This window comes from Mytilus californianus, unplaced genomic scaffold, assembly GCF_021869535.1.
Source record: "Mytilus californianus isolate M0D057914Y unplaced genomic scaffold, xbMytCali1.0.p SCAF_15, whole genome shotgun sequence".
Lineage (NCBI taxonomy): Eukaryota > Metazoa > Mollusca > Bivalvia > Mytilida > Mytilidae > Mytilus > Mytilus californianus.
In genome coordinates, this window is record NW_026262637.1 from 2,939,929 (window position 1) to 3,061,824 (window position 121,896).

The 121,896-nt window shown below is 31.5% G+C and overlaps 1 protein-coding gene across 2 annotated transcripts; it reads left to right on the forward strand.

Moving 5' to 3' along the window:
- The first annotated feature begins 55,183 nt into the window (after positions 1-55,183).
- On the forward strand, positions 55,184-117,296 carry LOC127725212 (uncharacterized). Of its 2 annotated transcripts, none has more exons than XM_052232065.1 (6): positions 55,184-55,273; positions 107,027-107,074; positions 107,673-108,059; positions 112,643-112,930; positions 113,360-113,450; positions 116,455-117,296. In XM_052232065.1, the coding sequence occupies exons 1-6, from the start codon at positions 55,213-55,215 to the stop codon at positions 116,954-116,956; spliced, it is 1,377 nt and encodes a 458-aa protein (XP_052088025.1). In that variant the 5' UTR covers positions 55,184-55,212; the 3' UTR covers positions 116,957-117,296. The 2 variants fall into 2 exon arrangements, with proteins under 2 accessions (XP_052088025.1, XP_052088026.1); XM_052232066.1 differs by lacking the exon at positions 55,184-55,273 and adding an exon at positions 99,463-99,594.
- The last annotated feature ends 4,600 nt before the right edge of the window (positions 117,297-121,896 follow it).

A 121,896-nucleotide genomic window follows, 5' to 3' on the forward strand; every position in this document is an offset into this window, starting at 1 on the left:
AAGAATTCCCACTTATAAATCTTGAAAAAATGTAAACTTGAATTATATCGGGGAAAACAATATATAATATGCTTTATACATAAAAAGTCCACTCTTCAATAAACCTGAACAGAGAGAGTAGTTTAGCATACTAATAGTCAAAAGACAGCAAAATAAACAATCAGATTTCACGCTACACCGCTATGCACATGCATTATAGCAAGCGATTGTTAATACGTGTATTTCGTGAAATAACGAGTATTGGACATGGATGCGTATGACCCTAATTAAATAACCGCTATATAATGATGCATCCTATAAACTTCCAACGTGTTGTATCAAATTGCTAAACATGCTATAGCGTTACTAAATAAATGGAAAAAAAAACATGCTGGTTTTCCTATCCCAATTATCCTAGTTTGTACATGTTTTATATTTCAAAATAAATACTGAGATATATTTGAAAATCGCATAACTGTATGTAAAGTTGTCATTAATTAAATATGGTTTTCGAGTTCAAGTTCTATTAAATATCATGTTGAAACTTTATCTTCATTGATTTGTTTGTATTTGAAACTAATGAAAAATATGCATTGTTAATCATGCAATTCAATGTAAAAGTTTTATTTTAGAGGTGCATTTATGTTCGATTGTTATATATAAGTTGTTCTATAGAGCTTTTAAGTTTGATATAACATATTTTTGAAGTTGAATCAAAATATCAGGATGACAGTTTTTTTTGTTACGGAAATACTTTATGATAACAGTTATCTTTTACTTACACATATAACAATGCCAAATTGTTGCTGAAAACATCATCAGGTAAGACGGTTAGGTTGTTTCGCACTAAATTCCTACATTGAATAAAACAAATCAGTTCTTTTTCAATAAATGACTTTGAAAACTTACAGAAAATAGAGCAAGTACTGATAGGAGAGTAATTCTTATAAACATAAGTGCATATAAAGCATCGATAGTTTAGGAATAATTTCTAAATCCAACGATAACTAACCAATTAGTTCTGAACGCAATTTATTTAACATTACATATAAAATCTGCTGCTTGGTAATTTCTATAAATAACAATATAAAAATAATAAACTAGATATAGAAGTCTTTAAAAGCGACCAACTAGGAAATAATGAGAACTGTGCCGGATCGTCTAGTCATATATATGTATATATATATACAAGTCTAAATTGAAAACAACGTTCAAACCTATGATTGCGTTGGATAAAAACCGCAATTTTTATACGTGTGCATGCAAAACAAATATATATATATATAAATCGTACACCGGGAATGAAGAATTAAGAATAGATATAATTTTATTGATTTAAATGTTGAAACTTATTTTTATGACTCTACCATGTGTATGAATGTTCTAGATTACTCTGTACTCATTCAGACATAGCAAATCTCGCTTGCAGTATACATGTCACTGTGAGTACTGTCCAATTGATATATTTAGTTTGTCTTCATAGAGCTTATACGTTCAATACATAACAAACAGTAATTACATGGGTAAAGGTTTGCAATTCCAAAAATGAATAAAAAAAATAGGATAAGAAATCACGCATTAGACTAGCATACTCACAGAATTACAGTGTGTTTTAACTTACAAAGTAATCAATGCTGCATTTTTCTTGAAAACATCATCGGGGACGCTTGTTAGTTTGTTGTCCGATAAATCCCTACATTAAATAAAATAACACCAAATTTGTTTTTTTCAATTAAATAACTTAGATTTAAAAAAAACTTACAGAAACTAGTGGACGTACTTATAGGAGAGTATTGCATGTGTATGTAAGTATACTGTAAATTCAGAAATTATTGCGAGGTTTTTATTATTGCGACAAATGCGACAGAGTTGTAAACGCAATAATTTAAACTCGCATTTTAAAATATTTTATATGAACTAAACAGGATTTTTCTCAAAATCGTAAAAATTACAATCGCATTTAAGTCTAAAATGACAAAATCGCAATAATAAATGCACGCAATAATTTCTGAATTTACAGTATACAATGTGTTGATAATTAAGGACAAACTATTTAAATGAACATACAAAATTATGTCATCTACAGAAAATAGAAAACAACAATTTTATGCATTAATTTTGATGTTTATTCGACGACGACGATAGAAGTTTTTAACAGTATTTTCAACATACTACCCTTTTGAAAAGTCATTAAACAAAATGTGCATCATATTGCAGAAGATCATCTATTTTTATGAAGTTTGGACATTTAACTTAGTTACTCGTGTAATATGATTTTCTGTATCTATTACATCATCATTCAACACCAGACTTCAAGTTTACTGTCGAAACAACCTACTCTAATTTTCTTCTGAATGGAAACTAAAAACGTTTGAAAATCTTATCAGAAACTTTCTACAGATCCGATAGGGTACATAAAATCTAAGTCTCGTCCTCCCTTGTAATAATGATAATGAATGTTTGGCTTATCTACCCTAAAAGAGGGACGAAAGATACCAGAGGGACAGTCAAACTCATCAATCGAAAATAAACTGACAACGCCATGGCTAAAAATGAAAAAGACAAACAGACAAACAACATGACACAACATAGAAAACTAAAGAATAAGCAACACGAACCCCACCAAAAACTCTTTTGTCGTAAAGTGTTGTTTTCAACCGACCCTCATTGTCAATTTCTAGATGTAAGTCAAGATATAAGGACGACTTAACCGTATCTGTTGTATCCTTTATCTATACTTCGATGGGATAGATGCGTTCAACATAGTCACCAAATTTTGAATTATTTAGTGAGAGAACATCATCTATATTTCGGAAAGTAAAGTTAAGGGATATTGCTAACTATTGTTCTTTCTTCCTAAGAAGTTCCTGTATGAAGTCAGCCTCATAATAATAAAGAAACAAGTCAGCAAGAAGAGGGGCACAATTGGTTCCCTTTGGAATGCCGACAGTCTGTTGAAAAACTAGTAATACGTCTTTTCAACAGATTGACAGTTGTCCAGCTTTCTCTTTCTCCTTGTAACTAAGCTTTAACGTACATGCAAACATCTTTCTTCCGAAAGAAACAATTTAGATTGTGTAAACATCATTCTGATTCAAATAAAAATTTCGGCATGATCCTTTTATTGACGACATATTGTTCGACATACACGAAACCTTCCAATGCGTACGAGCTGTGCTCTTCTTTGACTTTATACACACGAGTCATATATCAAAATAGTAGAAATAATGATAACGTTAAAAACAGAAAGGCGAAAGATACCAGAGGGACATTCAAACTCGGAAGTTTTAACTTCCGGTTCCGCTATACAGACGATGTTCACTCATATGTTTGATGACTATGATTATTCGTCTATCTTATCGAACTTAAAATCAAGAATTTCAGAGAAATGTTACTTGACTAACATTAAGAAATAATACGGGTTGTTGATGAGAAAACTGTTAAACAAGAGAAATGATATCAGATTTCAACTGTGATGTTTCCATTCATTGTAGCAACATTTCAGCAACTTGTCATATATATAGATATAGGAAGGTGCGGTATGAGTGCCAATATGACAACTCTCCATCCATGTCACAATTTATAAAAGGAAACCATTATAGGTCAAGGTACAGTCTTCAATACGGAGCCTAGGCTCACACCGAACAGCAAGCTATAAAGGGCCCCACAAATTACTAGTGTAAAACCATTCAAACGGGAAAACCAACGGTCTAATCTATATAAAAAACGAGAAAAGAGAAACACTTATGAACCACATAAACAAACGACAACCATTGAACATCAGATTCCTGACTTAGGACAGGAATCTGCGTTGATATCATGTGTTTGGATAAAGGGTTACTGCTTCCGAGGAAGCTATTTAAAATATATTAAACGAAGTAGAGTTGTAGTAATCTCTTCAAAAATACATCATGTGTTTGTTAGTTGATGTGGAATATCTTTGTCGCAGATGACTACTAGTATGGTTCAATTAGCGGAACCACAATTCTGTATTTGCGTCTTAATTGTCCCAATCTAAAACTAATAATACTTTTCATTGTCTCCTACCATGGTTAACACAATCGGTTCAACAAATAGACCTTACACTGATTACCTGTTTGGAACGACATGAATCACTCTCAATGTAGAATTCATGTCGGTCAGTTACATTAATTGATTTGTGTTCATTTGTCGATAGGTGTCTATTAATTGGTATTTTTTTCTATTCACGTCATGGTTTTGTCAGTTTCTAATCGACTCATGCATTTTAAAAGATCCTTTTTCTATTCACGTCATAGTTTTGTCGGTTTCTAATCGAATCATGTATTTTAAATGTCCTTTTTATATATCCCGTCTCCATGTAGTAACGAGCTGGACATCTATTTTTCATTTACTAGTTCTTGTTTTAATTTAGAATTTATAAAAAAGCACCATGCTGAATATATCATGCAACTCCATGTAAACAGTTATATCAGAGGTAATTTATTGATTTTATTACTTTATTTGTATTTTATACAGTTTATCTTCTAGAGAAAAAATCAACTAGCAGTGACTAAGAAAATGGTTATCAATTCCAAAGTGGAATAAAAAGATAATGATTACAAATTTTGTATTTAGTAAATAATATCCTGTCAAAAAACGTAATAACATGATTGCATTCATGTTATACTTACAAAAATATCAATGCCACATTGTTCCTGAAAACAGCTACAGGTATGCTAGTTAGATTGTTTCTAGACAATACCCTGCATTTAAATTTAAAAAAAGAAAACATTGTTAAGCATGTAATGTCTTATGAGTTAGAACACTAACAGAAAACACAGGAAGAATTTATAGGAGAGTAATTCGTGTATATATAAGTACATGGAATGTGTAGACAGTTGAGGAAGAACAACTTTAAACCAAGAACAAACTATAGGCAATATACAAATAACTTTACAGCAAATAACGTAATAATTTTAACACCAATCACTTACCAGATCTGCGTTTTAAGTTGTCTTATTAGTGACCAAAATGTAGTTTCCAGTTGTCTATTTGTTTTATTTCATACTTTAATTTAATAGACGAACCAACATTATAATAGACAATCTTGTCAGTGGCTGCTTGTCTTTTAACAGATGTTGGATGTAGTGTTTCCTACATTATTTATCATAATGGGCCTGTTGCTTTACAAATTGGTGCTGATGTCAGCTATTTGACTTGTTTTGTTTCGTGTCCTCATAACTTTAATATTGTGTGATGCATATTATTTACATTTGATTCTTTTAAAGACTGCGTGTTCTCCTTTAAGTTTTAGTTATTTTTGTGTTGTTAAGTCGCTGATGTATTCACGATACCATTGTTTTAATCATTGTTATCACATACTATGTATTTTGATGAAACAATACTATAACGTCATTTAGGTATTTATGATCTTAATAAATGGCATAATAAGTAATCTGGAAGTACATTATATTATTTCCTAACAGCTTCCAAACAGAGATAAACATAATTACAGATCAATTGTGTACCAGATACATTTAAAATTTATAACTAATTTTACTGTAAACTACATCAACCCTTTTGTTGGCGTCTTTGTTGAATTTATGAGTCGTACTTCTGTTCTGTAAGTATCATGGTTTTTGCTTGCAGTAGGACATGTTCAGTATGATAAAGCAGAGTATATATTATATAATCATACCAAATGAGTCCAACCAACCTTGATTATGCTAAATCTAATAAGTAGATTTGTAAGTGGTTGTATTTTGTTTTACATATATGTCAGATGCTGTTATTTTATTTGACTACTCTTAAACGAACTATGCTCTGCGTAATCATGTCATGAACATTTTGAAACGAAGGTTTTCTTTTTCTACAAGGAATACTTGTTCAGCCGAAATATCATCTTTGAATATTACCATCGTATACTTAGTCAGGAATATGTCAAGTTGTAATCCATTCTTTTGAACTGTCTGAGCATTTGATTTTGCCATCTGATTAGGGACCTTCCGTTTTAGATTTTCATCAGAGTTCGGTTTTCTTGTTATTTCAATATTTACATTGCTACACTTAAACACATCTGCAAACTTTCATTATGTTTTTATTATTTATTATTCTACACATCTGCATAATTTGTATAGAATTATTCTTATTTAATGAGCAACACACATATTGATATATATTGAATCGTCTAACATTGAGTGATACTGCGCAGTTGTATAATATATATATATACACTATATCTATTCTGAAATATAATATTGTGTGAACGATTATCATAAAAAGGAAACACAGAAAAGATATAACTTAAATGGTTTTAAATTTTGGTACTCATTGTTGTGATCTTTGATTTGTACGCATGTTTTTAATTACTTCTTGCTCATGCATAACACATTTCGCTTGCAATATACATGACGTTGTAATAACTGTCTAATTGGTATATATATATATGTTATTTGTCTTCATAGAGCATTTATATATTTTGGTATGTATAAAACAAAAAGCAATTACCAGAGGAAAGGTGTCCAATGCCGAAGTTGAATCAAAATATTAAGAAAACAAATTAGTCACTAGGTATAAAAAATCATGTCAGCAAAAATACTCACTAAATTACATGCTTTTTGTTGGTTTTTTTTGGTAACTTACAAAGTTTCCAATTCCACATTGTTCCGGAAAACATCATCAGATATGCTTGTTAGATTGTTGTCCGATAATTGACTAAATTGAATAAAACAAATATTTTTTTATCCATTTGTTATCAATTAAATGATTTAGATTTCAAAACTTACAGAAAACAGAGGAAGTACTTTTAGAGTGTGTCTTATATATAGAAGTACAAATAATGTTTTCGATAATTAATAAAGGACAACTACTTGAACCAACAAACAATATTAGGCAATCTAAAATCAATTCAACAGCAAATTAAATTGATTATAACATCCATCTATAACCATATCTTCATTCCAAAGTCTCTTTTAAGTGACACAATGTAAACAGCAGCTGTACAACGATGATTTACTATATAATATAATTTGATTAAACAAAACAAACAAAACGTAAGATGGACAACCTGGTCATTTGTAGGTTATTTTATGACAGACGTTGATTGTCTTATGTCCACTTTATTGTACCTGTCGTTTGACAAAGTGATGCATATTTCATCTACCTGTCCTTTTTTACTTAATTTATTCACAACGTTTAATTTGTTTAATGCATGATTGCCAATGATTACCCAATGGTTGTCCTTGCTTTTTTTTCAAATCTAATCAGTAGTTTGAATTTTGGTATCTATGATGAGTTTATTTAGCCTTAACGCATGCTTTTGTCCGTTCATACTAAATTTCAAATCAATAATTACATGTAATGAACAGCTTGCATTAATGATTGTAATATCAAGATTTATAATTTATAAACATTACAATTGAAAAAATACATCTCATGAAAAATGTAAAATAACTTCAAGCTCATGCTATAATCATATATACACGATTGGAATAACACTCCTTGAAAATTATACAATTACTGTATTTTGATTTTTTCATATTATTACTTACATTTTTTTCAAATTTAAGTAATCCGCAAAAGTATCACTGTTTAAGGTTCTTATTGCGTTTTCATACAAATTTCTATATTAAAGACAAAAAATATATTTGACAACGTCAATCTTTTATTCTGAGTAAAATTATACATTTAGAATAAATAAGCTTATAAATTTACTGACACTGTATTTTCTAGTCGCATCTGCTTCTGCAGTTATTGTTAGACGTCAGATGGTAGAGGTTCAGAATAACCAGTGACTTACTCTGATAAATGTTCGCCATCTGGAATTGTCAACACCAAATGTGTCGATTTATTGAGTATCATAAAGCATCGATTAGTAGTCAATTTAGTGAGTCAACCCAATGAGATGTAATGATAATACCTGTTGTAGAGCTAGGTGTGTGTATGCCATTTTGCATTAACCGTCACCTGTGCAGGTAAATCACTCTTATTCATTTCGATTTAAATAAGTAATAAGTTTTCCTCCTTGGAGTGCATAATAATTTTGTAATTAAAGTTTTATTACATTAGAAATGTATTTAATTTTATCAGTAACAATGTATCATTTTCTATTTTAATATGTGATAATAGTTTTATCGTTCTGCATTTTGTATGTGATATGAATAAAATCCCCTCCTTAAGTAGTGCCATTTATATATTGAAGCATGCCAATTCGAATTTTTCTCATACATGTTTCAGATGTTCAAACATTAGTTTGGTGTGTTGTGTCCTTTCTTTAAAAAGGACGAAGTCGAACAAAAAGTCACGAGACAAAAACATGTAACAATTCAAATTGGAAAACATAAATTGTTCTATGATTTTCAATTGACTTATTTTCAATTTCTTTTAGGTCCTGATGGATGCTATTTCAGGACTGCTGTATTATTGATAAATCTGGTCAAGACAAGACCTGTTTTCTTTTTACCAGTACTTGGGACAGTTTTGTTCTTAAGTTTATTTTAGTGAACGTTAGGACAGATAAAGAGTTAATTCCACTATTTTCATACATTTTTTTTACACTGTATGATAAGTTCTTTGATAGTAGTTAAGAAACTAGTTCAAAGCACTGACAAATTAGTTGTAGAACACTAATAGAGGCGGATATGGAATGATATTTTACCGTTGTATTGTTTTTGTAATTTAAGTCACCAATATATGGTAGAGACCTTCAAATTTCCAGAAGAGGTCATCAGATACGATCATGTAATGAAACGTTTGTTTACTACGTGACTATCTGTGAAGCACACCGACTTGAATTAAGATTAATTTAAAAAGTTATTCTTAGAAACGTCTTGGTAATATTTACGAAAAACCATCACCAAATTGTTGGCTGCTTTTTCGGCTAGTACAAACATAAACCGCTTTGAAAGTTCTAGAAGTTTTTTTTACAATACAATACAATGTTTACAGTACGATAATAGAGCGTTCTTTTAGAGATAACGACAATCTTTTTTTAGATGGACGACGATTTTTGGTCCTTTTTTCAAAAAGTTTTTTTGAACCTCTCTTGGACAATATTGAGGTTCCCCGTAATGAGTATTAATTTTTACATTGACGTCTGATGTTAAAGACGTATAATTAAAGATTTAACTTCTGCAGGGATTTGTGTATGTGTATATAGTTGGTTCTTTGTATCAAAAGGGAGGTATCAAGTTATGGATGGTAGAGTTATTCAATATACTCAAAAAGTTGATAAAATCAGTTACTCTGTTAATATATTTAAAGTGCCGTTTATCATCTTCAGGTTTATCGATACGCAGGAAAAGCCTATGGAGGCAAAGAGTTGTAACTATACGCCAATATCCATAGAGTGGGCTGAAGAAAGATGCTGTGTCACATTCCCTGACCCTATCATTTAATTTTTAAGTGGTATTTGATTCAGTTAACATACTAACTGATGTCTATCATTGTTTTTTAAACATAGATAGGAGATTATCAAGTGAATCATACGATGTTTAATTCGTCGATTTCGACTGATACTTTTCCCATGATACCTATTATTACGTTGTCTTTTATTAACAATATTCATGATAGCAATAGAAGAAGTTTCAGATTTGTTCCCGTGTTCAAGTATATTGTCATTTAGACCTAGGGGTCAAGCTGTCTGAAGTCGTTTAATCCAACAGTTTGATAATTTTAATCTTCAAATTGTTTATGCAATTGCCCTTGTTGTTTTTTGATCGTTTCTAGTGGTTAGAATCTTATAAATTTAACATTGTGGTTGTGTTTCCCTAAATGTTGGTAATTGTACTTTTGAATTTCTAAGGGTTTTGGAAGCTGTATACATGTTCCAGATGAGGTGTTTTCGAAATTTCGAAATATACGCCATTGAAAATTTGCAGAACGACTAAATTTTTGAAAAAAGGTTCAGCATTTGGATGGAAAAGTAAAAAGAAATACTGGCACTCTAAAATGGTGCGAACAAATTTCTGTACAAAATATGTTACAAAATTGTATGATACAATCACCCTGAGTTAACAAGTTTTCAGATTTATGTTACGGCTATATAATTTTTATAAAAAAAGTGTTCATATGGACAGTTTTTGTTGATGAGGTCACATTTATTTGCAAACCAACCAGCCTGAGATAATTAAATGTCTTATATTTGATAACGACATAGTATTTTGAATAAACAGAGAACTGTGAACTCTGTATTGATGGGGACCTAATGGTGTAGTCATTGTGTTCAATTATTGCTGTTTTATGTATTATACAATCCATCTCGAATGAAAATAAGTTACTATAGCTAGATAATATAATTAATTATCTAATTACAACCACAATTTGATATTAATAAGTATCGTAATTGTCATAGTTATTAATAAATGTTTTATCAGTCTTACAAATCTTATCTTGAATTCTATCCTAATTCTATCTTATTTTTGGGAAATATTTTTAGGAATTCAACGTCACCGAGTGCGTTGCTGACTTTGGCTAACTCGGCTGATGTGCTGGTTTAAGTTGATTTATGTAATGTATCCGTTTTTATTCTGCAGTTAGTCACCACTTCGGTTTTATCATGTATATCTATTATATAATCATTTTATAAAATTTACTGTTTGCAAATATATGAATTATTCTAAATAATAAGGATGTCCTAATCCCAGGCAGAAAACCTTAGCCGTATTGGTCACAATTTTTTGGAACTTTTGGTCTTCAGTGCTCTTCAACTTTGTACTTGTTTTGGCTTTCAAACTTTTTTCATCTGAGCGTCACTGGTTAGTCTTGTATGGACGAAACGCGCGTCTGGCGTATTAAATTTTAAACCTGATACCTTTTGTTAGCTATTATTCGTGTGTTTCTCTGTCCTATATTTTCTCCCATTTATTTGTATTGTAGTCCTGTCATGTAATGTTGTCATTTTAATGTTATATTTAACATTGTCATTAAAGCGGGGGGTTTGGCATGCCAAAAAACAGGTTCAACCCACCATTTTGTTCTTAAAATGTCCTGTACCAAGTCAGGATAATGGCCATTGTTACATTATAGTTCGTTTCTAAATGTGTTACATTTTAATGTTGTTTTTCTGTTGTGTCGTAGTTCTCCTCTTATATTTGATGCGTTTCCCTCAGTTTTAGTTTGTAATCCGGATTTGTTTGTTTTCTCAATCGATTTATGAATTTCCAACAGCGGTATACTACTGTTGCCTTTATTTGTTGATGATACGGCGATATAGTTGCATAAAACAGTGGTAAGAGGTGGGTCCCGCTCAATGTTTTGAATGAAAGAGGGACACACTAGTCTTCAAATTGATACGGACCAAATTTTAAAATCATTTTGTATTAATATTGCTGTTTGTATTATAAACCCCACCATGTGTTAATACATTTCCTGTTGTAAAATATAACATTATCATAGTTGTTAGAAGTTGGGTATGAGTGCCAATGCAAGTGCATACAGATAAGCAAATACGGTTACTGTTGGTTGCTCTGGTCAACGATTAATGCTGTACAAATCCGCCGGAGGTATAAAACCTACTGATTTTTTAGACGGCTCAGAAAATGCAGCATTTGTAATAAACAGAGGACATGATGGCACTCTTACTTGATGCAGATAAACGTGTTTAGTCATTGCGTTCCAATATGACAGTTATTTGTATTATACTGAGTTAACAAATTAACTAATATTTAATACAGCTGTATAATTTTCATAACAAAGTGTAAATATGATCAGTTTTGGTTGATGTGATGAGCTATTTTTGTTATCAGGTTTTGATGAAGTGTACATTCCCTGCGTTTTGCCATTGTAAATCTATGCTATCTGATAACCAATTTTAAGCTTACAAATGAACACGACCTTTAACATTTAAAAACGTATAATTCGTATATGATTTGCATATTAGGGAAAACGTTGATATGATTGGTCGAGAGGACTTCCGGTAGTAGTTCTTGACGTTGTTTATTTTTTAGATAGACGACGTTGACCGAACTTCTTTTCGTAACCAATATAAATAAGATGGCGGCGATAATAACATCAACGTTAACAAAATTTACTTTCACTGCACGATAATCGTTAAATCAAATGATAAACACAAAACATTTGTTTGGATGATAATAACAGTTTTTGTAGTTTCTTTTTTATCGGATAGGACATTTCATGGAGTTCATTTTTTTTGGGTTAACCAACAAATATATTAATGCGCCAGGCCTATTCAATGACACAGATATAAAATTTACGTATGATAGAGTTTACGAGTAGGGAAAATATATTCCTTATCTCCAATTTTAAATATTTATAAGAATTAAACGCCTTTTGAAAGGAATTTATTGGTGTATAAACTGGACCAAGTCATTCACAAACATATCATAAACGTCCTTTGGACTTTTATTTGTTTGTGGGTGAATTGGTCGAGTTTATACATCAATAAATTCCTTTAAAAAAGGCGTTTAATCCTTATAATAAGAACTTAAACACTGTATATAAGATATAAATGATTTTACGAATTTGATATTGATTGAAATATGCAATGTACGGTAGCTATTTATTTTCATGTGGGGATCGTTATCGATTTGTTTAAAGGCAGATCACTGAGAAATTTGTATTTCATTCTGTATTTATTTAATCTTTTTTTTATATCAAGAAATTTAACTTTTGAAAATATGTTATCAATTGATGTAAAGTGGTGGTGGTCAGAAGCAGGGATGGGCACGACTACTGATAAATGTAGTCACTACTCTATATTTTAAGTTATTTTCTCCATATTTTGCAAATTTTACTGCCATGCCGACTTTAGTTAATGCAAAGTGAATGAGCAAACAACCCTCACTTTTGTGTTGACTAGTAAACATTAAAATGTATACTTTAAGGCATTGGTATTGTCAAAACATTGTAGAGATTACTATTTTCACCTACTTTGCGATTTGTAAAATATTTCATTTAAGGAAAACTGTTGACTTATTTTGTTAGAATTTCTCAGACTTCTACTGACGATCAATCTTTGCGATTTTAATGTTCTTTTTAAACAAGATCATTCTGTAGGTCTCAACAACTCATTCTGTAGGTCTCAACAACTCATTCTACTTGGTAATTAATTTCAGTTAATTGATTGTATTGTAAAATGATATGTTGTATAACAAGATTTAGCATATATGATAAACAACAGTTTTACTAGATATCATAACTACATACAGCATTACTGTTGACTCAGGGAAGCTTGGCACTTCTATAAGTCCTCTTCCGTTGCAGCCATACGAAGGTCCTTTGGTATCACACACCAATTCACAGGTAGATATATTCTTACAATCTATGTTGGCATTGCAACTCTCTCCAATTAATAATAATATTGTTATTTCCTTGCACCAAAGCAATACGGACATTTCTATTCTGTATCTTGTCCTGAAAACTATTTGATGACAAAGTAATAAAGAGTTTTTTTTATATCATGTTCATTGTACATACATTTCTGTGTAATGTAAACATTTAATTATTTATCGCTTTCTTTTTCCATTAGCTTATATATTTTTTATATATATTTTCAGCTTTTTTTTAAACGTTTTAGCAAATTATACTACCAACGACATAAGAAACACACACAGGTTAACATGGTTAAGTCAAACGGAATTGGTCTAAATATGATTCTCCTTAGCTTTTCAATTTTGCAATCAACTTGATAGTATTTGATTTCGAAATAATGATTCTCAAATGATGTATTTTTGTGCATGTATCAATTACGACACATACAGTGTTGACTACAAAGTCCCATAAAAATTTTAAAAATCCGAAATGTCCGTCAATAAATCTTATTTAATTTTATTCAATCTATATTAAACCCTTATATATACCATTGAAAAATGAGTTATTGAAGTAAAACCATACACATATTATAATACAATTATGTTTCATTGATTGATTATTGTTTAGTTTATGGCAAATGGTTCAAGCACATTGAAAACAAGCACGACAAAAAGTAGGTTCTGCAAGTTAGGTCTAGCAGGATGAAAGACGAGAAAGCTCGAACGCCATTACGAAATGGAATCATTATGGGTAGCGTGTCTTTTTGTATGGACTCTCGTTCGTCAATGTGTTTTATTTGGTAGCGTCAGTTACGTAAAAATTCATGTTGCAATGGCACAATGCAAACAAAGCACAACACAAAGTCTTAAATTATCTCTCTAAGATTACAATACTGACAACTATCTCACTAACTATTATCTCGATCTAATCTTCCGATTGATGGGGCTTTCTGAATAACTAATTTTCTTTAAATTCGGTTGATGAACATCACTTTATTTTTTTACTTTAAATTATATATTAGAAATTAAAAAAAAAAGCCGACCACCTCCTAAAATGGGAAGATGGTCGGCTTTCAGAAGAAGGTGGTCGGCACACCTGGCTAAAATGCCGAATAGAAAAACACTGTATTACCAATGTTATTTCAACTGATCGGGCGGAGCATACGTTTTTGTTAGCATAAGGACAGTCTATTTGAAGATTTGTGTGATAAGGATGTTTGCCGTTTTAATTACTAATGATTTTAATCACATATCAGTGTCACCAAACGGGTACTAGTATACAAAAGAACTTGGTGTTGCCACTAAATGTTCTTTTCACCTGAACTTTGGATCGATTTATTTGAACATGGGATGATGAGTTCGCTGGTACGTTCTTCACATTTTCTATGAAATGTTGAATGTCCTCATTAAAGGTCAAATTCTGACATTCGGTATCTGTGTCTTCTTTTTGGCTGTCAAAGTGTTCCAAACGTCTCGAGGTTTTTTACTTATCTTTAGACTTATCGAAACTAGAACATGTAGAGATGTTATTAGTATAGTAGTAAGTAATAGTATTACATTTTTCTGCATCCAACATACAATGTCATGACAAGGAAATGTTACAGGAAACCATCCAGCCTTAAGTACCAAGCTTAATATCAACCAGAAAATTTAAAGACGAATCTCTTCCATTCACGATCAAGGCTGTTTTCATTTGCACTTTGTTGTCTCTGATTCATATTTGACATCGGCATGCTCGTCTGGTGTGCGGTTCTGGAATCTTGTACAGCTCACTATTATTTTATCTCAGTTACGAAGAGAAAAAACTTCCAACTACGCTTGGACATTGTAAACTCTTTTGGATAAGCTTTCAGTTTAGAATGACATTATGTCAGTGAAACGATTACAGTGCAAGATACAATTTATATTGTAAGGTATATACTGAGAACTGGCATTGCATCGGTTTTTGTTAAACATTATGTTGCAATTAGGGTGAGATATACTACAAACGGAGGCAATGGTGTCACAGTGTTGTCGATTCTTTCTGGTACAATGAATGTTAATAAAACTAAAGGAACAATCAGTTTTATGACGAAAAAACGAAGCTTTTTGTGAAAGATTAAACCAATTACAACTTCGTGCGATTCAGATTTCTTTTTAAACGTTTTCAACCGACATCTCACATTCTCAGATATATCGCAATTACCATGCATTTCAAATCAGTTTACAATAAAATTGTTGTCGAAATCCTGAAAGAGCCTTGCATCCTCTTTATTCCTGCTCCAAACTAGAATTTTGAAATGACAATTTTGAGTATCATACGGATAGTTAATTAAGACCCAAGAGACAGTTTGATTCAAACAACTGGTATGGTAACCAATGAACAGTCCCGTTATAGAATATCCGGCCTAAAATGTGTTCTAAACAGAGCGATGTTAAATCTCGAATCTAATTTTCGAGAGATAAATCAGATCTCCATATTAAATTCTACGAAAGATACATTTGTCTAATTGTTCCATAATCTTCTGGTGACCATGTGAGTAGTTCATCTGTCTATAGAATATCGAGGTATATCGTAGTAATTAACCCTCGGCTTCGTTTAGCTCTACAAAGCCGGTAAGAGACAATGACATTTTGTTATCGACAGGTTTGCTTTATTCCAGTTTTAAAACCAAAGTAGTAGAATGTCATTGTTAGTCAATACGGAAATTTGGTCGAGCATTTCTATGTTGACATGACCTATCATTGATATGGTCATAATTATAGATTAACTGTTTACAAAACTTTACATTTTTAAGATGCTTAGGCTTTTCTACATCGATCATGAATAGATTACTTTAACCGTACTTGGCAAAATTTTTAGGAATTTTTGGTGCTCGATTCTCTTCAACTTCATACTTTATTTGGCCTTTTTTAACTTTTTTTTGTTCGAGCGTCACTGATGAGTCTGTTGTAGGCTTAATGCGCGTCTGGCGCGACATCAAAATTTCAATCCTGGTATCTATCATGAGTTTATTTATCTATTTGTAGGAAAATAAAAATAAAATATTTTGAAGTTCAATGCTACACTCAATGATAAAAACAAGATTCGTACAGTGCAGGAAAATATCAATAAAACAATATGTGTATAAGTTCAATGCTTAATTGTCAGATAAAACAATAGCTGTGCCATGTAGGAAATGATCAAGTCATTTGTAGTCGATACCAAACAGGGAAAAAAACTTGACTAAGATTTTACATTTAAAATTAAAAAAAAGTATATAACCGGGATAAAATTCATTCGGAAAAAATGAAATTATATTACCAGATAAATAAGTGGTCAGATTGTATTTTTGTTGTGAAAACACAGAAATAAGTATAGCTATCTGTATTGTAAATATAAAAATCTGTAGGGCTATCGTTGCCATAATCGTATTATTTTTTCAACAATAACCATTTTCTCATAATTATTCATAAGCCGATACAATAAGCTATGTCCCTTATTCGATTAATATTGACAATCAACAATTGTATCAGCATGAATCAATTTCAAAAGCGTCATAGTGTGATTTGCAGTTTATATATCGGATTCCAGGGGCTTTTGGAATCTTATAGCATTCTATGTGTCCGTGATAGCTCAAAGCTATACAGTACATTTTAAATGTCGTAGTTTAGCATTTGTAATTCCCCAATACACCTTTGCAAAGATTTCAACGTGTATCATTGCAAAGACATTATTTTAATGATCGATTATTGTTATATGTACGTCTTTGACCAAATATATGGAAGTGTTCGATTATTGGATGACTATTTTCTTCTTTGCATTAGTTTCCTAATGGTTGTGTATTCATACATACACTTTAATCGACAAACAGACACAGTGGGTGAATATGTAAAAAAAAGGGGGATAAAGCAGTCAACATTGTGTTATAATCTTAATCATTAAAGAAACAAACAAATGTATCAAAAAAGAATAATATATATATATAGACAAAGCACATTAGCAAATATCTAAAGACAAATTACAGAAATCAACTACAGCACAATAACACAATGACCGAACCACCTCAACTGGATTTTATTAAAAATAGACTAACAAGTAAAAGTAAGAAATTAAAAGGACAAATAGATGAATACTATAACACGTCATTACGATGATAAACAAGTCACTGCCTAGAATATATAATTCAATACCAACGTGTATTATTTATGACATTTGCTTTTCGATTTTCAGGTCACGAATGCTTTGCCAACATGATAATAAAGCAAACTATTGCACATAGTCAGCCATTTTATGTCCCAACAGTGATAAAAGTAAAATAGCTCAAACAAATAAAGAACGGCTTACTTTGTGTACCAAATTATAAACAAAAAACACGCATTGATGATACAAATTAAGAATGAAAATGATGAAATTGGCAGAGATAGCAACCCACCATAAGCAGAAAACAGTCAAAGTCCACCTATTGGTGTTTAACACAGCGAGAAAACCCCAATGCATGACAAAGTAGCACGTTTTGTGGACGAGACGCAAGCCTGGCGTAAATACAAAGTTTAATCCTGGTATCCATGTAGATAGATATAAGAAGATGTGGTATGAGTGCCAATGAGACAACTTTCCATCCAAGTCAAAATTTATAAAAGTAAATTTATTTTATTTTAGTTTATTTACAACCACTGGGTCGATGCCACTGCTGGTGGAGTTTTAATTCCCCGAGGGTATCACCAGCACATGAATTATCATTGATATTGTCATATTTACAAATTAATTGTTTACAAACCTTTTAATTTTTTGAAATACTTAGGCTTTTCTGCTTCAGGAATAGATTACCTTAGCTGTATTTGGCAAGACTTTTTGGAATTGTGGTCCTCAATGCTCTTCAACATCGTACCTTATTTGGTCTTTTTAACTTTTTTGGATTCGGGCGTCGCTGATGAGTTTACAAAGTTTTATCCTGGTATCTATGATGAGTTTATTTACAACCACTGGGTCGATGCACCTGCTGGTGGAGTTTTTATTCCCCGAGGGTATCACCAGCCCAGTATTCAGCACTTCTGTTATTATCATTAATATGGTCATATTTATAAATTATATGTTTACAAAACTTTGCAATTTTTGAAATACTAAGGCTTTTCTGCCTCAGGAATATATTACCTTAGCTGTATTTGGCAAGACTTTTAGGAATTTGGTTCTCAATGCTCTTCAACTTCGTACATTATTTGGCCTTTTTAAATTTGTTGGATTCGGGCGTCGCTGTGAGTCTTTTGTGGACGAGACGCGCGTCTGGTGTAAATACAACTTATAATCCTGGTATATATGATGAGTTTATGTTTACAAGGTTAAAAAAAATGTTTGGGGCATATTTTTAAGTTTCTTATTTATGTGGTGACTTACTATTTTGTCTTAAATATTAAATCCAGCTACACTATTTCTTTTCTTCAATGCGTACAAACCACATTAAAGTTCATTCCAAATAAATGTGTATAACATGTTCCAAAATTAAATTAATTGTTTGTGCTTTGTTTGATATCCATTTGTTGTAGTATGATACTATTTTGACTTTAATGTATTTTAGCTGGTTTATTGTAAATTCACATAGTATACGCATGCCACAAATCAGCACAATACATTGCTATTAAATCATTTAAATCTATCAGTGTGTATTGAAGTCTAAGTAATAATTGTCACACTAATTCATACAAAAATCATTTACTTATATTTTTCAATTATGACAATACAATGTTGTATTTGGACATTTCTTTTTGTACAGTAGTACCAAGATAAACTGCATGTGGCTTAGGTAAACATAAATAAGCCATCATAGTCTATAGACGACGATATAGAAACAACTGACAGACTTGATTTTGATAGTTTGATATAATCATTATCTTATTGTTGTGGCCTGTAATCTATTTCCTGCATCAGTTGATATTTCTCGTATCACACTGCACGGATGTGATGCGAAAAAGTGATACGAAAATCTGCGTTTAGTCGATTGGCTTAGCCAGCACCATTAAACAATACTACGACATTTCCATTGCATTCAGTCAGGACATTGATGACTTTCCAAGGCTATGCCAATGTTCATTTTGTCTAGTGCACGGACAATATATTTTTTGAATAATATATATAACATCCAAAAGTTTCACCTGATAATCTTCTTTTTGTAAAATTTTATTACATTCTGAAGCGTACAAAAAGTCTTAAAATGTCTGATGTTAAGGTTTAATGCCAGAAAAGGACATATAAATATCACGTCGTACTGGAATGTGCAAATTCAACGCAATGTTGACCAGAGGAAAATTCATTTAACAACTTGTGAAAACTCGATATCGCATGATATCGACAATGGTTTATTAATCTGAATAGTAATAATAAACTCTCCGAATCATTTGATAGAGTTAAAAGGATACATAAATGTAATAAAGTAAAGAACTGACACGAAAGGATCACGAAATCGTGAAACATGTACATGTAACACTTAAACTAATATCAACACTTATCGCACCGCAGGTAAGATATCACGTTGTGATTGGTTTAACGCCGTCACGTGGTGACCCCCTATGAGACCGTAGGGGGTTAGTTAATTTCATATAGGGTTTATGACGCGTTAATGGTGACGTCATCTATTATCTATTGATGTTGTTGTGTTTCATTGTTTATTTTTCAACAAAACGCAGCAGAAAAAGTCCAGCGTGCGATAAATTTGTTAAACGGTTAACTATGACCCCCTACGTGTTATGGATAGTTATTGAAATGAGGGTCAATGACTTTTTAAACCATACTAAAGAAGGATTGAACAAATTCCACAATTGGCAACAAAAAACTATCAAACGAGTTTAATTCGGATATAAATTATAATTTTTTTATACAACACCAAGCAATCACGTTTTTCTATTTTGTGTTCGTTATAATGGTGATGTTCAGTTACTAAATAACTGACTTTTCAATGAATACTAGTGAGCTTGAAATCAAGAATACTACAAAAAACTGTCGGCGATACAATATATTGCAAACGAGACTTACTAATGACATTTTGACCACGTCTTATATTAGGGTTTAACATTTATATCGTGTGTCCGCTAAGTACCGAACGTGACTGTTTTACTGAGTGTAAATTTGCATTGTTTCTGTTGTGGTTTTGATTGCATACTGTGTTGTGCCTTGTCGTTTGTGGTCCAAATAAATAATTATAAAATAGCCTTTCAATACCGTCTTTGTCATGATACTTGTTTGGACTGGTATTGTAAAAATAATATGAAGTTCAAGATTATATATTTGTCTACTTAAGTGCGACACTGTTAGTGTTGTCCTGTGCTGTCTGTCGGTGATGGAATATACATATTGTTGTTTTGAGGTTTCCATATTGTGTCGAATATTTTTTGTGTACGTTTCTCTATGATGAGTTGTACTTAATACGTGAGTCTGTGCTGTATTTATGTCACGTTGTGTTTTCTTACAAGCGATATTTGTTAACAAAGATGTACTGTACATTTTTACTCAGGAAACTGCATATATCTTGGAATTTATTTTTTTTTAGCTGATCAGTGTTTTTTAAATCTCAAATCAACAGGTGTGTAATACGAAGACTTATTAGGGACATGCAAAGAAAATTGTTGATCTTGATACATATTTACACTATATTTAAAGTGAGCGCAATATATATATTTTATTTTTGCGCATAAGATTTTCAGACTTTGCGCATAATATAGAATTTCGTGTGCACACATACATTTAAATTGTGCTAACAAAATTTTGTATTTTGTACGCAAACTATATATTTATATTTTCTTTGTATTTCCGTAGCAGGGCATCATAGATGTCCATTTAGTCACTGAATAAATACATAGTCTTCAATTTGGCTAATTACAGTCAGTTAACAGTCAAAATGTTATTATGAAAGTACACTTCTATATATTGTGACAATTTATGGATTGTTAAATTAAATAATTGTTGTTCTATGTAGTATTATCGAATACATTTACAGGCCCAGTTCTAATGATAGTACATGAGAACTCTACCCAAGGACATAAACATCGCTCCGGTCAATTATAAACAATTTAGTCTCATTAAATAATAAAGCATTTGGTGACTATGTTGAACGAATCTATCCCATCGAACTAGAGATAAAGGATACTATAGATACAGTTAAGTCTGCCTCATAAGTAATATAAAAATCGAATAACCTTTAATTAAAAATGCTAAAAAACCTACATATGTGTACAGCAAATGTTAAACGACTTCGAGATAAGCAAAAGAGATTGAGATTTTATCAATGGATAAAAAATCAGAAATGTAAAATATCTTTTATTCAAGAAACTAACTTCAATACATCCCTGGAAAACGTTCTAGTTATAGAATCAGATCATTCTTGTTATTATAGCCACGGAACGACCTCCAGCAGAGGAGTAGCAATATTAATTAATAACAAACTAGACTATAAATTAATAGATGAACAGAAAGATTTAGAAGGTCGAATAATCATGATAAATATTGAAGTTGAAAATATAATATATTCTCTTATAAACATTTATGCCCCAATATAGAATCTGAACGAAATAGCTTCTACAAAAAATTAAATGACTTTATAAACAAAAACGCAATACGTACAATAATTTTAGGAGGAGATATGAACGACGCCCTTAAAAATGTAGATAGGTAAAATTCAAATATTCGTAAAAAAGTAAGTTAACCAGTCAATAGCCTAAAAAATTTAATAAAATCAAATGATCTAATAGATATATGGAGACACGTAAACCCCCAAAAGATCCAATATACATGGAGACGTAAAAATCCAGTCCAGTCTAGTCGAATTGACATGTTTCTAGTTAAAAAAGATTTCGTGTTAAACGTAAAGTCATGTGATATTAGACCTATTCTTATTAAAAGTACTGACCACCAAGCAGTATCCATACAATTACAATCTGTATCAACTGAAACAAGAGGCCCGGGGTATTGGAAAATTAATAACGGTATTCTCGACGAGCAAGAATATGAAGGCAATATAAATAAAATTATACAAAAATGTAGTAATGAGATAGAAACAAATCAAATAGATCCTAGACTTCTATGGGACTCCTTAAAATTGAAAATAAAGGAATACAGTTTTAAGTATAGTAAATGTAAAGCAAAAAATAGAACAAAAACGTGACACGTTATTTAGAAGTACAACTGAAAATATTATATGAAAAATCTAATAATGCAGAAAATGATTTTATAAAAGAAAAAATATCCACTTTAGAGAAAGAGCTAGAAAACCAATATGAATACAAAGCTAATGGAGCTCAAATAAAATCAAAACAAGAGTGGTTAGAAAAAGGAGAAAAAATAACGCGTATTTCCTAGGTCTTGAAAAATCTAAACAAACAAAAGAGACAATACTTAAACTGAGAAATAACAATGGGGTAATAGTAACAGATCAAGTTGAAATATTAAAGCTTGAAAGAAATGTTTATGCTAATCTATACGACACTAAACAAAAACCGGATATAGATGTTCAAAATTACATTACCGAAACAAAACGTAATTATAAATGGTCAGAAGAAGAAACGTAACGCTAGTAGAAATAATGGCTAACCAACTAAGGCAAAACAAAAATATAAGAGGCATAGAATTAAAAATTGATAGTAAAACACATAGCTTAAAAATCACGCAAGTTGATGATGATACATGTACAACTCTATTCCTAAAATCAAAAGAAGAAATCCGAACAGCATTAAATATAAACGAAATTTTTGGAACTTTTTCTGGATTACAACTAAATAAAAATAAAACTGGAGGAATTTGGATTGGTAAACTCAAACATTGTAGAGATAAAGTAGATGAAATTAATTTTACGAATAAACCCGTAAAAGTGCTAGGTATATATTTCGGCATTAATAAAAAAGATTGTGAAAAATTGAATTGGGATACTAGATTTGAAAAGAGTCGAAATCTGATTACATCGTGGAAAAAAAGAAACTTAACAATCTTAGGTAAAATTCTAATAGTTAAAACCCTCATTATACCACAATTTACTTTTTTAGCAAATGTTACAGTTTTAAGTAACTCAAATATACTTGATCTAGAAAGAGAAATCTTTAGTTTTATATGGAATGGTAAGAAAGACAAAGTTAAAAGACATACTTTGGTAGCAGATTACAACCAGGGAGGGCTTAATATGACCGACATAAAAAGCTACTTCTCTCTTAAGATAAGATGGGTCTCTAGATTGCTACAGGCAAAACAAGAAAATTGGAAATTGATACCAAAGCTATTTTTAAATAAATTCGGGGAACATTTCCTCATTTTTAGAATGAATTTAAACAACCAAACCTTACAAAAACTAGATCACATAACTAAGGATATTCCAGAATTTTACTTAGAAATAATAAAAAGTTGGATTTTAATTCATGAAACGAAAAACACAGAATTGAAAAACTTTGTCGAGATAAGAAAGCAAGTTATCTGGGGTAATAAATTTAAAAATGTCAAAACAAGCCGCTTATTATGCATAATTGGATACAGAGTGATTTCATTTATGTTAATGATATTATTGACGACAATGGAAAAATTGCCCACGATAAAATATTCAAAAAACTGCGAAACACTAAAACATTGGATCGCAGAAATTTCAAAAGTCAAAAAAGTTGCATTTTATCGAATAGAGAACATCTCTACAAATGGAAAATCGACACTAGTTCATATTGTCAACTTTATCAACAAAGTACACGTATCAACACTTTTTTATCGAATGTAAATTTCTAAAAGAATTTTGGGAAATTATAAATAAAAGTTTATCTCAAATTAATTGTAATAAAAAAATCAACTTAAAAGATATCGTAGTAGGCTACACAATAACAGATAGCGAGTATATTTGATTCAATATAATTCTGACAATTATAGGATTTGCTATCTACAAATCATACTATGTATCGAATCAAAGAAATAAATCTACTAATGTATTCAATCTCTTTAAATCTGAATTTGACGAATACGTAAGATCCTACAATCTACACAAAGAATATACTACAGTCCAAGTATTTCAAACTTTAATTTAACAAAAAAAATTTTTTCTCCAAAAAGCAAAACACTTTTATGATATTTTTAAGACACCTAAACTAATATAAATAAATAAATTACTCACCTAATAAGTTTAAAATCCAAGTAGAATAAGATATAAAATCGCCCAATTCAATAATACATATCCATTAAAAAGCATGTTCTCACCTTTAAACAAGGAAAACCATCCGATCAAGAAAATCGATATTCCACACATAATTTGTATTATACTATTATTGAACATTGTATTTAATTATACTATTCTAATATGAAAGATAAGAAAATGATACTTATCTATATGAAACCCTGTTCTTGAAGATACTAACAATTTCAGGGTACCTTACAGTTAAAGTTGTAGCGGTAAGGTCATTGGTAACAGCTTTAATGCAATAAATTTATATTCAAGTGTTAAAAAAAAAAAAAAAAAAGTCTGCCTCATATCTTGACTTAGATCTAAAGTTGAAAATGAGGGTCGGTTGAAAACAAAACTTTACAACAAAAGAGATGATTTCAGCTTCCCTATTGTGAACTACCCATTTTTATGTAGCAACATTCCAGCAGCGCCTGTATACGGAGTATATATCTCCCAATTGAAACGATATTCCCGGGCTTGTTTTTGCTATTATGATTTCTTTGATAGAGGATTGCTGCTCACAAGGAAGCTTTTAAACATGTTTAACCAAGAGTTCCAAATGGTGAAGTTGAAATCATTCCTTCGTAAATTTTAAGGATGCAACCACGAACTGGTTAATCGTTATGGAATTACCGTTTCACAGATGATATCGGATATGTTCCTTATGTCGTAACTACAATACCCTTCCCTTTTCACGAATGTGAACTACTGAATGAGACTATTTACCGGATTTGTAATAACATAAGCAACACGACGTGTGCCACATGTGGCGCAGAATCTGCTTACCCTTCCGGAGCACCTGAGATCACCCCCAGTTTTTGGTGGGGTTCGTGTTGCATAGTCTTTGGTTTTCTATGTTGTGTCCTCTATACTATTATGTGTCTGTTTGTCTTTTTATTTTTAGCCATGGCGTTGTCAGTTTATTTTCAATCTATAAGTTTGACTGTCCCTCTGGTATCTTTCGTCCTTCTTTTATAAATTACAATAATTGCTGTAAAATCATCCACGACTCACTATGTACTGCATGGCAAAAAATCATTAAATCTTTTTCGAACTCAGGACTGAATAAACACGTAGCTAATATTCGTATTAGACATTTTTAAGAACATAAAACTCTTACAGCAACCATATTAGCTCTCTTTGCCGTGTCAATCATGGGCTAAAATATCTTGTCAATGCATTTGTTTTTGTTCCTGCTGATGCCTATAATATCAGTAGTGTTTGACGTAAATTTGATATTGAGGTTCTGCAAAGAGAAATTACAAGACTCCAATGGTACAACCGAATCCATGTTCGGAAAATAATATCTTTAACAAACATACACTTTTAGCTACATCTCTACAAGCCAAACCAAATATAGTGAAAGTTCCAAGTATGAACTGAAGCTGCACAACACTTAGGTGTATTCGTCTTCAAGCCATTATTCAACTAATAAACTGTCTATTTTTCTTACTAGTACATTTGGTAAAATGAAAATTCTAGTAATAAATTGAAAACATAAAGCCTTTAAACAATAGTAGAATTAATTTAATCTGTAGTGTCAAAGATTTGTTGGATGTACCTAATAAATCGAATATTTATATTGTTGATTTCGAATCTGTTCAACAGTTTGATTTGTCTACCCATCATTGTTTATACCACTCTTCCTCATAATAATATTAAGGAAAATTTGCCCACCTAATTAAACGGGCATTTACATAGTCAGATTAAGAATGAATATTTACCAACTATGTTAATATCAATGTCAAAAGTCAATTGAATCTGCTTTGAAACTGTAACTGCACTTGTTTTCTTACTAGATAACATTTGTTCTCGCTATGGAGATTTCGTATATCGTCAAGTTATTGATATTCCAATGGAGAGCAACTATTCGCCACTTATTTGCAGACCTGTGTCTGTGTTGTTATGAGTTACAACTTATGACAAACATCAGCAAAAACCTATCGAAACGACATCATATAAAAACATTTATTAATACTTTCAGATATTTGAATGATATATTGGCTCTAAATGATAACGACTGCAGTTGGTATACAAAATAGATGTATCATGATGAACTGCCTTTGAATAAAGCTTATGATAACAATGAACACTGCCCTTTCATGGATCTTGATATCTATATATTTAACGGGAAGCTTAATACCAAAATATACGATAAAAGATATAGATTTGTCCTTTCCCATTATTAATTGTCAATTTTTATATGATGTTTCCATGGTCACCATTTCAGCCTGCTCGATTTGATCGTGTATATGTATTTCCCTTATTCTTATTTGATTTATCATTTTCCTGACCTGCTGATTATTTCTTTTTAATCAACGTGTGGTCCGTCTGATCTTAGATCTTCATTGGTTAAAATTCGATTATTTTTTTTGCTTTCCTCAATCGTTCGAAAAGAAAGATTAAAATTGTCTGCACACCGTGTGGAAATCATTTGAGAAACAGATTTCACCACCAAATATCGTGTAATACGATATGTATCCACTCTCCACAGTTAAATTCTATATATTTTGAACACTTGGCGAGCTTCGCGTTTAAAATTTGAAGATTTAACCGTCTGGAATGGATAATTATCGTCTCACACTCGGTGCAGTGGTATAATCTATATGTTACACAGTTTCGATTTTATCTAAATAAATGTCTGTATTACACAAACAACAATACACCGGGCTTTGCAATATCAAAAACTAGTTAAAATGTTTACTAATTTTAACCATCGCTACAAGAACATCATTCGTAAATACAAATCAACATGCAGACATCGTACACGTTCAGGTATTTTACATTCAATCTGTCATGGTAATATTCTGAACACGGCACAAACATGTGGTAATGCGCCTCAAGACACAAACATTTAAACCGACTTATTAAGAAGGGAGATAGTTACCATATTGTTGTCAAATGACTGAAGATGACATATTTTGGAATTAATATTGATTCAATCATAGGGTATTTGATACAAAATAAACACATTTATTATAAACCCAATTGTTGGTATTCTAATCATATATCTTATGATGGCATGAAACTAAACCCATATGTTGCTTGATTTTCATATGATGATGCCACAATTTTTCAATCAGAGTAATTGATGTCTGGAGATGGCATGTCAGTAACTGCTAGTGGTCCATCGTTAATGTATATATCATTGACATTTTTTTTAAAGTTTTTTTTCTGTTTCTTATTCTGACAAAAGTCGGATTTCTTGTTTTACTGTGCGTATTACTCGTTTCGGTGTGTGTTTTTGTATTCTACATTAACTAGAGGAATAGGGGATGACTGAACTATAACTAAACTTGTTTAACCCCACAGCAACTGTGCACCTGTCCAAAGTCAGCAGCTTTAGTCCTTGTTAGTCCTTTATGTTATTTTTTTAAATGGTGGTTCATTTATATGTTTCGAAATTAACTGTGATGTCCATTTTCACTGAACTAGTACACCTTTTTGTTTTTTGTGACCAGTTGCAGCCGTCCTCCGTGTGTGGCATTTTCTCGCTTGGTTCAATAATCATTGCCTGCCTTTGGGCTGTGTTCTGCTATTTCGTTTGGTTGCTGCCTCTTTGACACATTCCCTCTTTCTATTCTCAATTTAATACAATCAGTTTGTCTTTAGTGACCCTAATTTAAAAATGAAAACAGTCGATATTTGTTTTTCATTCTTAGAATGATAGAATACGAAAAAATGTACTACTTGCTGGAGGATGAAAGACGCTTCGTCCTTGAGAACCGATATTACATCCGTTTATGGTAACCATCACGAATTGGTTGAACAATATGGCGTGTCGTTGTCTAAACTTACTATTTCAAGATTCAGCTATCTTGTGGTCTTACACATGTTTGATACCAGTACAGTCGGATTTGTAATATTGCCGATTGTGACAATCGTTTTAGTACGAGTTCAAATGGTGGGTGATGCACGCGTTACCGAAGATGCTTGCCAAGTCGACACACTCGGTTAGGTCCTTTTGTAGCTATTTTTTTTATCTCGGTTTTATTTGTTACTTTTTATTTTGTTTCTCCTTATCGATGTACGAGATTTGAACACAGGTTACCTACTGCCGACATTATTATTGTCTTTTTTTACTACGTTGTTTCTAAGATATTTCCAACATCACAATTTTGGATTCAAACACACGCACACACACATACAAACATACACACATGCATTACAATGTTCAATTTTAATATTAAACACATGTTCTGTGCACACGTTTTGAGTTTCGAAACTTTTCTCCAAACAAATGTCACTTTTCACCACTGGTTGGATTTCTCTCTGAAACCATTATATAGTGAGAGTAAGGAATGTTGCTGAACAAAGACAGAGTTATGTGACTTTTAGGTGGGAAGTTGTTGAATTTCTTGCCCATCTGTTCATTACATTTTAGCGTTTTGATTACATCGATACCACTATTGATTGTGTTCATGTGACATTCAGGTGGAATAGTGTTATATTTCTTATCCATCTGTCCATTGCAGTTTAGTATTTTGATGAAATCGATACCATCATTGATTGAGTTGTTGTGTTCAGTGTCAGTCAGATCTGACTAAATAATATAACATGATCCTTATGTTTGTTATTGAATTCAATTGTACAGTTTGCATTTAAATTAAAATTAAAATGATCATAACACACAATGATAAAGTTAAAGCAGAAAATGTTCAATCAAAATTAAATCATCTCAAACTCTCAAAGGCATCGAAACGAACATTGTTGAAAGTTGTTTAACGTATTCTGTAATTTTATTTTGCATGCGATTTGGGATAAACTAGTCCTAAGTCTACAGGTTTAAATATAGTCGTCATTTATTTGGACACATTTTTATTTAATTTAACAGAATATTACTCTATAAATTACATAATTTTATGCAATTCATCAAATTACAAGGACCTGTCATCTTCATGTGACAATTATCATATGCATATTTATGAAGTTTAATAACATATTAATTATTCATTAGCAATGTACTTTGAACTTTTGAGGATAATGTTCTCATTGGCAATCATATAACATCTCCTTGTCTTTACTTTGTGTTGTTCAGACTGACATATTGTGTTTGATTGATAACTTGACACAGTATATCCTGTGATATGATGTGGCTTCTAACCTTTTCGTGAAACCTGATATTACCTCTGATTTTTGTTGGGGTTGTGTTGTCCAATCTATCGCTTCTGTTGAGCTTTAGTCTTTTTTCGTTTTCTGCCGTAAATTTTTGATTCAAAAAGTATATATACGTGTGAGTATGTCTGTATCTTATATAGCAAACAAATAATATTTACATGTTTAATTCTACTCGTTGTTTCTATGAACTTTCTCAGTACTATAAATGCTGTTATAAGCGTAATCGATGCAGCCATTCCACTGATGAGTAGCGCTATAGATGTGTAAGATGAGTCTAATTGTAGGATAAAACAAATAAGAACTTATTTGAGTTCCGTTCAAAAAGTTGATTCAACACTATAATGTTTCTGTGCGAAATTTTACATCGATACGACCTCTAAACAGTAATGTACGTTAAGTTTTATGCGTAAAATTTTAAATTTTGCTGAATTTCCAATGTGTATTCATTAATTACTTGATATGTGTGTAACATCCAGTGTCAAATATTTCATGGTTGTTCAGGACGACTCTATGGTTATGTCTATATTTTCGTTTAAGAACAATATCAAGCAAATGTATATTTTGTTAATCAGTCCTACAACAGCTATCTTATCCATGGGAATTAGGCAATGCAAATGTATCATGTGTATTTTGTTTTATTATCTATAGATCAACGCATCATGAATCTGCTGTGCAACTAGTGCATTTCGATTGGTACAGAGAATGTTCTTTCATGTATAGTGATACCAGATAATCACTGCGCGAATCGTTTATGCTATCAATACATGTTTTATCAAGCTTTTAGATTTGCAAACAAATATTTAAAATTATAAATGATCCCCTAACAATGATGTGTATATTACTGTTTTTCAGTTGTTGCTTTGCTGATAAATCAATCATTTCCTATCGTCAATCACTGATAAATGTATGAATTCCAATATTGTTATAGTGACTTGCCTTTGGTCTTGGTCTTATGCTGGACAATGATTGATTCCATAACCGGGGTTGTTTCAGTCGTTAAATCCAAAGAGGAAGATTTCATTGAAATTGGTTCATTGCAATTACACGATGATTCATTTTGTATTCTTGTAACTGCCAAGCGTAATCCATCGTCTATTAAAAAAAATGTTTCATGTTTATCTGTTTAGGAGAATTCAAAACATATATGTATATAAACCAATGATGTATCAGGGTGATATGAGTAACGTTTTCTCTTATCTTTTGTATATCTTGCATTTCTAAAACACTTCTTAACATTTAAAACATTTATGAAAAAGGACACGTTGATCGGTTCGGAATATTATACTCGAACTATTTGTATGTAATCAAAGGAGCAATGTCTGCTAATAGTGCTACAAATATTAATTATCTTTCCAGTTTTATAATGTGCAGAACTCCGTGCATTTCAAACGTTGATTAAAGACATCCGGTTTTAATTTTCCTCGAAATTCAGTATTTTTATGATCATTTTACTTTTTAAAATCTTTATTTACCGTAAGTGAATGCCATGCTATTGCAGGATAATGATACAAGAAGAAGCAACATGATCAACACGACAGGTGCCACATGTTGTGCAGGACCTGAGGTCACCCCCATTTTTGGTGTGGTTCGTGTTGCTTATTCTTTAGTTCTCTATGTTATGTCTTGTGTACTATTGTTTGTCTGTTTGTCTTTTGTCTTCTTAGCGAATGTGTTCTCAATTTATTTTTGATCTATGAATCGAACATTTTACACATTTACTAGCTTGTATAGATAAAAAAAAAAAGGAAATACAATTATTCAATGAATATTGTATTTATGTACAGTTGTTCAAATGCATACACAAATCATGAAAGCTTGAAAAAAAACAGTCTTTGGTATAGAATACGTTATTGTTAAGCAAGGAAATAATATCCCTACTCTTATAAATTAGAAGGAATGGCAATGAGTACTCGAGTACTCGGATACTCGGTCGGAAGGCTGAGTACTCCAGTACAATTTTAGTACTCGGATACGCGTTTGCCTGCTATAAATCTTGAGATATTTCTCCTAAAATTTCCGATCACTTTAGGTCCGTTGAAATATTCCCTTCGTGATACTATTTAAAATTAATTAACAACGTAAATGCGTTTATCCTGAGACTTCTATTTGGTACTAGTAAATAGCAGTTCGTTACTTTCGAGGGGATGTTTTCATATGCACTACTTGTATCAAAAAATAGAAAGTCAAAAAGTCTTTCATCTGAAGTTGTTGACCAAATCATATTTCTATTAAAACAAGAACAAAGGCATGGATTAGTAACTCATCACAAGCCGTAAAATTACCCTTGTTTGTTAATCAAGACTTCTATGTAAACGTTATTGGTATGAGATGTACGTTTAGATTAATTTATTTACTCTTATATAGTCCAATATTGTTGTTGACAAATTAATGGACAAGTCGTAACATAAACAAAAGACCAACTTTACTTAACAGGAACAGATGATACATATTGTCTACTTTGTCGGACTTTTATATGCAAATATTTATTGTTTTATTGGCATGTTTCTAATTTGGTTCATGAACACGTACTCAAACAATAATTGCTATTATGATAGGTTATTTGTAGAAACGGCGGTCGGTAATTCATTGTTTAATTGACAAAAAATAAAGGACCGATACAAATAACAGAGGATCAAGTTATTTTTGTAGTACGTTTGTTTCGTTAATATGTGTATGAAAAAAGTAAAATCACAAAAATACTGCACTCCGCGGAAAATTCAAAACGGAACGTCAAAATGGCAAAAGCAAATGATAAAACACATCAAACGAATGGACAACAAGGTACTAACAAAACACCCCATCCCACCTAAAATCTAAACTGTTTAATATGTTTCAGATTCATCCGAGTACTCGATTACTCGCGAGAATCATGACCGAGTATCCGAGTATAAAATTTCAGATCTTTTGACATCCCTATTAATTAGTATTACAAAAACTGCGCAGTCAGGTTTATATTCCTACCTGTCTATTGTTTACTACACTGGCTGTAATTCTCAAGAAACAACTCTGTTTGTAAGACAGTGCAATCATTCCATTAGTAATAGTACGCATCAGTGATTAATCACGTTTGTATATGATAAGTTATACAGTTGTCCATTAGATTTTCGTACCACTTCTGTCATACGTGGTGGATATAACGTACCATCTCCATTGAACATGTTGAACTAAATGTGTTATCCTTAATTGGTGATAATACGCGTTTACTCAAAACTATATACTAATACTCTTAGTGATAGTTTTTTTTTAAATAATAATCAGCACACCTTCTGTGTCTTACTGACTGTCGATTGTTACGTTTGAGTCCTGTCCGCATGATGGATGTGTTGGCGGCTAATGTGCTCTTCTTCGCATGATATTTCCCAAATTTATTGGAATTGTTTTTTTTTCAATATTTTAGATTAACTTTTCAAATTTGTTATGTACTATAATTGTAGTGATATAAATAGCATTTTATTTTTGTTCCTTTATTTATTTTTGATGTTTTCTTTATTTTGAAATAGATTTTACGTCATATGATACAGATTTCCAAATCACTGCATCAAAATGCTAACTTTGATGATGATCTGTATACTAACAGCTTTCCATTTGTAAGTTATTGTCTTAATCGATGATGATACTGTATTTTTAATTCAAAGAAGATTTGTACACATATTTATTTATTATTTATAAATTCTATCAACGCCACCTGCCATTAAAAGCAATCTGACTACTTTTATCAAACACGAAAACTCATCTTTTGTATTTTCCTTAAACAATTAAACAATGCTGAATGTATCATCGAAACAATGATTTCTTTTTACTCATTGGTGAGTTCCTTACAGTGAGTTGTCATATTGTCTAGAATAGGATTTTTGTTTATATGAGGAGAAAAATCAAAATTTACGTGCTCATGTAAGTAAAGTGACAAATATGAATTTTTTCACCAAAATGGTTTCATAGAGGTCGATGTCTTCGCCATTTTGCGGACTCAAGCATGGTAAAGCAATGTACATCTTGAAAGTTATATAAAGCAGAGATCCTTAATACCAATTTCAGTATGAGAGAAAAGAGTCTAATAAGTGAGCAATAATAACAAAAAACCTAACATGATAAGAGAACAACTGTTTACAAAGATGACAACTAACCCGAGCAATTAACGACAGTGTTCGGTAGAGTTACTCCGTTACGGCATGTGAAACTGGAAGTTCGAAGGTCTGTTACTCTTTTTGTTATCCATATATAGGTTGAAATAGACAGACAGTCACAGTCAAAACAGTTTCTGCAATCTCTTAAAAAAAAAAATCGTAATTAATTATAATTAGATTAGCGTTCTATTTGAATTTTTCTTGCTGCAATTTAATTGTAAAATTTAGGCTGACAAGGATTGGATTATTGAGAATCACTCAATTTTTTATTTTTGCTAAAATAGGTTAATAGTAGATTTGTTTAATTTTTTTATTTTTGTTTACATTATCATGAACACATGATGAATATAATAATTGTTAGAATACAATAAGATCAAAACGCATTCAGACGATTGACATTGTGCAAGAAATGGTTGGTTGTATAGCTAGTTTAACATCTCACTTGTTTATTGTATGACAGAGGCATTTAAACTTCGGGTACACAAGAATTAGCAATGCCAAAATACACACGAAGTACCAGCGTCTTGTGCCAAGGAAGGACCAGTGCAAAGTGCACGTGAGGTACCAGCGTCCAGTACAAAGAAAAGATGATTGATGATTTTTGATGTTTAACGCCACTTTTAAGCACCGCATTTGGGCTATTTCGTGGCGGGCTGTTTTTATTGGTGGAGGAAGCCGGAGTGCCCGGAGAAAACCACCGACCTTCGATAGGAAAACTGACAATCCTAGTCAATTAAGATTAGAGTCGAGTGCACCCGCACGAGAGGGGTTCGAACTCACAACCTCAGTGTTGACTGGTTAGTGATTACAGTATTAATTACTTAGACCACTTGTCCACCGAGGCCCTACAACGAAAAGAGCAGTCCCAAGTACATGTGAAGTACAAATATAACGAACACGGGAAGCATAATTGTCTGTATGAACCAGACAAAAGTTTCTTTTTTTTTGCATTTATTGTGTACATATTTCCTTCTTTATTTGGTAGTTTTAATAATTTAATTGTGAATCTATACTGAGTCATTGAAAACCAAGGATTTGTATCGATTTTTAAGCAATTTCTGATTCTGTAACCTGGAGTACCCAAATTACATCAATGCTTCTTTCACATCTGATAAAATCGAATAACTGATGTATTGTTCTATTTATTTGATATGTCGAACAATTAGACAATTTTATATATTGCTTTTGATACTTATCTTTAAAGAAATATGCTGCTTGATTTAAAAAAAACAGCAAGTAAAACACAAAAATACTGAACTCCGAGGAAAAGTCAAAACGAAAAATTCCTGACCAAATGGCAAAATCAGAAGCTCAAACGCATCAAACTGATGGATAATAACTGTCATATTCCTGACTTTGTACAGGCATTGTCTTATGAAAAAAATGGAGGATAAAACCTGGGTTTTAAGCTAGCAACACTTCTCACTTGTATGACAGTCGCATCAAATTTCGTTATATTGACAACGATATGCGAACAAAACAAACACACATAATAGGTTAAAATGTCAAAATTAGGGGTACAGCAGTCAGCATTGTGTTATAATCTTTATCACTATACAAACAAAGAAATATGTAACAAAGAAGCACAAACAGGCATATAGACAAAGAAACTAAAAGACAAGAATACAAAAATGTATAATAGAACAATAACACAATGACAGGATGTAAAAGTACAAAGCCTCGTCATATGTATCAAAGAAACAGAAAAAGGCATTTAGACAAAGTACATAAGCAACAATGAGTCAATCTCATGAGCGTTGGTTCATTCATTAGGACGTCGATGATATGTCAAGGTCAAAAGTATAAAGGACATAGCAATTTACGAATTATTTCCCGGGCTTTTATTTCCAATCATGATTTTCTTGATAAAGGGTTGCTGCTCACAAGGAAGCTATTAAACCAAAAGATGCAAATGATGAATTTGATATCAGCCCTTCGTAAATTTTACGGCCGCCATCACGAGTTGGTTGACCTTAAGGAATATCCGTTACACATATGATATTGCATATGTTCCGTATGTCGTAACTACAATCATGAATGTGACCTGCAGAATTATACTATTTACCGGGTATGTAATAACATGAGAAACACAACAAATGCAAAATGTAGAGCAGGATCTTGTTACCATTCCGGAGCACCTGAGATCACCCCCAGGTTTTTGTGGGGTTTTTGAGACTTACATGTAGTTTTCTATGTTGTGTCTTTTGTACTATTATTTTTCTATTTGTCTTTTTCTTTTTCAGCCGTGGCGTTGTCAGTTAAGTTTCAATCTATGAGTTTGAATGTCCCTCTGGTATTGTTCGCCCCTCTTTTACTTGACGTCACGAAGTCGTGATATGCAATTGTAAAACAGAGCTTAACTGAGTGATACAAGCTGTGGTAAAACACCGATAACATCCCATTTGCTACTTGAATTGATATTGTGTTTTGTTTTAAAGTGTGTGAATTCTTCCTTTATATCTTTTCTCATACAAAGAGTTCTATGTATAAACACCCTACTAAAGTCAAAACGTTGGTCAGTTTCACAAACATAAAAAAAGGATAGTACGCACATCTCTATTCACGCATCATCTTTTTAGCACGAGACATTTTTTTCAGATTTGCTTCATCCTGTTAAACGCATCAATGTTCGGAGCCTTCTATTCATATTTTCATATCACAACCAGAGACGCATAGTAAATGTCATAACCCGTGATGGCAGAAATTGATGAAATATCTACCAATAGATTTGTTTAGTCCTGTAACATGCATCAATGGTCAATTTCTAGGCTTATTACCATTTCACGATCAGGTATCGATTAATATACTTCATTAATGAAATACCTATAATTGTGAAGCCAAAGATGTTGATATTTTTGTTGATCATTCTGAAAGTTTGGATCATATTATATGCAGAATATTCCATGGGACATTAAAAACGTTTTTTTTTTATTCAACAACAATATATTACATGCTGTTAACAGATTTCTTCACTGGTACAGCTATTTCAGTGGAGATCCCTGTATGTTAGTACCTTAAGACCAGGGTATCTTCTGGTACATATTTATGATTTTGTTAGTTTATATATTATATGTCATTAATACATTGTTTATCATTAGTACATTATTTATCTTTAATACTTTTTTCCTCAATAATTTAACTATTATAACTCTGAATATGAACTTCATATATATATATATATTCATATATATATATATATATATATATATATATATTGTTACTATCTGATAGATGTTGAGGATAAAACAGAATAACGGGTTATTTAAGCGTGTTCCGAATTTGGTTTGTGGTTTAATGTATTTCTCTGTTGTCCGGTATAACGGTTATTCATGTTGTTTTTTGTGTGGATTAATTGCTTTCACCACGTGTTTGCCAAATATAAACGAATTAGCCACGGAAGGTATGTTTACATAAAAATCTTGTTCTCATATAGTAAGCATAATTTGTATATCTTCCGTATAATCTAAAGTTACAGTATATAAATTTGGGGAAGAAATAAGAGGTACTTTCACTTTCAAAACTTATTGAAATAATTTGTAAAAAAAAAAAATCATCTATCAAACAATCAAAGTACATGGAGTTCTGTAAAATACACATATTATAACAATATTGACAATAATATAACAATGTTGTCAAATATAAGAATATATCTTTTCTAGTATCCCTTTTCCTTCAAAATTAATATATTTATTTTGTAATAATAATCCTTTTTTAAATTCTGACCAAAAAACATTATATAGATTGATATTTTTTGTCCTATATTCTGACAGATAGTGTATTTTGTGTATAGTGAACATAATAACTGTAAGTAAAAAGTGTATTTCATAATAATGTTCATCATTAATTTTATATCCCCAGATTAAATTTTTTTCAGTGAAAATGTGTCTACCAATCTTAGCTATTTCAAATATCTTATATATTTCCCCCAAAACTCATCTAAAAAATGGCACGTTACAAAAAAATGTTCATAGTCTTCTGTAACATTACAAAAATTACAAGTAGAGTTATGGCCTACTTTCCATTGTTTTAACAAAACTTTGTACGGCGGCTTTGTGAAAAATTGTGCACATCCTGCTACAAGCATGAAATTTGGCATAGACCTTCCTCCACTATTACTCTTTTATATCAGATAGGGAGGCATTTGAAAAAAATGTCTCACTTCCGGTAAAATCCAAAATGGCGGACATCATACTTAGATGAGCCCAATATCGATGGCTAGTATGTCAAAGGTGTTATTATCAAGCTACTATCATAATATTTGGTATAAACCTTTGTTATATACTACTTTTGGATATATTATATAGATTAGATGTCTTCAAAAACCCTATTTCCGGTAAAATCGAACATGGCGGACATTGTACTAAAATAAGCTTATTTTTAGGGAGGGTAATTGAAATGTGTTTTAAAGTATTGCTACTATCATTATATTGTGCAGGAACCTTTCTTTGGTGCTTCTCATGGATACAATTTATAGGACATATGTCTTTAAAACCCCTACTTCCTATGATATCCAATATGGGTGACATAGAAATATCAAATTTTTATTTTAATATTAAATTTTTTTCAAAATGTAAAGAAAATGTTTTTTTTGTGCTGGTCATTTAATTTTTGGCTTTAAGTTATCCTCAAAACCATTAATTCTATTCAACTGTAAATGTTCAAATATAAAGTTAACACTTCAGGTAAAAAAAAACAATATGGCGTAAATTTCAAAGATGAGTCCTCAATCCATATCTTCGATGTAGAGTTTTGGATAGATTGATTAAAACAAAATAAAATCACTTAAGTACTAAAACATCTTTTGAATTACTAATTTATGGCCTCAAATACATGTTTATTCACAATCGGAAAACTGATTTTCCACATTTACAAAGACCGTGTTATTGTTTTTTACATCCAATGTACAAGCTCCTGATGAGATGAAGAGGCCTCACAAAGAGTTGTCCAAAAGGGTTCCCATGGATTATATTTTCCCCTTTGCCATTCATAAGCGTCTGGACTAGTTAGCATTGGAACCAATTCAAAGCTTGTTACTCATTTACACCCGCCATGGTATATTGCACGTTTTACATGCCGAAAAAGATTAGACCGAGTCATGGGAATATCCTCAATAAGTCTTTCCTCTTCCAAAAACACATGTTTTCTTGCTTCGTTAACCCCATCTGATAAATTTGTTCGATTTTACAACAAAACCACGTATCGTTTTATCAATGACATTATCAAATCCATATCTGGTGATGTTGGCTGATCAATCATCATTCTAAATGATAAAGTCACATCTTCAAACGCCATCCATGTCACCAACGCAGTTCCTTTTCCATCAAACGTGTAATCTCTCAATGCCTAGTGCATTTGAAAGGTCATGGATAGATATATATCTAAAGCTTTTCCCACTTCCAAATGCAAGCCAAAGTTCGTCTGCTCCTATGTCACGGAAATGCGAAACAGCAATGACAACAACATCAGTATCGACTGTTCGAGTCATGACTCCGTTAAGCCTGTGTTTCACTGCATCAGACACATGCTTGATTCTAGTGTCAGCCTCTTCATGTGAACATGGTGCTAAACTTGAAGCATCATCACCAAGTTTAGCACCATGTTCGCATTAAGAGGCTGACACTAGAATCATGGTGCATGTGTCTGATGCAGTGAAACACGAACTCAAACGAGTCATGATTCGAACAGTTGTTACTGATGATGCTGTCATTAGTATTTCGCTATTCCGTGACATAGGGGTAGACGAACTATGGATTGTGTTTGGGAGGGCAAAAAGCTTTGGATAAATATCTATTAAAGACCTTTCAAATGCACTAGGCAATGAGTGATCACACAGACTTATTGTGATCCATGCCTTAACCGGTTGTGATAAGGTTCTATGTTCGTTTGAAAAGGAAAAAAAGACTGCGTAGGAGACATTGATGGCATTTGAAGATGTGACTTTAACATAAGGAATGATGATTGATCAGCCTAAATCACCGGGGTTTAACTGTAATATCGCACAAACTTATCAGATGGGGTTAACATGGTTAACGAAGCAAGAAAATAACTATTTGCGCAAAAAGGAAGGCTAATTGAGGCTATTCCCTCAACTTGATCTAGTATTTTCTAGCATGTTAAACGTGCAATATACTAAGGCAGGTGTTAAGGGGGACGAGCTTGGAATTGGCTCTTATGGTACCCAGTCCAGGCGCTAATGGATGGCGAGTGGAAAAAGAGGATCACTTTAAAAAAACTCTTTCTGAGGCCTCATCATTTTGTCAGAAGCTTGTACATTGTGGATGTAAGAAAGGATGCCGTGGTCGTTGTTAATGTGGAAAATCGGTTCTCCCGTGCACTGCTTTGTGTGCATGTGGTGGTGACTTTGAATAAACATGTATTTTTGGCCAAATAGTAGTAATTTTAGAAATGTTTTAGTACTTTTATTAGTGATTTTATTTTGTTTTAATCAATCTATCCAAAACTCTACATCGAAGATATGGATTGAGGACTCATCTTTGATATTTTTTTATCGGAAGTGTTAACTTTATATTTGAACATTTACAACAGAATAGAATTAGTGGTTTTGAGGATAACTTAAAGCCAAAAGTTTAAGGACCAGCACAAAAAAAAAACATTTTCTTTACATTTTGAAAAAAGTTGAATATTAAAGTAAAAATATGATATTTCTATGTCCGCCATTTTGGATATATCCGGAAGTAAGGGTTTTAAAGACATATGTCTTATACATTGTATCCATAAGAAGCACAAAAGAAAGGTTCCTGCACAATGTAATGATAGTAGCAATACGTTAAAACACATTTCAATTACCCTCCCTAAAAATAAGCTTATTTTAGTACAATGTCCGCCATGTTGGATTTTACCGGAAATAGGATTTTTGAAGACATCTAATCTATATAATGTATCCAAAAGTAGTACATAACAAAGGTTTATACCAAATATTATGATAGTAGTATGATAAAAACACCTTTTCACATACTAGCCATCGATATTGGGCTGATTGATGTCCGCCATTTTGGATTTTACCGGAAGTGAGACATTTTTTTCAAATGCCTCCCTATCTGAAATAAAAGAGTAATAGTTGAGAAAGGTCTATGCCAAATTTCATGCTTGTAGCAGGATGTGCACAATTCGTCTGAAATATGCTCGTAGCCGCTGCACTATTGGAAGAATAAAGTGTAATAGTTTCCATCTGCACATTTTCAGTTTATTATCTTTTAAATAGTTATGAATAAATGTTTGCATATATTGAGATTTAATTTGTATGGTTTCACATTTTAATATTCTATTCCACTTATGATACCCTATTGGAACTTCTTTATAATATTCTGTTAAAATTGTATACATTTTCTTCGAATCTAATTTTTCTAGTTTATGTTTGCAATTATTGTTTTCACTTATATATAGTGAGTTATTTGTTAAAACACTAGTTTTTATTGAACTTTCTTCATTTAATATTTTTAACCATTCTTTTAGAATTGCTTTTCTTAATTTTGGAAATTCAGCTATCCAATTTGATTTATTTTTTAGTTTTAAACTTATAAATTCTTCTGAAAAGACTCCATTTTCATCAATAATATCATTGATATGAATGATATTGCTGTCTATCCAATTTTGGAAAAGAAGTGTTTTCTTTTGAAATTTGATCAATTGATTTCCCCAAATGACTTCTTGGCGGATAAGTCTGTAATTATTTGGATTTTTAGTTTTATTTTTTTTATTTTTTAACCATACTTTAATCATATCAAGATAAAATTCTGGTAGCTCCTTAGTACCTGGTAGAGAGTATATATTATTAGTATTCATTCTTAAGATAAGTAGATTGCTACCAAATTTATTTAGATAAAATTTTGGTATAACCATCCATTTAAGAAATTTATCAGCAGTTAATCTGTGTATCCAACCTTTCTTAATAGATTCTATATATTTATCTATATTTACCATTTTTAATCCGCCATCTAGTTGGTTGTAGCTTAATGCAGTGCGTTTTACTTTTTCTGTCTTATTGTTCCATCGAAATTCATATATAATTTTTTAAATTTATCTAAATACTCTTTGTCCAAGGTTGAGACTGTAGCCAAATAAGTGATTATAGGAATAACTAAAGATTTAATAACTGTTATTCTTCCTATCATGATTAAGTTTCTTTTTTTCCAGTTAGATATAATTTTTACAGACTTTTCTAGCTGTTTATCAAAATTTAGTTTTTGACACTCTTCTTTGTTATGCCCAAAATATATCCCCAGGCTTTTAACTGGTTTATCTGTAAAGTTAATATTTTCATATTTTTCTTTAAAATGTTTTTGTTTCCCTAGCCAAATACCCTCTGTTTTAGATCTATTAAGTTTTAATCCTGACAGTGAACCAAATTTTTCAATCATGTTAAGAGCTTTTGAAATATCTTGTTTTGATTGGAGAAAAGAGTGGTGTCTTCTGCTAGCTGACTAATTTTTAAAGTGTGGGTTTTTCCATCTATCTTGATTTCAAATCCTTTAAGGTTATGGTCTTGCCTAATTTTACAAGCAAGAATCTCCACAGCAATAACAAAAATTATCGCACTGCACGGGCAGCCTTGACGTATTCCACGATATATACTAATGGGTTTTGAAATCCACCCATTGTTTAACACTGAACTTTTTATGTCAATATATAAAAGTTTTATCCATCTCATCATAGAATTTTTAAATCCAAATTTTTGTAGCGCAAAGAACATAAAATCCCACTCTAATGAATCGAATGCTTTTGAAAAATCTGACAATAGTAAAGCACCCTCTATATTAAATTTGTCTGCATAATCTATCACATCTTGAATTAGTCTAATATTATATCGATGAGTTTTAGCATATATTTGAGCCTTAAAAACAACAGATACATTTGTTTCTTAAAAACATTAAATTAAAAAGCTGAAATTGATCAAAACGTATAAAACGAATCATTGTTATAGTCAAAACTATTAAAATTTGCCTCCTTAAATCCTCCCCAACTAACAGTCAACTAGTGTTGTATCGGCAGTAAAGATTGGAAAAACGCTGCACTCGAAGTTCATTTCTTGATTTACGATCACAAAATATGCTTATGGTTAATATTAGGATATATTGAAATGTATAAATAAACCTAAATTATATATACAAACGGGGTCTAAAAGGGATTACTCAGACTAGGTACATGGGAAAGCAATCATGAAATAATCTCATGATGTACAACACCAGACCTAGAACAAACAGCCCTCAACAGAATTCAAATTCTTACAAAACAAAGATTTGTTCAAGCTGATTCAATTATACCTTCTGAAGATAACATCTCTAGCCGCGTACGTGAGGTGGTAAGGCCAAATTTATTGATTTGTGTGAAATAGAAAAGATCTCAGATCAACACCGAAATATCAATCGTTTCATGACCATGAAATAGATTGTTTTGCTGCATATATTTTCAGAATTTCACAAAATAAACAAATATATTAGTTTAATATATAATGATCTGCAAGCTTATTCACAAAGCATACATTAACTAATGGATAGGTTAACTTAACGGAGACGTTAACGGGTATTTATCTAAAATTTACCACAACAGGGACGATTTTTCTTTCCATATTGTTAACAAACGGAATATCCTATCCTAATTTAACGGTGATTTTGTTTGCTGAGCCCAGATATTTACTATGTCTAAATTTACTAAGTCAGGAATATGACAAGTGTTTTCTATTTGACGTGTTTGAGCTTTTATTTTGCCAATTTTTAATGGACTTTCCTTTTCGAATTTTCCTTGGAGTTCGGTATTTTTGTTATTTTACTTTTTAGATACAATCCGGGTAAACCTATCAATCCTTTCAATAGCCTATTCTAAAAGGTTACCAATTCAACACTGATATTAGATCTTTGAATATTGTTTTTATCGGTACATATATTGATTTTTGACATCAGTAAATTAAAACCATACTAAATATGATTGCTATGTACATATGCACATTCACGGTATTAGAATCTGTCGATACTTATATTTTGGCATTGCATAATATCATGTTTTTCTCTGACTGTTAATGACGTCTTTACACTAAATCTATTTGATGTTGGATGTGTACTGATTGATATTATAGTCTTAGATACATAATGTTTTTGTAAGATGTTATTGGCTTTGAACTAGCTGTCCGTAACTGCGAGTACTATCTGGTCTGAACTTTGTATCTTTTGTGTTGTGATGAATGTATAAATACCCTGCCTTGTCCGGTCTGTTTTTGTTTGATGTTATTTTTGTTGCTGTATATCGATCTGACGAGTTAAGGTGGTATGGGAGTGTAAATTAAAAATGATAGAATTTGTTTATACTTTGCCAAAACGTAGTATAAGTTGTGATATAATTAAAGATATAATAAAAATGATCGGTCACCGAGCTTTTTCTCAAGCTATATATAGCTACAGGTTGTGAAAAAATTACACATTTTTTATGGATGATAGAATTGCAAAATAAAATACGAGAAGATAGCTTTTTTAGAAAATGCTTTCAGAATATCAAAAGAAAAGATAGGGTCACCGTACGTTTTTTTCCTGATAAAACATAAAATAGCAAATAAAATGTCCTGTAGATTCCTTTAGAAAATGTATAACTTTCAGAGTAACCTCCCCTTAATACGCCAAATTTAAAAAAAATTAAAATCAAGCAAAAATAATCTACGTATTGAAAACCTTGTTTATTTAGGCCCAACAAAAACATGTAAAAACCTTTTTTGGGAAGAGGTCTTTAAAGCCTGGACAGATTTACAAAAATAAATTTATACCAAAAAATGAAGACGAGTTTGTATCAGATTCGCTCTGGAATAATGAAAATATTAAAATAGGAACAACATTTATTTTCTATAAAGACTGGGAAGATAAAGGGATCTTTTTGATAAATGATCTATTAAACGACGAGGGAAAACTAATGACTTTTTAACAATTCCAAAACATCTATAAAATCAAGACAAACTTTTTTACTTATAATGGGGTAATTTCATCAATAAAATTATATAAAAAAGCTCTCAAGAAAAATATATCCATAAACAATCTTAATAAAACACAAGGACCAATTATTCCAAATAATATAAGAATATTTTTTTTTCAAAAAAAGGCTCGAAAGATATGTATAACGTTCTATTAGAAAAAAACAGTACTAAACTTAACTGTGAAGACAAATGGTCCTTAACACTGAACAAAAATCTTGATTGGAAAACTGTGCATAGTATGTCGTTTTACTCCACAAAAAGCTCAAAACTTCAATGGTTCCAGTATAGAATAATACACAGAATCTTGGGCACAAATAAATTTTTATTTAAAATAAAAATAAAACAAAGCGATAAATGAACTTTCTGCAATGAATTTACCGAAAATCTTGAACACATATTTTGGACATGCCATAAAATAGCAAATCTGTGGATAAGACTCGGTGACTGGATTTATAACCAAACACAAATAATTATTCCGTTCAACATGGATATAATTTTATTCGGAAATTTAGGAAAAACAGAAAATAATAAAATAAAAAATTTAATAATACTATTATCAAAATTCTTTATTTATAGAACAAAACTGTGTGAAAATCAAGTCAGTTTTGCAGGGCTGAAAAATTATCTAAAAGAAAATCTAATACTAGAAAAGAATATATTTTTTAAAACAAAGCCTCTTCACATTGCCAACCTCTACTGGGACCCCTGGCTTCCATTACTAGAATAATTTACACTAAACAAATTAGCATTACCCTATTTAATGTTACTGTGTATATTGTTTTAGCCTTCTCCACACCACTATATATGTTATATTTAATATATTGTTATATATTTGTTTATTGTTTTTTGTTCCTGTTTTCTGACTAAAACCACATGTACGTTTTTTAATATCTATCTTGTGTTTGTATGAATTTTTTATAATGGAAAAACAACTTTGCCAAATTTCAGTGATTTTTTTTTCTAGTTTTCTTTTTTTTGTTTTTTGTTTTTGTTTTTATTTTGTTTTTATTTATTTATTATTTTCTCTTCTCTCTTTTCTTTCTTTATGAAATATAATTCTCTCTTCAATGAACAATATGGAAATAATGGATATATAATAATATAGTGTATATATTTTATAATTTAGAATACTAACAATTACTAACTATTTTCTATCTAAATATACAATCTAATGTTTAACGAGGCCGGGATAAGGTACCGGTACTTTCTGTATCCAACTAACAAATGTGATAGTTTTCAATAAAGTATGTAAAATTAAAAAAAAAAAAAAAAAAAAATCTACGTTTGAAAAAAATTAATAATTGTAAGTTAATCTCTTATAAATTTGTTCTTTTAAATGAAAATTCACATTAGTTAATTGCATACCTCGTCAAATTTTGCTGACTTGATTGAAAATCTGGACCTTATGTCCTCTGTTATTTTAGAATCCAAGATGGCAAAAGACACCCATACTACCTTAAGCCCTTTTCAACTGATTTTTATGAATAAATAAAAAAAAAAAAAAAACAAAGAATATTGGGTATCCATTCATGACACAAATCAATACATGCACAACAAAAAACACACCAAAAGCAAAGGAACAGCGCTTTTATAGCTGTCTTTATCCCAAAGTCACAGTGAGGCCTTCAACACGGAACCAAAATAACTCCCACCAAGACAAGTCAATAATGAAGGTCTTTGTATACACAAACAAGAATAGATTTTAATGGAAGCCAAAAACTTCTATAAGGATTTATATTAAAAAAGATACAATAGAAAATGTTGATAACAATAAGGAAATTCCATATTTAGATGTTCCAAAGTTAACAAATGAAACAAGGGATACCCTTGAGGTCAATGAAAACTTGGAAATTATTAATGGAGCAACATATGTTGTTAAATATATGTCTGGTTGAAACATCACAATAAAAAATGTATAAGGAAACTGACAAAACTTCATGACGAGAAATTAGTATCTCGAGGATAAATCTAAGATGTTATCATAAAATCTTCGAAAATATGAAACCGGAACATTTATCAAATGTAACTCTATTTTTAACATTACAAACAGAATTATATACGGAAACTGACATAATATCATGCCAAAAAAATAATCAGTGTTTGTTGAAAACTCAGATATTATCATAAGATCTCCGAAAACAGGAAACCAAAAAATCAAACACAGTATTGGAATTTAAACATAACTATAAAATATATGTGCTTTTAACAATGCAATGATGTTTGTACTTTAATGCCTAAGAATAATTGTTTGTCGAATTCAAATTGTATTGCATATTTATTTATCATTATTATGGAATTTGTATAGTTTATTTTTTAATGAAATTATTATTGCATTAAGAGAGCCTTATTGAAAATTGGTGTAATCAAAATGAGTTACTCTCTCTAAATAAAGATATTTTTATTGTTTTTATTTTTATTTTTATTATTTGTTATCATTTCATTGGTTGTAATGAATTACCGTGATTTTCAAGTGAACTAAAAACCGATAATTTCACATGCGAAATAAACGTGGTTATTTTACTCCTCTGACGTCATACAACAACAGTCGTTGTCAAGATGTTGTCGATGTCATAGCATCAAGACAAATTGTTAATGTATAGAAAAAGATATATTTTCTTACATTTTCTAATTTAAATCCATTAAAAAGCCCTTTGCCAATGTAGTAAAAAGAATTACTAATCAAAGAATTCAAATATCGAAAAATTTTCAACTCGTGACCGCTAGATGTATGAGGAGGAAAAGAGGTAAAGGCAATATGTTATGTTCAAAAGACATATTGTGCGTTTACAAACGTGAATTAGCATAACACTGGTTCACTGGATTAAAAATAAAAATGGCTAGAGGGATATTTTTAATAAATGTATTTCTTTGGATGTTAAAATATGAAATCCCTCTTTCAATAAAACTCATCACATATACCATAATTAAAATTTTGTACGCCAAACGCGCGTTTCATCTTCAAAAGACTCATCAGTTACACTCGAATCAAAAAGTTAAATAGGAACAAAAAGTAAGAAGACCATTGAAGATCCAAAATTCCTGAAGGTTTTGTCAAATACAGCTACGGTTATCTATTCTTTGGGTAGAAAATCATAAGTTTTTTCGAAAAATTCTGTTTTTGTAAACAGTTAAATTATAATTATGACCATATCAATGATACTTCATGTCAAAACAGAAGTGCTGACTACTGGACAGGTGATACCCTTGGGGAGGATTTACAAGTACATTCAAAGGGAATTTGAAATTTGATAAACATATAAAATTGATGTTTTTTTGAAAGTCTGCTCTGATAAACATTTGAAAAATTAGATATATGATTGTTACTTCGATATGCATATACATGTGAGAGACAAAAGCATTATGCCGAAAATTTTAAAGTTAACTATCCATATCTTATATTTAAAAGATATAAAACTGAGGAAACCGCAGGAACACCAAACAGCGAGTTTTGATTTAAATGAAAATTTAACTGAAAAGGAAAGTAATCAATATTTCAAAGAATAATCTTAATTTCAGTTAAAATAAAGTGTCACCCTCCAGAATCAACAACCCAAACAAGCCAGGGAACTACTCCAGATGATACGTTTTCAACAAAATTTGTAACAGTAACAAATCCGATCGGCAATAACCACGTGACAATTTCTAGCAGTCAGACAGCTATTGAGAGAGAGAAGACAATTTTTAAAGGTATTCATTATAAATGAATGAATTAAAAAAAAAGAAAAATTTACTCAACGTTGATTAGTTTTGACTTTTATTTTATGATTTATCTGAACTTTTGTTCGAAACATATTGTGAATGTAGACAAATGTTTTAAGACCATTGCATGCATTGTATTTTATATAGGTTTGAAGGTAAAAATTTGTACTGCGTTTATGCATTTTCTCTATAAAAAAACCAATATATTGCATGCTACATTTTTTATTGGTCTGGAAATTAACAATAAAGATGTCTTTTGAGTAATTAACTTTGAAAACGGATCGTATAGTGTTACGTAATGATCAAATTGACTTGCAAAATGTTAGATTTACTTGTTCTGAATGTGAGGTTGTTTAATGTAAGATTTTTTTGTTTTCCAAATATTTTTCTCGAGACTACCTGATTGGTAGAATGAAATAACAATTACCCGAAAGTTTCATACAAGGTAAACGAATGTAGGTTAAGCATTGAAATACCAAGATCAATTGTTTACACTGTATGTCGTATTAACGTTTGCCTTTTAATATTCTTCGAAAGGTAAAAATGTAATGATTTAATTCTGATTTTGTATAGAAACACAAGATTGTGTTTATTTCGGTCCATCTACCCGGAAAATGCTTTTGAATATTATCATTCAATTGTAATATCTGCCTTTTACTTCTTCCGCCTTTAACAATTCACGTTACCCTACAGTAGTAGTATTAACGTTTTCTCACCACATAAATTATAAGACATGTGAAGAAAAAAGTCGGAGACAGCTACCAAACAAAACGAATAATCTAAATTGTTTCAATAGCATTCGTAAATGAAAATGTAAGGTTTCATTCACACCATTTTCTGTTTATGGTTTTTAAGTAATTTAGAATAAGGGGATCTAGAGATCACATATATATGTTCAACTCAAAGCCGTCAAAATCGAACTTGACCTGTACTTTTAGGCTCATGACATTGTGTTAAATTCTTGAAAGATTTGCGAAGTGGTTATAATCATCTGTATATTGGACAATTCCAATATTTTTAGATAATTTAGGGAAGACTTTTTTTATACACTTTTTATCTAATCCTAGCGACCGAGTCCGTGTACAGTCATCGATCATAACCGCACTTTCAATGATAACTATATCAAGATATCTGAAGATAAAGAATCTACAAATACGTCTGCCGTCCTGTTTTTCATGACTTTTGATAGAGATTTCAGTGAGATTAACAAATGCTATTTATTGACATGGCATTGGACTTATATCAAAACATTTTGTTTCACATCAGCACAGTGAAACATTTGATTTATCTGAAAATTTAAAAGAGGAAAGGAAAGATAGTATTAATTAAAAATACAAAACAAACTTCAATTACAAATTTTGTTATGTATGCCCTATCCCTATAGTGTCTGAAAATATTTATAAAGATATACATTGTATCCTTCTTCACTACATATTTGAATTATATTTGCCAGGTTTGTTTTTTTCTATTTACATACTTCATCTCTAGGTATTTCCTACAACAAAATGGCATTTTGCACAAACTGTAGTTTTAAATACAAGAAACTGATATATTATATTTATTATACATGACATTTCTATTTTTGGCAAAATATGATTTTAGTTGAGTTTTCTATTTAAATTTATAACTTGTAGAAAATGGCAATGTCAGTTTAGCAGTAATAATTGTTGCTGTTGTTGGTTGGTGCTTTACGGTACTCTTTGCCATAACAACGTTCTATTTGTACAGACTGTATCGAAGGTATATATAACTTACATAACTATTAAATCTATAGTGAGCTACTCTCTCCTAGAAATCATTAGATTCAACACATTGTTTATTGAACAGTTTGCATCTATAAAGGTCAGTGAATATAATATCTTAGATTCAACATTTAACCCTTCCCTTCTGTACATTATCCGATCCTCAAAACTGTAAAAGTGTGGTCAAACCCTTTTATTTAACTAAGTTATACGAGTAATATGATACCCGCGCTAATCAATATTCATCTCAGATAAATGGCTTTTTAAATATCTAAGTAGTAGCTTGTTTTTTTGTTTTGTTTTTTTTTTAATATCATATCATTTGTTGACCATTGTAACTACTATGTATTATTATTGTGGCGAATTAATCATTTATCTTAAAATGTGCAACTGTAACTTGATATTGCATCAATTTCAATTTCAGAAGCAACAGACCACGACCAGCTATTGTTAGGGAAATAAATGCAAACAACTAGTATGATGATTTAAGCGCATCAAGACTTTCAACTAATTATAATTCCCACAATATGTCAACAGTTTAAGCTGAACAACATAAGCACATGCAACTTCAAAGAAGTTACTAGAATAAGGCATTCGATTGATCATGCGATAGATAAACATATGTACAGTCCTGAGGAAATTTGTCATATATGAATTATCCATCAGTTATTTGTCACATCAATTGTACATACGTTGATGATAATTTTACGTGAAATAAGTTTATACATGAGATTAACATTAGGGTTTCCGCATGAGATTCATCTAAATTTCATGTAAATTTTCATTAATAACATTATATATATATTCCCTATGAAAGTCACGAGAATACATTACCCTGTTTATATATAATTAAATACCTGGTCTCAAATCGTTTCGGGTTTTCATGATTTTTACTGTTTTCATTCCTGATTTTATGTTTTGTTGCCCATGTCTGAAGTGAAATATATTTGCACTGGAAAAAGTACAACTGATTAAAGTCTGCATCAGAACAGGATACGGTATACCGTTAATAATTCATCACACATAAGTCTCTATACACACTGAAAGAAAGGACAGGGGCTTTATTAGTATTCAACGTTTCAATAAACAGTCAGCCATTTAAAATCACTGTGTGTGTACGGTGGTCCATAGGATTGGTTTGGGTGAAGTTCTTTGCTTGATGACTCTACACTTAGATATATATTGATGCATGTGATATTAACAAATTACAGACTGGAGAGAAAGGTAACGACTACTGTAAAATACAAGACGTAATATATCATCGTGAAATTAAGAAAATAATACAAACATTGAACACACATTTCTTAATCTGGTTAGTATTAATTGAAATGTTCTCATTAATGGAGTTATTGGTATACGTTTACCATGGAATACTTTAATGTGCGGACTATTATATAAAAGTATATTTGATCATATGTCGATGTAATTTGGAATAATATACCATAAATATACGAAAAAAAGTTTGAAAAGAGAATAAATCAATTGCTATAAATGCGATAATTGTTAAAAATAAAAAAAATAAAGATCTGATATTGCTTACATCACTTCATTTGAACTTTGGTGGATAGTTGTCTCATTGGCAATCATACCACATCTCCTCATTAATATATAATTCGTTATTTCCAAAGACTATATTTCACATCTAATAATAACAGTTCGTTAAAATAATGTCACTAGTGCTTTCATACCTTCTGGCAAGACGATTTAACAATGTCCTTGACGATATGTATTTAAATAAACGACTAAATGTCAGTTTAACTATATCCACTGATGTTGGAAAATGACAAATTCCGCAAGTTGCGTACAATGGGAAGCAACTTTCAATGTAACTGAATGATAAACACTTGCGCTACGTACTGATTCAATAGTACTCGCAGTTACTGATATAGTTACTTTAAAGCCCATTCAGGCTAAAAAAACATTATTTTTTTCCCGGACTAAAAATACAATCAGTACACCGCGAATAATTTAGTGGAAATGCTCTATAAACATTCGGGAAGTCGATGGCCGCGTGGTCTTATTTTTATCTTAGATACATAATATGTTTATTAGCAGTTATTTGCTTTGAAATAGCTGTCATTAACTGCCAGTACTCTCACATCTGTAATTTGTGTCTGTTTTGTTGTGAGGGATTTATAAATACTTTGCCACGTCCGGTCTATGCTTTTGATAGATATTTTTTCTGCTTTGTATCGATCTGATGAGTAAAGCATTTGCCAACTGATTTTTATATGTGTTCTTATGTTGTATCTCTACGCCACTACGGTTGGCTCCTTCAAATGTGTTTAATCCCGCAAAACTCTATATGTGCCTTTCCAAAGTCAGGAGCCTGTAATTGAGTTTGTCGTTTTTGTTGTTTCTCATATTTGTTTTTCGTTCATTCTTTTGAACATAAATCAGACCGTTCGTTTTCTCGTTAGAATTGTTTTATATTTGTCATTTGCCTTTTACAAATGACAATGCGTTATTGGTTTGGCTCATTGTTGACAATTGGGAAGCTAAAATCATCTCTTTTGTCGTAAAGTTTTGTTTTCAACCGACCATCATTGTCAATTTCTAGCTGTAAGTCAAGATATGAATCAAACTTAACTGTATAAGTTGCATCCTTTATCTCAAGTTCGATGGGATAGTTGCGTTCAACATAGTCACCAAATTTTGAATTATTTAGTGAGAGAACATCATCTATATAGCGGAAAGTGAAGTTTAAGGATACTGCTTACTCCTTTTCTTTCTTCCTAAGAAGTTGTCGAAAGACAATCCCGTTCTCTTTGATTCACGATTGTGACATATCACCGATTGAGATTTATTACCGATTTTGCACAAACCGTGAACAACTCGACGGTTGCCATATGTGGAGCAAACTTTTGGTACCATTCCAGAGTATCTGAGATTACCTCCGGTTTTTTTGGTGAGGTTTATGTTGCCCAGTCTCTAGTAAAACTCTAAAAAACAAAAATACCGAATTCCAAGGAAAATTCAAAACAGAAAGTCCCTTAACAATTGGCAAAATCAAAAGCTCAAACACATCAAACGAATGTAAAACAACTGCCATCTTCCTGACTTAGTACAGGCATTTCCTTATGTAGAAAATGGTGGTTTAAACATGGTTTGTTATAATCTCAATCACTATAAAAACAAACAAATATGTCAACAAAGAAAAACAAAATGGCATATAGACAAAGCACATACGCAAAAATGAAACAAAAGATTACAAAAAAAATGACCCCAGCACAACAACACAATGGCGGGATGTATAAATATCCAAACAGTAAACGTTTTATAATAATTTACAAAGACAAATAACAAACAAGATGTGGTATGAGTGCCAATGAGACAACTCTCCATCCAAGTCACAATTTGTAAAAGTAAACCATTATAGGTCAAAGTACGGCCTTCAACACGGAGCCTCGGCTCACATAACACGTAATTAGGATGATAAACAACGTCAGTACCTAGAATCTATAAATCAAGACCATTTGGAGAATTGTGTGTCTTTTCGTTGTTTTTTAGTTTAATGTCATGGCGTTGTCAGTTTTTCTTCGATTTACTAGTTTTTAATGTCCCGTGGTATTTTCTCTTCTTTTATATTAGTGAACACGGACAACAAGAAAAGGTTACAAATGTGAAGGTAGATTGTGTTTTCTTGTATCTGGGATGATTAAATAGCAGAAAAAGACTTCTTTTAAATGAAGAAATTGTGTGTGACGTATCTTATTATTACATTGTTCGACTTATAGTCAACGTCATAATTGATTTGACTTTCAAACTATGTTTCTAATGCAATTAATGATTCTTGTGTCGACGAACCGCGCTTCTGCTGTAGCAAATATAAGTCTGGTATCGTTAATGAGCTTTTACTACCATTGGATTGATGCAGCTGCTGGTGGACGTGTCGGCCCCGAGGGAATCACCAGCCCAGTAGTCAGTACGTCAGTGTTGACATATATAATATCAATGATAAAGTCTTTTTCTGTTTTGTATGATGGAAACACTTTTAATTAAATGATATAGTTGACCTTAGCCGGTGTTTTGAGGCAACTTTTCCCAAATGTTGGATTTCGGTGCTCTACAATTTTGTATATGATTCGGCCTTCTAATTGTTTTGATTCGAAAGCCGCTGATGCGTCGTTTGTAGAAGAAACGCGCGCTTGACGTAGCAAATTAAAAGCTTGTTATCTTTGATGAGTTTTTTACAAATACAGAATACCTTTCTGTTTGGTACAGTTTTGTTAGTCATATAAGGGGAGATAACTCAGATAATTTTATTAAAAAAATCTTAAGTGAAAGGCATTTTTGAAATAAACATCATTCCTAAAAACGTAAATACATAAGCATTACGGCATTGACTTAGTTCGGTTATAAATTTGTACTGACACAACAGTGAGATATCCATACTATAACAGTACGGATCAAGTTTTTGCTGAAACAGAACTAAAATTTATCGACACAATAACGAAAAGACAATGTTGAAAATATAAATTTTTAAAATAAGTATTTGCGGAAATACGAGTCAGTAAAACTGAAACAACAGAATGTATAACATTGACCTTTCTATCATTTTTGTGTTACACAAATAGCTGTTGCTTCAAAATGTACAAGCGGAATGTAAGTAATGCGTTTAAAGTAGCGTTTCGTTAAATATATAATGTGCAGGTAAGTTATCAGTTTATCAATTGCAAAAACAATATGTTTTATGTAGTTCATTGGGTAATACAAAAGAAAAAGAAACCGAAAGAGATATTCTGATTATATTAAAAGTTCAGTAAAATAACAAACATTGGCTTTTTGAGATTGATGATTCAAGAAGTGTTTTCTTTTTGGCTTTCCTAAGTTTTAGTAATTCAAAAAATCGGTATTGTGAGACACTTATAAGTATATTAACCAACATCTGCTTTTATCGAAATCAACCTTTATCAAGGCAACCCCAGATCGACATGGTAAAATATTCATATACACTTTCCTCCATACAATCCTTAGATATCAGTTTTGTCGGTGCCCGCTGTGAAACGAAGATATGTTTTAAAAAATAAAGGAGATTTTGGTTACAAAAAAAAAATGTATGTAACACTTACAGTTTATCACAATAGTGAAAAGTTAAACGGCTAATTTATCGATTGATCACTGAATAATAAGTGTGATACAAAGTCGAGTATACACACCAGTTTACATTTTACAGAGCTTACTTTCTCATTACTGTAATGTTTATTACTCATTACAATGAAGATTACTAGTTGTATATATTTTTTGCCAAGAATTTTATTATTTACCATTATAACAGGTAAGGATTTGATTTATTAAAGTTTGTTTGCACCATGCCGGTTGTTAAAACAATTTTTACATTTGTTGAATGGTAATTTTTTTATCGTTTTTTTTTTATTAAGTCTATTTTGTGGTTTTGTTATCGATTTATGTAATAAATTGATGTCACCATATCATTTCATTATCATTCGACTGTGTTCATAGTCGCTAATCTCAAGCTTGTTAATTAGTATTGCTGAATAACTGAAAGAGACTATGAAAAGGTTGAAGATATTAAAGGAGCATTCAAAACTCATAAGTCGGAGAATTTCAGATGCGCCGAAAGGATATGCAGATTCTCAATTGATAACAAGATAAAACATATGACATTTTGTTAGATCAATGGATAATGTTAGGTGTAAGTTTTTCATTACAATGTCTTTTATTACCTTGGCTTTTTCTTGTAGGAAATAGTTAAAATGAAAAAAATGTTTTGTATCTAAATTTTGTTACTGTTATATGTTTCTGAATAAATAATATGCTTCCTCTTTTCCGTTTTCTAAATCCAAATGATAGTACATCAAAACTATTTTTGTTTGCCGATTCATGTAAATATCCGTCATCATCATATAATGATTTTGGTGTTTTACTTAAATAAAGGATGCATCTTATTATCTTTTTTATTTAAGTTTTAAAACGATCGTAGTTTTCCAATGTAATTTGATAGCAGGTTCACTTGCAAATTGGAAGATAGACGATTGATTATACGACATTATCATACAATTTCAATAAATGTGAATAACCTTAACACCACAATAGAAGCTACTTGTCAAACAGGAGCTTTTCGTTTTGTGTTGCATATACCCAGGACTCAAAAGAAGTCCTAATTTTTTTTTAATTTTTTTTTTTTAAATTTTTTTTATTTTTTTTTATTTTTGTGCAGTCTCAGTCTTGTTAGTTCATTGATTTGCTATGGTCATGCTTGTCTTGTACTTTCAATTGTAGAAGATATATTCGCTCAAATTCTTCTCCTAACGTGTGCGTCGTTCATGTAATTTGTTTTTTGACTCAAGTTTGTGTGGAACTCTACAATGAATGTCAACCATACATTTTACAAACTATTCTTGGCTGCACAGGAAGCTTATCCGAACAACTTGTCACTTAGATCGAATTGATTCTGATCCTATCATTGATGATTTAGACAACGGACAGTTCTAACTCAGTACCTCTCGTTTCAATACCATGCGTCTTTTCAAAGAGCTCAGGGTCATATACTATATACCATTTGGTTCAATATCAACTTAATTTTCACATATCCCTAAAGGATGTAAAATCAAAACCTCCCGATTGTACATGATCATCGTCCCAATACAAATATAGTCCAGCTGGCCATGTTGCAACTGGGACTTTGGCATCGTAAATATTAAGCAACTAAAGGAGATAACAGAAAAAGATCCAAAAAAATCGAATATTTAACCCAATCAACTAGAAGAACTGATTGGTGCAGTTGAATCACTATACCAGAAGATTGGTAAAGCGCCAGGCAGATGAGCCTACACTAAACTCTTTATCTGCATTGATCAGTGCTAAATTAGAAAAGTTCGATATAGCAAGAGCACACGGGTCCTCATTCAAAAGGCATGAGGTTGTGAATGTTTCATCCTCCCGTCACGGCACATATGTTTTTTGTTCCAGCTCACAAATCATAAAAAATAGAGTTTATATGCAAACATCGTTGTTTGGAATGTCTAACTAAAAAATTGGAATTCTCAGCAAATCTGAGAATACCACATACAAATGAGATGTTTATCAAGCTATAAAACCAGGTTTAATCCATCATTTTCTACATAAGAACATGTCTGTACCAAGTCAGGAATATGACAATTGTTTTCCATTCGTTTGATGTGTTTAAGATTTTGATTTTGCAGTTTGATAAGGGACTTTCCGTTTTGATTTTTTTTAATGAAGTTCGTCATTTTTCTTATTTTTTTTTTTACAGACAAAAGGTGAGATTTTTAGAAAATCACAAAAAACATAACATAGGACAATAAATCTTCCGTCATTATATTTGATATCTAAACTTCACAAAAAGCCTTATAAAAAAGATATTCGAATTGACATCTTTCTCAATTTCGTAATATTTTCTACAGTAAAAGATAGCCTTCAGAAATCTTCATCTAATGGTGTCAATAATATGTGAATTTTTACACATTCTTATAATTTACTTCAAAATCTTCAATAAAAATCTTTACACATTTGCAGTAATATCAAAACTTTTTATTTTTTTTTTACGATGCACTTTACTATTCCCAACACTGAATTGAAAGATCGACTACAACGTTTCATAAAACAGAGCTTTTTCTGCAAAAATGGGAATCGTAGATACTTATTCCATGTTTTAGAAAATAAAAAATCTTACTTAGTGAAGAACCAAGCTGACTCCTACAACATATACATGCATATCGAGAAAGATATCATAAAAATGCTGAACCTATTTGTTGAGTTTTGTAGATTGGTATTTCACCTACAGTTGGTAATACAATGGTTACGTATTTTGCTCCCCGACTGTTTTTGCATGTTCACATTTTATGGGCTTCATTAATAGAAGCGCTCTCCTAACCCCAAAAGTGCTCCACCTACGTATTGAGAAAAAACGGCTGAAAAATCAACCAAACATAACTTGACGGCAACCTTTATATATTGGTTGGCGGATACGATGTTTTCGTGTCTCAATTAATATGATTGTGTGGTCATGGATCTTTGGATACTAGAATAATCGTCTGATCTGTAAATTTGTCGACTGTGTCCTATTCACGATTGTAAAATTTTGTTAAATTTGGAATCGCATGGAGGATGATGCAAGATTACTAACAGATGCTTTTCTTTGTCTACGCCACTGGTCTGTTTTTAGAGTTCATTCGATTCCATCAGGTTTTGTTTTACCTTGATTGGTATCTTTTATTAGATGCTTGAAAACAAATTATAGGTTTTTTTTAATTGATCATGCCATATATTTTTTCCTGAGCTTCTGAAATTATGTTTTGATAATAAAGGTAATGCACCTCTCAATAACACAATTTGGGATGCAGATGCTGGAATTAGAATTCATAATTATGATATTGAATATAGATTTCTAATTTTAACCATGAAATATTGAATCACAAATTTCAAATCTTGAATAATTCGTTCGGGTTCTTTTACTTTTTCTTCATTTCACAGAAACGATTACGAGATGCACTATATTTTTCAGAATTACATGCTGTAGATGACCCGTGTTCTGGCGTTGACAGTAATATAGGTACTAAACTTAAAAATCTGTTTTCATCAAATATTGTATTCATACACTCTAGGTTTTGTTTTCATAATGGTATGAATTTGTTTCGGAATTTACAGCTTCATGATGTTTTAAATCAACTTGCCGTTACAAAACTGTACAAATAGTTACATACTGGTATGTTTCAAGTTGACCTTTCCCGTTTAGCTTTGAATGTTCCCACTTCATGAAGGTAAATCAAGAAATATTCATCGAACGCAATGAAATCGAATATATTAAAAATTTTATGTAAATCATTTCCACATATCTTTCTTTGTTTTGTCATCAGATATGTACTCAATTAAATGGAATCTATAAAACGTAAAAAGAATTCGTATTTTTGGTGTAAATATCACTTACTTAAATTTGAAAGAACGAGTTAAAACCGTTCACCACACGCGTATGTATAAAAGGATATTTGAGACACGGGTTAATGTTAATGAAACAACAACAAAAGTAAAATACGTAACATGCCTCCATTTCAATATTTAATCTTAAATCATCCTAGTCTGATTTAATAACCACATGATATGACACACGTTTATGTAATAACATTGATCGATGAATCTTTTCCTAGTGGTAGATATGTGTACAGATGAGCACACAGTAGAAGACAGTAATCATGGAAATTATCAAGTTGACAGTGTAGTTGTACGTGTAATGGAACAGAAGGCTAACTGTACATGTCGTGTCGGTCTAAATAATAATACAGGAAGTTATACTGTACAAATGAGAAAATATGAAGGACTGAGTAGGTCAGCTCCATCGACAGAGAACTGTGGAGTAGCTATTGATGTTGATTATCCTAACGTTACAGGAATTATAAGCAATCTGAAACCAATTCAATGTACCAGTGGTACTTACAATCGAGTAATTGGTCTAGAAAAAAACGGTGTTATCGACTTGAAATCAAGAATTATTAGTGGCAATTTTATCAGAGGATACTGTATGCAGATATATAGAGGTATGTTTCTGTTGCATCATTGAAATGTGAATAAAATACACGATGTTTCTTCCTCTGTTACATTTTGTGCACGAAAGTAGAAAAATAGAAACTGCGAGTTTTTTCAGCGATGTTAAGGGAACAAAAATAATCTGTATTTTTAAGCATGAGAAATCTACTGCGTTGGCATACAATTCGAGCAATACGTTCAACATTATGACAGTAATTCGTATAGCGTTTTGAGATACGACGGGAAAATCAAATTCTGCTCGGCGATGTAGCATAACGAAAACAATGCAACGTATTTTAGCGCCATAGAAAGGAAAATTAGATCTCTAATTTGTAAAGGATAACGTTTTTTGTTTTAGCCAAATTATAAGCATATGGACCCCAATCTATTTTATACGCAATCCATCGGAAGCTGCTTCAAGATCGATCCCCTCCCAAGATCAATATATAAAATATGTAATTTAGTAAAATCTCTAAATGTGAAAGATTCTTTACCCAAACACCAAAAATGACCAGAGAACTGGCTGGAATGTTTTGTGGTATTTTTGTGATTTCATTCATCTTTATCCCTATTTTAGGTGGGATTTATATAGCTATGTCATTGGTTTTTATATATTGGTTTGAGAACCTATTGTCCTTTCGTCTTCTTTCGTTTTGCACATGGCATTGTCAGTTTGTCAACAATTTATGATTGTTTAATGACCCACCTCTTTCTATAATACACAACCCCATCATGAGAACACAATGCAACACATCTTCCAATGTATTATATTCAAAGTGTTTTAAAAGTCGTGAAAGTTAAATCCAAAAGTATGTAGTACTGGGGAAATTAATCCATTTATACCTTAAATACTTTCCTTCCAGCGTTGGAGATGGATTGTAATTAGGAGTAAGTCTACATTGTTCAACTTTTCATTTTCTATGATTAATACACCGAGAAAATTAGTGGCATACAAAATATTAAACTGTACAATGTCTTACAAAATCCCCAAAAGGACGCCATTGATTATCAGTTCAAAAGAAAACTGTCTGCAGGATAGAACAAAATTAGTATATTGAAAACGAAATCCATGCTGTTTTCGACCGTGTCAGCGTTATGTTTAAAATAGTATATATTTGACAATGGAAGATATGATATTAAATTTATCATTATTAATCCCATTCCTCAAATACTGAATCTCGGGAAGTGTTTTTCATATACACATGGCATAAAGTGTCTCTTTTTATTAGTGTGAATGGAGATATAAGACAATCATATTCAATTAATTTCCATAGAGTCCGTAGAGCACACATCAAACATCCAAAAGCTTGAGCAAACTGTTTTTATTATTCTGGTAAATTCAGCGCAAATATCAACATTTTTAAATTTCGACACAGACTACTCGTTAGCGTGAATCACTTGTCAATTAATTTGATCTTAACCTCAAATAATTTAGCAGTTTTTTTTAAATATGCAGTCAAAATGGGAATGTTAAATCCGAAGCCTCAAGTAGATAGAGTGTCAAGATCCGTGTTTATTAAATAATATTTGCAACAACTCTATGCAGCAAAAATATCTTCCCCTATCTAACAGTTTTTGATTGGCAGTCCAAATGTCTCGCCCTTCATCCTGGCCGATCTACTCATGCAGTGACTATAAATAATATAAGATTTATTGTTAATATGTTTTTGCCCTGGATGTGCATCAAATTATTCGCAACAGTACGGTAAAAGACTGACGATCAATCAAATAGTGTAACTTGCGTTCAAGTATAATCGATTTTTTCGCTTTTTTAACCATTGAGGATCCGATTCCGACACCATTGGTGAATTTTCGATGAATAATGTGACTAAGAGTTCAAGTTTGAACTTCCCATGCTAAGTAATTCAAAAGATGTCACGGTTTACTGAATTACCCAAAATAGACGGTTGCCCATTATTCTGGCCTCATAGCAAATAATAAAGTTCCAAAACATTCGGCACAGGCAACTCTAAAATCGAAAATACACTAAATGTACTATTGATTCAAACTCCGTCATTCTTTCCATAGGAGAAAGTTTAGGCACCGGGTCTTCATCTTTTATAAAAACATGTTGTTTTTTTTTCTTGGGACCTGACATGTTTTTTCTCAATAAAATACAGGGGGGGGGGGTTTCCAGCAATTTTCATAGGAAACAAACTAAAGATGAATCTTCATTGAACTACTAGTTATCACGAAATCCGCCAATGATAATTTCTTCCCTTAGGACACATATCAAAATTCCTAAACCTACGGCACTAAACATTGCCAATGAGAAAACTATCCATCAAAGTTCCAATGAAGGGAGGATTTAAGCCTACCACATTATGTACTTGCCTGTCCTAATAGCAAGTCAGGAGTCTGATTTCAGTTGTTGTCGTTTGTTGCTGTATATCGTATTTTTTTTTGGTTTATTGCTTTGTGCATTAATGAGGTCGTTGTTTTAATTTTTTCGATTGAAATGTTTAACATTTTGTCATGTCGGGACTCTTATAGCTTGCTATACGGTATACCTTTTTCTATTTGTTAAAGGCCTTGTGGTGACCTAAACCTGCTAATATGAACGCCATGTGGTCCTTTGTGGATAGTTGTCTCATGTTATATCATACCATATCTTCTTATCTATATATAAAATTCACGAATCTAAATTTTATTGATTAGTTTTTGAATGCATAGAACTAACATCGGCTATCTTATATATGCACACAAACGTCTGGAATTAGTAAATATTGCAACTTTAGTTGAATAAATTTTAAAGAGTGATCAAAGTATGCAGTTTAAAATAACTAAAAACCCAAAAGGTCCAAATTCTAAAATTACAATTTCAAGTAAAATTAATTTGACAGAATAAGTAAAATACAATGTCTTCTCTTTGTTTAATTTATAAAACAGGTGGTAAATAATTACACTTGATGCTAAATTTAGATTGAAAGGAATGAAATCCCATGCTTCGGTTCATCTTAATTGGAGAAACATTTTTTACTCCATATGGAGTGCATTCATATGACTAAAGACGATCAAAAACAGAATTTTGTTTCAAATTTGAACTTGCTTTTAAAAGAACTTCATTGTGATTCCAGTTAATTGATTCAATAAAAATAATAGTAATTATATAAGTCATCTGGCGAATAGTCCCAGAGTACAATTAAACATACAGTGTGATGATCCTGAAAAGACAACAACGATACCGACAACACATGCAGTAGCAACGACAAAATATAAATGCCAACAATTATCTACCGAAGAAATGGCTTCGACAATAGAAACTGAAGGGAATTATGAAACTTCCACTGCAACAACGAAAGGATACAATAAAGTTGAAGAGGGTAGTGTAAATCATTTTAAGATGTAGTTTAGTGTAAACACATTTAATTTGCTTTTATAAAAATACATAAACAGCAGTTATATTTTCGCATATAGATTTCTCCATATTAAAAAAGTATCAGAAAAAATGTGAGAAAAAAAAACAATAGTCCATACAACCTGTCTTCAAACTTAATCACGAGAAATTTTCTATATATGTATCGTTATATGCGACCATAATTAAAGATTTTTATTAATAAAAAAATAAAGAGAAACGAAGGAAAGACATACCATTTATTGTTCTTATTGCATTGATAGTAACAATGCAATAATACAGACAACTTAGTTTAATGTGATATTCATTCACAGTAAAAGAATAGAATGCAATGTTCTGTATTTTACAGATGAGGCGTTAGAAATGTACATCTATATAGGAGCGGGTGCAGGAGGAGTGCTTGTGATTATAGTTATTCTATTGATTATACTTTGTATAAGGTAATTCCACCTAAAATCATTTCATAATTTTGTCTAACTGCAATATTTTCATACAATAACTAAAACATGGATGTCACTACGATAGTAACAATATATAAAAAAGTAAGACATACTGTGTTTGTTAGTTTCTATTTCCAGCTTTGGTATTCTGTCATCAGTCTCGATCAAAGAAAAGTAAGGTCCCACATAAGTAAACGTCGATGGGCTATGGCGTATACGTGCAGGTTTAAAAACAACAAATACATTTGTTTCTTAAAAATTTAATGTCGTATGGCCAGACTTATTAAATCTTGTGACTTAGAAATGATCTCCAAACAACACCGACATATCGATCGATGAGCAAAAAAATAATCGTTGTTGCTTATTAATTTCTTAATTTCAAAATATGAACACATATGTTTTTATTCAGTATATAATGATCTACAAGCTTATGCACAAAGCATACGTTAACTGACAGATCCGTTAATTTAACGAAGACGTGTCTGGTTTAATCGTCCGTTTAGAGATTGTACAGTGCTCAATACAGTACAAAGTCTGCTTATTGACATTGTTATTGCAATTATGTACACAAGGGAAGGTCACTATTTGGCGAAGTCAATCCAAAGATTTTAAATGTAGTTTTTGCTACTTCTACCCAAGCATGTGAACATTTTAAGAGTAAGAACAAAGCTTGGGCTGGTTATAGTAAGAAAAACGTGTCCTATTCGGGTTGATATGTCTTCATGTGAACTGTTATCAGGTTTGTTTTTTAAAACAAATAAAAGCAATAATTTATATAGTAATACTTATACGGAATGACCAATAATTCTGAAAAACTAGCAGCTTTTGCGTAGATTTGGAATCCTGAGATCCTTAAAAGCATAAATTATGATTTTCGTACGGATATCACATCTTTCTGGATAATACTTCATCAAAATCACGCAAAACCTGTAGAGTGGACCTACAGATATACAAACAGAATATTTAGCAAACCAGCCAAGTATGTCGGGTAAAAAGCAAGGGTCATGATAAGAATTATCAAGTTTACATGTTATCGTCCTGACTATGCATTTAATATTTGAAACTGTACTTCAGCATTCACTAATCAATCAATTATCCTGGACATTATGTTCATTACGGTCAGGATAATGTCAGTTATATTGTGTCCAGAGTGTCATCATATTTAATATGCTAAAAGTCTACCAAGTTAATAGTTAAGGGAATTTAGTATTGATTAAGATAATCGTTTTATTTTTATTTTAGTCAATGAAAACTTGGAAATTGTAATATTTATCTTATTAATGGAGCAACATATGTTGTTAAATATATGTCTGATTGAAATATCACAATATAAGATTTATAAGGAAACTGACAAAACTTCATGTCGAGAAATTAGTATCTTGAGGACAAATCTAAAATGTTATCATAAAATCTTCGAAAATATGAAACCGGAACATTTATCAAATGTAACTCTATTAACATTACAAACAGAATTGTATCCGGAAACTGACCTAATATCATGCCAAAAAAAAAAAAATTATTGTCTGTTGAAACTCAGTTATAATCATGAAATCTCCAAAAACAGGAAACCAGAAAATGTTTTAAATGTAATGCAAATTCAGATTTTCTTTATCAATATTTTTCCAAAATAAATATTGAATTAGTTGAAAATTTTAAAATCTCTCATGTTTAACAATATAAGACCTGACCTTGGATAGTGGTGTAATAGCACAGCATCAGAACAAACTGTCAAACAAATTGGAAATAGCTTGATTCATCAGATATATACAAAGCATGAAAGGCAACTCACAAAAAGACTGAAGAAGCGATATAAGAGAGTATTCGTGAAAGCCTTTAACAACTAATAAAGTAGAATGTATCCAAGATGTTATAACATGTAACATAAAGACAAAAGACAAAATGTACCGATCGTAGAGTACATGCAGTTACTGCCAGCTAGTTTAAAGTCGATTACAAATATTAGATACAAAATATTTTCCCAGATATAAGTAACAATCAGGACAATCAGTGTCATAAACAGTATGAAAAAAAGCATGACCTTGTACATTGCCAAAATTTAAGTACACAGTATTGACACAATGTAGGACTATAAGTGTTCACATCTGTATAGCAAAATCAAAATCAATGAAAGCACTGATATGTGTTGGTTGGTGTATTACTGCACCCTTCACTCTTTGTCTAAACAACGTTCTGTTTGTACCGAAGGTACCATGTATATATAAACTAACATAACTGTAAAATCTATACTGAACTCCCCATCCTTAGAAATCATTATAATCCACATATTTGTTTTTAACTGTTTGAATCTATAAAGGTTAGTGAATACAATAACTTAGATTCAACATTCTAATATGACATGCTTCAAACGTATTGAGTACACAACCGTGGTAAAATACGAACATGTTTCATGTCAGCTGATCGGCAACGTCATGAATTGTTCAGGATGTTCCAATCATACTCACACGTAGTATGCATTTTACCTGAAGTCAATCATTGTAAATGAACCCAATTAACGATTACGCACTAATATAAGCTTTCTACGGGAAAATGCACAAATGTGAAACTGAAGGTCGTCAACTCGTGGAAACATAAACAAACCATGATAAAAATTTGTTACAATATAAAAATAAGGAGATGTGGTCTGATTGCAAATGAAGCTCATTTTCTTAAATCACTTTGAAATATTTATTTACTTTGTCCGAAACTGTCTAAGTATGTTATAGTTAATCGTTTAAGCATTTCACTAATTAAGCTATCAGCTTACGGCATTATCAATAGTGCCTTCTCTTACAGCGCTTCGATCCGTAAGAATTGCTTTATTGTCCTATTATATAAAATGTTTAAGATGTGGTATGATGGCATATGAGACAACTCTCCACAAGAGACCAAATGACACAAAACAGCTATAGGTCACCATACGGCCTTCAACAATGAGTTAAACCCTTACCACATAGTCAGCTATAAAAGGCTCCGAAATAACAAATATAAAACAATTCAAACGAGAAAACTAACGGCCTGATTTATGTACAAAATAATGAACGAAAAACAAATATGATATACAGCACAACACTGAGGTAATTTATGCAGGCTTGAATTTATATGGATTTTACCTGCCGATATTTTACCCCTCACTATCGTTCGTGGTAAAATATTTAATGTGAGGGTACCCATTGCACCTATTTTGACAGTTTTTTCACCTACGATTAATTATGATCCAGACAAAAGTTTCCATTTTGTGTTTAATTTGTAGATGTATCCTTATTTACTATATAGTTCCACCATTTTAATTTTGAAACCATAATGAATCATATGTAAATGGGTTTGAGGAGTACCAAATTGCAGCAATGCTTAAATTCACTCCCGTAATCACGAACTACGAATTGTTTAGTCTCTAAGAAATATTTTAAGATTTCAGCTGCTATTTTAGCGAAATGTGTGCAATTTAAGTACTCGGTGCAATTTGGGTACTGTACCGTTAGCATAAAGGGCCAACCCGTTGGAAAATCAATATAAATTCAAGCCCCCATGTATTACTCCGTAATTTTCCCCTTCCCTTCTGTACATTATTCAATCATTTACTACTAAAATAACGAGGTGGAATGTGTTAGCCGGCATGACGTAAAAACGACGAATCAAAGAATTCAACTTTATATATAACTAATATAGGTCAATGGTGTTGATTACACAATTACACCATTGCAGGCCTTTCTGTTTTCCACATAATTAATATTACCAATAGCTACCAAGTTCCGGGTCGAATCCGATACCGATACCAATAGTATTACCTGTTTTTTACCTGTTCCTTAATAACTTATCTTTACTTTCTGCCTCTGTCAGGCACACCACCAAACGGTGTATTTTAGATTTGCTATATACACGGGTCATAATCATCCATGAACTTCATCATTATACAGAGATTGATACTACTAAATTCTATCATTGACAAAGAATAAATATATATGTATATGTCACATGTTGTTTGCAGTTGTAGTCAGAAAACCAGGTAGGGTTCAAACAAAAATATTTTGAAAGCAGAGAAAACTATACACGACTTTATTAAATGACAATACGAAACTAAAAATCCAGGCTAAACATAAGGCGTACAAAATGTAGGTAAGACTTGAATTCAGTCACGAACCCGCGATAACGCGGGTGTGTTCTAGTAATTTCTTAAGTTCAATACACTTTTCCTTTTTATATGACGTCCCCGCTCATAAACCTTCTTCCCAGACTAATGACTTTTTTAATATCTAAGTAATAGATGTTTATTTTTTGAATATTATAATATTAGTTGACTATTATAATTACAATTTATTATCATTGTTACAAATTATTCATCTATTTTAAAATGTTTAATTGTGACAAAATAATGTATCAATTTCATTTTCAGAAGCAATAAACCACGACCAATCATTGGTATGGAATTGAATGAAAACAACCAGTACGAAGATTTAATCGCATCAAGACTTTCATCTAATTACAATTCCCTTATCTAACAACAGTGACAGCATAATTGAACATCATACACACATGTGACTTTTATGAATTTACTAGAATAAGGAATCTGATTGATAACATGGATAATGCAACGGCCTAAAGAAATTAGTCTCATATTAATTATCCGTCAAACAAATACTTTTTTTAATCTTTACTCTGCTAAATTAGCTCGACTCACACCATTTTCGTTTGAATGATTTTCCTTATTTAATGTTTTATATGCTGTCAATTTCTAAACTAAAATATCCTTCCAATGGAAGTAAAATTCACAACCGATAAAAGTCCACATCAAATCAGGATACGGTATACCGTTAATAATTCATGAAACAAATTCCCTTTACGCACTGAAAAAAAAGAAGCAAAGGAAAAGAGCTTATTCGGTGATCCTTTTTTTCAGTAAGCACTTAGGTATTTAAAATAGATTAAAACTCCAACGTCACTGTTAGCTTACGAAAGTCAATAGGACTGGTTTGAGTTAGGTTCTTTGGTAAATGACCGTTTACAGAGACAATTAAAAGCACATGTGTTAGGTGATATACACAAATTACAGACTAGAATAGAAAGTTAACGATGACTGTAAAAAAGAGAAGGAGTATGTCATTGTTAAATTCAAAAAAACCTACAGACATTTGTACACACATTTCTTAAACGGGTACTTATTATTCGTAATATTCTCACGATGAAGGCAGTTATAGTGATATGTCAAGCGTGAAATACTTCCATGTGAAGAGAACCGAGTTTATTGGATCATATTGTGAGATCTTATTTGGAAAGTGTTCCATTTTTTCGTTTAATGTTGTCAATAATTTTTCCGTTCATGGTTGTATGTATCATTTTCTAATTGAATGTACATGTTTTGTTTGGACATTGTTGCTTTCTGATTATAATGTAAAAATGCAATAAATAAAAAAAAAGAATGATTGAAAGGATAAAATCAATTACTATAAATGTCATAACTGCTGAAAATATAAATCAAAATCCAAATATGTTACACAATATATTTTCATGTTAGTTGTTTTTTTGTGCCTCGCACCAATCTTTTGAGTTAAGCCAATTGCTACTTATTTTTTTTTAGTTTGTGTTGTGATGTTACACTTGGTCTATGTTAGGGGACAGTTGAGCGCACACAAATATGTTTATTAATATTAAAGATAGAATATGTGATTTTTTCCTAATTAAGTGGAAGATGAGGTTCACTTCTTATTTGAGTGTCCTTGTCTCCATAATGTGAGAAATGACTATTTAAATTTTTCTGCAAAAATTGTAAAAACATTTCTCATTAGTCCTCTGATAATAAATTAATTGGTTATTCAGTAATGAAGATAAAAATACGATATTGAAATTAAGTTGTATGTTGCAAACTTTATTTTTTATAAAAGATAGAAATATTATCAATTAATGTGCACAAGTAGTTTAGTTATTTAATTGAAATTAGAAGGTAATGCTACTTTGGAGTAGGAGTTGTCCAGAAACTAGACAATTACATGTAAATTGTACTGTATTTGTAGTTCTGTTGAGCTTTAGTCTTTTTTCGTTTTTTGCCGTAAATTGTTGATTCAAAAAGTATATATACGTGTGAGTATGTCTGTATCTTATATAGCAAACAAATAATATTTACATGTTTAATTCTACTCGTTGTTTCTATGAACTTTCTCAGTACTATAAATGCTGTTATAAGCGTAATCGATGCAACCATTCCACTTATGATTAGCGCTATAGATGTGTAAGATGAGTCTAATTGTAGGATAAATAAAATAAGAACTTATTTGAGTTCCGTTCAAAAAATTGATTCAACACTATAATGTTTCTGTGCGAAATTTTGTATCGATACGACCTCTAAACAGTAATGTACGTTAAGTTTTATGCGTAACATTTTAAATTTCGCTGAATTTCCGATGTGTATTCATTAATTACTTGATATGTGTGTCAAATATTTCATGGTTGTTCAGGACGACTCTATGGTTATGTCTTTATTTTCGTTTAAGAACAAAATCAAGCAAATGTATATTTTGTTAATCAGTCCTACAACAGCTATCTTATCCATGGGAATTAGGCAAATGTCAGTAGAAAAAATGGCTAACCAACTAAGGCAAAACAAAAATATAAGAGGCATAGAATTAAAAATTGATAGTAAAACACATAGCTTAAAAATCACCCAAGTTGCTGATGATACAACTCTATTCCTAAAATCAAAAGAAGAATCCGAACAGCATTAAATATAAACGAAATTTTTTGGAACTTTTTCTGGATTACAACTAAATAAAAATAAAACTGGAGGAATTTGGATTGGTAAACTCAAACATTGTAGAGATAAAGTAGATGAAATTAATTTTACGAATAAACCCGTAAAAGTGCTAGGTATATATTTCGGCATTTATAAAAAAGATTGTGAAAAATTGAATTGGGATACTAGATTTGAAAAGAGTCGAAATCTGATTACATCGTGGAAAAAAAGAAACGTAACACTCTTAGGTAAAATTCTAATAGTTAAAACCCTCATTATACCACAATTTATTTTTTAGCAAATGTTACAGTTTTAAGTAACTCAAATATACCTGATCTAGAAAGAGAAATCTTTAGTTTTATATAGAATGGTAAGAAAGACAAAGTTAAAAGACATACTTTGGTAGCAGATTACAACCAGGGAGGGCTTAATATGACCGACATAAAAAGCTACTTCTCTCTTAAGATAAGATGGGTCTCTAGATTGCTACAGGCAAAACAAGAAAATTGGACATTGATACCAAAGCTATTTTTAAATAAATTCGGGGAAAATTTCCTCATTTTTAGAATGAATTTAAACAACCAAACCTTAAAAAAACTAGATCACATAACTAAGGATATTCCAGAATTTTACTTAGAAATAATAAAAAGTTGGATTTTAATTCATGAAACGAAAAACACAGAATTGAAAAACATTGTCGAGATAAGAAAGCAAGTTATCTGGGGTAATAAATTTATAAAATTTCAAAACAAGCCGCTTATTATGCATAATTGGATACACAGTGATTTCATTTATGTTAATGATATTATTGACGACAATGGAAAAATTGCCCACTATAAAATATTCAAAAAACTAAAAATTGGATTTCAGAAATTTCAAAAGTCAAAAACTCAATACCAACCTCATGGCTAAAAGTTTAGCCACGAAAGAATCAATCAAATCAAATGTAAATTTCAACAGATTATTTATCAATATAAACAAAGAAAACATTGAAATTGAATATTTAAGCAACAACAACGTATATCAATACCTCGTTCGACAACAACGTATATCAATACCTCGTTCAACAACAACGTATATCAATACCTCCTTCAACAACAACGTATATCAATACCTCGTTCAACAAAAACGTATATCAATACCTCGTTCAACAAAAACGTATATCAATACCTCGTTCAACAAAAAATTTCTCCAAACATTGGCATAAATGAATGGAAAAAAGAACTAGAAATAAATTATAAATTTACCAAATATATGTTTAAGTTTATACACCAACATTTAAAACTGAATAAACTTAAAATGTTTAGATGGAAATTGATAAGTTGCATTTTACCGAATAGAGAACATCTCTACAAATGGAAAATCGACACTAGTCCGTATTGTCAACTTTGTCAACTTAAAGACACGTATGAACACTTTTTTATCGAATGTAAATTTCTAAAAGAATATTGGGAAATTATCAATAAAATTCTATTTCAAATGAATTTTAATAAAAAAATCAACTTAAAAGATATCGTAGTAAGCTACAAAATAACAGATAGCGAATATATTTGGTTCAATATAATTCTGGCAATTATAGGATTTGCTATCTACAAATCATACTATGTATCGAATCAAAGAAATAAATCTACTAATGTATTCAATCTCTTTAAATCTGAATTTGACGAATACGTAAGATCCTACAATCTACACAAAGAATATACTACAGTCCAAGTATTTCAAACTTTAATTTAACAGAAATTTTTTTTTTCTCCAAAAAGCAAAACAATTTTATGATATTTTTAAGACACCTAAACTAATATAAATGAATAAATTACTCACCTAATAAGTTTAAAATCCAAGTAGAATAAGATATAAAATCGCCTAATTCAATAATACATATCCATTAAAAAGCATGCTCTCACCTTTAAACAAGGTAAACCATCCGATCAAGAAAATCGATATTCCACACACTTCAATCATGTAATTGATAAACGAGATGAACCGATACTAGATAATCAATTTCGGATAAGTGTATTATATTATTATTAAACAATGTATTTAATGGTAAAAAAAGTATATAATTAATTTGTATTATACTATTATTGAACATTGTATTTAATTATACTATTCTAATATGAAAGATAAGAAAATGAAACTTATCTATATGAAACCCTGTTCTTATAGATACTAACAATTTCAGGGTACCTTACAGTTGTAGCGGTAAGGTCATTGTTAACAGCTTTAATGCAATAAATTTATATTCACGTGTTAAAAAAAAGAAGTCTGCCTCATATCTTGACTTAGATCTAAAGTTGAAAATGAGGGTCGGTTGAAAACAAAACTTTACAACAAAAGAGATGATTTCAGCTTCCCAATTGTGAACTACCCATTTTTATGTAGCAACATTCCAGCAGCGCCTGTATACGGGGTATATATCTCCCAATTGAAACGATATTCCCGGGCTTGTTTTTGCTATCATGATTTCTTTGATAGAGGATTGCTGCTTACAAGGAATCTATGAAACATGTTTAACCAAGAGTTCCAAATGGAGAAGCTGAAATCATTCCTTCGTAAATATTACTGATGCCACAACGAACTGGTTAATCGTTATGGAATTACCGTTTCACAGATGATATCGGATATGTTCCTTATGTCGAAACTACAATACCCTTCCCTTTTCACGAATGTGAACTACCGAATGAGACTATTTACCGGATTTGTAATAACATAAGCAACACGACGTGTGCCACATGTGGCGCAGGATCTGCTTACCCTTCCGGAGCACCTGAGATCACCCCCAGTTTTTGGTGGGGTTCGTGTTGCTTATTCTTTGGTTTTCTATGTTGTGTCCTCTATACTATTATGTGTCTGTTTGTCCTTTTATTTTTAGCCATGGCTTTGTCAGTTTATTTTCAATCTATAAGTTTGACTGTCCTTCTGGTATCTTTCGTCTTTCTTTTATAAATTACAATAATTGCTGTAAAATCATCCACGACTCACTATGTACTGCATGGCAAAAAATCATTACATCTTTTTCGAACTCAGGACTGAATAAACACGTAGCTAATATTCGTATTAGACATTTTTAAGAACATTAAACTCTTACAGCAACCATATTAGCTCTCTTTGCCGTGTCAATCATGGGCTAAAATATCTGGTCAATGCATTTGTTTTTGTTCCTGCTGATGCCTATAATATCAGTAGTGTTTGACGTAAATTTGATATTGAGGTTCTGCAAAGAGAAATCACAAGACTCTAATAGTACAACCGAATCCATGTTCGGAAAATAATATCTTTAACAAACATAGACTTTTAGCTACATCTCTACAAGCCAAACCAAATATAGTGAAAGTTCCAAGTATGAACTGAAGCTGCACAACACTTACGTGTATTCGTCTTCAAGCCATTATTCAAATAATAAACTGTCTATTTTTCTTACTAGTACATTTGGTAAAATAAAAATTCTAGTAATAAATTGAAAACATAAAGCCTTTAAACAATAGTAGAATTAATTTAATCTGTAGTGTCAAAGATTTGTTGGATGTACTTAATAAATCGAATATTTATATTGTTGATTTCGAATCTGTTCAAAAGTTTGATTTGTCTACCCAACATTGTTTATACCACTCTTCCTCATAATAATATTAAGGAAAATTTGCCCACCTAATTAAACGGGCATTTACATAGTCAGATTAACAATGAATATTTACCAACTATGTTAATATAAATGTCAAAAGTCAATTGAATCTTCTTTGAAACGGTAACTGCACTTGTTTTCTTACTAGATAGCATTTGTTCTCGCTATGGAGATTTCGTATATCGTCAAGTTATTGATATTCCGATGGGGAGCAACTATTCGCCACTTATTTGCAGACCTGTGTTTGTGTTGTTATGAGTTACAACTTATGACAAACATCAGCAAAAACCTATCGAAACGACATCATATAAAAACATTTATTAACACTTTCAGATATTTGAATGATATATTGGCTCTAAATGATAAAGACTGCAGTTGGTATACAAAATAGATGTATCCTGATGAACTGCCTTTGAATAAAGCTTATGATAACAATGAACACTGCCCTTTCATGGATCTTGATATCTATATATTTAACGGGAAGCTTAATACCAAAATATACGATAAAAGATATAGATTTGTCCTTTCCCATTATTAATTGTCAATTTTTATATGATTTTCCATGGTCACCATCTCAGCCTGCTCGATTTGATCGTGTATATGTATTTCCCTTATTCTTCTTTGATTTATCATTTTCCTGACCTGCTGATTATTTCTTTTTAATCAACGTGTGGTCCGTCTGATCTTAGATCTTCATTGGTAAAAATTCGATTATTTTTTTTGCTTTCCTCTATCGTTCGAAAAGAAAGATTAAAATTGTCTGCACACCGTGTGGAAATCATTTGAGAAACAGATTTCACCATCAAATATCGTGTAATACGATATGTATCCACTCTCCACAGTTAAATTCTATATATTTTGAACACTTGGCGAGCTTCACGTTTAAAATTTGAAGATTTAACCGTCTGGAATGGATAATTATCGTCTCACACTCGGTGCAGTGGTATAATCTATATGTTACACAGTTTCGATTTTATCTAAAGAAATGTCTGTATTACACAAACAACAATACACCGGGCTTTGCAATATCAAAAACTAGTTAAAATGTTTACTAATTTTAACCATCGCTACAAGAACATCATTCGTAAATACAAATCAACATGCAGACATCGTACACGTTCAGGTATTTTTCATTCAATCTGTTATGGTAATATTCTGTACAAGGCACAAACATGTGGTAATGCGCCTCAAGACACAAACATTTAAACCGACTTATTAAGAAGGGAGATAGTTACCATATTGTTGTCAAATGATTGAAGATGACATATTTTGGAATTAATATTGATTCAATCATAGGGTATTTGATACGAAATAAACACATTTATTATAAACCCAATTGTTGGTATTCTAATCATATATCTTATGATGGCATGAAACTAAACCCATATGTTGCTTGATTTTCATATGATGATGCCACAATTTTTCAATCAGAGTAATTGATGTCTGGAGATGGCATGTCAGTAACTGCTAGTGGTCCTTCGTTAATGTATATATCATTGACATTTTTTTTAAAGTTTTTTTTCTGTTTCTTATTCTGACACAGAACTCGGATTTCTTGTTTTACTGTGTGTATTACTCGTTTCGGTGTGTGTTTTTGTATTCTACATTAACTAGAGGAATAGGGGATGACTGAACTATAACTTAACTTGTTTAACCCCGCAGCAATTGTGCACCTGTCCAAAGTCAGGAGCTTTAGTCCTTGTTAGTCCTTTATGTTATTTTTTAAATGGTAGTTCATTTATATGTTTCGAAATTAACTGTGATGTCCATTTGCACTGAACTAGTACACCTTTTTGTTTTTTGGGACCAGTTGCAGCCGTCCTCCGTGTGTGGCATTTTCTCGCTTGGTTAAATAATCATTGCTTGCCTTTGGGCTGTGTTCTGCTATTTCGTTTGGTTGTTGTCTCTTTGACACATTCCTTCTTTCTATTCTCAATTTAATACACTCGGTTTGTCTTTAGTGACCCTAATTTAAAAATGAAAACAGTCGATATTTGTTTTTCATTCTTAGAATGATAGAATACGAAAAATGTACTACTTGCTGGAGGATGAAAGACGCTTTGTTCTTGAGAACCGATATTACATCAGTTTATGGTAACCATCACGAATTGGTTGAACAATATGGTGTGTCGTTGTCTAAACTTACAATTCAAGATTCAGCTATCTTGTGGTCTTACACATGTTTGATACCAATACAGTCGGATTTGTAATATTGCCGATTGTGACAATCGTTTTAGTACGAGTTCAAATGGTGGGTGATGCACGCGTTACCGAAGATGCTTGCCAATTCGACACACTCGGTTTGGTCCTTTTGTAGCTATTTTTTTTTACCTCGGGTTTTATTTGTTACTTTTTATTTTGTTTCTTCCTTATCGATGTACGAGATTTGAACACAGATTACCTACTGCCGACATTATTATTGTCTTTTTTTTTACTACGCTGTTTTTAAGATATTTCCAACATCACAATTTTGGATTCAAACACACGCACACACACATACAAACATACACACATGCATTACAATGTTCAATTTCAATATTAAACACATGTTCTGTGCACACGTTTTGAGTTTCGAAACCTTTCTCCAAAAAAATGTCACTTTTCACCACTGGTTGGATTTCTCTCTGAAACCATTATAAAGTGAGAGTAAGGAATGTTGCGGAACAAAGACAGAGTTATGTGACTTTTAGGTGGAAAGTTGTTGAATTTCTTGTCCATCTGTTCATTACATTTTAGTGTTTTGATTACATCGATACCACTATTGATTGTGTTCATGTGACATTCAGGTGGAATATTGTTGTATTTCTTATCCATCTGTCCATTGCAGTTTAGTATTTTGATGAAACCGATACCATCATTGATTATGTGCATGTGACTTATAGGTGGGATGTTGTAGTATTTCATGTCCATCTGTCCATTGCAGTTTATTATTTTGAGGAAATCGATACCATCATTGATTGAGTTGTTGTGTTCAGTGTCAGTCAGATCTGACTAAATAATATAACATGATCCTTATGTTTGTTATTGAATTCAATTGTACAGTTTGCATTTAAGTTAAAATTAAAATGATCATAACACACAATGATAAAGTTAAAGCAGAAAATGTTCAATCAAAATTAAATCATCTCAAATTCTCAAAGGCATCGAAACGAACATTGTTGAAAGTTGTTTAACGTATTCTGTAATTTTATTTTGCATGCGATTTGGGATAAACTAATCCTAAGTCTACAGGTTTAAACATAGTCGTCATTTATTTGGACACATTGTTACTTAATTTAACAGACTATTACTCTATAAATCACATATGCAATTCATCAAATTACAAGGACCTGTCATCTTCATGTGACAATTATCATATGCATATTGATGAAGTTTAATAACATATTAATTATTCATTAGCAATATACTTTGAACTTTTGAGGATAATGTTCTCATTGGCAATCATATAACATCTCCTTGTCTTTATTTTGTGTTGTTCAGACTGACGTATTGTGTTTGATTGATAACTTGACACAGTATACCCTGTGATATGATGTGGCTTCTAACCTTTTCGTGACACCTGATATTACCTCTGATTTTGGTTGGAGTTGTGTTGTCCAATCTATCGCTTCTGTTGAGCTTTAGTCGTTTTTCGTTTTCTGCCGTAAATTGTTGATTCAAAAAGTATATATACGTGTGAGTATGTCTGTATCTTATATAGCAAACAAATAATATTTACATGTTTAATTCTACTCGTTGTTTCTATGAACTTTCTCAGTACTATAAATGCTGTTAAAAGCGTAATCGATGCAGCCATTCCACTGATGATTAGCGCTATAGATGTGTAAGATAAGTCGAATTGTAGGATAAAAAAAATAAGAACTTATTTGAGTTCCGTTCAAAAAGTTGATTCAACACTATAATGTTTCTGTGCGAAATTTTACATCGATACGACCTCTAAACAGTAATGTACGTTAAGTTTTATGCGTAAAATTTTAAATTTCGCTGAATTTCCAATGTGTATTCATTAATTACTTGATATGTGTGTAACATCCAGTGTCAAATATTTCATGGTTGTTCAGGACGACTCTATGGTTATGTCTATATTTTCGTTTAAGAACAAACTCAAGTAAATGTATATTTTGTTAATCAGTCCTACAACAGCTATCTTATCCATGGGAATTAGGCAATGCAAATGTATCATGTGTATTGTGTTTTATTATCTATAGATCAATGCATCATGAATCTGCTGTGCAACTAGTGCATTTCGATTGGTACAGAGAATGTTCTTTCATGTATAGTGATACCAGATAATCACTGTGCGAATCGTTTATGCTATCAATACATGTTTTATCAAGCTTTTAGATTTGCAAACTATTATTTAAAGTTATAAATGATCCCCTAACAATGATGTGTATAATACTGTTTTTCAGTTCTTGCTTTGCTGATAAATCAATCATTTCCTATCGTCAATCACTGATAAATGTATGAATTTAAATATTGTTATAGTGACTTGCCTTTGGTCTTGGCCTTATGCTGGACAATGGTTGATTCCATAACTGGGGTTGTTTCAGTCGTTAAATCCAAAGAGGAAAATTTATTGAAATTGGTTCATTGCAATTACAAGATGATTCATTTTGTATTCTTGTAACTGCCAAGCGTAATCCATCGTCTATTAAAAAAAAAGTTTCATGTTTATCTTTTTAGGAGAATTTAAAACATATATGTATATAAACCAATGATGTATCAGGGTGATATATATTCTCTTATCGTTTGTATATCTTGCATTTCTAAAACACTTCTTAACATTTAAAACATTTTTGAAAAAGGACACGTTGATCGGTTCGGAATATTATACTCGAACTATTTGTATGTAATCAAAGGAGCAATGTCTGCTAATAGTGCTACAAATATTAATTATCTTTCCTGTTTTATAATGTGCAGAACTCCGTGCATTTCAAACGTTGATTAAAGACATCCGTTTGAAATTTTCCTCGAAATTCAGTATTTTTATGATTTTACTTTTTAAAATCTTTATTTACCGTAAGTGAATACCATGCTATTGCAGGATAATGATACAAGAAGAAGCAACATGATCAACACGACGGGTGCCACATATTGTGCAGGATCTGCTTACTCTTCCGGAGGACCTGAGGTCACCCCCATTTTTGGTGTGGTTCGTGTTGCTTATTCTTTAGTTCTCTATGTTATGTCTTGTGTACTATTGTTTGTCTGTTTGTCTTTTGTCTTCTTAGCGAATGTGTTCTCAATTTATTTTTGATCTATGAATCGAACATTTTACACATTTACTAGCTTGTATAGATAGAAAAAAAGGAAATACAATTATTCAATGAATATTGTATTTATGTACAGTTGTTCAAATGCATACAAAAATCATGAAAGCTTTGGTATAGAATACGCTATTGTTTAGCAATGAAATAATATCCCTACTCTTATAAATTAGAAGGGATGGCAATGAGTACTCGAGTACTCGGATACTCGGTCGGAAGGCTGAGTACTCCAGTACAATTTTAGTACTCGGATACTCGTTTGCCTGCTATAAATCTTGAGATATTTCTCCTAAAATTTCCGATCACTTTTGTTCCGTTGAAATATTCCATTCTTGATACTATTTAAAATTCATTAAGAACGTAAATACGTTTATCCTGAGACTTCTATTTGGTACTAGTAAATAGCAGTCCGTTACTTTCGAGGGGATGTTTTCATATGCACTACTTGTATCAAAAAATAGAAAGTCAAAAAGTCTTTCATCTGAAGTTGTTGACCAAATCATATTTCTATTAAAACAAGAACAAAGGCATGGATTAATAACTCATCACAAGCCGTAAAATTACCTTTGTTTGTTAATCAAGACTTCTATGTAAACGTTATTGGTATGAGATGTACGTGTAGATTAATTTATTTACTCTTATATAGTCCAATATTGTTGTTGACAAATTAATGGACAAGTCGTAATATAAACAAAAGACCAACTTTACTTAACAGGAACAGATGATACATATTATCTACTTTGTCGGACTTTTATATGCTAATATTTATTGTTTTATTGGCATGTTTCTAATTTGGTTCATGAACACGTACTCAAACAATAATTGCTATTATGATATGTTATTTGTAGACACGGCGGTCGGTAATGCATTGTTTAATTGACAAAAAAATGAAGGACCGATACAAATAACAGAGGATCAAGTTATTTTTGTAGTACGTTTGTTTCGTTAATATGTGTATGAAAAAAGTAAAATCACAAAAATACTGCACTCCGCGGAAAATTCAAAACGGGAAGTCAAAATGGCAAAATCAAATGATAAAACACATCAAACGAATGGACAACAAGGTAATAACAAAACACCCCATCCCACCTAAAATCTAAACTGTTTAATATGTTTCAGATTCATCCGAGTACTCGATTACTCGCGAGAATCATGACCGAGTATCCGAGTATTAAATTTCAGATCTTTTGACATCCCTATTAATTAGTATAACAAAAACTGCGCAGTCAGGTTTATATTCCTACCTGTCTATTGTTTATTACACTGGCTGTAATTCTCAAGAAACAACTCTGTTTGTAAGACAGTGCAATCATTCCATTAGTAATAGTACGCATCAGTGATTAATCACGTTTGTATATGATAAGTTATACAGTTGTCCATTAGATTTTTGTACCACTTCTGTCATACGTGGTGGATATAACGTACCATCTCCATTGAACGTGTTGAACTAAATGTGTTATCCTTAATTGGTGATAATACGCGTTTACTCAAAACTATATACTAATACTCTTAGTGATATTTTTTTTTAAATAATAATCAGCACACCTGTCGATTGTTACGTTTGAGTCCTGTCCGCATGATGGATGTGTTGGCGGCTAATGTGCTCTTCTTCACATGATATTTCCCAAATTTATTGGAATCGTTGTTTTTTTTCAATATTTTAGATTAACTTTTCAAATTTGTTATCTACTATAATTGTAGTGATATAAATAGTATTTTATTTTTATTCCTTTATTTATTTTTGATGTTTTCTTTATTTTGAAATAGATTTTACGTCATATGATACAGATGTCCAAATCACTGCATCACAATGCTAACTTTGATGATGATCTGTATACTAACAGCTTTCCATTTGTAAGTAATTGTCTTAATTGATGATGATACTGTATTTTTAATTCAAAGAAGATTTGTACACATATTTATTTATTATTTATAAATTCTATCAACGCCACCTGCCATTAGAAGCAATCTGACTACTTTTATCAAACACGCAAACTCATCTTTTGTATTTTCCTTAAACAATTAAACAATGCTGAACGTATCACCGAAACAATGATTTCTTTTTACTCATTGGTGAGTTCCTTACAGTGAGTTGTCATATTGTCTAGAAGAGGATTTTTGTTTATATGAGTAGAATAATCAAAATTTACGTGCTCGTGTAAGTAAAGTGACTAATATGAATTTTTTCACCAAAATGGTTTCATAGAGGCCGATGTCTTCGCCATCTTGCGGACTCAAGCATGACAAAGCAATGTACATCTTGAAAGTTGTATAAAGCAGAGATCCTTAATACCAATTTCAGTATGAGAGAAAAGAGTCTAATAAGTGAGCAATAATAACAAAAAACCTAACATGATTAGAGAATAACTGTTTACAAAGATGACAACTAACCCGAGCAATTAACGACAGTGTTCGGTAGAGTTACTCCGTTACGGCATGGGAAACTGTAACTTCGAAGGTCTGTTACTCTTTTTGTTATCCATATATAGGTTGAAATAGACAGACAGTCACAGTCAAAACAGTTTCTGCAATCTCTAAAAAAAAATCGTAATTAATTGTAATTAGATTAGCGTTCTATTTGAATTTTTCTTGCTGCAATTTAATTGTAAAATTTAGGCTGACAAGGATTGGATTATTGAGAATCACTCAATTTTTTATTTATGCTAAAATAGGTTAATAGTAGATTTGTTTAAATTTTTTAATTTTTTTTACATTATCATGAACACATGATGAATATAATAATTGTTAGAACACAATAAGATCAAAACGCATTCAGACGATTGACATTGTGCAAGAAATGGTTGGTTGTATAGCTAGTTTAACCTCTCACTTGTTTATTGTATGACAGAGGCATTAAAAACGTCGGGTACACAAGAATTAGCAATGCCAAAATACACACGAAGTACCAGCGTCTGGTACCAAGGAAGGACCAGTGCAAAGTGCACGTGAGGTACCAGCGTCCAGTACAAAGAAAAGATGATTGATGATTTTTGGTGTTTAACGCCACTTTTAAGCACCGCATTTGGGCTATTTCGTGGCGGCCAGTTTTTATTGGTGGAGGAAGCCGGAGTGCCCGGAGAAAACCACCGACCTTCGATAGGAAAACTGACAATCCTAGTCAATTAAGATTAGAGTCGAGTGCACCCGCACGAGCGGGGTTCGAACTCACAACCTCAGTGTTGACTGGTTAGTGATTACAGTATTAACTACTTAGACCACTTGTCCACCGAGGCCCCTACAACGAAAAGAGCAGTCCCAAGTACATGTGAAGTACAAATATAACGAACACGGGAAGCATAATTGTCTGTATGAACCAGACAAAAGTTTCTTTTTTTGCATTTATTGTGTACATATTTCCTTCTTTATTTGGTAGTTTTATTAATTTAATTGTGAATCTATACTGAGTCATTGAAAACCAAGGATTTGTATCGATTTTTAAGCAATTTCTGATTCTGTAATCTGGAGTACCCAAATTACATCAATGCTTCTTTCACATCTGTAAAAATCGAATAACTGATGTAATGTTCTATTTATTTGATATTTCGAACAAATAGACAATTTTATATATTGCTTTTAATACTTATCTTTAAAGAAATATTCTAGCTGCTTGATTTAAAAAAAACAACAAGTAAAACACAAAAATACTGAACTCCGAGGAAAAGTCAAAACGAAAAATTCCTGATCAAATTGCAAAATCAGAAACTCAAACGCATCAAACTGATGGATAATAACTGTCATATTCCTGACTTTGTACAGGCATTGTCTTATGAAAAAAATGGAGGATAAAACCTGGGTTTTAAGCTAGCAACACTTCTCACTTGTATGACAGTCGCATCAAATTTCGTTATATTGACAACGATATGCGAACAAAACAAACACACATAATAGGTTAAAATGTCAAAATTAGGGGTACAGCAGTCAGCATTGTGTTATAATCTTTATCACTATACAAACAAAGAAATATGTAACAAAGAAGCACAAACAGGCATATAGACAAAGAAACTAAAAGACAAGAATACAAAAATGTATAATAGAACAATAACACAATGACAGGATGTAAAAGTACAAAGCCTCGTCATATGTATCAAAGAAACAGAAAAAGGCATTTAGACAAAGTACATAAGCAACAATGGGTCAATCTCATGAGCGTTGGTTCATTCATTAGGACGTCGATGATATGTCAAGGTCAAAAGTATTAAGGACATAGCAATTAACTAATTATTTCCCGGGCTTTTATTTCCTATCATGATTTCCTTGATAAAGGGTTGCTGCTCACAAGGAAGCTATTAAACCAAAAGATCCAAATGATGAATTTGATATCAGCCTTTCGTAAATTTTATGGCCGCCATCACGAGTTGGTTGACCTTAAGGAATATCCGTTGCACATATGATACTGCATATGTTCAGTATGTCGTAACTACAATCATGAATGTGACCTGCAGAATTAGACTATTTACCGGGTATGTAATAACATGAGAAACACAACAAGTGCAAAATGTAGAGCAAGATCTTGTTACCATTCCGGAGCACCTGAGATCACCCCCATGTTTGTGTGGGGTTTTTGAGACTTACATGTAGTTTTCTATGTTGTGTCTTTTGTACTATTATTTTTCTGTTTGTCTTTTTCTTTTTCAGCCGTGGCGTTGTCAGTTTAGTTTCAATCTATGAGTTTGAATGTCCCTCTGGTATTGTTCGCCCCTCTTTTACTTGACGTCACGAAGTCGTGATAAGCAATTGTAAAACAGAGCTTAGCTGAGTGATACAAGATGTGGTAAAACACCGATAACATCCCATTTGCTACTTGAATTGATATTGTATTTTGTTTTAAAATGTGTGAATTCTTCCTTTGTATATTTTCTCATACAAAGAGTTCTATGTATAAACACCCTACTAAAGTCAAAACGTTGGTCAGTTTCACAAACATAAAAATAGGATAGTACGCACATCTCTATTCACGCATCATCCTTTTAGTACGAGACATTTTTTCAGATTTGCTTAATCCTGTTAAACGCATCAATGTTTGAAGCCTTCTATTCATATTTTCAAATCACGACCAGAGACGCATAGTAAATGTCATAACCCGTGATGGCAGAAATTGATGAAATATCTACCAATAGATTTGCTTAGTCCTGTAACATGCATCAATGGTCAATTTCTAGGCTTATTACCATTTCACGATCAGTTATCGATTAATATACTTCATTAATGAAACACCTATAATTGTAAAGCCACAGATGTTGATATCTTTGTTGATCATTCTGAAAGTTTGGATCATATTATATGCAGAATATTCCATGGGACATTAAAAACGTTTGCTTTTTTTTTTATTCAACAACAATATATTACATGCTGTTAACAGATTTCTTCACTGGTACAGCTATTTCAGTGGAGATCAATGTATGTTAGTACCTTAAGACCAGGGTATCTTCAGGTATACATATTTATAATTTTGTTAGTTTATATATTATTTGTCATTAATACATTGTTTATCATTAGTACATTATTTATCTTTAATACATTATTTCTCTATATTTTAACTATTATCACTCTGAATATGAACTTTATATATATATATATATATATTGTTACTATCTGATAGATGTTGAGGATAAAACAGAATAACGGGTTATTTAAGCGTGTTCCGAATTTGGTTTGTGGTTTAATGTATTTCTCTGTTGTCCGGTATAACGGTTATTCATGTTGTTTTTTTGTGTGGATTAATTGCTTTCACCACGTGTTTGCCAAATATAAACGAATTAGCCACGGAAGGTATGTTTACATAAAAATCTTGTTCTCATATAGTAAGCATAATTTGTATATCTTCCGTATAATCTAAAGTTACAGTATATAAATTTGGGGAAGAAATAAGAGGTACTTTCACTTTCAAAACTTATTGAAATAATTTGAAAAATAAAAAAATCATCTATCAAACAATCAAAGTACATGGAGTTCTGTAAAATACACATATTATAACAATATTGACAATAATATAACAATGTTGTCAAATATAAGAATATATCTTTTCTAGTATCCCTTTTCCTTCAATATTAATATATTTATTTTGTAATAATAATCCTTTTTTAAATTCTGAATAAAAAAAGATTATAAAGATTGATATTTTTTGTCCTATATTCTAACAGATAGTGTATTTTGTGTATAGTGAACACAATAACTGTAAGTAAAAAGTGTATTTCATAATAATTTTCATCATTAATTTTATATCCCCAGATTAAATTTTGTTCAGTGAAAATGTGTCTACCAATTTTAGCTATTTCAAATATCTTATATATTTCCCCCAAAACTCATCTAAAAAATGGCACGTTACAAAAAAATGTTCATAGTCTTCTGTAACATTACAAAAATTACAAGTAGAGTTATGGCTTATTTTCCATAGTTTTAACAAAACTTTGTTTGGAAGAATAAAGTGTAATAGTTTACATCTGCACATTTTCAGTTTATTATCTTTTAAATAGTTATGAATAAATGTTTGCATATATTGAGATTTAATTTGTATGGTTTCACATTTTTATATTCTATTCCACTTATGATACCCTATTGGAACTTCTTTATCATATTCTGTTAAAATTGTATAAATTTTCTTCGAATCTAATTTTTCTAGTTGATGTTTGCAATTATTTTTATCACTTATATATAGTGAGTTATTTGTTAAAACACTAGTTTTTATTGAACTTTCTTCATTTAATAATTTTAACCATTCTTTTGGAATTGCTTTTCTTAATTTTGGAAATTCAGCTATCCAATTTGATTTATTTTTTAGTTTTAAACTTATAAATTCTTCTGAAAAGACTCCATTTTCATCAATAATATCATTTATATGAATGATATTGCTGTCTATCCAATTTTGGAAAAGAAGTGTTTTCTTTTGAAATTTGATCAATTGATTTCCCCAAATGACTTCTTGGCGGATAAGTCTGTAATTATTTGGATTTTTAGTTTTATTTTTTTTTATTTTTTAACCATACTTTAATCATATCAAGATAAAATTCTGGTAGCTCCTTAGTACCTGGTAGAGAGTATATATTATTAGTATTCATTCTTAAGATAAGTAGATTGCTACCAAATTTATTTAGATAAAATTTTGGTATAACCATCCAATTAAGAAATTTATCAGCAGTTAATCTGTGTATCCAACCTTTCTTAATAGATTCTATATATTTATCTATATTTACCATTTTTAATCCGTCATCTAGTTGGTTGTAGCTTAATGCAGTGCTTTTTACTTTTTCTGTCTTATTGTTCCATAGAAATTCATATATAATTTTTTAAATTTATCTAAATACTCTTTGTCCAAGGTTGAGACTGTAGCCAAATAAGTGATTATAGGAATAACTAAAGATTTAATAACTGTTATTCTTCCTATCATGGTTAAGTTTCTTTTTTCCAGTTAGATATAATTTTTACAGACTTTTCTAGCTGTTTATCAAAATTTAGTTTTTGACACTCTTCTTTGTTATGCCCAAAATATATTCCCAGACTTTTAACTGGTTTATCTGTAAGGTTAATATTTTCATATTTTTCTTTACAATGTTTTTGTTTCCCTAGCCAAATACCCTCTGTTAAATCTGTTAAGTTTTAATCCTGACAGTGAACCAAATTTTTCAATCATGTTAAGAGCTTTTGAAATATCTTGTTTTGATTTGAGAAAAGAGTGGTGTCATCTGCTAGCTGACTTATTTTTAAAGTGTGGGTTTTTCCATCTATCTTGATTTCAAATCCTTTAAGGTTATGGTCTTGCTTAATTTTACAAGCAAGAATCTCCACAGCAATAACAAAAATTATCGCACTGCACGGGCAGCATTGACGTAATCCACGATATATACTCATGGGTTATGAAATCCACCCATTGTTTAACACTGAACTTTTTATGTCAATATATAAAAGTTTTATCCATCTCATCATAGAATTTTTAAATCCAAATTTTTGTAAAGCAAAGAACATAAAATCCCACTCTAATGAATCGAATGCTTTTGAAAAATCTGACAATAGGAAAGCACCCTCTATATTAAATTTGTCTGCATAATCTATGACATCTTGAATTTGTCTAATATTATATCGATGAGCTTTAGCATATATTGGAGCCTTAAAAACAACAGATACATTTGTTTCTTAAAAACATTAAATTAAAAAGCTGAAATTGATCAAAACGTATAAAATGAATCATTGTAAAAGTCAAAACTATTAAAATTTGCCTCCTTAAATCCTCCCCAACTAACAGTCAACCAGCAGTTGTATCGGCAGTAAAGATGGGAAAAACGCTGCACTCGAAGTTCATTTCATGATTTACGATCACAAAATATGCTTATGGTTAATATTAGGATATATTGAGATGTATAAATAAACCTAAATTATATATACAAACGGGGTCTAAAAGGGATAACTTAGACTAGGTACATGGGAAAGCAATCATGAAATAATCTCATGATGTACAACACCAGACCTAGAACAAACAGCCCTCAACAGAATTCAAATTCTTACAAAACAAAGATTTGTTGAAGCTGATTCAATTATACCTTCTGAAGATAACATCTCTAGCCGCGTACGTAAGGTGGTAAGGCCAGATTTATTGATTTGTGTGAAATAGAAAAGATCTCAGATCAACACCGAAATATCAATCGTTTCATAACCATGGAATAGATTGTTTTGCTGTATATATTTTCAGAATTTCACAAAATAAACAAATATATTAGTTTAATATATAATGATCTGCAAGATTATTCACAAAGCATACATTAACTAATGGATAGGTTAACTTAACGGAGACGTTAACGGGTATTTATCTAAAATTTACCACAACAGGGACGATTTTGCTTTCCATATTGTTAACAAACGGAATATCCTATCCTAATTTAACGGTGATTTGTTTGCTGAGCCCAGATATTTACTATGTCTAAAATTACTAAGTCAGGAATATGACAAGTGTTTTCTATTTGACGTGTTTGAGCTTTTATTTTGCCAATTTTTAATGGACTTTCCTTTTCGAATTTTGTTATTTTACTTTTTAGATACAATCCGGGTAAACCTATCAATCCTTTAAATAGCGTATTCTAAAAGGTTACCAATTCAACACTGATATTAGATCTTTGAATATTGTTTTTATCGGTATATATATTGATTTTTGACATCAGTAAATTAAAACCATACTAAATATGATTGCTATGATTTCACGGTATTAGAATCTGTCGATACTTATATTTTGGCATTGCATAATATCATGTTTTTCTCTGACTGTTAATGACGTCTTTACACTAAATCTATTAGATGTTGGATGTGTACTGATTGATATTATAGTCTTAGATACAAAATTTTTTTGTAAGATGTTATTGGCTTTGAACTAGCTGTCCGTAACTGCGAGTACTATCAGGTCTGAACTTTGTATCTTTTGTGTTGTGATGAATGTATAAATACCCTGCCTTGTCCGGTCTGTTTTTGTTTGATGTTATTTTTGTTGCTGTATATCGATCTGACGAGTTAAGGTTGTATGGGAGTGTAAATTAAAAATGATAGAATTTGTTCATACTTTGCCAAAACGTAGTATAAGTTGTGATATAATTAAAGATCTAATAAAAATGATCGGTCACCGAGCTTTTTCTCAAGCTATATATAGCTACAGGTTGTGAAAAAATTACACATTTTGTATGGATGATAGAATTGCAAAATAAAATACGAGAAGATAGCTTTTTTAGAAAATGCTTTCAGAATATCAAAAGAAAAGATAGGGTCACCGTACGTTTTTTTCCTGATAAAACATAAAATAGCAAATAAAATGTCCTGTAGATTCCTTTAGAAAATGTACAATTTTCAGAGTAACCTCCCCTTAATACGCCAAATTTAAAAAAATTGAAAATCAAGCAAAATAAATCTACGTATTGAAAACCTAGTTTATTTAGGCCCAACAAAAAGATGTAAAAACCTTTTTTGGGAAGAGGTCTTTAAAGCTTGGACAGATTTACAAAAATAAATTTATACCAAAAAATGAAGACGAGTTTGTATCAGATTCGCTCTGGAATAATGAAAATATTAAAATAGGAACAACATCTATTTTCTATAAAGACTGGGCAGATAAAGGGATCTTTTTGATAAATGATCTATTAAACGACGAGGGAAAACTAATGACTTTTTAACAATTCCAAAACATCTATGAAATCAAGTCAAACTTTCTTACTTATAATGGGGTAATTTCATCAATAAAATTATATAAAAAAGTTCTCAAGAAAGATATATCCATAAACAATCTTAATAAAACACAAGGACCAATTATTCCAAATAATATAAAAAAAAGGCTCGAAAGATATGTATAATGTTCTATTAGAAAAAAAAAACAGTACTAAACTTAACTGTGAAGACAAATGGTCGTTAACACTGAACAAAAATCTTGATTGGAAAACTGTGCATAGTATGTAGTTTTACTCCACAAAAAGCTCAAAACTTCAATGGTTCCAGTATAGAATAATACACTGAATCTTGGGCACAAATAAATTTTTATTTAAAATAAAAATAAAACAAAGCGATAAATGTACTTTCTGCAATGAATTTACCGAAGATCTTGAACACATATTTTGGACATGACATAAAATATCAAATCTGTGGATAAGACTCGGTGACTGGATTTATAACTAAACACAAATAATTATTCCGTTTAACATGGATATAATTTTATTCGGAAATTTAGGAAAAACAGAAAATAATAAAATAAAAAAATTAATAATACGATTATCAAAATTCTTTCTTTATAGAACAAAACTGTGTGAAAATCAAGTCAGTTTTGCAGGGCTGAAAAATTATCTAAAAGAAAATCTAATACAAGAAAAGAATATATTTTTTAAAACAAAGCTTCTTCACATTGCCAACCTCTACTGGGACCCCTGGCTTCCTTTACTAGAATAATTTACACTTAACAAATTAGCATTACCCTTTGTAATGTTACTGTGTATATTGTTTTAGACTTCTCCACACCACTATATATGTTATATTTAATATATTGTTATATGTTTGTTTATTGTCTTTTGTTCCTGTTTTCTGCTTAAAACCACATGTACGTTTTTTAATATCTATCTTTGCCAAATTTTAGTGATTCTTTTTTTCTAGTTTTTTTTTTTTTGTTTTTTGTTAAAACCGTTAGGCCGGGATAAGGTACCGGTACTTTCTGTAGCCAACTAACAAATGTGAAAGTTTTCAATAAAGTATGTAAAATTAAAAAAAAAAAAGTTTGAAAAAAATTAATAATTATAAGTTAAAATCTTATAAATTTGTTCTTTTAAATGAAAATTCACATTAGTTAATTACATACCTCATCAAATTTTGCTGACTTGATTGAAAATCTGGACCTTATGTGCTCTGTTATTTTACAATGCAAGATGGCAAAAGACACCCATACTACCTTAAGCCCTTTTCAACTGATTTTTATGAATAAATAAAAAAAAAAACAAAGAATATTGGGTATCCATTCATGACACAAATCAATACATGCACAACAAAAAACACACCAAAAACAAAGGAACAGCGCTTTTATAGCTGTCTTTATCCCAAAGTCACAGTGAGGCCTTCAACACGGAACCAAAATAACTCCCACCAAGACAAGTCAATAATGAAGGTCTTTGTATACACAAACAAGAATAGATTTTAATGGAAGCCAAAAACTTCTTTAAGGATTTATATTAAAAAAGATACAATAGAAAATGTTGATATCAATAAGGAAATTCCATATTTAGATGTTCCAAAGTTAACAAATGAAACAAGGGATACCCTTGAGGTCAATGAAAACTTGGAAATTGTAATAATTATGTTATTAATGGAGCAACATATGTTGTTAAACATATGTCTGCTTGACATCACAATAAAAAATGTATAAGGAAAATGAAAAAACTTCATGACGAGAAATTAGTATCTCGAGGATAAATCTAAGATGTTATCATATCGAAAATATGAAACCGGAACATTTATCAAATGTAACTCTATTTTTAACATTACAAACAGAATTATATACGGAAACTGACATAATATCATGCCAAAAAAATAATCAGTGTTTGTTGAAAACTCAGATATTATCATAAGATCTCCGAAAACAGGAAACCAAAAAATTAAACACAGTATTGGAATTTAAACATAACTACAAAATCTATGCGCTTTTAACAATGCAATGATGTTTGTACTTTAATGCCTAAGAATAACTGTTTGTCGAATTCAAATTGTATTGCATATTTATTCATCATTATTATGGAATTTGTATAGTTTAATTTTTAATGAAATTATTATTGCATTAAGAGAGCCTTATTGAACATTGGTATAATCCAAATGAGTTACTTTCTCTAAATAAAGATATTTTTATTGTTTTTATTATTATTATTATTATTTGTTATCATTTCATTGGTTGTAATGAATTACCGTGATTTTCAAGTGAAATAAAAGCCGATAATTTCACATGCGAAATAAACGTGGTTATTTTACTCCTCTGAAGTCATACAACAACAGTCGTTGTCAAGATGTTGTCGATGACATAGCATCAAGACAAATTGTTAATGTATAGAAAAAGATATATTTTCTTACATTTTCTACTTTAATTCAATTAAAAAGCCCTTTGCCAATGTAGTAAAAAGAATTACTAATCAAAGAATTCAAATATCGAAAAATTATCAACTCGTGACCGCTAGATGTATGATGAGGAAAATAGGCAAAGGCAATATGTTATGTTCAAAAGACATATTGTGCGTTTACAAACGTGAATTAGCATAACACTGGTTCACTGGATTAAAAATGAAAATGGCTAGAGGGATATTTTTAATAAATGTATTTCTTTGGATGTTAAAATATGAAATCCCTCTTTCAATAAAACTCATCACATATACCATAATTAAAATTTTGTACGCCAAACGCGCGTTTCATCTTCAAAAGACTCATCAGTTACACTCGAATCAAAAAGTAAAATAGGAACAAAAAGTAAGAAGACCACTGAAGATCCAAAATTCCTGGAGGTTTTGTCAAATACAGCTACGGTTATCTATTCTTTGGGTAGAAAATCATAAGTTTTTTCGAAAAATTCTGTTTTTGTAAACAGTCAATTTATAATTATGACCATATCAATGATACTTCATGTCAAAACAGAAGTGCTGACTACTGGACAGGTGATACCCTTGGGGAAGAAATACAAGTACATTCAAAGGGAATTTGAAATTTGATAAACGAATAAAATTGATGTTTTTTTTAACGTCTGCTCTGATAAGCATTTGAAAAATTAGATATATGATTGTTACTTCGATATGCATATACATGTCAGAAACACAAGCATTATGCCGAAAATTTGAAAGAGAACTATCCATATCTTATATTTAAGAGATGTAAAACTGAGGAAACCGCAGGAACACCAAACAGCGAGTTTCGATTTAACTGCAAAGGAAAGTAATCAATATTTCAAAGAATAATCTTAATTTCAGTTAAAATAAAGTGTCACACTTAAGAATCAACAACCCAAAAAAGCCAGGGAACTACTCCAGATGATACGTTTTCAACAAATTTTGTAGCAGTAACAAATCCGATCGGCAATAACCACGTGACAATTTCTAGCACTCAGTCAGCTATTGAGAGAGAGAAGACAATTATTAAAAGTATTCATTATAAACAAATGAATTAAGTAAAAAAAGGAAAATTAATTCAACGTTGATTAGTTTTGACTTCTATTTTATAATTTATCTGAACTTTTGTTCGAAACATATTGTGAATGTAGACAAATGTTTTAAGACCATGGCATGCATTGTATTTTATATAGGTTTGAAGGTAAACATTTGTACTGCGTTTATGCATTTTCTCTATAAAAAAAACCCAATATATTGCATGCTACATTTTTTATTGGTCTGGAAATTAACAATAAAGATGTCTTTTGAGTAATTAACTTTGAAAACGGATTGTATAGTGTTACGTAATGATCAAATTGACTTGCAAAATGTTATGTTTGACTTGTTCTGTATGTGAGGTTGTTTAATGTAGGATTTTTTTGTTTTCCAAATATTTTTCTCGAGACTACCTGATTGGTAGAATGAAATAACAATTACCCGAAAGTTTCATACAAGGTAAACGAATGTAGGTTAAACATTGAAATACCAAGATCAATTGTTTACACTGTATGTCGTATTAACGTTTGCCTTTTAATATTCTTCGAAAGGTAAAAATGTAATGATTTAATTCTGATTTTGTATAGAAACACAAGATTGTGTTTAGTTGGGTCCTTCTACCCGGAAAATGTTTTTGAAAATTATCATTCAATTGTAATATCTGCCTTTTACTTCTTCCACCTTTAACAATTCACGTTACCCTACAGTAGTAGTATTAACGTTTTTCTCACCACATAAATTATAAGACATGTGAAGAAAAAAGTCGGAGACAGCTACCAAACAAAACGAATAATCTAAATTGTTTCAATAGCATTCGTAAATAAAAATGTAAGGTTTCATTCACACCATTTATTGTTTATGGTTTTTAAGTAATTTAGAATTAGGGGATCTAGAGATCACATATATATGTTCAACTCAAAGCCGTCAAAATCGAATTTGACCTGTACTTTTAGGCTCATGACATTGTGTTAAATTCTTGAAAGATTTGCGAAGTGGTTATAATCATCTGTATATTGGACAATTCCAATATTTTTAGATAATTTAGGGAATACTTTTTTTTACACTTTTTATCTAATCCTAGCGACCGAGTCCGTGTACAGTCATCGATCATAACCGCACTTTCAATGATAACTATATCAAGATATCTGAAATTAAAGAATCTACAAATACGTCTGCCGTCCTGTTTTTCATGACTTTTGATAGAGATTTCAATGAGATTAACAAATGCTATTTATTGACATGGCATTGGACTTATATCAAAACATTTTGTTTCACATCAGCACAGTGAAACATTTGATTTATCTGAAAATTTAAAAGAGGAAAGGAAAGATAGTATTAATTAAAAATACAAAACAAACTTAAATTACAAATTTTGTTATGTATGCCCTATCCCTATATTGTCTGAAAATATTTATAAAGATATACATTGTACCCTTCTTCACTACATATTTGAATTAGATTTGCCAGGTTTGTTTTTTTCTATTTACATACTTCATCTCTAGGTATTTCCTACAACAAAATGGCATTTTGCACAAACTGTAGTTTTAAATACAAGAAGCTGATATATTATATTTATCATACATGACATTTCTATGTTTGGCAAAATATGATTTTAGTTGAGTTTTCTATCTAAATTTGTAACTTGTAGAAAATGGCAATGTCAGTTTAGCAGTAATTATTGTTGCTGTTGTTGGTTGGTGCTTTACGGTACTCTTTGCCATAACAACGTTCTATTTGTACAGACTGTATCGAAGGTATATATAAATTACATAACTATTAAATCTATAGTGAGCTATTCTCTCCTAGAAATCATTAGATTCCACACATTGTTTATTGAACAGTTTGCATCTATAAAGGTCAGTGAATATAATAACTTAGATTCAACATTTAACCCTTCCCTTCTGTACATTATCCAATCCTCAGAACTGTAAAAATGTGGTCAAACCCTTTTATTTAACTAAGTTATACGAGTAATATGATACCCGCGCTAATCAATATTCATTTCAGATAAATGGCTTTTTAAATATCTAAGTAGTAGCTTGTTTTTTGTTTTGTTTTGTTTAATATCATATCATTTGTTGACCATTGTAACTACTATGTATTATTATTGTGGCGAATTATTCATTTATCTTAAAATGTGCAACTGTAACTTGATATTGCATCAATTTCAATTTCAGAAGCAACAGACCACGACCAGCTATTGTTAGGGAAATAAATGCAAACAACTAGTATGATGATTTAAGCGCATCAAGACTTTCAACTAATTATAATTCCCACAATATGTCAACAGTTTAAGCTTAACAACATAAGCACATGCAACTTCAATGAAGTTACTAGAATAAGGCATTCGATTGATCATGCGATAGATAAACATATGTACAGGCCTGAGGAAATTTGTCATATATGAATTATCCATCAGTTATTTGTCACATCAATTGTACATACATTGATGATAATTTTACGTGAAATAAGTTTATACATGAGATTAACATTAGGGTTTCCGCATGAGATTCATCTAAATTTCATGTACATTTTCATTAATAACATTATATATATTCCCTATGAATGTCACGAGAATTCATTACCCGGTTTATATATAATTAAATACCTGGTCTCAAATCGTTTCGGGTTTTCATGATTTGTACTGTTTTCATTCCTGATTTTTTGTTTTGTTGCCCATGTCTGAACTGAAATATATTTGCACTGGAAAAAGTACAACTGATGAAAGTCTGCATCAGAACAGGATACGGTATACCGTTAATAATTCATCACACATAAATCTCCATACACGCTGAAAGAAAGGACAGGGGCTTTATTAGTGTTCCACATTTTCAGTAAACAGTCAGCCATTTAAAATCACTGTGTGTGTACGGTGGTCCATAGGATTGGTTTGGGTGAAGTTCTTTGCTTGATGACTCTACACTTAGATATATATTGATGCATGTGATATTAACAAATTACAGACTAAAGAGAAAGGTAACGACTACTGTAAAACAAAAGACGTAATATATCATCGTGAAATTAAAAAAATAATACAAACATTGAACACACATTTCTTAATCTGGTTAGTATTAATTGAAATGTTCTCATTAATGGAGTTATTGGTATACGTTTACCATGGAATACTTCAATGTGCGGACTATTATATAAAAGTATAGTTGATCATATGTCGATGTAATTTGGAATAATATACCATAAATATACGAAAAAAAGTTTGAAAAGAGAAGAAATTAATTGCTATAAATGCGATAATTGTTAAAAATAAAAGAAATAAAGATCTGATATTGCTTACATCACTTCATTTGAACTTTGGAGGATAGTTGTCTCATTGGCAATCATACCACATCTCCTCATTAATATATATTTCGTAATTTCCAAAGACTATATTTCACATCTAATAATAACAGTTCGTTAAAATAATGTCACTAGTGCTTTCATACCTTCTGGCAAGACGATTTAACAATGTCCTTGACGATATGTATTTAAATAAACGACTAAATGTCAGTTTAACTATATCCACTGATGTTGGAAAATGACAAATTCCGCAAGTCGCGTACAATGGGAAGCAACTTTCAATGTAACTGAATGATAAACACTTGCGCTACGTACTGATTCAATAGTACTCGCAGTTACTGATATAGTTACTTTAAAGCCCATTCAGGCTAAAAAAACATTATTTTTTCCCGGACTAAAAATACAATCAGTACACCGCGAATAATTTAGTGGAAATGCTCTATAAACATTCGGGAAGTCGATGGCCGCGTGGTCTTATTTTTATCTTAGATACATAATATGTTTATTAGCAGTTATTTGCTTTGAAATAGCTGTCATTAACTGCCAGTACTCTCACTTCTGTAATTTGTGTCTGTTTTGTTGTGAGGGATTTATAAATACTTTGCCACGTCCGGTCTATGCTTTTGATAGATATTTTCTCATCTTTGTATCGATCTGATGAGTAAAGCCTTTGCCAACTGATTTTTATATGTGTTCTTATGTTGTATCTCTACGCTCCTACGGTTGGCTCCTTCAACTGTGTTTAATCCCGCAAAACTCTATTTGTGCCTTTCCAAAGTCAGGAGCCTGTAATTGAGTTTGTCGTTTTTGTTGTTTCTCATATTTGTTTTGCGTTCATTGTTTTGAACATAAATCAGACCGTTCGTTTTCTCGTTAGAATTGTTTTATATTTGTCATTTGCCTTTTACAGATGACAATGCGTTATTGGTTTGGCTCATTACTGACAATTGGGAAGCTAAAATCATCTCTTTTGTCGTAAAGTTTTGTTTTCAACCGACCATCATTGTCAATTTCTAGCTGTAAGTCAAGATATGAATCAAACTTAACTGTATAAGTTGCATCCTTTATCTCAAGTTCGATGGGATAGTTGCGTTCAACATAGTCACCAAATTTTGAATTATTTAGTGAGAGAACATCATCTATATAGCGGAAAGTGAAGTTTAAGGATACTGCTTACTCCTTTTCTTTCTTCCTAAGATGTTGTCGTAAGACAATCCCGTTCTCTTTGATTCACGATTGTGACATATCACCGATTGAGACTTATTACCGATTTTGCACAAACCGTGAACAACTCGACGGTTGCCATATGTGGAGCAAATTTTGGTACCATTCCAGAGTATCTGAGATTATCTCCGGTTTTTTGGTGAGGTTTATGTTGCCCAGTCTTTAGTTTCCTACATAGTGGTGTGGGGAAAAAAGTAAAAAACAAAAATACCGAATTCCAAGGAAAATTCAAAACGGAAAGTCCCTTAACAATTGGCAAAATCAAAAGCTCAAACACATCAAACGACTGTAAAACAACTGCCATATTCCTGACTTGGTACAGGCATTTCCTTATGTAGAAAATGGTGGTTTAAACATGGTTGTTATAATCTCAATCACTATAAAAACAAACAAATATGTCAACAAAGAAAAACAAAATGGCATATAGACAAAGCACATACGCAAAAATGAAACACAAGATTACAAAAAAATGACCCCAGCACAACAACACAATGGCGGGATGTATAAATATCCAAACAGTAAACGTTTTAATATAATTTACAAAGACAAATAACAAACAAGATGTGGTATGAGAGCCAATGAGACAACTCTCCATCCAAGTCACAATTTGTAAAAGTAAACCATTATAGGTCAAAGTACGGCCTTCAACACGGAGCCTTGGCTCACATAACACGTAAATAAGATGTTAAACAACGTCAGTACCTAGAATCTATAAATCAAGACCATTTGGAGAATTGTGTGTCTTTTCGTTGTTTTTTTGTTTCATGTCGTGGCGTTGTCAGTTTTCTTCGATTTACTAGTTTTTAATGTCCCGTGGTATTTTCTCTTCTTTTATATTAGTGAACACGGACAACAAGAAAAGGTTACAAATGTGAAGGTAGATCGTGTTTTATTGTATCTGGGATGATTAAATAGCAGAAAAAGACTTCTTTTAAATGAAGAAATTGTGTGTGACGTATCTTATTATTACATTGTACGACTTATAGTCAACGTCATAATTGATTTGACTTTCAAACTATGTTTCTAATGCAATTGATGATTCTTGTGTCGACGAACCGCGCTTCTGCTGTAGCAAATATAAGTCTGGTATCGTTGATAAGCTTTTACTAACATTGGATTGATGCAACTGCTGGTGGACGTGTCGGCCCCGAGGGAATCACCAGCCCAGTAGTCAGCACTTCAGTGTTGACATATAATATCAATGATAAAGTCTTTTTTCTGTTTTGTATGATAGAAACACTTTTAATTTAATGTTTTTCTATTCCTAGATATAGTTGACCTTAGCCGGTGTTTTGAGGCAACTTTTCCCAAATGTTGGATTTCGGTGCTCTACAATTTTGTATATGATTCGGCCTTCTAATTGTTTTGTTTCGAAAGCCGCTGATGCGTCGTTTGTAGATGAAACGCGCGCTTGACGTAGCAAATTAAAAGCTTGTTATCTTTGATGAGTTTTTTTACAAATACAGAATACCTTTCTGTTTGGTACATTTTTGTTAGTCATATACGGGGAGATAACTCAGATAATTTTATTAAAAAAATCTTAAGTGAAAGGCATTTTTGAAATAAACATCATTCCTAAAACGTAAATACATAAGCATTACGGCATTGACTAAGTTCGGTTATGAATTTGTACTGACACAGCAGTGCGATATCCATACTATAACAGTACGGATCAAGTGTTTGCTGAAACAGAACTAAAATTTATCGACTCAATAACGAAAAGACAATGTTGAAAATATAAATTTTTAAAATAAGTATTTGCGGAAATACGAGTCAGTAAAACTGAAGCAACAGAATGTATAACATTGACCTTTCTATCATATTTGTGTTACACAAATAGCTGTTGCTTCAAAATGTACAAGCGGAATGTAAATAATGCGTTTAAAGTAGCGTTTCGTTAAATATATAATGTGCAGGTAAGTTATCAGTTTATCAATTGCAAAAACAATATGTTTTATGTAGTTCATTGGGTAATACAAAAGAAAAAGAAACCCAAAGAGATATTCTGATTATATTAAAAGTTCAGTAAAATAACAAACATATGCTTTTTGAGATTGATGATTCAAGAAGTGTTTTCTTTTTGGCTTTCTTAAGTTTTAGTAATTCAAAATATCGGTATTATGAGACACTAATAAGTATATTAACCAAAATCTGCTTTTATCGAAATCAATCTTTATCAAGGCAACCCCAGATCGACATGGTAAAATATTCATATACACTTTCCTCCATACAATCCTTAGATATCAGTTTTGTTGGTGCCCGCTGTGAAACGAAGATATGTTTTAAAAAATAAAGGAGATTTTGGTTACCAAAAAAAAATGTATGTAACACTTACAGTTTATCACAATAGTGAAAAGTTAAACGGCTAATTTATCGATTGATCACTGATTCACATGAATAATAAGTGTAATACAAGGTCGAGTATACACACCAGTTTACATTTTACAGAGCTTACTTCCTCATTACTGTAATGTTTATTACTCATTACAATGAAGATTACTAGTTGTATATATTTTTTGCCAAGAATTTTATTATTTACCATTATAACAGGTAAGGATTTGATTTATTAAAGTTTGTTTGCATCATGCCGGTTGTTAAAACAATTTTTACATTTGTTTAATGGTACTTTTAATATCGTTTTTTTTTTTTTTTTATTAAGTCTATTTTGTGGTTTTGTTATCGACTGTTTGTCATAAATTGATGTCATTATATCATTTCATTACCATTCGACTGTGTTCATATTCGCTAATCTCAAGCTTGTTAATTAGTATTGCTGAATAACTGAAAGAGACTATGAAAAGGTTAAAGGTATTAAAGGAGCAGTCAAAACTCATAAGTCAGATGCGCCGAAAGGATATGCAGATTCTCAATTGATAACAAGATAAAACATATGACTTTTTGTTAAATCAATGGACAATGTTAAGTGTAAGTTTTTCATTACAATGTCTTTTATTACCTTGGCTTTTTCTTGTAGGAAATAGTCAAAATGAAAAAAAAGGTTTTGTATCTAAATTTTGTTACTGTTATATGTTTCTGAATAAATAATATACATATATATATTATATATAATATTCTTATTTAATTAAATGGTCGTTTGGTAAATCTGAATGCAAACATATTTGCTGCAACTCATTTAAAGCCTTTTTCTCTAATGAGAAAGGTAAATATGCTAGATATACTTACTGGAGGTGTGATGAGATGATTGAAATCGTTAATTTTCTCCTTGATAATATTTATGTAAGTTTCGGCAACAAAGTTTATCGATAGGTTGTAGGTATTCCTATGGGCACTAATTGCGCCTTTTTAATAGCAGACTTGTTTTTGTACTGTTATGAATCACAGTGTATGACCAAACTCAGTAAAGACCCGTCTAAATTGCATTTAATTGATAAATTCAACAACACTTACCATTATCTTGATGACATTTTTTCGTTAAATAATCAAGAATTTTCTAAATATACTGCCGACATTTACCCAAAGGAACTTACTTTTAATAAATCAAATGTAAACGTTAATAACTGTCCTTTCCTAGATTTAGATATTTCAGTTTTTCACGGAAAACTCCACACTAACATTTACGACAAAAAGGACGATTTTCCTTTTTTGGATGGTTATGTTCTTTTGGCACCATCTTACGGTGTTTATATATTACAACTCGTTCGCTATGCCCGTGTCTATGGAACGCCACAGCTGTCTTATATGGAACTCTGATATTACGTTATGTTGTTCTATTATTACTTGATGATAGTTTTTCTTTACATAATATGGTTTTGACACTACGTAATGATGTTTTGATATAACTCAATATGGAATAGTCATTACATAATGATATTTCGATATTACATGATATGGTTTCGTATTGATTTGATATAGTTTTGTCATTACTCGATGTGGTTTCACCATTATTTAATGTGGTTATGTCATTAGGCAATGTGGTTTAAACATTACTTGATGTGTATGTGATATAACGTAATGTAGTTGTTTCATAACATGATGTGGTATTGTTATTTCGTAATGATGATTTGTCGATTCTTTATATGGCTTTAACATTACGTAATGATGTTTCAAAATTTGACGATTTTACACTACATGATGTGTATGTTTCAGTATTTGATGTGGTCATGTCATGTCATGTGGTTATCCCTTTACTACTACGAGGTAAAACCACGTGACCATTTTGGAAAAAAATATGTTCTATTTTTAGACCGATTTCCATATGTCGTTTGTGTAACGCGCTTTGGATGAGTACCGCTATTCATTAAGGTAAAGTTCAAATTAAAGTTCAAGTTGTTGTTCATAGTTATTTGGTATGAAAAAGGGGAACGACAGACAAAATTAAGAAAAAAAAGTACTAAAACATTTACAGTAATTCGGACATAAGGGGGATATCCCAAAACCACTTGCCGGTTTTTCCTTAGTTCTCAAATGGAAGCAGTATTATAATAAATTCGTAAATGATTCCTTGGAACACTGCTTTATCTTGGTCTTGAAGAATAACTCCTATACAAGTTTTATAACAATTCATGGAGGTTTACAAATTTATCATGTCAAAATAGTTTAATTTGGTAATATTCAATGCAAAAAAAAAAAACCTTAAATAGAAATAAAAAAATGTGGTATGATTGCCAATGAGACAACTCTCAACTACATACCAAATGACGTAGAAATTAACATATATGTGTGACTGTATAGTCTTTAAGAATGAGCAAAATTCATACCACATAGTAAGTTTAAAAAGGTCGCGAAATGAAAAATATAAAAACAGTTCAAACTAGAAATCTAACAACCTAAATGATGAAAACGCCGACGATACTACCGACGACGGCATACAAAGCATCAATTCTATAAAACAAGAATTCTCCAGGTTTTTTTTAGCGTGTATATAGATATAAGAAGATGTGGTATGAGTGCCAATGAGACAACTCTCCATCCAAGTCAAAATTTATAAAAGTAAACCATTATAGGTGTATGTTCATTTGAACATATGAATATTAAACTTTTTTTTATTAATTGCAGTTTCTGATATACCACGCACTAATTGATAAAAAAAACTTTTTGAAATATCTGTTTCACAGGTGACGACGAATAGGTTCAAGTTGTCGTAACCACAATCCCGTCATCTTTTCCTCGAATATAAACTACCAAATGAAACCAAATCACTGGGTTTGTACTTTCACGAATAACACGACGGGTGCCACAAGTTAAGCAGAATCCGCTTACCCTTCCAAAGCACCCGAGATCACGCTGATGGATTTATGTTACCCAGTTATACTGATCTATTTAGTTGAGCCAATCAAAACTGTCTTTACATTTTCTTCTTGTGCTGTGCTATGATACACTAGGTTAGGATAGGGATTAGCGCTTACATACATGTTATACTCCGCGGCGTGCACTTTCTTTAAATGCCTGCCCCAAGTCAGGAACCTGTAGTTCAATGGTTGTCGTTATTTCATGTGTGTCATATTTGTTTTTATACGCCCGTCAAAATTTTGACGGGACGTATTATGGTATACAAATGTCGTCTGTCCGTCTGTCCGTCTGTCTGTCCGGCGTAAACATGTCGCACCGTAACTTGAGAACGACTTATCCAAATTTCATAAAACTTAACAAAGTTGTTTATAATGATCTGTATACTTTTTGGTGAAAATAAGATTAAAACTTTTTGAGTTACGGGACTTAGTAACTAAAACAGGTGTGTGTTTTTTTTTTCACATGTCGAGCGGTGATTATGATTATTGCTTAAAACTTTACACACTTCTTAGTTATATTAATCTTAAGATCTGTATACTTTTTGGTGATGATTCAAAATTATCTTTTTGAGTTAATGAGTATTTTGTAAAAAAAAGGGGGAGGGTTTTTTCACATGTCGCGCCGTATCTCAAAAACGATTTATGATTATTGCTTTAAATTTTATACACTTCTTAGTTGTATTAATCTTAAGATCTGTATACTTTTTGGTTTTGATTCAAAATTTTATTTTAGAGATGATTTTTTTTAAAGGGGGGTTTTCATATGTCGCGCCGTATCTCAAAAACTATTTATGATTATTGCTTAAAATTTTACACACTTCTTAGTAATATTAATCTTAAGATCTGTATACTTTTTGGTTTTGATTCAAAATTTTATTTTAGAGATATTGAGTTTTTTTGTAAAAAAAGGGGGGTTTTCGCATGTCGCGCCGTATGTCAGACACTATTTATGATTATTGCATAAAAATTCACACACAAGACGACGGGCGTATCATGCGCTCTAGGCGCAGCTGTTTATTCGTAGATTGTTTAGCTATAAACTAGACCGTTAGTTTTCTCGTTTGAATTGTTTCACATTTTCACGTGGTGGTCTTTTGTGGCCGACTATACAATGTGTTGAAGGCTGTTAGGTTGCCTATGATTGCTTGCAGCCACTGCATTTAAACTATGGTGGATAATTTTCTCATTGGCAATCACACCACATCTAACTTTATTTAGGGGCCTCGGTGGCCGAGTGGTCTAAGTAGTTACTACTGTAATCATTAGCCAGTCAACACTGAGGTTGTGAGTTCGAACCCCGCTCGTGCGGGTGCACTCAACTCCAATCTTAATTGACTAGGATTGTCAGTTTTCCTATCGAAGGTCGGTGGTTTTCTCCGGGCACTCCGGCTTCCTCCACCAATAAAAACTGGCCGCCACGAAATAGCCCAAAAGCGGTGCTTAAAATTGGCGTTAAAACACCAAAAATCAAAATCAAATCTAACTTTATTTCAATTTCTATGTTGTGTTTTGTATGCTGTAAAATTGTTTATCTTTTGTACGCATACCTACCCCTGAACACTCTTTTCGGAAGAACGAGCAAAAGCCCTTGATGCACGATAAAAAAATAGAACTCATATTAGATAACTCGAATTTCAACTCTTAACCTTAATCTAAATGAGACTCAAATAAGGGTTTATCTCGAACTCTAAGTCAAAAGGTAATTCAATTTAAAAGTTGAAGTCCAATTGTAATTCGGAACTCTATCTTTAAATGTGACTCAACTCGAAGTTCAACTCGAAAATTGGTATGTGGTTGAGAGTTGTCTCATTGGCAATCATACCACATTTCTTTATTTCTATATAAGGTTTTTTTTAATGCATTAAATTTTACCGAATTAAACTGTTTTGACATGATGAATTTGTAAACCTCCATGAATTGTTATAAAACTTGTATAGGAGTTATTCTTCAAGATCAAGATAAAAGCATCTACAGAAAAACATGTTTTCCTCCGTTAAGTGTACCGGTTAATGTACAGTCAGTCAACATTTAACTTACGCTTTTACACTGACAGCAGAATTATCCGGCGAGACTCAGGGTTAATAAGAATCTTTAATTTATTTATTAATTTACAGCTTCCATTTGAGAACTAATGAAAAAACGGCAGAACCAAATGGTTTGGGATATGTCCGAATTACTGTTAATTTTTTAGTACTTTTTTTCTTATTTTTGTCTGTCGTTCCTTTTTTTCATACCAAATAACTATGAACAACAGCTTGAACTTTAATTTGAACTTTTAACTTAATGGATAGCGGTACTCATCCAAAGCGCATTACACAAACGACATATGGAAATCGGTCTAAAAATAGAACATATTTTTTCCAAAATGGTCACGTGGTTTTACCTCGCAGTAGTAATGGGATAACCACATCAAAGAATGAATTGACCACGTCAAATACTGAAACAAACACATCATATAGTGTAAAATCGTCAAATTTTGAAACATCATTACGTAATGTTAAAGGCATATAGAGAATTGGCAAATCATCATTACGAAATAACAAAACCACATCATGTAATGAAACAACTACATTTCGTTATGTCACATACACATCAAGTAATGTTAAAACCACATTGCCTAATGACACAACCACATTAAATAATGGTGAAACCACATCGAGTAATGACAAAACCATATTAAGTAATGACAAAACTATATCAAGTCAATACGAAACCATATCATGTATTATCGGAATATCATTAAGTAATGACTATTCCATATTGAGTTATATCAAAACATCATTATGTAATGTCAAAACCATATTATGTAAAGACAAACTATCATCAAATAATAATAGAACAACATAACGTAATATCAGAGTTCCACATAAGACAGCTGTGGCGTTCCATACGTGTCTGTTGTGACGTTTTTGATTTTAATGAACGTAATCTATGTATTACTGGCAAATTATTAAGTCAGGGATTTCTTTACCACAAGTTACTTAAAACCTTTACTAAATTCTTCCATATATATAAAGATTTAGTTTTGAAGTTTGATTGTACCTGTAGGAAACTTATTTCAAACGGGATAGCACATCCTCATTTCTACGGAGATGTTGTTTACCGTGCCCGGAAATTTAGAAACGATCCTGGTAAACTTATCGATCCTTTAAATAAACGTATTCTAAAAGGTTACCAATTCAACACTGTAATTAAATCTTTGAATATTGTTTTTATTGGTATTAATATTGATTTTGTTATCAGTAAATTAAAAGCAAACTAAATATTATTGTTATATACATATGCACATTCGTGGATCTACAATCTGTCGATACCTGTATCTTGGCATTACACAAGGTCATGTTTTTCTCTTACTGTTTATGACTTCTATACACTAAATCCATTGGATGTTGCATGTGTAATGATTGATAATTTAGTCTTAGATACATGATTTTTTTTATTAGCTGTTATTGGCTTTGAACTAGCTGTCAGTGACTGCGAGTACTCTCATATCTGTACTTAGTGTCCTTTTGTTGTTAGGATGTACAAGTACCCAGCCACGTCCACTCTGTGCTTTTGTTAGATGTATTTCTATTTGTATCTATCTGATGAGTGAATCCTTTTTCAACTGATTTTTATAGTTCGTTCTTATTTTGTACTGTTACAACACTATCTCAGGTTAGGGGAGGGTTGGGATCCCGCTAACATGTTTTACCCCGCCACATTCTGTATTTATGTGCCTGTCCCAAGTCAGGAGCCTGTAATTCAGTGGTTGTTGTTTGTTGATGTGTTACATATTTGTTTTTCGTTAAATTTTTTGTACATAAATTAGGCCGATAGTTTTCTCGTTTGAATTGTTTTACATTTGTCATTTCGGGGCATTTTATAGCTGACTATGCGGTATGGGCTTTGCTGTTTGTTGAAGGCCGTACGGTGACCTATAGTTGTTAATTTCTGTGTCATTTGGTCTCTTGTAAAGAGTTGTCTCATTGGCAATCATACCACATCTCCTTTTTTATATGAACATATTTGTTGAGTTTTGTAGATTGATATTTCACCTACAGTGTTGCCGACTTGTTTTTTTTTTTTTGTATGTTCACACTTAAATAGAAGCGCGCTCCTGACCCCAAAAGTGCCCCAACAAAGTATTGTGGAAAAACGACTGAAATCAACCGAACATATGTTGACGGTCGTCTTTACATATTGGTTGGTGGATACGATGTTTTCGTGTCTCAATTAATTTCCGACATGATTGTGCGGTCTTGGATCTTTGGATCCTAGAATAGTCGTCTGATCTGTAAATTTGTCGACTGTCTCCTATTCCCGTTTGTAACATTTTGCTGAATGTGGATTCGCATGGAGGATGATGCAAGATTAATAGCAGAGGCTTATTCATGTCGACGCAACCGGTTTCCTTTTGGAGTTCATTCGATTCCATCATTTTGTTTTTACCTTGATTGGTATCTTTTAATGGTTGCTTGAAAAAAAAAGTATAGGTCATGCTATATATTTTTTCCTAAGCTTCTGAAGTTATGTTTTAACAATAAAGGTAATGCACCTCTCAATAAAAAAATTTGGGAATTTGGAATGCAGATACTGAAATTAGAATGCATGATCAAGATATTGAGTATAGATTTCTAATCTTAACCATGAAATATTGAATCACAAATTTCAAATCTTGAATTATTCTTTCGGGTTCTTTTACTTTTTCTTCATTCTGCAGAAACGATTACGAGATACACTATATTTTTCAGAATTACATGCTGTAGATGACCCGTGTTCTGGCATTGACAGTAAAATAGGTATTAAACTTAAAATTCTGTTTTCATCAATATTGTATTCATACACTCTAGGTTTAGTTTTCATAATGGTATGAATTTGTTATGGAATTTACACCGTCATGATGTTTTAAATCAACTTGCCACTACAAAACTGTACAAATATATACTGGTTTCCAGTTGATATTTACCTATTAGCTCTGAATGGTCCCACTTGATAAACGTAAATCAAAAAATATACATCGAACGCAATGAAATCGAATATGTAGGTGTTTGACAGTTAAAAACTTTATGTAAATCATTTCCACACATTTTTCTTTGTTTTGTCATCAGATATGTACACAATTAAATGGAATCTATAAAACGTAAAAAGAATTTATATTTTTGTGTAATCATCAATTACTTAAATTTGAAAAACGAGTTAAAACCGTTCACCACACGCGTATGTGTAAAAGGATATTTGAGACACGAGTAAATGTTAATGAGACAACAAATACAAAAGTAAAATACGTAACCTGCCTCCATTTTAATATTTAATCTAAAATAATCCCATTCTGATTTAATAACCACATGCTATGATACACGTTTATCTAATAACATTGATCGATGAATCTTTTCCTAGTGGTAGATATGTGTACAGATGAGCACGTTGTAGAAGACAGTAAAGACGGATATGATAAAATTGATAGTGTAGTTGTACGTGTAATGGAACAGAAGGCTAACTGTACATGTCGTGTCAGTTTAAAGAATATTAAAGGAAGTCATATTGTACAAATGAGAAAATACCAAGGACTGAGTAGTTCAGCTCCATTGACAGAGAACTGTGGACTAGCTATTGATGTTGATTATCCTGAGGTTATAGGATATGCAAGCAACCGGTATCCAATTAATTGTATAAGTGGTACTACCAAGCGAGTAATTGGTCTAGAAAAAAACGGTGTTATTGAATTGAAATCAAGAATTATTAGTGGTAATTTTAGCAGAGGATACTGTATGCAGATATATAGAGGTATGTTTCTGTTGCATTATTAAAATGTGAATACAATACACGATGTTTCCTCATCTGTTACATTTTGTACACGAAAGTAGAAAATTAGAAAGTTTTTTGCAGCGATGTTAAGGGAAAACAAATAATCTGTATATTTAGTTAAACATGAGATATCTACTGCGTTGGCATACAAATCGAGCAATACGTTCAACATTATGACAGTAAGATTAAGTTTTTAGTTTTTAGCTAAATTATAGCACATGGACCCCAATTTATTTTTATACGCAATTGATCCTGTGCTGCTTCAAGAATGTTATTTAAAAATTGCAAGGAAATATCACTTATATATTTTTTCTGTATGCATATGTGCATGTTGTAATAGAAAAAAAACTTGTATATTTGTCTTAATATTAACAATATTTGTATATTTTTACCAAATCTCAATCGCATCAACCTTCATTATGGTATTTACTTAAACAAATGTTAAAAGCCTATAAAGTTAACAATATTCTGAAATAAAATCGGATGAAAACATCTCTTTTTGAAGGTAATGTTATTCTTTCGGAAAAGTATTGAAATGTAAAATGTTATGTTTGCGCTTGAAACATCAAACTAAACTAAACGGAAAGTAAGTACTGAAAGTATATTTTTCTTGGAATATTTGGGAAGTCTTATTAACATTGACTTTGTGTAAACTTAAAAAAAAACAAAAACAATTTAAGATCTCTTCTGTATCGTATGTCCTAGAGAAGACATCATTAAGATTTGATTGACAGCAAATCCTTGCGGAAAACAGCAAGGAGTTATGTAAGCTAAAAGCAACATTCTTTTATACAAAATAAAGCCAAAAACCAAAAGCTAAAACACTACATCTAGATTAGGTTTGATTTGTTCATTTGTCCATATATAATATATGCGTAACTTATCATTTAACTAATTGAGCTACAAACCAATGTAGTCTCAATTGAGCAACAATTAAGTGTAAGAGATCTCTTTATTTGACCAAATCAATCCAAAGACTTTAAATGGTGTATTTGCTTATGATGCTCCACCGATGCAAGGGACATTTGTAAGAATAAGAAAAATATGTCCTACTTGGAAAGACATCTCTTATAGTGGCCTGTTATCTTATGAGCTAGCGTGTTTATAAACCAGCCAAGCATGTCTCGCACAAAGCAAGGGTCAAGATAGTAAGTAGCAAGTTAACATGAGTATTAATATTTGAAACTTGGATTTAACGCATTAATTAATCAATCGAAGCCCTCCCAAGATAAATATATAAAATATGTAAATTAGTAAAAACTCTAAATGTGAAATATTCTTTACCCAAACACCAAAACTGACCAGAGAACTGACTGGAATGTTTCGTGGTCTTTTTGTGATTTTATTCATCTTTACCCCCATTATAAGTAGAGTTTGTATAGCTATGTCATTGGTTTTTATGTATTGGTTTGAGAACCTATTGCCCTTTCTTCTTCTTTCGTTTTGCACAAGGCATTGTCAGTTTTTCTACTACTTATGAGTGTTTAATGACCCCTTGGTATCTTCCGCCTCTTTCTATAATACACAACCCCATCAGGAGAACACAATGCAACACATCTTCCAATGTACTATATTCAAAGTGTGTTAAAAATCGTGACCGTTAAATCCAAACGTATGTAGTACTGGGGGAATTATTACATTCATACCTTAAATACTATCCTTCCAGCGTTGGAGATAGATGGTTATCAGGAGTAAGTTTACATTGTTCAACTTTTCATTTTCTATGATCAACACACCGACAAAATTAGTGGCATACAAAATAATAAACTGTACAATGTCTTACACAATCACCGAAAGGACGCCATTGATTATAAGTTCAAAAGAAAACTGCCTGTTTGGTAGAACAAAATAATTATATTGAAAAAGGCATCCTAGCTGTTTTCTATCGTGTCCGCGTTATGTTGATAGTATCTATTTGACAAAGGAAGATATGATATTAAATCTATCATTATAAATTCCATTCCTCAAATACTGAAACTCGGGAAGTGTTATCCATATACACATGATATAAAGTGTCTCTTTTTATAAGTGTGAATAGAGATATAAGACAATCATATTCAATTCATTTCTCTATCCATAGAGTCGGTAGGGCAAACATCAAACATCCAAAACCTTAAGCAAACTGTTTAAGTGTTGATATATGTTTGCCAACTATTCTGGTATCAGCGCAAACATCAAAAATTCTAAACTTTCAATACGGACAACTCTCAAAGCGTGAATAACTTGTCAATTATTTTGATCTTGAAACCTCAAATAATTTAGCAGGTTTTTAAATATGCAGTCATTTTCGGTCAGAATGGGAACGTTAAATCCAATGCCTCAAGTAGAGAGAGTGTCAATCTCTGTGTTTATTAAATAATTGTTTGCAACACTCAATGAATCAAAATATCTTCCCTATCTAACAGTTTTTGATTGGCAATCTAAATATCTCGCCCTTCATCCTTGTCGATCAACTCATGCAGTGACTATAAATAATTTGAGATGTATTGTAAATATGTATTTGTCCTGGATGTGCATAAAGTTTTTCGCAACAGTACGGTAAAAAATTGACGAACGATCAAATGGTGTAACATGCGTTTAAGTATAATCGATTTTTCGCTCTTTTTTTACCCCATAAAGGTCTTGCCTCCGGTTATCGCATAATGATTCCGACACCATGAGTCAATTGTCCATGAATAATGTGACTTATGATTCAAGTGTAAACTTCCAATGCTAAGTAATTCAAAAGATATCGTGGTTTACTGAATAACCCAAAATAGATGGTTGCCAATTATTCTGGCAATAATTAATAAAATTCAAAAACATTCGGCACAGGCAATTCTTATATATTAAATGTACTAGGGATTCAAATTTCGTCTTTCTTTCCCTATTATAAAGTTAAGGTACCAGCAATTCATCTTTTGTAGAAACATGTGTTTTCTTTTCCCGGGATCTGACATTTTTTTTTTAATAAAATACACGGAAGGGAGAATTTCACCAATTTTCAAGGAAAACAAACTAAAAGATGAATGATTATTGAAATACTAGTTATCATGACATCCGACCCTGATAATTTCTGCCCTTAGGACACATATCAAAATTCCTAAACCTACAACACAATATACATGTATAATATAAAATTAAAAATGAGGAGATGTGGTATGATTGCCAATGAGACAACTATCCACCAAAGTTCCAATGAAGTGGATGTAAACAAATATAGGCAACCGTACGGCATTAAACAATGAGAAACATCCATACCGTGTAGTCGGCTATTAAAGGAACCGACATGAAAAATATGAAATAATTCAATTGAGAAAACTAACGGCCTAATTTATAACAAAACAAATTACGAAAAAGAAATATGCCAGACCCGAACCAACGAAAACTCATAAATTGAGGATTGACAGGCCCCTGACTTGGGAAAGACACACAAAGACTGTGGCGGGGTTAAACATGTTTACTGAAGCCAAACCCTTCCCCTAACCTGGAACAGAGGTGTAACAGTACAACACGAAATCAAACTATAAAAATCAGTTGAGGCTTAACTCATCAGATCGATACAAAGAAGAAAAAACATTTAACGAAAACACGTGGCACGATATTAATACATCCCCACAACAGAATAGACAACAACTACAGAACTCGCAGTTACTGACAGCTAGTCAAGGATGAGCCAAGCCTTTTTCAATATAAACTACCAAGTATTTTTATGTAGTGCTCGCTATAACACCACTGTCTATGGTAAGAGGAAGGATTTAAGCCTTCCACATTATGTACTTGCCTGTCCAAATTGCAAGTCAGCGACTCTTTTCACAAAAAATCTTACGATTAAAATTGATCATAAGTTATACTGAAATGTGTATGACTTACGAGTATTTTTACTCTTAAGATTTTTTGTGAAAAGAGCCGCAGGAGCCTGTTTCTCAGTTCTTGTCGTTTGTTGCTGTATATCATATTTATTTTTGGTTTATTGCTTTGTGCATCAATGAGGTCGTTGTTTTTTTGTTGTTGATTGAATTGTTTTACACTTTGTCATGTCGGGACTCTTATAGCTTGCTATGCGGTATAAGTGTTCCTAATTGGTAAAGGCCTTACTGTAACCTTAAACTGCTTATTTCTATGCCATGTGGTCCCTTGTGTCTCATATTTTATCATACCATAGAACTAAAATACACACATAAGTCTGGAATTAGTAAATATTTCACCTTTAGTTGAATGAAGTTGAAAGAGCAATTAAAGTATGCAGTTTAAAAAAACTGAACTTCCAAAAGGTCCAAATTCTAGAATTATATGTTTTAAATAAAATTAATTTGACAGAATACGTAAAATACAATGTAATCTTGTTGCTTTATTCATAAAACACATGGTAAATAATTACACTTGATGTTTAATCTAGATTGAAAGGTATGAAATATCATGCTTCGGTTCATCTAAACTGGAGCAGAACCATTTTCATATTCATATGGAGTACATTCATATGACTAAAGACAGAAAAAAAACGAATTTTGTTTTAAATTTGAACTTAAGAACTTTATTGTGAATCCCGTTATTTGATTCAATAGATATAGTTATTATATTAGATAATCTGATGAGTGGTGACCCTGTACAATTAAACATACAGTGTGATGATCCTGAAAATACAACAACGATACCAACAACACATGCATCAGCAACGACAAAATATAAAAACAAACAATCATCTACCGACAAAATAGCTTCGACAGCAGACACTAAAGGGAATGCTAAAACGTCCACTGTAACAACGAAAGGATACAATAAAGAGGAAGAAATTGCATCGACAACAAACACTAACGATAATTATAAAACGTCCACTGTAACAACGAAAGGATACAACAAAGAGGAAGAGGGTAATGTAAATCATTTTAAGATGTAGTTAATTTAATATTAGCTTGAAGCAAAACACAGAAACATCAGTTATATTTTCGTATGTAGACTTCTTCATAGTAAAAAAATACAACAAATACATTAAATTCAGTATGCATTATATAATATACACAGTAACAATATCTCTTCCAATCTGAATTTGAAGTATCAGAAATAAGTGTGAGAGAAAAATACAATTGTCTGTAAAACCTGTCTTTAAACTTAATCATGAGTATTTTGTTTTGGTCTATGTATCGTTATATGAGACCATAAGTATTAAGAGAAACAAAGGAAATACATACCATTTATTGTTCTTATTGCCTTGATAGTAACAATAATACAATAGTACAGACAAAATATTTCAATATGATATTTAAGTTGAAAGGAATAGTTTGCAATTTCTTATTTTACAGATGATCATTTAGAACTGTACATCTATATAGGAGTGGGTGCAGGAGGAATGCTTATAATTATAGTTATTCTAATGATTATACTTTGTATAAGGTAATTGCAACTAAAATTATTTCATGATATGTGTATATTTGCATACAATCACTAAAATATGGATGTCACTACGATGGTAACAATTTGAAAACATGTAAGACGTACTGTGTTTGTTGGTTTCTATTCGCAGCTTTGATATTTCGTCAGACTCAATCAAAGAAAAGTAGGGTCGCGCATTAATAAATGCCGATGAGCCATAGCATATACGCGCAGGTTTAATACCAGCGAATTCATTTGCTTCTTATTACAAAATTTTAAATTAAAAAAACTGAAATTGATAAAAACGTTGAAACGAATCATTGTAATTGCCGAAATACTGACAACTGGTCGCCTTATATCTTCCCCATCAAGCAGTCAACCAGAAATTGTATCTGCAGTAAATCCCATTCTTGATTTAAAATCACCAGATATGCTTATGGTCAAATGTTGGGATAGGTTAAGATGTATAGATACATTTAAATTATATCAATTTAATTCAATTTCATTATACCTTGCTGAAGATAACACAAATAGCCGCACACGCGATGTCGTTAGGCCAGACTTATTAAATCTTGTGAATTAAAAATTATCTCATAACATTACCGACATGAGCGAAAAAACATTTTTTGTTGCATATTAATTTCTGAATTTCAAAAAATGAACAAATATGTATTTTTTAGTTTTTAATGATCTGCAAGATTATTCACAAAGCATAAGTTAACTTACATACCCGTCAAATTAACGGAGATGTTAATGGGAATGTCCGTTAAGATTTTTAAAAGAGGTTTTCACAAACGGTTCCGCAAATATTGTGATATTAGGTCTGTTTGTAGCGTGTATAGGTATCATCGGTTTTGAGATTGTTCAGTGCTCAATACAGTATAAAGACTGCTTATTGACATTTTTATCACAATAATGTAAAGAAGTGAAAGTCGCTGTTTGATTCTTGGCCAAGTCAACCCAAAGACTTTAAATGTAGAATTTGCTACGTCTACCCCAGCATGTGAAAATTGAAGAGTGAGAGCACAGGATGGGCTGTTTATTGTAAGAAAAATGTGTCCTATTCGGGTTAATATGTCTTCCTGTGGAATGTTTCAAGGTGAGCAAACGTGTTTCTTTAAAACAAATAAAAACAATAATTTATATAGTAATACTAATACGGAATGACCAATAAATCTAAAAAAACTAACAGCTTTTGAATCCTGAGAACCTTAATTAGGAGCATTAAATATGATTTCCGTGCGGATATCACATTTTTCTGAATAATCCGTCATCGAGATTATGCAAAACCTCAAGAGTAGACAGACAAATAACCAAACAAATATTTAACAAACCAGCCAAGTTTGTGGGATAAAAAACAAGAGCCATGATAAGAAGTATCAAGTTCACATTTTATCGTCCTGACTATACATTTAGTATTCGAAACTGTACGTTCAACATTCACTAATCAATCAATTATCCTGGACATTATGGTCATTACGTCCAGGATAATATCAGTTAATGTGTTCAGATTGTCATCCTTTTGATAAACTAATAGTTTACCAAGTGATTAGTGATGGGAATTGAGTATTGGTTTAAGATCATCGTTTTGATTTGTTTTTAAATTAAAGAAAATTTTCAATTTGTTTATTATACTAATGGAGCAACATATTTTATTAAATATATGTCTATTGGAAACATCACAAAAAAAAAATCAGGAAACTGACAAAACTTCATAACCAGAAATTAGTATTTTGAGGAACAAACTAAGATGTTATCGTAAAATCTCCGAAAATAGGAAAACGGAACATTTGTCAAATGAAACTCTATTTTAAACATTACAAACAGAATTGTATACGGAAACTGGCATAATATCATGCCAAAAAATAACTATTGTTAAATGAAAACTAAGATATTATCATGATATCTCCGAACACGGGAAACCAGAAAATGTGTCATTTGTAATTTTTGTCATTATTTTACAAAATGAACACTGAATACGTTGAAATCTTAAAAATCTCTATTGTTTAACAACATTTAACCTGACCTTGGATACTTATTAATGGCACAACATAAGAACAAATTGTCAAAAAAGTTGGAAATAACTTGATTCATCAAATATATACAAAGCATAAAAAGAAACTCACAAAAAGACTAAAGAGACAAAGAACCGATATAATAGAGTACTCTTAGACTGGTACTTTAGTCTTTCGTCTTAATGTTACTTGTTTTTTTCTGTGTGCTTCTAGGTCATTGCTTTTGCAGACAGTTCATTCGGTCTTTACATTAAATCCATTGGATACGTACTGATAGATATATTATCTGGGATATATGTTATATTATAAGTTGTTATTATCCATTTATAATTCGTGCTGCCTCGAGATTTGTTTTCAAACGACCCGCATTTGAAGACAACAGTTATTTCATACTAAGAATCAATAATCTAAAATTGAAAAAATATAAAATCATGTGTATGTATATTCTCTACAAATTTAAACTTTAATTTCCCAAAGAAATTTAGTTGTTTGAGGCTTTTTTTCTATCACAAAATTAATATGGATAGTCCACTTACAGTCATAACTTAAGTACACCCCAGGATATAACGTATAAAGAAGCTAAATAGTTTGATGTACATGATATTAGTTTGTTTTACACTTCTCTAAATGAACATGCCATAATTTAACCTTTTCAAATTATTTAAATGGTTTATGTTGGAAGTTTCTTTTTATTATTATTCAGTAACTTTATTTATCAAGAGTGAGTTAGAATATTTATGAGTTATCAAGAAAATCTTTGTTTTTTGGGGGGATTTTTTTATTCTACTAAATTTGAGTTTTCTGTATGTTATTGTTCATTGTTTTTTGACTTTTTTTTTACAATAGATTTACTTATCTTTAATTTTAATGCACCTTAACGGGGATATTAACGTCTGTTAGATAACGGATGCTTTGTGAATTACCTCCTTGATATTTAATATTCCATATTTCTCTTTTTTTTTTTTTTTTGTAAATCATTTATCCCAATAAATGTTTATTTCGAATTTAAGGAACAGATCAAAGAAGAAAACAAAAAAAGAAGAAGAAACTGCGAATGACAGAAATGATCCTGATTCTGATAGTGGCGAATTAAAGGATAATATTCTATACGTTTCCGCAGATCAACAAGATATTATTGAAGACGGCAATTACAATACTGTAGATTTAGAAAAGAAACGAATAGTAAATGAAAGTACAAGATCTGGTGTAGAAGATAGTACAGCTGACGGAAACTACAGTTCAATAGGAGCTACTGATAATAGTCCAGATACTCGGAACAAACCAAAACCGGCCGTCAACTTTAGTGAATCGGACAAGCAAAGACAACAAATATCTACCTTTGAAAATAGTAATAACGAATATGCTGTGGTAGATAAAGGGAGAAAATCTGACATTATTGAACATGGTTCTCCTTTGTTAAGAAACAGCAGCGAAACAGACATGGAAATGTCTGTTTTAGATAAAACGTATGCAGTGGTTGATAAAACAAATAGGAGAAAAGCTGATGAATGAAGACAAAACAAAACGTGCAACAAAAAGTACGAATTTCCCGAAAATTACTTTTAATTGGAGATTTCGGACAGTACTTCAAATAATGCATGCAACCTGCAGTTCAAATGCGTTTTCAAACAAGCATATGTCAATAGGTAACCACATCCGATAACTGAGATGAAATGCCTCTAAACATGCTTAATGCTCAATGCGCTGTGTGTAATAAAGCCATGCTGTTTTAATCTCTACTCTATATTTGGTGAACACTATATAACAATATAAGGAATTGTTTTGTCATATTTTCAGATAATTCAACAGGTCAACTAATTTTTGTGTTTTAAAATAAAAGACATGTTCAGTATACTTTTTGTTGACATTTAAGTTAGTAAGTTACTTTATTCATTAGTTTGAGATAGTGAAAACAGAAAAAAGATCAACAGGTCATAAATAATATAAAGGAATCTATATTTTACATTTATTGACTTAATTTGGAGAATATTTGATATCTAATGTGACCAATTAATATGCACACTGATATCAAAAGTCAACAATTGTTTTATTATATGACTTTTTTCATCCATATCAAATTTTCTAGTATTTGCTCAAAAAATTAAAAAACAACTCATCAAAGATACCAGGCGAATACTTTTGTACGCCAGGGGCGTGTTTGGTCTACCAAAGACTCATCAGTGACGCTCGAATCCAAAATTTAAAAGGCCACATACGAAGTTGAAGGGTATCCAGGATTCAAATTACGAATTTTCAACAAGATATATAGTCTGCTTTGGAAGGACAGTTGCAAACTTTTATAAATTGAAATATTTAATAAGATTCCCTTTAAATATAAAAAAGAGGATGTTGTATGATTGCCAATGAGACAACTTTTCACAAGAGACCAAATGATACAGAAATTAACAACTATAGGTCACCGTACGGCCTTCAACAATGAGCAAAGCCCATACCGCATAGTCAGCTATAAAAGGCCCCGAAAAGACAAATGTAAAACAATTCAAACGAGAAAACTAATGGCCTAATTTATGTACAAAACAATGAACGAAAAACAAATATGTAACGCATCTACAAACGACAACCACTGAATTACAGGCTCCTGACTTGGGACAGGCACACACATACAGAATATGGCGGGTTAAACTAGTTTGAAGGCGCTAACCCTCCCCTAACCTGGGACAGTGGTGTAACGGTACAACATAAGAACGAACTATAATAATCAGTTGAAAAAGGCTTCTCATCATATGGGTACAAATAGAAATACATCTAACAAAAATACAGAGTGGACGTGGCCGGGTACTTGTACATCCCAACAACAAAAAGACACTAAATACAGATCTGAGAGTACTCGCAGTTACTGATAGCTAGTTCAAAGCCAATAACAACTAATAAAAAAATCATGCATCTAAGACTAAATTATCAATCGCCGAAAAAAGAACATCGAGAATTTGCAAGACGTCATAAGCCTAAGTCGTTGACGTTGCGTAGGAAAATAGCTATTTAGGTACCTGCTAGCTGTTCAAAATCTTTTATCGCACCTCGAGTAAATAGTCACATTGTGATTGGTTTAACGCCGTCACGTGGTGACCCCCTATGGGCCCGTAGGGGGTCAGTAGATTTCATAGGGGGTGTCATGGCGGCGATAGGAGATGACTGATGTGCCGCTTGATATTTCAGAACGGTATTTTAAACGCAATACCTTATCGATTCAAGTAATTATTTGGGAGTTGTCCCCCGTTGATCAGTATACATATCAGTACTTTAATTGAAGTTATCACCCGTTTCAAACAACATGTGACGTCATATTTTCGTCTGCAACAAAATGGAGAGATTCGGGACGTCAACACGTCAGGACATTGACGATAAAAGACGGAACATTCACTCCGAAAAGACACAAAAAGTAACAACCTATCTGCAAAATTGTTCAGGGAATATCTTACTAGTAAAAATCATGAAGCTGACTTTGAAAGCTTTACAACACAACGTTTGGATGAAGCGTTATCTCATTTCTACCTTGATGCTAGAAAAACAGATGGTTCCATGTATAAAACCTCTTCCCTGGAATCGATTCGACATGGCTTGAATCGCCACCTTAAAGCACCTGCAAACAATAAGGACTTTGACATTATTAAAGATGCAGCATTTCGATATGCAAACATGAGCTTTGACGCTGCAAGGGCTGAACTGAAACAAGCAGGAAAAGGAAACGTTGAACACTATCCAATTATCCAGGAATCTGACAGGGAGAAGCTGTACAAGTCAGTCTACTTTTCTACACAAACCCCCACAGGACTATTTAACAAAGTCCAGTATGATATAAGACTGTATTTTTGCCGACGAGGTGCAGAAAATATGCATACAATGACCAAGTCAACTTTTGCTTTGAAAACAGACCCAAATACAGGAATGAAATACATCGAAAAGATTTTAGATGAATTAACCAAAAACCATAGAGGAAATGATAAGGAGACAACAAGTGGAGTCATGCCAGAAGCTACAGGTACATTAGTTTATATATTTGATAATCATCAGGCTTGGTTAGTAATGTATCATTAATTACACCCCCCTCCTCCCAAAAAAAAAATAATAAAAAACAATCCCAAAATATTGGGTAATTTAAAGTTAAAGAGTCCCACCCCCGAAACAAACACAAAATGAAAATGTAACCTGATTATCCACAGACCATCTAATATCTTATTTGACGTGTCGTGAAGTGCAAAAGCATGGAATGGTTTGTATTTTTATTTTTCAATCATCAATGACTGCAGCACAAATAAAAAAAAAGGAATGTCAACATTTTCTACATATTTGTATACTTTAAAATGTTTTTTTTACTATAACTATATCATACAGAATTTTGTATTCCAGGCTCAATGTATTGTCCAGTGGAATCCATTATAAAGTATACAGGCAAGCTGCACCCTGATTGTGATAGGTAAGTGAATTTAACAATAAATAAAAGCTACAATCGTCAAACAATTTTAAACACAATCATAAGTCTTAGAACAAAAACCTCAAAAAACATGAAATAACATGGGTAAATAAAAAAAAAAAAAACACAGCTAAAAAAATTCACCAAAAGGATATTAAAGAAGGTATGTGTCATAATTGTTCTAAATGTCGAGAAAAGCCAGATTTTTATAAAGTTAATTCTTCATTTTATTCTTCATTTAAAAAAATTTCAGATTGTGGCAGCGTCCAAGGGACTGCTTTGTTGATGACGACAACGAAATAAGGTATTACAACGCACCTGTTGGGGAGAAAAGGCTGAAAACATTTATGAGTGACTTGAGTTTGTCATGTAAACTTAGCCAGAAATATACAAATCATTCCATAAGATCAACGGGAGCTTCAATTTTGTCAAAAAATAAGTTTAATGCTGCTCAGATAATGTCTGTTACCGGTCACAAATCCGTACAATCTCTATCCGTTTATCAACGGGTAGACACGCAAGAAAAGTTACAAATGGGACAAACTCTGGGAGTAACTATGGGAGCTGTGCCAGCCCAGATAGAGGCTTTACCAGCACCTCCTATTAGACCAGCACTACCAGCACCTCCTGTAAGACCAGCACTTACTGAAAATGGATCCATGGCACCTGTTCTTATTGAAGCAAACACTCCGCAGAGTTTGCATTCCGATTTCGAAGAATTCGATTTGAACGCTATATTAGGGGACTTTGATTATAATGAATCATCCATTACTGTTAGCAACACAAGACAAGCTGCCGGTCCACAATTATTTCACAAATGTAAAGTGACAATCATTCAAAATCTAACATTAAACAAATACTTGTTAGTTAATAAATTCCTATTGTTATTGTTATTATTTTTCATTGTTAAATTTTGATATTTTATACTAAACTTGGCAGAAAACGCTCTATGTGTGATAAATTCGTTATACGGTTCACTACTAACCCCCTACGGATCCTATGGATTTTACTAACCCTCTATGGATCCGTAGGGGGTCAGTAGCAAACCATATAACTTATATTATCGCACCTCGAGTAAATAGTCACATTGTGATTGGTTTAACGCCGTCACGTGGTGACCCCCTATGGGCCCGTAGGGGGTCAGTAGATTTCATAGGGGGTGTCATGGCGGCGATAGGAGATGACTGATGTGCCGCTTAGAATTTTCAGAACGGTATTTTAAACGCAATACCTTATCGATTCAAGTAATTGTTTGGGAGTTGTCCCCCGTTGATCAGTATACAATATCAGTACTTTAATTGTACTAAGGCCTCACCCCTATGGATTTTACTAACCCTCTATGGATCCGTAAGGGGTCAGTAGCAAACCATATAACTTATAATATATATGTTGTGTGTACCTCTCACAGTTTTTCCCGATATATAATGTTTTATATAAGAAGATTCTTGTTTTAGTCTATAAGAGAACAGAAATGCTATAATACTTGTATAAAGTATGCAATATTTTAGCTTTGGTATCTTCAGCCTCTTCTTTACCACTCAGTATGGTAATGCTATAACTATGCGTTATATAATTATTTTTCAACATATTGATCATATAAACAACATGCTCAAGAGAATATAAGTACTAGTATGTTTATATTTCAAAACAACATAAAAGATTATCGAAATAAGACCATAAAACATTACAAGAATCAATAACAGTTTCGGATATAACAAATTGTCTTCTTCAGATTCAGTGTCCTGGTGTTAAAGGATGATTTAAGAGTTGTTCAACCGTTCGAAATCCCGAACGTAATACAAATTAAACAATATTAAAACCAAAACAAGTGTGGAAAAAAGAACCCATAGATTTGCTTTCGCATTATGAAATCTAAATGTTCTATTAGGAAGGTGGCATGTGATATAAGAACCATTTTGAGGCATCTTACAATTACACAAACAATAAGAGTGTTTTATCTTTTTGAAATAATATCAATATTATTAATCGATGAAAAAATAATAGAATGACTAGTCCACGA

Coding starts and splice junctions, on each gene's coding strand:
- LOC127725212 (XM_052232065.1), top strand. CDS start 55,213: ATGAAGATTACTAGTTGTATATATTTTTTGCCAAGAATTTTATTATTT. Junction 108,060..112,642: donor CTGTATGCAGATATATAGAG/GTATGTTTCTGT, acceptor TTATTATATTAG/ATAATCTGATGAGTGGTGAC. Junction 112,931..113,359: donor ATACAACAAAGAGGAAGAGG/GTAATGTAAATC, acceptor CTTATTTTACAG/ATGATCATTTAGAACTGTAC.